Source organism: Pleurodeles waltl, chromosome 2_1 (assembly GCF_031143425.1).
Source record: "Pleurodeles waltl isolate 20211129_DDA chromosome 2_1, aPleWal1.hap1.20221129, whole genome shotgun sequence".
Taxonomy (NCBI): Eukaryota; Metazoa; Chordata; class Amphibia; order Caudata; family Salamandridae; genus Pleurodeles; species Pleurodeles waltl.
In genome coordinates this window covers 541,202,949-541,347,127 of record NC_090438.1, presented here as the reverse complement: position 1 = coordinate 541,347,127, position 144,179 = coordinate 541,202,949, and the positions used below count along the sequence as shown (strand labels likewise).

The 144,179-nt window shown below is 45.0% G+C and overlaps 1 long non-coding RNA gene across 1 annotated transcript; it reads right to left on the bottom strand.

Annotated features, from left to right (window-relative positions):
- Positions 1 to 46,977: 46,977 nt before the first annotated feature.
- On the bottom strand, positions 46,978 to 129,890 carry LOC138258988 (uncharacterized). The gene is made up of 6 exons (XR_011198618.1): positions 129,604 to 129,890; positions 129,431 to 129,515; positions 82,759 to 82,841; positions 82,548 to 82,592; positions 48,104 to 48,484; positions 46,978 to 47,390 (listed from the first exon to the last, which is right to left on the bottom strand). It is a non-coding gene; the product is annotated as an uncharacterized lncRNA (long non-coding RNA).
- Between the last annotated feature and the right edge of the window lie 14,289 nt (positions 129,891 to 144,179).

Sequence of the window (144,179 nt, the reverse complement as noted above, 5' to 3'; positions counted from 1 at the left end):
GCAGGAGGTCCATTAAGCAGGATGCAGATGGATTTTATTGAGATGCCTGTGTGTGGAGGTCTGAGGTACGTGTTGGTGATTGTGTGCATTTTCAGTCACTGGATTGAAGCTTACCCTACACGTAGAAATTACAGTCTCACAGTAGCAAAGCTGCTGCTTAGGGAGTTGATACCACATTTCGGGTTTCCGATCTCTTTAGAATGAGATAGGGGAAGACACTTCAACAATGAGGTGATTAAGCTCTTTTGTGCTGCCCTGAACATTGAACAGAAGTTACACTGTAGCTATCACCCTGAAGCATCAGGACTAGTGGAGCAGATGAATGGTATCTTGAAGTCGAGAATGGCAAAAATGTGCGCAGCTACCAATTTGAAATGGCCAGATGCGTTGCCCTTAGTGCTGATGTCAATGAGAAACACAACCGACAAGAAAACAGGACTGTCTCCTCATGAGATTCTTATGGGCTGAGCTATGAAATTGCCCGCAGTGCCTGCAAATGTTCTTGTGAATATCACGGATGATATGGTGTTGGACTACTGCAAGGGTCTGGCTGACGTGGTCCGCTCTTTCTCTCACCAGTGGAAGCTACCACATTTCCACCGATAACTGATCCAGGTCACACCCTGAAAGCCGGTGACTGGGTTGTTGTCAAGAAACACGTGAGGAAGTTGTGTTTGGAGCTACATTGGAAGGGGCCATATCAAGTAATACTGACAATTACTACTGCTGTGAAATGTGCAGGACTTCCAAATTGGATCCATGCCAGTCACACAAAGAAGGTGACGTGTCCAACTGATGAGTAGCTTGAATTGTCAAAAACGACAGCTGCAGAGAAGGAAGTCTCAGGGCCAGCGAGTAATCAAAAGGGGAACTGAGACTGAAGGAGACCCCGTTGAGGAAGGCTTAGTCAGCAAACGAGATCCAGAGGGGTGACAGTGAGCCTATCTCAGCTGAGGCATCAGGGGAACCGATGCAAAGAGAGGTTCTCCCAGAAGCAGACGGATACAGGTTTGAAGTTGAGCCCTTGACAGACCCTGAAGGCAAAGGAGGTGTGGCCGAAGGAGGTCAAAGTGTTCCGACTCCTCCTGAGCCGCTTGCAGGTCCATCAAGAGAAAACACCATAGCACAAGAGGAGGGCACTGTTCAACACCCTGAAAGGCTGAGCGGAAAGAAAATACTTAAAGGAGATAACTGGCCGGAGCCACAAGCTGCAAAGGAGAAAGTGATCCCTAACAAAACAATCAAAAAGGAAGTCGACACAACAAGGAAAGAAGATCTCAGTGAAGGAGAGTTACAGGGTGATCGCAAACTGAAAAGAAAGAGAGTTGCAAACAGGAGGTACGCAGGTCCTGAATGGGCGTATGCAACATCAGCTGAATGGCAACAAGAATTATTGGCATTCTGTTTTGATCAAGAAATCCCAGGTCAATACTACGGTACCTGAATTCAACCATAGAAAGAGACTGTGATAAAGCTGAAATTAAATAAATAGAGAAAATAACCTGAGAAAAGATACTGATAAATTACCGGATGTGACACTGTTAACCTGAATTGACTCTGAAAAAACGATTATGACAAGCTGCTAACCTGATTTGACAAAGGGTCCTGGGAGTGAGTGAAACGCTGTAAATACTTACCAAGAGGAAAAAAAAAGAGCTTTTATATTATCCTCAAGTTGATTGTTTGCTTTATCTTATTCTGCTCTCTGATTCTTTACAGATCATGAGTAACATTAGAAATAAATATGATAGGGGTAGGATATGGGGTTGGTTGAGTGTTATTTTGGGTATTGCATGTGCAATAATAATTATAGGTGTAATTGTGGGAATGCCATTAGTGGATAATAGTGCGATTAACAATGCTTCAACTCCTGTGACTGCTACACTAACACCATGGCAGAGGTTTGAGCAGGATACAAAGTTCTTGCATGAGGGAACTAATTCGAAAAGAGAACTATCTACTAATGTCTTCTATCACTTGCTGAATGAGTATGTTGAAACAATGGATGCAAAAAATTGCTATGTGTGCACAAAGATTCCTTTGTCAGTAGAAGAAGGGTTTACTTACCATAGTTTGCCGCTTACCTACGGAATAAGCTGTAGTTTGCTATTAACAAGATTCTATGATCAAGAACATGTACAATACTTCTATTCTAATCTAGATGTAGTGTTTTCCTTTGTGCCTGTAATTGAGTTTCTAAATAAATTAGCTAAGGAACATAACATAAAAATAGGTAGGGCTTTCTTCGAACCAACACTGACATTTGGAACAGCTTATGCACACAGCAATAATCTAACCTGCTTACTAACGTCTGTAGAGAAGAGCTTTTTGTATCACACTGATGATAGAAGAAAAGCATTAAAGGAAAGGCTAGAGAAGGGGATAGAAAAAATAACGTTTGCAAATGATTATGCTTATAGTGCAATAAAGATGCAAGGCAAGCTAGCTATAGATGCACTACACGTAGGAAAGCTTTGTATATATAGGCCAAAATCTGATCATGACACTTTATTTGTGGGAACGAGTGAGTGCAGGCATGTGTTTTTGATTCAGAGTAAATGGACGATCATGTTAAATGGACAGGATCAGCGATCCCTGGGATCTATTACATATGTGGACTTAATGCTTATTACCGTCTTCCAAAGATCTACCAAAATGATGACTTAAAGCAACTTCCTAAAATGTCTGAATTACATCATACTAGACAAAAGAGAGAGATAGCGGCTGCTGTCGTAGATGATATATTTGGAGCCATAATTCCTTCAGTGGGGGTTATCCTAAACTTCATAAAGATTCGAAAATTGTCTACTATTGTGGATAACATGCTGACAAACTTCACAGGGGCTATACTCCTGATGGATACCGAACTTGCTGCGGAGAGGGCCATGACTCTTCAAAACCGGCTTGCTTTAGACATTCTTTTAGCGAAAAGTGGTAGAGTCTGTAAGATGCTTAATGTAAGCCACTGTTGTACATTCATCCCAGACAATAGTAATACGATTAGGGGTATACTTACTAACCTAACAAGAGACAGTACAGATTTGAAGGAGCTGAAGGAACCTCGAGTTTGGGAAAAGTTTGGAAAGGGAATTGCTAAAGTAGGGAATTGGTTTAGTAGTATTTGGAATGGGATACTTGCAAAAATAATAGGGGGTATATTGATTGTTCTAACTTGTTTATTCAGACTATGGTTAACATGCAAAATTAGTAAAAGAATTAAAAGAAAATTGGCAAAACGCAATAAAAGGAAAAAGGAGAAGAAAAAGGAGAAAATTTTGGGAAATCAAGAAGGGGAGAAGAATATGAAATGCCCGAACTAAGAAGTGAAAGGTTGTGAAGGGAAAGGTTTTTGAGTGATGACAAGTGTCATCAGAGGGGGGACTGAGGGAGCGTAGCTCTTATACTCAAAATTAACATGAAATGCTTATGAACTAATGCATAATAATGCCTCAATGAAAATGTATTAATGTGTTATTGCTAAACATGCGCTTGAAATGTGCCCACAGGGAGTGGCCGCCAATGTATACAATGATTAATTAAGCTAACTAATAATGAAATAATGATACGTTAATGTATTATTTTGCACTAATAGTAGAGTTATATGTTAAAGTTTTGCTAATAAATCATTAGCCCTTAGTTAGCATGAGTCGAGGCCTAGCTGCCCGGTTTCATATTAAATGTGTTTTTCTAACGTGCAGTATGCTGAGTTGTTGAAGGACGTGTACTCGTACTTTTCCAAAGCTAAAGATGAGTGTAACCATAGTAGATCCGTTCTCATGAAATTCGACTTGCTCAAGGAAACATTTTTGCTGAATGCAACAGTGTAGACTCATTACAGGTACAAGGTTGCCTCAACCAGTATAGACAATGGAGCTACTGACTGAGGTTGCGAGAGGACCACAAGAGTATGAAATCATACCGGACATTCTACCCGCTGGAGATGTCAATCACAAGAACCAATAAACTACGTGAGAACTGTTATGGGGTGACAATTTTGATAGTACCACTGGAGTGTCATTGGATGGAGATAGTGGGGTGCCAACCCTACCCAATTAGAAATTAGGGGACTGTACAACAAAAAAGGGATAAAAACATTTGACACGAGGAGCCATTAGGAGATGCCTTTGCAAACTTTTGCATGACCCAGACACTTTGTCACTCTGCCTAGAGACTTTGCTGTTTGGTTCTTCCAACCATCCTCATCCTTATTTTGCTCGTTCTATACTTCTCCTCCTTATGAGGGAAGTGTCCCTACTTACCCCGTCTTGTTGAACTTTGCTGTGCTGCCTGGCAGATGGCGAATCAACTGATGTCCTGAGGACGAAGACTGACTCTGTATGCTAACCCATTACGGAGGGGAACTATATGATGATGAAATTGTAATTGTCTTTTTGCCTTTCCTTTCTAGGTACCAACTGCTTCTTTTGACAGAAACCATAGATAGATGTTTTCTAAATTTGTGTTGCCAAATTGTTTTGCATGAAGCCCAACATGCCAATGATAATTCAAGGTTAGTTAAGGGGTTCACTAGACGAACGCAAATAGACAAAATGACTGAATCGATGCTTTGTTGAATGATGCACTAATGATACTCTGCTAAGGTTAATCCATGTTGGCGTCGTGCTATGTTCTAATGTTCATGATCTTTGCTTTGATGAAATCTTATTCGAGTTGCCATATCATGACAATGCTGATGTGTTTCATGGTTTTGAGACTAATAAACCTACTAGTAGAATTGTAATTAATAGGGAATAAATATCATAAAATCGTACTAAACTGGTGTGGTTATTCATGACTGAAAGGTCATGGTGGTTTCCGAGTCTTATTGATAACGTTATTGACTTGTTGATTGACATGTTGATTAGTTATCTCGTCCTAAGGTGTCTTCAATCAGGGTCAAAAGATTAATTGGCCTAAAACGAGTCCCAGAGTGAATAAATTATCTAGAATGGGACGCGTTAGCAATCTCACAAATGAACCTGTAAGGCCTATAAAAGTAGGTCCTGCTTTGGGCATCCTCCATGATGGACCAGCATAAAACTCCAATTTTCTGAATATTTTTTCACTGTAATTGGCCAAGGCATGATTAGTATGAAAGGTTTCTTCCTGTAACCCATCTTCTGCTCCACAGGGCAAATTCTAATTGACATTACTATATTATTTGTTTTGAGTACTTCAACGAACAATACCATACCATATTTCAAATTGTTTTGAAAAACATAAAATATTTTACACGATTCTGTTGTAGCTAACATTCTCAAAACATCTTATACATTTTTAACATCCAGTCCATTACTTAAAACAAAATGTGGGACATAATAAAGAGTGTATCCATTTAGATGTTGACAAACATATACAATTGAATTTAAATCATGCACATTTCCCCCACATACTTGGTGTTTATGGTCAGCATATGCTTTAGCTTTCACACCTTCAACTGTTCGAATGAGTAAGTAACCCAGTTTCGATGTTAAATTAAAATATCACACTTGGGTTCATTAAGGTTTGGTAGGGTTGACCATGGTTGAGCATGGCTTTAACAAGGCAGGAATTACACCCAGAGCCAATGTTACTTCCCCAAAACTTCCACCCAGTAGCTAGCCCGTTGCACAAGATCTTTGAAGGTCAGTTTATCAACTGTATTAATTTTTAATCTTTAAATTGGTGTCATATAAGATACATGCAGAAATGTAAATATTTCCCAACACCTAGGGGCGAATACTTAAATATGTATTGTACCTTTAATCAAATATGTTAAAATCCCCGCTTCAAATTCCGAGGAAGCTTCCATTTCCTTTTATTCTGCCAAAATGCTGTAAATTGTAGGCTTTTGTTGACAAACTCATGTCTTAAGGCATGAATCAAGGAGACTGCTGAACACTTAACAGATTGTTCCAGGTTACACCTGCCAGTTTCCCATAATCCTCCTTAGGTTTTATGTTATTGTATTTTGATTTGTGTAGCACACTAATCATTCAAAAGGGTATCTGGGTGCTTGGACAGGTATGTAGGTGTGTGGTCCCTAAGGAACTTATATGAAGAATCGGGTCTTTAGCTTCTTGCGGAACTCAAGAAGTGAGGAGGGCCTGATGTGTTGAGGGAGGTCTTTCCATGGTTTAAGTGTGATGAAATGAAAACAAATATTCTTAGAGGAACAATATATTAGCATAATGGTTGTACAACTGCATATCGGTGCAAAGTCATTGAACCAAGACTAACATATTTCAGAAACATCAGTCTAATAAATGTATGTCCAAGACTGCTCAACTATTGCCCTACCTTAATGGAGTTATTAACCATATTTGAGTGAAGAAGATCTTTATAGTCTCAGGTCCGAGTCTCACCTTATATATTTTACGTGACTATTGTACATTATTGACATTATTGGAGTTACATCATATAACTGCCATGAGTTACTCATGTCAAGTTGGTGACAGCAAAGAAAATGAAGGTAGTCCACTTTCATGTGACTCTATCAATTACTTGCACAACCAAATAATAAAGTGCAACTATTTGAGGTGCTGACGAATTCCTATCTAAACATCTAAGCATATCGTGCACGTGTTATCATTAGATGGCAACAAACACCTGCAGAATTGAATTGGAGCTAATTAATTTTTGATGGTGCAGAACGACCTGCACTTAAATGCAACAAAGCTGTTGTTCTTACAGATTTCTAGAAAGAAATGTGATCTCTTAGTGCAGACATGTGCACATTAACTTATGCTTGGAGTGTCATCCCCTATCAGTATAGCTGAAATCTCTGGGTTGTATTCTGGGTATAAGGGGTGAAGTGCAAACTTCAACAAGTGCAGGACTTTTAATTAATAAATAGAGTCACATAGTTGCCAAGGCATGTGGGGTGTGTAGAACTGATACTTAAGGTGTTTTTTAGCTACTGTTCCCTGTGGCACCTGACTCGCCTCTAGTGAACCTAAATGCTCCCAGATAATTCTCACATTAGTACCAGTCCATCTTACTTTCAGGGTTTGTGTGCTTGATTTGTAAGGTGGTTAATTTAAAAACATTTGAGGCTGCAAGCAGTAGCACTTTAACTCTCTGTTCACTGCAGGATTTTTGATCATTCATATATACGGGGTCGTGTAAAACTAAATTAGTTGTTCAATAATGTAATGAATTGTTCATTTAGAACATTTTGTGATCCGAATTAGACAAGGGAGGTTGTGATTTGTGACGTCTTCACCTGGTGTGTGTGTGTGGCTATTTATGTAAACACTTTTTTTGTGCTGTGCCTCAACACTCAATGGTAGACATCAATAAAATCTCTTCGACACATTCTTACAATGGTTCATATCGTACTTCACCAGGCAGGACTAGTTTGTACAAATAGGAACCCCAGGATCTCAGAAACACCCCAAATGCTGCGATGTACCACAGGGTTCCTTTCTTTCCCTATCATCAACCTCCATTGAACCCATTGGAATCCCTGCTCACCAGCAATGTCATCAACAACCATCAGGATGACAATTATAATCAGCTGTACCCCAGACTCTTGTCTAATCACTGGTATTCAGTGACTGAAATAGTACTTCTAAGTTATCCAGAATTGGATGTGAAATAGTTGGTGAAAGCTTAACCCAACAAAAACTGAATTCCTTTTATTGCCATACGCCCCAAGCAACCACAAACCCAAGTCTGACTTTGTGACACAAAACTGATGACTTCATTTCACAGCTAACTGATACTGCTTAATCTCTTTGATTCAGCATGGACTCATACACCACTTTCAAAGATCATATCCAGGGCTGGACTGGGAACCCAAAGCAGCCCTGGCAATTTTCTCAGACCAGCCCACAGCAAGGCCGCGTGGGGGGTAGGGGCACTGGGGGGATGAATTGGGGGAGGACACTGCCGAGAACCTGGGAAACCACTGCCTGGACCCAGGAGACTGGAAACGCTTGCTTGCTGTTTTTGTTGCTGGGGCCAATATTGCAGCAATGCTGAAAAACCGCTGAGTAATAACAAAACCAGCCCCCACCTATCCAGCCTCCAGTGGAAACGTTCACTGCCCCTTACGGCCAGTCCGGCCCTGTTCATGTCACAATGAAGACCAATACACGCTGGTACCAGGTTTTTCTCATGAAGAAAATTAAACCCTTTCTCCTAGAGACTGACTTAGCCACCACTGTAGACTTTTTGTAATGGTTTCCAGACTACCCAGTTCAGGTCACACTGAAGAATCCTGGAGGTGGGGGATGTAAGAGTGTTGAAGGCAATAAGGAATTTGTACTACTACTTTGAGTTTGCAGTGTAAAAGTCAGCGCCAGACAGAAGTGTCTGCAGCACCTTGAAATGGTCAACTTTTAGGTTCTCAACCTGTCTCCTTGTAGTGCTCCGATGCTTGTCCAAGGATAGCAAAGTCCTTCACCACCTGTGGTCTTCTGAAAATACATTTAGCTAATCAGTCTTAAGATAGATTCCTGTTGGTTCTTGGAGTCCGGCAGTTGCACAAGATTTGGAAAAGGGATTCAGGAGAGCGAGTAAGTAGAGGATGTGTGCCTCTGACATTCTGCAACTTAACCCTGGTACTGATTTGTGATTCAGGGCTTTGACTAGTCTTCTAGCTCAGGGTGTTCTTATGGCCTTTTCAACCCCATGACGTCCGTATCTGCGTGACTTTCAGGATCAATGTCAATAATTGTGGCGAATCTTGCTAGTTGTCTTGGAGTGAAGTAAGAAATCTGTTCGTTGTGCAAGGAGAAGAAGCACATGCCTTCCATAAATTGTTATCTTTTAGAGGGGAAATTGAATTGACACTAGCAGTCCTACTAGGAAACCCAATTTGAAAATATTTGAATTGTATGGAGTTTCCTGAGCTCAATTAACCATATGCCCTTAAGGCAACACATGATTTTGAAAACAAATTTTGCCGTTGTCTGCTTATCTCTTTGCACTAATATATAAATGTTTGGTATGTAGCCTCATCAGGCAAGATGAAAAGGGGGGATTTATTTTGCTGTAAGACTCAATGTCAACAAAGTAAAAGGAAACAAAACTAAAAAATGCTGTTGATGCTGGAGTATCAATGGGCACATAAAAACGTTTGTGTGCATATATATGAACGTGTCATTTACATTGTTTTTCAGTCTTTCCGATTTTTCAGTCAACTCAGGTTTCTGCCTTTTTAATGTGAGTCCTGGTTATTGACTGCCAACCCAATGCTATTGGCAAATGTATTGCCCCCACCTCTTGCTCCGGCCCATCACAGGCAAGTCTCTCTTTCCAGAAGGCACCATTCCCAGGACCCTTTGGGTGACTCTGTGGGAGACTCTGAATTAAGCCAAAAACAGCTGCTTCTACTTCAAGGCTCTTAAGAGGTCCCCAAAAAACTACTGTCTTGCAGTGTAAACATTTTGTGATACACAATTGTGGCTACAACAAATCTATCATGAGCACATAAACAGCGTTATTTCACTTGTGCCTCTTGACCTGAAAAATGTACATCAGGTGTAGGCATATCAATTTCTATGTGACAACCAGCAAAATCTAAAACACAGTATCGGAACTACACGGCCGAAAAAAGTTGAATAACATTCCATGAATGGTAGAACGATGCAGTACAATCCCTAGTATACTAACATTGGGAAAAGATCTTGAAATTGGGTGTGGTTTACAACACTCTGTGGTTAGCTAAAATATAAACGACTTCCCACAATTTACCAGTCTAGATTCAGATCATGCTGGAGCACCACCTTAATGAGCATCAGGGAATAATTGCTGGCCTATAGAGATGAGGCGTATTGAAAGTGGCAAACCCAATAATTCATGGTGCCTGGGTCATCACTTTTCTGTGACGGGGACAGCTGCCCTGCACCATTTGCATTTGCCCTGCATTTCACTTAACATCTGGACCTCGCCCTACCTCAGTGTGACCTGTTGAATTTAGTAGCCCACTTTGTTGTGAAATAATTCGTCCTACATTTTACAAACTTGAGGGTTCCACCACTCAAGTGACGTTGACTTCCCCTCCTGATGAAGATCCCACTCAGATGATCTGCTTTTCCAGGAGTAGAAACGTAAACCTATTTAAATTTGGAATGTAACTAAATTCAATTTAATTAATGTCTTTCTTAATTTCCACTACCATTTCTTTTTAATATATTTGTAATTAACACCCTGTTCCTAATACCTAATTGTCAGACAGCATTTATCAGTAGCAGGTAAATATTCCTTCTTTCTCCCCTCTTACCCTACATCATTCCCTACTTCTCTTATTTCTGTTCTTCTATATATTGTGCATGTATGGACTTATTCATTTCTACACTTTTACATAAGCTAGTTAGAATTGTTTGCTATTCTAATTGCCCACACCAGATCTCTACCATCTACAGGAACTAGGGCCATGCCTGTGCCTTCATCTTTTCACAGCCTTCAGGATCACAACATTCTCATCTCTCAAATGAGGCTTGCTGTATACCAGACGAGATAACCAGTAGTACTCAAGATACTTCCTATAGCCAGCAGGTGAAATTCTGTCAGTGTTATGTGGCCTGCTGCAAAGATTCCCCATCCTATTCGGTATGATTATGATACCCTGTGTGAACATCATCACCAGTCACAGCAAAGGGCACCACCTGTGCATTGATGAAACCCAGTACACCTCACAATCCACAAGGACCTATAACACAGTTATAGAAAACTTTATGATGTATCAGTGGATAGGTACACATTGTCTATCCTTCAGTGGAGACAAAACAGACATCTTGATCTCAGTACCTTAAGACACTTTAGTGCTAATGGTTCAGTGGTTGGTTACTCTGGCAACCTCTCCATCCTGTCAATGAAAGTCGGAAACTTATGAGTTATCTGTGATTCAGGGTTGTGTTTTGTCTTGCAAGTCAGTAACATAACCAAGTAACTTTTACATAATGTTTGCTGCATAAGGAATTCACCATCATATACAGCTACATTACCTTCTCGCTTTCATAGATTACTGCAATGGAATTTATATTGGGCTCTAGCCAAAATACTAGACGAGTTTTAAAGAGTGTAAATCTATGTGGCAGTGCCAACTTCGGCTTGAAAAATAACCCGTCACGTGTCACCTTCTTTAATAGCTCTCCGTTTGCCACCAGTCAAGCTGTGAGTTTACTTTGGAATCCTATACTTTGTTCACAAGGCCATACACCTGCCCATCTGAACATGGAACTAGGTGCCCCACCTACCTGTGAAGCGATTAGTGTTGGCAGCCTAGAATAGCCTACCAGTACTCCCAATAAGATGCAAGAGATGTGAGGGATGGTTCATTAGTGCCTTACGCTCTACCTTTTGGAACTACCTCTGTCCCTCTGCCAGGGTACAGACTGCAGAAAATATTGTAAAGACATTTGGAATAGACCAAGACTCATCTTTCGGACATTTTCTTCTTTAGCGATCTTATTGATGCCACCAGTGCTGCACAGAAACAGATTGGTTGTCCCTAGACATCTGTTGTTGGTACCTTTTGGTATTCCATGATACCCTGTTAAGGAGTTGGTGTTGTAAAGGCTGATTCGCAAAATATGTAATTGAAAAGGTGACACGTGTAGAAGTACTAACTTTATACATCAGAAGAACTGCTAGTTTACATGTTTCCACGGTTTGCAACCTTGGAGTGAGTGAGAAACAAATGTTCTCATTTTGGGTTCTTTCAAGAAAAGCTTAACATTGTGGAGGTTCACAAACAGTAAAGCTGGATAGCTCATCAGTCACCCCCCTTGTTAGAGGGCATTGGAAAGTGGTGCACTTAACATGGAAAAATTGTTCCATCTAAATTAACACGAGAGCGCCGAAATGTACAACAGAATATTTGTGTTAAACCTAAGACCATGGCCGACGTTAGCATTGGTGGTGCCCAGTGCAACGGTCTTTGTTGGCACCCCCATGACTTCCTTCTATATCGATTCCCCCAGTGGCACTCTTCAACAGACCCCTTTATCTCTCCATAACCACTCTCTTACACATTTATTTAATTTATTTTATAGCCCTACCGACCACAATGTAGGGTGTCGGAGCGTTTTATATCACACACACATATTATATTGAGGCAATGACAGGCACAGCTGTGGGAATTCACTGCCCGTGGTCCTCATTCTCTTTTCATTAACAAACATAAAGATGCTAGTCTGGGAACATTCTCTACTCACAACGTGTATCCAGCAAACAGGATAGGTACGTGTGTACATACGTTAAACTGCAGTAGAAGTTAACTGCTCATGCATGCACCCACACCAGCAATCTCACCCAGAGGCATTCTCTCACATACAAGTGTACAGTCATACGGTCTGGTGCAGGCTGGTGCAGGCTTTAAAACAGCCAGTGTGAGAAGAGTAATTCTGCTCTTAGCACTATTTGTAGTGGAAAAATGCCTTCTCGCATCCAAAGTGGGCATGAAGTCTCATGCCCACTTTGGATGCGAGAAGGCATTTTTACACTAAGAAATAGTGCTAAATGCAGCAGAACACAAGTGACGGGTGGAAGCAGCTGTTTGCACTCTCTAAAGGTGCCCTTGGGGTACGATTCCCCACGACCTACTCCTAGCACTCTGAGCTATTTGCTTAGAGCAAAATGTACCCTCACGACTAAAATGAACACGAGGATGCAGTTTGCACTAAGAAATTGCGCAAAATGTGGTAGAACGCTAAATATGCTCATAATTGCGCAACCAGGGACTATTCTGTAACTATCGGTAATTCAGCGTCAAAGAGTAACACCGAATTACCGAAATTACTCTAATTACTATGGTGTGACTGAAATTTTGCTCTGTCCTAATTTATATATCACCATCAGCAATAAAAAATGTATTGCACGGAAACCTCAAAAAGAGCATCCAAGCACTGTAGATTAAAGTAGGCAGTAAAAGGCAATCACAAACATACACAAACATGAATTTACATGAACACAGAGTCACACTTTCACAACGAACGATGGAATACATGAACATGCAAGCATATTGTAACTCAACAACCGCATCACTATAAACGGGTATGCTTCACAGATAATGATTTAGATGCTTATAAGGGATTCCCTAGTTTAATTACTCACACAAATATATAACATCACAGATAAACAGATATTACAAGAGCTACAGCTAGGCCTTACAGTGAGTCACTCTGCCATCAGGATGCCAGAAGAGCCTTTTTAGGTTTGAGCGCACAAGCACTCCGCCCCTGTTGTAATCTTTCTTTGGGCTTTTAACCACACCCATGTCATGCCTGTCACTTTCATTGGTTTGTTGGCTTGCCTTTTAAATTCCGCTTGATTTCATTAGTGAAAGGCATGCATACGTCATGCCTTTTCTGGTGTTTAGCCCTCCTCGAGCGCTCTGGCCAACTACTGAAAACATACGAGGCTCCATGTTTTCAGCATGGTTTCTGGAATACTTTATCTTTTTATTTTCCATGCAGCGTGATCGTTTTTTTGTTTTTCAATTTCAGTGCAATTGCACTGTGTTTTACATAGCGTGTTCGCGCTCGTTTTTTTTTCTTTCAATTTGTGTGGCAAGAAAAGTCCAGTTAGGAGTTTACAATGCTAATAGCTGTAACTAGAGCAAATGCGAGACCTGTTGCATTGCAAATGCTTGTTTACTTATATGCATGTTTGTTTTTGCCTGTGTCACTGGGATCCTGCTAGCCAGGACCCCAGTGCTCATAAAGTGTGCCCTGTATGTGTTCCCTGTGTGGTGCCTAACTGTATCACTGAGGCTCTGCTAACCAGAACCTCAGTGTTTATGCTCTCTCTGCTTTTAAAATTGTCACTGCAGACTAGTGACAAATTTTACCAATTCTGATTGGCACACTGGAACACCCTTATAATTTCCTAGTATATAGTACCTAGGTACCCAGGGTATTGGGGTTCCAGGAGATCCCTAAGGGCTGCAGCATTTCTTTTGCCACCCATAGGGAGCTCAGACAATTCTTACACAGGACTGCCACTGCAGCCTGAGTGAAATAACGTCCATGTTATTTCACAGCCATTTTACACCACACTTAAGTAACTGATAAGTCACCTATATGTCTAACCCTCACTTAGTGAAGGTTAGGTGCACAGTTACTTAGTGTGAGGGCACCCTGGCACTAGCCAAGGCGCCCCCACATTGTTCAGGGCAAATTCCCCGGACTTTGTGAGTGTGGGGACACCATTACACGTGTGAACTACATATAGGTCAATACCTATGTGTAGCTTCACAATGGTAACTCCGACATGGCCATGTAACATGTCTAGGATCATGGAATTGTCACCCCAGTACCATTCTGGTATTGGGGGGACAATTCCATGCATCCCCGGGGATCCAGCATGGAACCCGGGTACTGCCAAACTAGCTCTCCGGGGTTTTCTCTGCAGCTACCGCTGCTGCCAACCCTCAGACAGGTTTCTGCCCTACTGGGGTCTGGGCAGCCCAGTCCCAGGAAGGCAGAACAAAGGATTTCCTATGAGAGAGGGTATTACACCCTCTACCTTTGGAAATAGGTGTTAAGGGCTGGGGAGGAGTAGCATCCCCCAGCCTCTGGAAATGCTTTGAAGGGCAGAGATGGTGCCCTCCTTGCATAAGCAAGTCTACACCGGGTCAGGGAGCCCCCAGCCCCTGATCTGGTGCGAAACTGGACAAAGGAAAGGGGAGTGACCACTCCTCTGTCCATCACAACCCCAGGGATGGTGCCCAGAGCTCCTCCAGTGTGTCCCAGACCTCTGCCATCTTGACTGCAGAGGGGTGAGGTCACAATGGAGACCTCTGAGTGGCCAGTGCCAACAGGTGACGTCAGAGACCCCTCCTGATAGGCTCTTACCTGGTTAGGTAGCCAATCCTCCTCTGAGGGCTATTTAGGGTCACTCCTGTGGGTTTCTCGTCAGATAACGAATGCAAGAGCTCACCAGAGATCCTCTGCACTTCTCTCTTCGACTTCTGCCAAGGATCGACCGCTGACTGCTCCAGGATTCCTGCAAAACTGCAACAAATGTAGCAAGAAGACTACCAGCAGCATGGTAGCGCCTAATCCTTCCGGCTTTCTTGACTGTTTCCTGGTGGTGCATGCTCTGAGGGTTGTCTGCCTTAACCCTGCACTGGAAGCCATCACCGGTCCTCTGGGTCCCCTCTCATCTTGACGAGCGTGGTCCCTGGAACACAGGAGCTGGGTCAAAGTGACCCCAACAGTCCAGTGGTCCATCTGTCCAAATCTGGTGGAGGTAAGTCCTTGCCTCCTCACGCCAGACAGTGATCCTGTGTACTGCGTGAACTTCAGTTGCTAGGGCTTCTGTGCACTTTTGCAAGACTTCCTTTGTGCACAGCACAATCCAGGTCCCCAGCACTCCGTCCTGCATTGCCCAACTCGCTGAGTTGGACTCCGACTTCATGGGACCCTCTTTTGTTGTGCTGAGACGACCGCTGTGCTCAGGTCTTCTGAGCACCTGTTCAGGTGCTTTTGCGGTTGCCACCTGCTTCTGTGTGGGCTCTCTCTGTTGCTGAGCACCCCCTCTGTCTCCTCCTCCAAGGGGCTACCTCCTGGTCCTTCCTGAGCCCTGGCAGCATCCAAAACCTTTAACTGTGACTCTTGCAGCTAGCAAAGCTTGTATGTGGTCTTTATGCGTGGAAACAACTCTGCGTCCTCCAGCACGCCGTGGAACATCTTCTGAACAAAGGAGAAGTTCCTGGCACCTTCCGTTGTTGCAGAATCTTTGGCTTCTTCCACCCGGAGGCAGCCCTTTTGCACCTTCATCCGGGGTTTAGTGGGCTCCTGCCCCCCCTGGACACTTGCGTGACTCTTGGACTTGGTCCCCTTCCTTTGCAGGTCTTCAGGTCCAGGAATCCATCTTCAGTGCTTTGCAGTCAGTTATTGTCCTTGCAGAATACCCTATCTCGACTTTACTGTCTTTCTGGGGTAGTAGGGTAACTTTACTCCCACTTTTCAGGGTCTTGGGGTGGGGTATCTTGGACACCCTTAGTGTTTTCTTACACTCCCAGCGACCCTCTACACACTACACTAGGCCTGGGGTCCATTCGTGGTTCGCATTCCACTTTTGGAGTATATGGTTTGTGTTGCCCCTAGGCCTATTTTTTCCTATTGCATTCTATTGTGTTCTACAGTGTTTGCACTACTTTTCTAAGTGTTTTACTTACCTGATTTTGGTTTGTGTGTGTATTTTGTGTATTTTACTTACTTCCTAGGTAGTATATCCTCTGAGATACTTTTAGCATATTGTCACTAAAATAAAGTACCTTTATTTTTAGTAACTCTGAGTTTTGTGTTTCTTATGATATAGTGCTATATGATATAAGTGGTATAGTAGGAGCTTTGCATGTCTCCTAGTTCAGCCTAAGCTGCTTCACTATAGCTACCTCTATCAGCCTAAGCTGCTAGAACACTTCTAATCTACTAATAAGGGATATATGGACCTGGCACAAGGTGTAAGTACCATCAGGTACCCACTATAAGCCAGCCCAGCCTCCTACACTTCCTGTGACCAGGGCACATTGAGAGACTGGAGTAGAGGAGTTGTTCAACAACAAGTATAGTTCACAGCTGGCAAACAGCCACACCTCCAGGTCTTGTACCAGTGACAGGTAGGTCGCAAAAGTCACAGGGCAGGTTGTAGGCACTCAGCTGGCTTGGTGGGTCATAGCTCAGTAAGTGCGGTAAAGGGATGAATGCATCACTTCCCAGGTGTAAAAGATCAATGGGAGGGCACCCTCTTCACAGCACGGCCGATAGGCAAAAGTGAAGGCAAAGGTAGTGGCCCCCTCAGGAGGTTCAATAAGCAGAGTGTATAGCAGCAAATATCATGGAAGGAGTCCAAGCTCTACGTGAGATATGAGGGGGGCTGCATGCACCACCCAGTCCACCAACCACAGTCAGTCACAATCTGGAACCATTCCTTAGTGGGAGTTGGGGCATTCCTCACCTTCAGCACTGCAACACAGGGGGTCTCAAAGTGCTTGAATGCCTCCATGGGGCTTCAGGAGAGTAGTTCCCAGCCAGAGGCAGAGTGCAAGCCCCGGTGTGGCAGAGGAGCAACTGGGAGGCCTCTGTGCCCAGTGAGGCCCTCTAGGCAAGCGGGAGAACCCCTCATCGAGAGTTCAGTGCAGATGAGATTTTGGCAGTCTCAGCTGCTCCCGACCTCTATGGTAAATAAAAGTAAATGGAGGGGAGCTGCTATTCTGGATGTGGCAATGCCCAGTCTGGCCTTTTACATGGACCACAAGCCGGTGCAAGTGGCATCCAATGCGACAGCAGAAACGTCTTGGACCCCCCGGCACTCCCTACCACCACCACCACCACCGAAGCCAGTCAGCACTTTTAGAGAGGTCCTTGACACTCCTCCAATGCCAGTAAGTTTCCCAGAATTCTCCCCAAAGGTGGGGGGGGGAGAACTCAACACTCCTGGTGCAGATCTTATCTGGGCACAAGCCTACATAGGTAACCACGGCATCCTCTTCCTCTAGATGATGGCTCAATCAGGCCAGGCTTTCCAGGTGGCCCCACCTGGCACGGGGTCAGTGTTCTCGCTCGCACATTGGCTATGATCCAGGCAATACAGAAGAAATCTTCATGGTGACTGGTGACAACCCCCAAACATACAGAGTTGCCAGCTTCACTCTGCACACAGGCTACTACACGATCAGTGCACAAACTCCTAGCACATTACTTCAGAGATCTAATTGTCAGGATCTCACAATGGACTTCGCTCCCTCCAGCCCTTTCCTCTTCCTCACAGGGCCCACTGGTCTTAGCAAGCAGGCAGGCACTGCTGCTCAAGGTCCCGGGCCGTTAGTCTTGCATTTCCTGACTGATGCCCCCTCACACAACTGGGAGGCTGGCAAGCCTTCGCCTCCAGTCTTTGTCACTGGCAGAAGTCTTTCAGAGCTTCTCCTCCTTAGATAACTAGACTGGTTGCTTGACAGTTATCATTTTGGAGACCTCGAGCTCCATTTCTTAAAGGCTATTTCCAGGCACTAAATGTGATTTACGGTCTGAGTCTTTGAAGTTTATGTTGCAGGTATGCTTCCTTTTGAAGTGTCCTTTCCTCAGCCCTGCCCTTCATCCAGAAAGCAGTCTGTAACAGCAACTCCAAATCTGATAGCCCCACAACACCTTGATGTCAGTCACAGTGATAGGTGATAGGTGTCTTAAAGTTACCCAAGGGCCTCAGACCTAGGGCCAGATGTAGGAACCCAAAAAATAGCGAGTCGGAAATAGTGACTCCATGCGAATCGATATTTCCGACTCGCAAAATGAGATGCCAGCAAAAATCGCTATACCAAATAGCGATTCGGTGCGGAGTTGCACCGCAATTTGCGAGGTCGCAAATTGCACAAGGGTGTGGTCTTGTGTCGCAAATTGCGACTGACTCGCAAATTGCACGCAGGTGCAAATTAAACTGTTGAAAAACCCACTTCCTGGTTCTGAGTGATGACATCAGAACCAGGAAGTAACCCCATGGAACAGGGAGGAGCCCACCCAGCCCAAACTGCAGAGTCACACCCAGGTGAGAGGAGCTGCAGTAACAGTGGCTTCACAGGACAAGGAGACACCCAGTGCTGGCAGAAAAAGAAAACTAAAGTTTTCAGAGAAGGAGTTGGAGGTGCTCACAGAGGAGTGCTGACTGCACCATAATGAGTTATTTGGAAAGGCAGCAATGAGTGTTCCTGACAGCCACAAGAAAAAAATCTGGCAGGACATCCTCAACAAAATCAATGCCATCGGAGCCAGCTACCGCACACTGGATGAGGTCCGCAAAAGGTTGTATGAACTTTGCTCCAGGACCAAGGAAAAGGTGGCGGAGCGCATGAGGGAGATGCATGGCACTGGAGGAGGGCAATCTACTGTACCACCCGCTACAGCCATCAAAACCATGGTGGAGACCACTCTGGAGCCAGAGGCAGTACTTGGCATCGGAGACCTAGACAGTTCAGTACCAGGAACATCCAAAAGTAAGTACCGAAATTAACATATTTACACCAGCCTATGCACCATGCACACAATCATAGTACACATAAGCATGCACCTCCAGATTAGCTCTATTCCCAGTTTTGCAACCTATAGAACAGTGCATGATGGGCAATGTAGTACAGTAGTCCAAATATAGAGAAATGTTTATTCTGAGGCATCAAACATATGTGAGGCACTGAGAGTGTTTCCCCTGTGTCCCACAGGTCTCCCACAAGGAACCACCAACAGCGCCACTGTGCAGGTAGAGGAACAAGGCACAGACACACAAGAGGAGGCTGCCACAGACACGGCAGGGGAGTGCAGGACAACACCACCCGTCCAATCAGCACCAGAGGACATCGATGATCCTGATCTGGGTTTAGAGGCAGCCAATGTGACACAGGGGCCAATGCCTAGGGAGAGTCGACCACAGAGATCAGCTGGCTCGGTGCGTAGATGACAACGCCCAATGCAGTCAGCGCGTAGAGAGGATGTCACCAATGAGCAATTGTTGGGACGGGAGACATTCTTAGTGCAGAGCCACCGGCTGCAAAATAGACATATGCGGTTAATGAATCGTAACCTTACCAGACTGCAGAACACACTAACGCAGGGGTTTGCAAATGTGGACAACCAGTTCACTACAATGAACGCTCACATGGCTAACCTGACCTCTTCCATAGACAACTTGGTCAGGGAAATAGTGCCCGACAGGGCACAAGCACGGCGCAGGGAGCGCAACACTGCTGCCCATTTAGACAGACTAAGGCCCTCATTACAACCCTGGCGGTCGGTGTTAAAACGGCGGTAGTGCCGCCAACAGGCCGGCGGAAAAAAATGGGATTATGACCATGGCGGAAACCGCCAACATAGACAGCCACTTTAACACTCCGACTGCCACGGCGGTACAGACAAACACCATGGCGGTCACCGCCAACAGTCAGGCGAAAGGCAATGTAACGCCCACACTATTATGACAGGCCAATCTGCCACCTTTTCCGGGGCGGATTCAAGGCGAACAAAAACATGGCGGAAACAGGACTTGGAAGGGGAAACACTCACCTCTACACAACCCACGAGGAACCAGAACGCCATGGAGCCTGAACTCCAAATACTCCCTACGATTGTCTTCCTGCTCCTCTACCAGGAGCACGATCGACGGCGGTGACGACCAAGGTGAGTACTACACCTACAACACAGGGGAGGGGGTATGGAGGAGGGAAAAGAGAGTGACACACACACACAACACGCAACACCCCCCCACCCTCACCCACAACACCATACACACAAATACATGCTGAAACATTACATTTACACCCACCAACCCCTCTGGAAGAACATAATGACAAAAAGAAATGAGTTGAACGATTGTAATCATGTAAAATCCCTTAGTCAAAATTTTATGTACACTATAAACAAATATGTACACCAAGAATTCAAGTCCAGGTACTGCACCGATGTAATCCGTGGACCACTGGGCCCAAAATGCATGGGCGAGGCCCACACAAGATACCCGATCGAAATGGAGAGAACACTGTAGGGGCATCAGATGGAAAAAAACAGGCACCTCAGGGGGAAGGGAACAGGGGCACCTCAGCCGGATGAGTGCACAACGCCAGCTCCACGAGGGGGCTCCATGCCCATTGATGTATCGTGGGGAGTACAAAGCCACAGTCTCTCAAGTCTCTCCAGTGGGTGGTTTGCCCACTGCTTTATCCTGGGGAGTGCAAAGCCACAGTCTCTCAAGTCCCTCCAGTGAGTGTGTTGCCCACTGCTTTATCCTGGGGAATGCAAAGCCACAGTCTCTCAAGTCCCTCCAGTGGGTGGTTTGCCCACTGCTTTATCCTGGGGAGTGCACATCCACAGTCCCTCAAGTCTTTTCAGTGGGTGGGTTGCCCACTGCTTTATTCTGGGGAGTGCAAAGCCACAGTCTCTCAAGTCTTTTCAGTGGGTGGGTTGCCCACTCCTATATCCTGGGAAGTGCAAAGCCACAGTCTCCACTGGTTCTGGAGGGGGCTTTGTGCCCAGAGTGCTTCATCCTGCCAAGGACAGAGGTAGTGGATGCCTTTCTCCACTGGTTCTGGAGGGGGCTTTGTGCCTAGAGTGCTTCATCCTGCCAAGGACAGAGGTAGTGGATGTGACAGTCCACTGATGGTGGGGCAACATGGAAGCTGGCCAGGCCCCTGGAACTGACCACCAGCCTTGTACGTATGACCACTGGGGATGGCAGCCATGTCTGCGGTGGTGCCACTGGATCAGGATGTGGCGTGGCCCCTGGTGGTGCTGGCGGCGGTCATTGGGCAGCACTGCTGGTGGCGGGCTCACTGACCTCGGTGCTGGTGGCGGTTTCATGAGCGGCGGTGCTGGTGGGGGGCTCACTGACCTCGGTGCTGGCGGTGGTGTCATGAGCGGCGGGGCTGGTGGCGGGCTCACTGACCTCGGGGCTGGCGGCGGTGTCATGAGCGGTGGTGCTGGTGGCGGGCTCACTGACCGCAGTGCTGCTGAAGGGCACAGTGTCTGTGGAGCTGGTAAAGGGCTCAGTATCTTGGGTGCTGGCAGCGGTGTCCGTGGCAGCGGTGCATGTGGTGGTGCCAGTCTTGTCCGCCGTGCAGGTTGGCGGTGACGTTGACTTGCCTTTCTTTTTCAGGCCCTTCCCCACCTTGGATGGTGGCGCAGCGGTCTTGCCACTCCCAACTGTTGTCTTGGCTGAGCCCTTGGTGGCAGGTGTTTTGGCCTTCTCCCTCCGGGATGTGGGCAACCTCTTCTGTTTTGGAGGTAGGGGAATGTCCTTGGACTCGCTCCTTGGGACACTGGCTGCCCTGTTGCTTGGCGCACTCCAGAATCCGGATATTTCTTGCACCACTGTGCCCGGTGATGCGGTGGCTGAGGTGCTGGGTTGGGACCTCGAAAGGCGGGCCCTAGGGGACGGACGGGGGGAGGTGTAGGGAAGAGGTCAACATTTGAGAGGAAAAGCTTTTTTGACACACTGGGACGGGTAGATGGAGGGGGTTTGGGAGTGGAGGAAGAGATAGTGGTTGTAGGAGGTGTTCGTATGCTGACTTTGGGTGAAGGTGCATGGGCTGGAGGCTGACGTGAGGTGGATGGCTGTTGGGTGGGTGTGTGGCTGTGTTTGTGTAGTTTGGGAGGAGGGCTCACAGACACACTGGGAGAGAACACAGGGGATATGTGAATGGTAGTGGGGGTGGTGACTGCACGTGAGCGGTGTGTGGTGATGGGAGTGAACAGGTGCACAGAAACCGGAAGAGCCACCATTCGATGAACGTGCAGATAGTGTGTTTGGCAGACCAGTACATCTCCCATGTGAACGCCAAGTTTCCTGGCTCAGCGCATGACGCTTACATTCTGAGGAATAGCAGCATCCCTTATGTGATAGGGCAACTCCAGAGGCACCGTGTGTGGCTAATAGGTGAGGACAAGGACCCTATACCATGTGAATAGTTGTGTGGTTCTGGGGTTGTCCCTAAGGGTTAGTGTGTGTCTAACAGTTGTCCCTCGACATTTGCAGGTGACTCTGGGTACCCCAACATCTCATGGCGACTAACCCAAGTGAGAAATCCCAGGACAAGGGCAGAGGAACGCTACAATGAGGCACATGGGTGAACTAGGAGAGTCTTAGAAAGGACCTTCGGCCTCCTGAAGGCCAGGTTCCGTTGTCTCCATGCGAGAAGTGGTTCCCTCTACTACTCACCAAAGAAGGTGTGCCAGATCATCGTGGCCTGCTGTATGCTGCACAACTTGGCTTTGCGACGACAGGTGCCTTTTCTGCAGGAGGATGGTCCAGAAGGGGGTCTTGTGGCAGCTGTGGAGCCTGTGGACAGTGAAGAAGAGGAGGCAGAACAGGAGGACATAGACTACAGAAACAATGTGATCCAGCAATGCTTCCAGTGAGACACAGGTAAAAAGACATCACCGCCTCCTACGTCTGATTAAATTGTAAGACCTATCATCTGTCTGTCACTTTCACCCAGTGTATGGGCCCTGACTTGTCACTTTGCCTTTCCATTTCACAGATGTGGGTCCCACTGTGTGACCTCTGGTATGTTACCTCGTGGACTAGAGCTGTGTGACATAAGTATGTTGACAAATTGAATGGACATTGGTATTTTCCTCAGTTATTGCAAATACACATTTGTGAAAGCACAGACTGACTGTAGATTGTTTTGTGATTTAAGGGTGTTTATTTAAGTGCAAAATGATGGAGGTGCTATTAACGTGGTCGGGGTGATGGTGGAGTAATGTCCATGGCAGAGTCCAGTCTATTTGTCTCACAGGTGCATTGTCCAAAGGGGCATAGGAAGTGGAGCTAGGGCAGTTTAAGGATGGACAGGGTGGCAAAGTGGGACAGAAGGATGCCAATCAGGGTGGTCTCATTTTTTGGCGGGGGTCCTGGAATTGTTCTCTGTCTTTGTCCTGGATCTCAGGGACCGCTTGTGGGGTGGTTCTCCATCTGCAGGCTGGTGTCGTGGTCCTGTGGCGGTGCCTCCTGTCCACTAAAGCCGGCGGAGGTGGTGAGCAGTTCATAGTCCAGGCTAGTGTCAGGGGCCCCTTGTTGTGCCACAGTGTCCCTCCTGGTGTTCACAAGGTCCTTCAGCACCCCTACAATGGTGCCCAGGGTGGTATTGATGGATTTGTGTTCCTCCCTGAACCCCAAATACTGTTCCTCCTGCAGCCGCTGGGTCTCCTGAAACTTGGCCAGTACCGTTGGCATCGTCTCCTGGGAATGATGGTACGCTCCCATGATGTTGGAGAGGGCCTCGTGGAGAGTGGGTTCCCTGGGCCTGTCTCCCCCTGTCGCACACCAGACCTTCCAGTTCCCCGGTTTTTCTGGGCCTCTGTCCCCTGAACCGTGTGCCCACTGCCACTGCCCCCTGGTCCCTGCTGTTCTTGGGGTGGTGGGTTTGCCTGGGTTCCCTGTAGAGGTGGACACACTGCTGCTTGACATGTTATGGGGACAGAGGAATGGACCCTCTGGGTGGGTGCTGTGCTGGTGTTTCCTGAGGTGGGAGGCTCTGTGGTGGCCTGTGACTGTGTCAGGGGAACCGACTGTCCTGGGGTCCCAGATGGGCCGGGCTGATCATCTAGATCCAGTTGGACAGAGCTGCTGTCATCGCTGTGGGCCTCTTCTGTGGGGGGAGTGGACATGTCTGGAACCTCCTGTCTGGTGATGTTGGGTAGGGGTCCTGCAGGGGTGTAAAGGCATGATTATTGTATCTGTGTTTGCCATGGTGTGCAATGGGTGGGTGACCCTGTAACCCAGTGCTTACATTCTTGTGTAGGACATTGTGTGATATTTGGTTTGGGGATCTGTGTGGGTATGTGTAGTAGACATGCATTGGTGATGGGTGTCCATGCTCTGTTGTTGCATGCAGGGCTTGGTGTTGGGATGGGTGGTTTGTGATGTTGGGACATATGTGAGGAGTTGGAGTGATGGGGGTGAGGGTGAGGGTGGGGGTATATGATAGCATCCAGGTAGGGTGGGGGATGTAATAGTTAAGATTTGACTTACCAGAGTCCATTCCTCCAGCTACTCCTGCGAGGCCCTCAGGATGCAGTATAGCCAAGACCTGATCCTCCCATGTTGTTAGTTGTGGGGGAGGAGGTGGGGTCTGCCGCCAGTCCTCTGAACTGCAATTTGGTGTCTTGAGACAACAGAATGCACCTCCCCCGTAGGTTGTTCCACCTCTTCCTGATGTCATCCCGTGTTCTTGGGTGCTGTCCCACTGCGTTGACCCTGTCCACGATTCTGCACCATAGCTCCATCTTCCTAGCTATGGTGGTGTGCTGCACCTGTGATCCGAATAGCTGTGGCTGTACCTGGATGATTTCCTCCACCATGACACTGAGCTCCTCCTCAGAAAACCTGGGGTGTCTTTGCGGTGCCATAGGGTGGTGTGGGTGATGTGTGAGGTGGTGTGTGTTGTGATGTGTGGGGTGATGTTTAGGGGTGTGTGGTGTTTTGTGCGTGGATGTGTATGAGTGATGGTGTTGTGTGCCTCTGTCTGCTGGTGTGGTCTTTGCTTTTCTGTCTCTCTGCTTCTTAAACATTTTTGGTTGTAAGGGTTTGTGGGTAATGTGGGTGTGTGTTTTATATTTGATTGGGTGTGTGGGAGTGGTGTGTGTATGTGTATCAAGTGTGTGTATTTCGATTTGTCCAATGTGGTTGTGTTTTGTAAATGTGTGTGTATTTTGAGCGCGGCGGTGTGTACCGCCAATGGAATACCGCGGTTGAAAGACCGCCGCGTGGATTTGTGGGTCATGATAGTGTGGGCGTATTCCTGCTGCCGTGACAGTGGAGGTTTTGTTATCGCCAGTTTATCACTGACCTTTGGTGTGGCGGACTTGTGAGGGTGTCTAGATTTTGGCGGATTCTGAGCTGTGGGTCGTAATGGCTGTGGCAGAATTCCACGGCCGCGGCGGTGTGTTGGCGGTCTTCTACACGGCGGTAGGCGGGATTTACCGCCAATGTTGTAATGAGGGCCTAAGTGTGTAAATAGGGCGTCTGGCTTCCACAACAACCTGCCTGTCAAGGCGCACAGTCAGTCTGCAAGTCGAACTAGGCCATTTTGCAGGTGATGTGGCTAGAGGACTTGGCCGCATCAGCCATGGAGTGGACCTGCAGGAGACCAGACAGGCAGCAAGGGGCATTGGGGATACCCCGCAGGATAGTGAGAAGCTCTCCAGTGTAAGTAGTGTGTCTGCCACTGATGCACGAGTCTTGTGGAGTAGCAGTGCCCGCCAGGGATTAGGGGACCAACCTGGGGTGAGCCATGGTGGCCGCAGTCACAGGAGGCTGTGAGCTACTAATATGTGGTGTGACAGAGGCACATGCACTTAATGTGTCAGACTACACTTTTGTTTTTCATTATGCAGTTTAGTCGACTATTGTTTCCCCATTATAGTCCTGAAATAAAAGGGTTAATTTGTTGAACTACACAACTGGGCTATGTGTGTATTACATTAGTGAGTGTTGTCACGGTTGCCACGTACCTGCCAAAGTAGTGGGTTGCAATGTGGTTCCAACTCTGTCTGCCCTCCTTTGCGATGCTTCCATCCCCAGGCTGTCGATGTGGTAGCTGTTGCTCCTCATCCTCTGAATCTGTGTCGTCAGGGGTGAGATATAGCCCACATCTGGTGGCAATGTTATGTAGGATGGCACAAGTGGCAAGAATCTTGATTGCTGTTTCTGGGGCATACTGAAGTGCTCCTTTTGTGGAGGCATCTGAATCGTGACTTCAACAAGCTGAACGTCCTTTCAATTACAGCTCTGGTCCACCGATGTCCAATGTTGTATCGCCTCTCATTCTGATTGCCAGGTGTTAGGTATGGGGTGAGTATCCATGGTCTCAAGGCATAGGCACTGTCACCTGTTTGATAAAAGAGGCAAACTTAGCAGGGCATCACAAGGTTATGCAGTAACATGTATTTAAAGCATCAGAGTGTACTCGCCAGTACCTAATAAATATCCTTCTCCAAACTCCCCACGTTCTAGGCGTTGGTGTATCCCACTGTGCCTGAATATGTATGCATCATGTGTACTCCCTGGATATTTAGCCACAATGTCAGTAATTACATTATGGGCGTCACATACCACCTGGATGTTTAGTGAGTGGGTACATTTCCTATTGCGGAACACATATTCCAGATTTGCAGGTGGGCAAATTGGTATATGTGTCCCGTCCACACACCCTATTACATGGGGAAGTTAACAATCCGGTAGAAGTCCAACTTGGTGCTGTTAATTTCTGCCTCATTCCTGGGAAGGTATATATATCTGCACATGTGTGCGAGTATGGCATCTAGGAAACATCTGAAGAATCTTGAGAGGGCACTTTGGGATACCCCACCTGCCACTGCAAACACCCCTGATAGCTACCCGAGGCCAAGAGGTGCAGTGAGCATAGCACTTGCACATGTGTGGGGATGGCGCAGCCGCGCATTGTCTGGCGTTCTAGCTGAGGTTTCAGCAGTTCAATGATCTCTAGAATAACAGCGCTGCTCAGTCTGTATTTATCATAAATCTCGTCCTCAGTTTGTTGGAATAGTGTCTGCCTGGTTCGGTATATCCTCTCCTGTCTCTGCCTCCTCCTCCTCTGCTGGGCAGCCTGGACTCTCCTCCTCCATGCAATCATGTATAGTGCAGCCATTTTGAGTAACCCAGATGCCTTCTGGGTCTCCTTTTATACTTTGGTTCTGGTTACCTCCTGTTTGGAATCAGTGGTAATCTGGATGTGCAAAACGGGCTTTTTGACAATAGTCACAATTTGCGACTGGCTTTTGCATACGGTTTGCGACTCGCAATTTGTGACTTCGTAATTGCGAGTCGCAAAATCAGGTCACAATTTTTGCGAGTCGGTAATGGGTCGCATCGCGATTTGGTAATCCAAAATGGGATTTGTACATCCCATTTCGCATTTTGCGAGGTCGCAAATAGCGCTGCGACCCATTTGCGACTCGCAAACGTTTGCTACATCTGGCCCCTACTCTTTATGATTTTCTTATCAACTTCATCTCCTTCCTCAGATGTGCTCAATCCCCCTTCCTGTGACCTTTCTTTGAATGAAAAATCACTCTTTGAAGCATAAGGAAGAGCCTGCTTCTCCCTTCCTCCAGTGTATCCCACCTGGCTCACAGGAATGCGGCAATCCACAAATCGGTCTTGGGGAGGAGTTCTCCTCCCTCCTCCTGCTCAGCCAGTCTGCCCTGGGTCTCCCAAAATAGAACCCAGAATCTTTCATGTATTGTACCATTCACAGGTACATAGACACCAACCACATGGATGTAACACACATGCACTGCACAACACTACATCTAACCTGATGTAAGCCAAGAATGAGCCTATAGGTCTTACTCCAGTGATACAGGTAAAAAGGCCTGTTTACTTCTATTGATCACTACCTGGTATGCTGCCCCCTCTGCGCTCGTGCTACTTAATTTCTGGCAAAGTGCAGTAGCCTTTCACCACTATGAGGGTAATGCTTTTAGCACCCCTCCTGATTCAACAGGACTGCAAACCATGAGACAGTCCTATGTCATGGTGTACATGCATGATCTGTGTTCACCCAACAAAAATCAGCACCAGTGATCCAGACCGCATTTTAGTGGGGGGCACTCAGGGCAGTGGTACACGTCCATCACCATCATTTCCACAAGACCTAACTAGTGAAGCCACCTGGCTGTGTTGAGGTCTGCAAGTATATCGACCTTGTTGGGCAGCCTCTTGTCTATGCATATCCTCTCTTCTCCTGGGTCTTTCAGCTGTTTAGTAATGATCATAGGCAAAACTCAGTTACCTTCTAGAGTACCTACAGATGTATTACACTCTTTAGCTCTTTCTCCACTAGGTTATGCATGTCGAACAGTAGAAGCCTATGTCAGAGTGCCGCTGACTGTGGGTCAATTTGAAGAGTCATTGGTGCCGATTTGAGGCATCCTACAATCCTACCCCCGGAAAAAACAGTGTGCAAAGAAATCAGTCCATTATCTTTGGCAGCTGCACATCTACATTTCAATAGCTAATAACTATTTTTGGTTCAATTGAGTTGCATTTGTGACAGTTCTGAAGGATCTTAGCTGCGGCCTAGATTTTACTTGGTGTAAATAGGTTTTGTCAATTATGGTGACACAAGCATCTGAGTCAATACGTTCCCTTCTGGCTTGCGCTTCCATTTGGCATTGTGGTTGGGGTTTCATTTTCTTTCTCATTCAAGAACAATACCAAAAGTATATTTTCTTCTTCATCTGAGTCAGTGGTTGGGGGTGGGTTTGTCAAGTCATGTTCCATTTGGTTGGTTCATGGATTATTGTCTTCAGTGTCATTCTACCTGAGGCTATCTTCACTTGGTTTGGTTTTCCCCTTTCACTTCCACTAAATACTTGTGCAAAATGAGTTGACCACACTTGACACAGCTTTTCTAGTGCAGGGCATATAGATGGCAAATGTGGTTCTGCACTGCAGTATCCACAGTTGTTACTGTCCTGGTAGTTGTTACTCCTGTCCCTTCTTCTGAGTGGTTGGTGGCTTAATACTGCATCAATAACTTCAGCATCAATGATTCTGCTGAAATTGTTGAGGTCGGGTTTTGTGGCTACTTTGCTAGAGCAGATTCCATTCATTCTGCTGTGTCATTGGTTAGTTCTCGCTGTAGTTCACACAATTGCCTCAACATTTGCATTGTAGAATTGATGATCAGCTGCCTTGGATAGTCTGAGCCATGATTTCTTTAGTAGTATCCCTCCCTTTAAATGTACTGGCTATCTCTCTTAGGGCCTGATTTAGAGTTTGGGAGACGGGTTACTCTATCACAAACGGAACAGATATCCTGTGCGCCATGCTACGATGTCCATAGGACATAATGAAATCATAATACGGCGGACAGGATATCGGTCACATTTGTGACAGAGTAATCTTATCCAACAAACTGTAAATCAGGCCCGTAGTCTTGTGTATTAGTTGTTGATAGTTTTGCTTTCTTTTAGTTGGACATAAGGTATTTTAAATTGCTCATAATCTAAGTTCAGCTGGGAACTGAAATGGGCATATAGGAGTAGATGTACATAGGGTTCTAGCATTTGCAAACCCTCTGAATATGCAAATCAGAGGGTTTGCGAATGCTAAAACCCTATTTCCTGTGTACTCAATGCACTTAGTAATTCAGAAAAGTGTTTCCAAATAAATAAAAAGGGGGGTGTTGGGGGCTCCCTTTCCAAAGATGGAACCGGTATAATATATATATCAACGTTTTGTGACCAAAATCTGGGCACCTTTGGAAATGTGAAAAAAGCGTAAGAGGAAGCAGTGGCCCACAGTGTCACTGACTCCTTTTAAGCAAACAAAAAATAAACTTTTCTCTTTAAATTAAGTCCTGTTTCCTTTAAGGAAAACAGGCTGCATTTAAAAAGTCTGCTTTATTGAAAGACAACCACACACATGCTGGTCTGTTGACTCCAGCAAGCCACCATCATTTTGCTGGCAGCAAATAGTAGAGGGTTTTAATTTGCAACCTACCTCAGTAATATTCACAAGGTAGGTCATACAGCTACCAACTGTGATTTGTTGTTTTGCAAACCAACCTATTAATCAATAGGTCAGTTCACAAAATACCACATTGCTGACGAAAATACTGGTAACAAATTGTGACCATTATTTTGCGACCAGTGTTTAGTACATTTGGCCCATAGTTCCATTGTTGTACTTATCTAGTCATTATTGTTGTTGGTGCTGGGGAGATTCTGGAATAATCTGAATATCTCTTCCCCTGCTTACTTTAGGAGTAAAGAGTGTTTGGTGCCATTATTCATGTCTCTCGTTGTTCTACAGTAGTTATTTAAGTTGGCAACCCAAGGATGCCTTTCTGAGGCTGGTATGTGCCAAAATCAGGAGCTGTAACATCAGCAATTATCACTCACCAAGCTTGTTGATCTGGTAGCCCAGGGCCTGCCACTGAGACTGCTGCTGCTTTGTACTACTGTTCCCCATCATTGTACAGTTCACTTTGCTTTCAGGATCTGGATCTGGATCTCGTGAGCTGCATTTGTGTCATATGTGAGTTAAGGGTGTTGCTTGCTAGGGCCTGGAAAGGGCCTGGGTCCCGAAACTCTTATCTCCAACATAAGAATTTCAGGTAAGCATCCATTATTTGCAAAATCTTTATTAACTAATAATCACAAAAAGTCAACATGTACTACAAGAAAGCCCTCATATACAATCACTGAGTTACTTTACAGACTAACAAATCTCCTCCAAAACAAAAACAACCCAATATGAACACCACAGGACCTACACAAACAATACAACAAATCAATAACCACAATCCTAATAACTTACAAGCACAGGGTCTCTTTCCAGGAGAAAACTAGAAATCAAGGAAAGGCACAAACGTATGATCATACCTTCCACCACAGCCATTCACACGCTACAGCAGACAACACAGAAGTTCCACCATGACCAGTCAGAAAAAACCCCCTCCCACACATGCATATTTCAAAGTTCACATTTTTCTAACAAAAAACCTCCCTTCTACCCCCACCAAAAGCCACAAGTACAATAACCATCAAGCCAGCCTCACCAAACTACCCTATCCCCCTCAATCTCCACCCTTACTACAGAACATGAAAAAGAAATATACACAAATAAATGCCTACTCCTCGAAAAAAGATCATAGAACAAAATATGCTTTAACATCTTTGAACCATTCTCAGTAATAAAATCGGACCTCCTCACCTCCATTACAGAAACATGGTTCCCCGAACGCTCTGCACCCACATGCCATTAAGCCATCCCTCCTGATTTTAACATCATTAACAAAAATCGCAATGGCAAAATTGGAGGAGGCCTAGCTGTTCCCATAAACAATTACTACAAATAACAATTATTGAAAATTTCACCATGGACGGATTTGAATCCTTAATGATTAGATATATATGCATCTTTTTAATGACTCAAAAAACTGCTGAATTTCTTTGGTTTTGTACGAGTAAATTCAGAAGCTAACTATAACATCCCTGTAACCTTTGATTTTTTCAGTGAATGTCTATGTTTTTTTAACGTAAGGTAATTTTAATTACTATATGTTATTCCAACCCCCGCCGTGCATGGCCGGGAGGCCTGGCCTTCAGCCAGGCCTTGCAACCAAGCCTTTATAACAACCCAACCCCGCACCTTGCACGACCTTTGGTCATGCGCAGTGCAGGTCGGCCACGCAGGCCTGTCTCTGTCAGTGGTTCTGTGAGTGGGTAAGTGAGTGTCTGAGTAGGTCTGAAAGTGGGTGTGTGAATCTATGAGTGTGTCTGAGTGGGTGTGAGTGGCAGCATGAGATTCTGAGTGCATATATGAGTGAATGAATTAGTGTATGACTGAGTTTGTGGTTTTCTTTCGAATTTTTTTCGTACCTGAGAATACTTTGCGGGTAATATGCAAAAATGAGTGAAAAATTGTGAATTTCCACAAATATCAAACATGGTGAAAAAAAAAAAAATTAAACCCATAATTTGACCCTAAAGAACACCTATATCACACCCCTGACCCATTATGCCACTTTCAATTTGCATTTTCATCCCTGGGGACCGTGCCCCGTGAAATAAAATGGTGGCCTCAACTTTCTAGTCAGGTTGCGGTTAGCCAACTACAACGCTTCTTTTTGCACATGTATTCGCAACAATCTGCACATTTTTGTGATTTATTCGCCAAGGGGCCATGCCCCTAGATTTACACATTTATTTTCCCTTTAACATCTCAAAAACTACTAAACGGATTTACACCGAATAAGCAAAAGCGTGATCTGCGTACCGAAAAGGTAGCTTTCTGGCAAATTTGGTGTAATTCTGTCCAGTGGTTCAGGCTGTAGTCATGTCTAAAGGTCCTCTGCAGCGGATATCTGTTCGCCAAATTATGACACACACACACCAATCTGTCACTATTCAGCCACAGACACAAGTCCGCCACACCAAAGGTCAGTAATAAACTGGCGGTATCAAAACCCACACCGTTGCACCAACTGAACAACACCCATCACATTATGACCCACAAATCAACACGGCGAACATTCAATGGCGGTAAACCATTGGCGGTACATACCGCAGTGCTCAAAATACCCACCCACATACAAAACAACACTACATTGGTGAATTTAAATAACACACACCTGACACCCATACACACATCACACCCACACCACTATAAAACACACACCCACATTACCCACAACCCCTTACAAATACAAACAATTGGCATTAGACAGACACCACAACTACAGACAAAACCAGAGCCACACACCACCTACACCCATACACCACCCACGCACCCCACATCACACACCCCAACACATAACCCTACACACCCTCAACTACACAACTCACACAACACCCATAGCACCACAAAGTCACCCCACATTCTCAGAGGAGGAGCTCAGGGTCATGATGGAGGAAATCATACGGGTAGAGTCTCAGCTATGTGGAGCACAGGTGCAGTAGATATCCATTGCTAGGAAGATGGAGCTATGGCGGAGGATCATGGACAGGGTCAATGCCGTGGGACAGCACCCCAGACCAAGGGACGACATCAGGAAGAGGTGGAATGACCTACAGGGGAAGGTATGTTCCATTGCAGCAAGACACCAACACACTGTACAGAGAACTGGCGGTGAACCCCCGCTTCCTCCCCCACAACTAACAGCATGGAAGGAGCAAGTCTTGGCAATCATGCACATTGAGGGCCTGGCCGGAGTAGAAGGAGGACTGGACTCTGGTAAGTCAACTCTATACTACTAGCACCCCCTACCTGCATGCCATCACATACCCGACCCTCAACCTCACTCGCATCACTCCACCACCTCCCACCCCCCCACCATCACATCTCACTCATCCCAATGCCAAGCCCGGCATGCCATACCAATGCATGGACACCACTCACAGACCTACATGGACACCTATGACTAAAGCATGCACACTAGAGAGAACTAATCATCCCACCATACACATACGTACACAAGTGAAAGCTGCCAGGGCAAATACAAACAAAGAGGGCAACCCACTGATGCACAATATGTCACACACAGAAACAATAACACTGCATTTACATCGCCACAGGTATCCCAGCTAATGTCAGCGGCGAAGAGGTGCCAGCAATATCCAATCTCCCAACTGAAGAGGCCCACAGTGATGACAGCAACTCTGGTCGCCTGGACCTGGATGAGCAGCCTGGCCCATTACGGACCTCTGGACAGTTGGTTACCCAGGCACAGTCACAGACAACCACAGAGCCTCCCCCATCTGGAAACACCACCAGAGCACTCACCCAGCACACCCATACCTCTGTCCCCATATCACGTCAATCAGCATTGTGTCCACCACTACAGGGACCCCAGGGCACACCTCATACCCAAGACAATCAGGGACCTGGGGTCAGTGGTAGGGGGCACACAGTTCAGGGGATAGAGGCAGAGGACAATGGGAAACTGGGAGGAGTGCTGTGCGCCAGGGGGAGGACAGGCCCAGGAAACCGACTCTCCAGGAGGCACTTGGAGAGATCCTAGGAGCATACAAACATTTGCAGGATATGCTGGGCCAGATCCTGTACAACGTGCAGGAGAACAGGCGGCTGCAGGAGGGACAATACCAGGGGATCAGCGAGGACTTGCAGGCCATCAACACCACCCTGGTCTCCATAGCAGGGGTGCTGGCAGACATGGCCAACATTATGAGGGAGGCAACCTCACAACAGTTGGCCCCTGCCACTAGCCAGAAATCTGAACTGCCTTCAGCGTCCGCTGCCGCTAGTGGACAGGAGACCCCGCCACAGGACCAACAGGCCACTAGCACTCCTCCCCCTGCAGAAGGTGAACCACCCGCGAATGTTCCCTGTGATCCAGGCAGAAGCCAAAGACTATTGCCAAGACCCCGTCAGGAAATTAGACTCTCCTGATTGTCACCCTTGTGTCCCACTCTGTCACCCTGTCCACCTTGAACTGCCATTGCTCCTCTTCCTATGTCCCCTTGGACAATGCACCTGTGCTACAAATAGACTGGAACATTATCCTGGACTTTCCTCCATCATCACCCCATCCCAATGCACTTGCCCCTCTACTTCTTAGCACTTAAATAAACACCCTTTGAAAAAATACAAGTATGGAGTATGTCAAACTTATTTAAGTATGTATTCGTTTAACCGAGTTCAAACATTGCAATTCAAATGTACAGTAATGTGCAAACAGGAAAGACCTGTAGTTGGCTGCAGTGATCACACCAGGAGTGATAGTGGGGCACCAACATCTGCAAAATTAGTTGCCAAAGGGTACACTGAGTGGGCATAGAAGTGGGAAATAACAGCATGCCAGTGCCAAAGATAATCTAATTAATAACAATGAAATGTTAAGTAACACTGTCTTACCTGTGTGTCATTGGAAGTATTGTCGAATCACTGCAGTTCTATTGTCCTCATCCTCTGCCTCCTCATCCTCACTGTCTACAGGGTCCACTGCTGCCACACAGCCATCTCCAGCCTCCAGTAGAAAAGGCACATGGTGTCTCAAGGCAAGATTGTGCAACATGCAGCATGCCACGATTATCTGGCACACCTTGGGTGAGTAGCACAGGGATCCCCCAGATAGATGGAGGGAACTGAACCTGGCCTTCAGGAGGCCAAAGGTCCATTCGATTATCCTTCTTGTTCTCCCATGTGCCTCACTGTAACGTTCTTCTGCCCTTGTCCTGACATTCCTCACAGGGGTCAGTAGCCATGATAGGTTGGGGTAACCTGAGTCACCTGCAAATATCGAGGGACAACATTTAGCCACACACTATCCTACATGGCCTACACCATACCCATACACCAACATCTACTGAGTGGGAACCAGGGCTCACCTATTAGCCACTCACAGTGCCTCCGTAGTTGGGCCATCAAATTTAGGATGCTGCAATTCCTCAGGATAAAGGCATCATGCACCGATCCATGCCTTGGTGGCTAGCATTATAACTGGTAGTGCAATGCATAGTGTGTAGGGCTGTTCCCTGTGTGTGACAGTGGTGTGTAAGCCAACGGTGGTGTTGGTACAGCCATTGACCCAGTGTATCCTTTGTCTCTTCCCCCCCTTTTTGTTTGGTCACCCTGTCCTTATGTACATTAGCATCATCTGGCAGACGAGAAGACGCACTGGCAACGGAGGGAGCTGCATCCCACAGGACCCAGGAGGCAGAGTCCACTGACAGTGAGGGCACCAGTAGGATGAAGGGTGAGAGGTGCATCACGGCGGAGACAGGAGGGGACAGTTTGGACACAGATACCTCCTCCGATGGAAGCTCCCTGGTGGTGGCAGACACCTCTCTGACCACTCCAGCTATGGGTACAGCTGCCACCCACTTACCAGCACCACTCTCCCAGGAGCCCCTCCTCGAGTTGTCCGTGCCCGCTTACCCAGGAGGGTGGGCATCTCCTTCGTCCCAGGCACCTCAGGCCCTGCCCCAGTAAGCTCTGCTGCCCTGAGTGAGGAGGCTACTGGCCTCATGAGATCCATCTCTGTAGGGCAGTCAACCATCGTGAATGCCAACCAGGGACTGTCAGAAAAGATGCAACAGACTAGTACATTCCTGGAGGGCATTCACATTGGATTGGCGGCCCAACAGAGATCAATCCAGGGTCTGGCCTCCTCTCGGATGACAGCCATTGTCCCTGTTTTAACCATCCCCCTCCAACTTCCTCTTCCCAATCCCATTCCCCTCAACCCCAACCTATCCCAAGCACACATTCAGATGAGCATGCACACAAGACAACACACAAGAGTGGCACAGGCAAACACAAGCACCATACTTCATCCCACAAACCAACATCCACTATTTCCACTGTCTCCCCCTCCTCCTCCTCCACCACCTCCCACCCAGTTCTGTCCACACTCACACCTGCATGCACTACATCATCATCCACTCCCAGCATCACCACACCAAGCAGAACACACACCTCACTGGCAGACACCTCCACAACAGCCATGCACATATCCTCTCCCACTGTGTCTGCCCCCCCTTCTAAAGTGCACAAACGCAAGCACTCAGACACCCAACAGCCATCCACCTCACAACAGCGTACAGCCCATCCACCTGCACCCAAAGGCAGCAGACAGACACCTCCAACAACCACTCCCTCATCCTCCACTCCCATTCCTTCCCCCTCTTCCCACCCCAATGTCCTTAAAAAACTGTTCCTATCCACCATTGACCTCTTCCCTGCACTACGCCCCATCCTGCACGTATGGGCAGGGTAGGAAGAACACAGCCAAGCACCTCAGCCACACAGTCCCCAGTTCCAGTCGTCACCACACCCACTTGTGGTGGAAAGGGATTCAGGCCACATGTCCTGAACCAGGCAACCGAAAGGGAAAGGAGCCTGCACCAGCAGGCAGGAAGACCAAGGAGCCTGACCCAGCAGGCAAGAAGGGAAAGGAGCCTGCCCAAGTAGACAGGAAGACCAAGGAGCCTGCACCAGCAGGCAGAAAGACCAAGGGGCCTGGGCCAGGAACTGTGATGGAGCCTCCACCACCAACCATGGTTGTGCAGCCGTCCAAGACTGCAGGGGATGGGCAGGAGCCTCGTCCCACCAGCAGCACCACCACTGTGCAGCCGTCCAAGGCTGCAGGGGATGGGCAGGCACCACCCCCCACCAACAGCACTACCACTGTGCTGATGCCACCACCGGCGGACGGTATGTAATCCTGCCTCCATGGGTTGCCGTGCCGCCTGCCCCCTCCAAAGCCAGTGGGTATGACACCCAGCTGAGAGATTGTGGCCCATCACTCCCCAGGATCAAACAAAGGGCATGTTGCCCCCTCCAGAACCAGTAGGTATGACACCCAGCTGAAAGACTGTGGCCCATCATTCCCCAGGATCAAGCACAGGGCATGTTGCCCCCTCCAGAACCATTGGGTATGACACCCAGCTGAGAGACTGTGGCCCATTACTCCCCAGGATTAAGCACAGGAAATGTTGCCCCCTCCAGAACCACTGGGTATGACACTCAGCTGACAGACTGTGGCCCATCACTCCCCAGGATCAAGCACAGGGCAGGTTGCCCCCTCCAGAACCAGTGGTATTTCTACATCTCCCGGCTGAGGTGCCCCCCGTCCCTCTTAGGTGCCTGCCTATTTACCAACTGATGCCCCTGCAGTGTTCACTCCATGTTGGATTAGGTGAGGCCTTGGACTTTGGCCTGTGGCCATGTGGACTATACAAATTGTGGACTGGGCTGTGTCCCTTCTTCTAAACATATGTATATATCTATTATGTTGCCTAACTTATTTTTCATACTGTGTTGATCTCATTACATTCACTTTTGCGAAATCGTTTTGTCCTTGTATAATTCAGCCCAGTGACCGGGTAAAATTGTTTTTATAATGCATCTTGTTGTGTGTATGGTGTGTATGGTGTGTGTGTTGTGAGTGTGTGTTTCACTCTCTTTTTCCTCCCTCCTCCCTCGTGTGCTAGGCGGCTGTACTCACTGTTGGCGTGTTTGCCGGCGTTGGTGTTCGTGGTGGAGCAGAACGTAGAAGATCAATCAGAAGACATGCAGTTCACGTTCCATGGCGGTGTGGTTCTTCCCTGTGTCTCCAATGGTGAGTCCTTTCCCTTCTGAGCTCAGTTTCCGCCAGGCTTTTGATGTCGTTGGTACTGCCCCGGAAAAGGTGGCGGTTTTCTGTGTCTTAATATGGTGGGTGGAAAACGTACTTCCGCCTGGCTGTAGGTGGCTATCACCGTGGTGGCTGTTGTTTCCACCCTGTCGGTTGGTGTGGTACATTGGCTGTCTATCAGAGATCTTTCCGCCATGGTCATAATTTGGGGGTAGTTACCGCCGGCCTGTTGGTGGTATTACAGCCACTTTATCACCGACCACCAGGGTCGTAATGAGGGCCTTAATTTGGTACCAAACTTGCTATATTCAGCTCATCTCTATTGAACATAAGGCGTTATTATTTTAAAATAAAGTCCTCCAAAGTTAACCTTTAGAGCCTATTGACTACAATGGGGAAACACAAATTTGGCTGTTTTTTCCCTCACCAAGATTTATAAAACATTGTTTATAAGGTCCCTGCTTTTATTTACACTGCACCCAACCCTGTGAGCACCTAGGGCAGACCCTAAGCACATTTAATTCCAAAGTCGAATTTGGGGTTAATTTTAACTTAAAAGCAGCCAGCAAGGCAGGTCTGCCTTTACAATGACACCAGGGACCGCAGCAGTGTACCCAGGCGTGTCCTATCAATCCTGGGGTCTCTAAACATACACGCCCTACCATATACTAGGGACTCATAGGTAGGCTGTAAGAGCCAATTATCATTAGGTCGAATTAGCATATACCATTTTACACAGCGCACTGGCCCTGGGACTGGTTAGCAGTGCCCAGGGCACAGTCAGAGTCAGTAACAACCAGTATTGGTCAAAACATTTGGTGGGATCAGGGGAAAAAGGATGACTTTTCCATAGGTAGTGATTCTTTACCCTCATAATGCGTGTTTTCAATGCAGTCATAATGGTTGTAACTGGGATTATTGAGATTTCTCCCTTACGTTAATGCATCCACCAATACAGATTATAGATACCATTTCTAGTCCACAATGTGTGACCATTCTTTAGTACTAAGTTTGTTCAGGGTCGTGCATTCTGACTCTCTGTAGGAGGCTGGCCTGGCTTATAGTGGGTACCTTGTGGTACTTACACCTTGTGCCAGGTCCAGTTATCCCTTATTAGTAGAATAGAGGTGTTCCAGCAGCTTAGGCTGATAGAGGTAGCTATAGCAGAGCAGCTTAGGCTGAACTAGGAGACATGCAAAGCTCCTACTATACCACTTATTTCATATAGCACCATATCATAAGAAAACACAATACTCAGAGTTACTAAAAATAAAGGTACTTTATTTTAGTGACAATATGACAAAAGTATCTCAGAGGATATACTCCCATAGGAGGTAAGTAATATACACAAATTATATGCACACAAACCAAAATCAGGTAAGTAACAGTTAGAAAAGTAGTGCAAACAATGTAGAATCACAATAGAATGCAATAGGGAGAAATATGCCTAGGGGCAACACAAACCATATACTCCAAAAGTGGAATGCGAACCACAAATGGACCCTAGGCCTAGTGTAGTGTGTAGAGGGTCACTGGGAGTGTAAGAAAACACTAAGGGTGTCCAAAATACCCCACCCCAAGACCCTGAAAAGTAGGAATAAAGTTACCCTACTACCCCAAAAAGACAGTAAGGTTGAGATAGGGGATTCTGCAAGGACAACAACTGACTGCAAAACACTGAAGATGGATTCCTGGAACTGAGGACCTGAAAAGGAAGGGACCAAGTCCAAGAGTCACGCGAGTGTCCAGGGGGGGCAGGCGCCCACTAAACCCCTGATGAAGGTCCAAAGGGCTGCCTCCGGGTGGAAGAAGCCAAAGATTCTGCATCAACGGAAGATGCCAGGAACTTCTCCTTTGGTCAGAAGATGTCCCACGACGTGCTGGAGGATGCAGAGTTGTTTCCACGCAGAAAGACCACAAAGAAGTCTTGCTAGCTGCAAGAGTTGCGGTTGTGGATTTTGGGTGTTGACAGGGCCCAGGAAGGACCAGGAGGTTGCTCCTTGGAGGAGGAGATGGAGGGGGCGTGCAGCAACACAGAGAGCCCACGCAGAAGCAGGCAGCACCTGCAGAAGTACCTGAACAGGCACTTAGAAGATCTAAGGACAGCGGTCGACTCAGAGTCACAAAAGAGGGTCCCACGACGTCGGAGTCCAACTCAGCGAGTTGGGCAGTGCAGGACGGAGTGCTGGGGACCTGGGCTAGGCTGTGCATGAATGAAGTCTTGCAAAAGTGCATAGAAGCCCGAGCAGCTGCGTTCACGCAGTACACAGGATTACTGTCTGGTGTGGGAGGCAAGGACTTACCTCCACCATATTTGGACAGAAGAGCCACTAGACTGTCGGAGACACTTGGACCCAGCTCCTGTGTTCCAGGAACCATGCTCGTCAGGAGGAGAGGGGACCCAGAGGACAGGTGATGCAGAAGTTTGGTGCCTGCGTTGGCAGGGGGAAGATTCCGTCGACCCAAGGGAGATTTCTTCTTGGCTTCCAGTGCAGGGTGAAGGCAGACAGCCCTCAGAGCATGCACCACCAGGAAACTGTTGAGAAAGCCGTCAGGATGAGGCACTACAATGTTGCTGGTAGTCTTCTTGCTACTTTGTTGCAGTTATGCAGGCGTCCTGGAGCAGTCAGCGGTCGATCCTTGGCAGAAGTCGAAGAGGGAAGTGCAGAGATACTCTGGTGAGCTCTTGCATTCGTTATCTGAGGAATAGCCCAGAGGAGAGACTCTAAATAGCCCAAAAAGGAGGTTTGGCTACTGAGAAAGGAGGCTTTGCTACTAAGAGAGGTAGGCACCTATCAGGATGGGTCTCTGACGTCACCTGCTGGCACTGGCACTCAGAGCTGTCCGCTGTGCCCCAACACCTCTGAATCCAAGATGGCAGAGGTCTGGGACACACTGGAGGAGCTCTGGGCACCTCCCCTTGGAGGTGCTGGTCAGGGGAGTGGTCACTCCCCTTTCCTTTGTCCAGTTTCGTGCCAGAGCAAGGCTAGGGGATCCCTGAACCGGTGCAGACTGGCTTAGGCAGAGATGGGCACCATCTGTGCCCATCAAAGCATTTCCAGAGGATGGGGGAGGCTACTGCTCCCCAGCCCTTCACACCTATTTCCAAAGGGAGAGGGTGTAACACCCTCTCTCAGAGGAAATCCTTTGTTCTGCCTCTGTGAGACCAGGCTGTCCAGGCCCCAGGGGGCAGAAACCTGTCTGAGGGGTTGGCAGCTGCAGCAGCTGCAGTGGATACCCCGGAAAGGCAGTTTGGCAGTACCTGGGTTCTGTGCTAGAAACCAGGGGATACATGGAATTGTCCCCCCAATACCAGGTTGGTATTGGGGTGACAATTCCATGATCCTAGACATGTTACATGGCCATGTTCGGAGTTACCATTGTGGCGCTACATATAGGTATTGACCTATATGTAGTGCACATGTGTAATGGTGTCCCCGGACTCACAAAGACTGGGGAATTTGCCCTGAACAATGTGGGGGCACCTTGGCTAGTGCCAGGGTGCCCACACACTAAGTAACTTGGCTCCTAACCTTCATCAAGTGAGGGTTAGACATATAGGTGACTTATAAGTCACTTATGTGCAGTGAAAAATGCCTGTGAAATAACGTGGACGTTATTTCACTCAGGCTGCAGTGGCAGTCCTGTTTAAGAATTGTCTGAGCTCCTTATGGGTGGCAAAATAAATGCTGCAGCCCATAGGGATCTCCTGGAACCCCAATACCCTGGGTACCTAGGTACCATATACAAGGGAATTATAAGGATGTTCTAGTGTGCCAATGAGAATTGGTAAAATTAGTCACTAGCCTGCAGTGACAATTTTAAAAGCAGAGAGAGCATAAACACTGAGGTTCGGGTTAGCAGAGCCTCAGTGATACAGTTAGGCACCACACAGGGAACACATATAGGCCACAAACCTATGAGCACCGGGGTCCTGGCTAGCAGGATCCCAGTGACACATATCGAACACTCTGACAACATAGGGTTTTCATTATGAGCACTGGGGCCCTGGCTAGCAGGATCCCAGTGAGACAGTAAAAACACCCTGACATACACTCACAAACAGGCCAAAAGTGAGGGTAACAAGGCTAGAAAGAGGCTACCTTCCTACAGGTGTGGAGTGTTTTTGTGGTTTTCTCACTGTTTTACTGTTGTTTTAGATACTCCCGTTATAGTAACTAGAATGCTTGATTTCTGCGGCAGCAGCACCGAGTGTGGGGAACGGAGTCTGATCCTGCACTGTGTGACAGCTGATGGCCTTACCTTTCCAGCCAGCTAGCAGCACCTCACCAGTACCCAAGAGCAAAAGGTGATTTGTGGCAGCCCTTCGCAAGACAACTAGATTTCTTAGGGAAATCTTGATGGGATAGATCTACCCCTTTGTACAAAAGCAAAATAGAAGCAGGACTAGGTTCAATAAGTTTTACTGAATCATCTACATTCTAAGTACAAAGGCATGCATTAAGGTTGTAAGGATGATACAACATAATAAAAGCAAGGCAGTGACAAGGAAAGTTCAACAGAGGCGAAGTCCCACTGTATTGTCACAACAATGATTTTAGAATCTCTACCGGCACTACTAAGATTCTATACAAGAGCATGACAGTGTAAGCCCTAATCGGCCCAGCAAGACCCCGTTAAGGAACTCATTCTCTGTGTCTGTGTTTGTAGGTAGAGAAAAGGTGTGTTGATCTATTGAGAGTCCTCCCACATGGAAGAAACTGCAAAGGCAACGTGCAGCATACAATGGCAACTGGTTGGAATTCCCCTCTATCATGTAGGGGGCAGTGAGGTGTTTTATAATAAAAACATCTTAGCTCTGAGCAAACTACCCTGACGTGACAAGACATATATTTCTGTGTATGAGGATTGGGGACATGATGAGTGCTTTTTGCTGGCAATGACTTGTACCGTATCACGTTTAGTCTTGAATGAAGCACAGAATGAAAATGTCATGCAGAGAAAACAATAACAGAATTCTGTGTGGAAGGACAAGCTGATAAAATGATAAAACCATCTCCACTAAAATAAATCTTTTGCTAAAATAATAAGAAGAATAAAAATGCATGGCTCGGAGTGAAAGGGTACAAGCTGCAGGCCTATGCTAAAATAAAGTGCCTGTGTGACAGATAAAGTAACCTCACAACACTGTTTAAAGTGTTGCACAAATGCTTTACACATTGCATCTTAAGTTAAGCCTGCCTGCTCTGTGCCAAGTCACCAGAGTGTGAGCCCGGGTTAATTTATGGTGCGTATCTGACTTAACCTGACTAGGATTGTGGTTCCTGCTTGGTCAGGGTGCATACTTCTGCCAACTAGACACCCAATTTGTAACAACTTGTATGTATTAAAAAGGTAGGTTTAGGCCTGTCAAAAGGTTCATTTTCCAGGTTGAAATGGCAGTTTAAAATTTCACTCTAGCTACAATTGCAGACCTGAGAGATGTTTTAAAGGGCTACCTAAGAGGGCAGCACAATTAGTGCTGCAGGCCCTCTAGGAGCATTACATTTACAGGCCCTGGATACAAGTAGTACCACTTTACTAGGGACTTAAATATAAATTAAATGTGCCAATTGGGTGGAAGCAAAGTCTGCCCTATTTGAAGGAGAGAGCACAAGCACTTTAGCACAGGTTATCAATTGTAATGTGCACAGAATTCTGAAAGAAAACAGGTGACGTAAGGCAAAATGTTGGGGGGTGACCCTGCAGAGAGGGTGAAGCCCAACAACACTTATTGCAGATTTCACTTTGGATGCCAATGCTTTATCCCCAGTGCTAGATATACATGCTTGACACATCTTGGAGATGCATGAAACAGCATTTGTACCCTAACCTGTCTTGTTACTGATCTGTCTCGATCACCACTTCACAAACAGTAGAGGTGGAAAATGGACTGAGGCCTTGAGCGAACACAGAACGGTACAGGGACGCAGCTCTACCTTTCGTGGAATGATACTTGTGCTTGTTAAATCCGTTTTTATTCTTTCAATGCGATTAACCATCATGTTATGTCTTTCACCACTCTGTTTCCAACTGCAGTGCGCAACAGTGTGGAATATGTAAAATCTAGGAGGGCGTTAAGAGTTAGCGTGTCCTACCCAGACTGAGCATGACTGACAGCATGGAAGACGTACACATTAAAGCTCACTAAATTATACACTATAGACTTTGTCCTTATGTAGCAAAACACGATATGTGACAAATTGCATACTATTACATCAAGAGGTTTTACCGATTTGAAAGTGAGAAGTGGGACCTTCACAGTAATCACAGACCGGATCATGGTACATAAGAGTAGTGCTAACGGATTATTTGCGTGCATTTCTCTTTCTCGTCCCTAGATGGGAGTGTAGTTTACTTTATAAAATTACAAAAGGCAATTACAGAATGTTTTAACACTCGTTATGAGCAGTCTTCATAGTTTAGTTCATTTCGGGCTTGTCGACCTTGAAACCAACACCATAGCAAATACTATATACTTCTTTTTACAATAAAAACATCAAAATAGTAATATAGAACGCATACTAACGGCTAACAACTACAAATGAAAGCTTCTCAGATTATGGGAGCTAAATAAGTATAATACGTTAGTACTTCCAAACAACACGCTTTTTGTGGTCTGTCAAGCTTTCTTTACAACAACAATGCACCAGAACGAACGCACACACACCTGATTAATTGGTCTCAACTAAGACTGTTTTATTGAGGACAGAGGTGTGGGTGGGTTCTAGGGCTATCTTTTAGATGGGTTTCCTGTGAGTTACGCAAAATAAATACTACCCTGCCCTTTTAGGCCATCCCTGGACTCCTACTAGTAATACCTCTGTTCAAATTTGACATAGAAAACTCTAATGAAATAGGATTCTGTTCGGACCAAACCAGGGCCGGCTCTAGGGCGGTGCGAGCGGTGCCACCGCACTGGATGCTGCCTTCTGGTGTAGGCTCCATGTTTGCAGATATATTATGGTTTTAAAAGCACCTGCTGGGTTCCTTGCCTCCAGCAATTTTCAGGCAACCATAAATATGTCAAAATAACTATGGTGATTAATGTTCTGCCTTGAGAGAGATCGGAGTTTTCTCTAGTGGAACTTTTAAGGTAGCACAGAGGGTTAACATGCCTGCTGCAAAGAACGTGTACCAACAATGGTTAATTTGGGTAGAAATCCATTTTTATCATTAAATAGAACCCCCATTCATGGCGTCACAGTTTACCTTCAGAGACTGTTTCTCCATACCAAGTTCTCCTAAACTATACAGCCTACCAATTTGGATGACATGGTTCCTACACCTTGTAGTCCTTTGTCTTATGTAACATTTCTTATACACTGATTTACACACATACGCTTGTCTCTGTGTAATGTGTGTGCAATGTAAAGTGCTCTGACTGCCTTCACTAGAATAAGTGGTGCTACAAAACTAATTAAATGCTCCTGAGAGCGAGTGGTTATGGAGAATTGAGGGGCATTGTTAAAGAGTGACAGTGAGGGAATCTGCGGCGGAGATGCTCATGGCGGGAGCCGGTGCCAACAAACATTGTCGCACAGGGTGCCACCGTTGCTAAGGCCGGTCCTGGACCCAACAGTGCTTGCCCCCTGCTGAAAATGTATTTAGAAAAATAATTCTGCTTTGAAAAGTTTACCTTAGTCAACCAGTACCACAAGCAGGTTGAGCTTACTAAAGAAACAGTATTCTTACTCATGATTTCTGGGTAAAACCTAGTGGCAGGCAAATTCAACTCCAGTAACCTTGAGTCCATTAGTTTTCATCAGGGCAGGGAAGAGGTCAGCTGAGATGAGTTGATAGAACCTTACAATAGAGGATCTTCAGACCTGAAGTACCTCAGCCACAGTAACAATGATTTTGGGCAGGTCTCATATTTGACACTTTGCAGGTCTAAGTGCAGGCTTAACTGGACAGCTAGATTAATCTTAGATACAAAAGGGGATGCTTATGTAAGGGTCTTTTCATCCTTTGTCATCTGCTTAATCTATTGTGTCCCAACAATTCCACGAGGGAAGTACTTGGCGCTATTTACTTGTAGTGCAAGATTTACTACTCCACCAATCTTTCCCACATGCAGTCTTGTCAACCTTTATGTGTGCTGTAAATATTGGGTTTTTATCAATCTGGGTAGGTCAGGGACCTTTTTTGTTGTGTGATGAGTAGACTTTCAAGAAACTTTAGTCAACATCACCACATCACCTACAAAGAGATCACTCTTAAAACCTTTTTATGGGAGTTTCTGAAACCACTATATCATCATCCTACATTTGCATCAAGGACACACACACACATGCTGACACCTGCGCATCACTCGAACACAAGAACAGGAAGCTTTTGCAAGGGTAGGCTGAGAGACGGTGACCAAGAATGAATCCAGACATACTCCTGAATTAACCCTCCAAGAACCTACAGATGCTCCAGATACCTGCTGTTTTCACTTATGATCTTTAAGCCAGTGCTGACACAATGTCTGTTTTCCATGTCATGTGAATAAACTCATCTGTTACACAGAGATGGCATCAGTGTTACCTCTGACAGTGCACTCCAGACAAGTAGGCTCACTTTCTCATACACAAAGGCTTGTTTGCCTATTGTGTTCCAGTTGTTGACCTATCCTGCAGCTGTTTGCTGCCTGAAGCAGTAGGTGGTGTCACTGGCATTGACACCTCAGGCACTCCGGGCACCAGCAAAGGTAAGGGCACTAATGATTTGAATCACCATATGTGCATGTACAAATGTGCCTTAGAAAAACTGCAATGTCATCATGCATTGTGAGAAACTGCCTACGCCACATTTTCCATTCAACACAACAATGCCTTATGGGAGTGGACGTTCATACCCCAAAAGTGCATCCACTACATTAATAGCAGTATTGAGTAAAACCAAGCAAAGAGACAACACAACAGACAATTAGAGACACTATCTCAGGAAAAATGTTTAATGCAAATGTAACTGTGAAATGACACATGCAAAAAGAACATCATGAATGACATGCTGCACATTGTGGTTGCAGATGTTCCTGCACCTGATGCAGCAGAAAATGAAAATGGGGGGGAATGATGAGAGTCAGCCACAGTCTGATACCAACATCATTGAGTCCATAATACCAGCACCACGTAGATGCAGGGCAAGAGTGGAACCCCTCCCTGATTTTACTCAGGACTTCGATGAACTACATGACGATGTACACACACCACCTTCAGATGGTAGGCGCACCCACAGACAGCAGTCCCTGTTCCGGCGCCAGCATTGTGAAGAAGGCAGACAGAGCACAGAGGAATGTAAGGGTCCATTTCTGTTTGATGGTCTTGAGGCATCCATGTTGAAGGTGCAGTGCCTACAATGTAAACACATGAGATCAATGCACAGGCAGTTGGTGTCTCAATCACAACATGTGCAAGCTGCATGAGGGACCGCAAGCTACAGCCGAACACCTAAGGGAGATAACAAATGCCATTAAGGAACTCTGCACTGAAATGCAGCAGGAGTATGTCACCCACCGTAGGCACCATCACCAATTGATGGGTAGGGTGGATGGGTTCAGCAGATCCATTAATCAGCTCACTAATACAACTGCTATGCTATCACGACGTGCTCTGGACATGCAAGTGGAAATGACACATTGCAGTGGTGACGTTGCACGAGGATTGGTGCAAGTTACCAATGTATTGGAGACAATGCAAACAGCTCGGAGTGCTGCAAACAGCTATCTGGGTGGTGGGGATAGTGAGGAGTGTCACAGCCCCTGTAATGGATTCTAGGCATCACAGTACCAGACACAGTAGTATCAAAGAACCTTCAACAAGATGTGCAGTTGAGCCCACTGAGCGTTCTAGCAGACTGCGCGGGGCGTAAAAATTAATGTGAAAATGTTCAGGGCCTTGCATATTTCGTTGCAATGCATTGATACTATGAAGGTAATAGTATGACATTGTAATTGGGTTTTTGGAATATCTATGTCCTATGCCCACATAATTGTCCTGAAGTTAAAGCAATAAATGTGATACATGTAGCAAAAAAGAAACAAGATGTGGTGTTGTCATTACTTACATCAGAAATAGTTGCGCGTAATCTCAGCATGTCTTTGCATGCCGTCTGCTGCTCTGGTTCGGTTTGCTGGATGAAGGGGTGGCAAGGGGTCGTCATCCTCATCGGAGTCCATCTCTGTGGGTTCCACTGGTATGCCTCTTGTGGTAGCAATGTTATGCAACATTGCATATGTGGCCACAATCTTGGAGGTGGTTTCCGGACTGTATTGGAGTGCGCCCCCACTTGTATGCAGGCACCTGAATTGTCTCTTCTGTAGTCCAAAGGTGCTCTCAACCACCCTTCATGTCCTCCCATGTGCCGTATTGTGTTGCTGTTCACTTGGCGTGGCTGTATTGCGGTACGGTGTCAAGATGAAGAACCGCACTGAATATGCACTGTCTCCTACAATGAAGGAGTGTGATATTAGTTATTGTCATCTGTGGCATCACTTATACGATATGCAGCATTGTTCTCTGTTACATTACCAAGTAGGTATCTTTTGCCAAACTCCCCAGCAAGAAGTCTTGCGTACATTCCACTGTGCCTAAAGATGTATGAATCATGTATGCTACCAGGGTATCTGGCCACTATATCAGTTATAATGTAGGAGGCATTGCAAATGACCTAGATGTTCATTGAATGGCTATTTTATTGGTTCCTGTAGATATACTTTGTTGCAGATAGTGGACAGATTGCCATGTGTCCCATCAATGCAGCCAATGACATGTGGACATTGGGCTACCTGGTAGAAAGTAAATTTAGTTATCTGCAAATCCTGTGGGATGTTGGGGAATTTAATGTGCAGATTAAGTTTTGTTAACATAGCATTGAGGAATGCATTAAAGAAGTGTGAGAGAACACTTTGTGACACACCTCCAGCTGCTGCTATGACCCCCTGATAGCTTCCTGAGGCTAAGAGGTGTAGGGAGCATAATACCTGCACATGAGTGGGTATGGAATTGGTTCTCTGTGTGTCTCGCTGCAGTTGGGGTTAAAAAATCTGCTATTAAGTCCAGTATCATGGCAGAGTTCAACCTATACTTGTCAAATAGTTTCTCCTCTGTCTGATCAAAGAGAGTAATCTGCACTCTGAAAATGTGCTCCTGTCTCCCCCTCCCTCTCCTCAAACCTGTCAGGATCCTCATCCTTCTTGCCATGACGTAGTGTGCAGCGTTGCTGAAAAGGGCTGATGCATTCTGGGCCTCTTTTTATAGGTTGCACCTGTTTACCACCTGATTTCATTTTGTGGTAAATTGAACACGCAAAATCACCATTTTGCGACTAATCACAATTTGCGACTGCCTCATACATTTAATTTGCATTTCCTTATTTGCAAATCGCATTTCGTGAATCGCAAAAACTAGTTGCATTTTTAGGAAATCGCTATTTTAGCGATTCCTTAAAAATACACTGCAAATGCCTTTGATCCATCATAGTGGGGTATTTTGCATTCGCAAACAGTGGAATTTTGCAATTCGCACCATTTTCTAATGCAAAATACTTTGATACATCTGGCCCTTAATTCTCTATTGCAGAAGGTAAAAGTGGTGCAAAATGATTACCTCAATTTTGTACCGCTAAAAATCTTATGTACTCTGGCTCTATTCAACCAAGACATAGCATCCACGTGGCTCAATTACATGTGTGACAGTTCTGGATTTTCCGCCTAGAGCCATTTGCATGCTGTCAACTATAGGCTACCACTTGTAAGGTGAAACAGCAAAGACTACATAGTGCAGCTGTCTAAAAAGTCAGTCTTGCTGACTCTGTTTTACGTGATATTCAGGTATTTGGTAACAAGCACATCTTACATTGCCACTTAACACTTGCTGTTCTGGCACTATTACAAAGTACAGCACAAGAGAAAGTGAAAGATGGTAAAGCCCTGAAGAACTCAGTTGTCCAAGTGATACAGTTCTGAGATGTAAGGGGGACATGAAATGGGATAGGTTCAATCTGACAGGAAGAAGGCCATTCAATCAAGTTACTTATCTTGAGCACCTAAATATCTGAGTCTGTAGTATTGGGTGATGGACCTTGTAGAATACAGCGGAGATATTACTCAGGATCAGAATACCCTGCCAGTCTGAATCAGCCTGCATTCTGAGCTCATACACTGAAGAGACAGGGGTAAGATCTATCTCTCTTCAAAGCTGGCAACAAACCAGTGCACTTCAGAGATGTAGTTTCTTTTTTTAGTAAAAGTTACCAACTGCAGGTAGGCAGCCCTTAAAACATTTTGACCAAGAAGCTATTTGAAGTGAGTCTGTCGATGGCCAGACATTTGCACCCTGGTTGGATTTTTCAAAGTGGCTTAATGAATAAATATTTGTATTTTGTGGCATAGTACTAGTTAGTAGTGAAGCACTGCTTTTTATCAGTGCTGACACCGCAATGGGTTTAGAAGATAGGTATGTCGTGAAAATTGCTAAGAATATGGGTCACTGAGGATCCAGATTATTTGCTGCACGCTGCAGGATTATTTCTTGGAGTGAATGTTCTGGCATTCCCTCAAGTCTCCTGAAAAGAATAGTACCTCCCTTTTGTGGGTGGGCCTAACACCAACAACAGGAAAGGGTTCAAAACGCAACATGGACAGAGCAGATTTTTCCACTCTAAATCCATCCTTTTTTGTCAACTTGGCTAGCTGCGGATTTTGGGCCCTAGCTCAGCTGGCACCCATGGAAACCTACCCAACCCACAAATTTTGGACACTAGAGAGCTGGTGCCAACACACATTTCCCCATATTTGGGTGAAAGAAAGTTCTGAAATCTGTTGGGAGCCATACATTTCCTACTACCAAATGTTCTCCAAAATCTCCAGATAAAGATGGCACCTCACTTGTTTAAGGGAGAGCTAACACAACATAGACATCACATTTTTCCACTGAAAATGTACCCTTTTTTTGCAAACTGGCTATGTGTATTTTGGGCCCTAGCTCAGCTGGCACCCAGTGAAACCTACCAAACCCACACATTTCTAAAAACTAGACGCCTGGTAAAGTCCAAGGTGGTGTGTCCTGCATGGATCTCATGAGGTTTTGTTACCCACAATGCTCTGGAAGCCTCAGACTTTAGCTAAAACACATACATTCTTCAGTGTCTGTTTGAGAGAGTTCTGGAACCTGTGCGGAGTCACAAATTTCCTACCACTCAGAATTCCATAAAGTTTCACAATAAAAATGGAATCTCACGTCTTTGGGTGAGCCTAGGCCCTTCAAGAGGAAAGGGCAGAAAATGCAACACAGACACATCACATCTTTCCACAAAAAACAGCCATATTTTTGAAATAATGGTAGCTGTGGATTTTGGGGCTTTTCTTGCCATCCCCACAAGGGAACCTATCAAACCTGCACATTTCTGAAAACTAGACAACCAGGGGACCCCAGGGTGATGTGGAGTCTACATGACTCTATACAGAGAAGGTACAGTGACCCTTATCTTCCTGGACATTTCTGTAGCATTTGTCACAGACACCCATCCTATCCTCATCCAATGCCTACATGCCATTGGAATCCAAGGACATGCACTCCGATGGATATGTTCCTTCCTGACTGGGAGAGCCCCGTCATTCAGCCTGGCACCGTACCCCTCAGACGCCTGGACCTTATTTGTGGAGTTCTGCAAGGATTCTCTTTGATCCCGACCCTCTTCAATGCATACATGATCCATCTAGCCAGCACCATCCTTTCCTACAACATCAACATCCTCCCCTGTGCCGATCACACACAACTCATTCTCTCCTTCATGGACAAGCTGCTCTGAATGTGGCTCAAGTTCAATACCTGCATGACTGAAATCGCCTACTGAATGAAGATCAGCTGTCTAAAACCAAACAACAAGAGCGAAATCACGATCTTCAGGAAAAGCACATCACAATAGGACGCCACCTTGTGGCCAACAGAGTTAGGACTAACACTTACCTCCACCCCCCCCATGCCAAGAACCGCCAGATCATTATCAACAGCAAACAGAACATGACGGACCAAGTCAATGCCGTCACTACCTCATGCTTCCATAGCCTAAAGAAGCTGAGGAAGATTTTGAAATGGCTTGCAATTAGTACCTGGAAAACTGTAACACATGATCTTGTCACAAGCAAGCTGGACTACGGGAACACCCTCAATGACGGAATCAACAAAAAACTCACTAGAAGGCTGCAATCCATTCAGAACCCAGCACCCAGAATTACTCTCAACCTCCCCTGCTGCATTCACAACACACCACGACTGACTCCTCATTCACAAATGAGCACACTTCAAATTCCTCACCTACAATTTCACAGCACTACACAGCATTACATAACACTGGCCCAGCATGCCGCAACAACCGTTTCCCTTTTCACAAACATTCCAGACACCTCTGCTCGTCTGGTCTCTACTTGCACAAATCCCATGCACATGGAAAACCAGATCTGATGGTCGAGCCTACTCCCACATTGCTCTTAAAGTGCGGAATGACCTACTAGTACACATAAGAGCCTCCTCCTCACTTCTTGAACTGTGCAAGAAGCTGAAGACCTGGTTTTCGAGTAGTTTCACCATGGCCTATGTGTAGCTAGACCCACACCTGCTCAGTGCCAGAATACCCTTCCGGGTTATAGTGCACTCTACAAATCTGCATAAGATAACATCTCACAAGGTTTGCTTACCCAGAAGCCGTAGTAAACCTCTAAAAGCACATATCTTCCTTCCATTTCTGTGATGGGAACATCTGGAAACAGCAGATATTCTCAAAATTCCTACTGCCCAATGTTACTCCACTTGTTCCGATAAAAATGGCATACCCCCCTGGCATGGATGGAACTAGTTCCTAGTATACAATGCAAAAGCAAAAATGAGTCTCTGCTCATGATTGGTGAAAAGCTGGGTGTTATCCAAATCATGACTGTAGACCAGTATGACTGTATGCTTAGGGGCATATTTAGAACAATAGTGGTGCATGGGCAAGTGATCTTGCTGTGCTGACCTACGCCACAGGGAAAGGACAGAAATGCACTGTCTTTGCGAAATACGGTGCATTTCTGTCCATTCCCCCTGCACTGGTGCAGAAATGGGTGCCAATGCAGGCACCCTTGCATCACGGTGCAAGGGTGCTTGCATTGCATTCAGGATTGTTTTTGTACAGGGACACTTCCCTGCACAAAAACAATGCATGTAGGCGTTTTCGTCCTTCTATGTGTGCTGCAGCACACATGGAAAGAGGAAAAAATTAGAAGAGATGAAAATATTTCTCCTTATTACGCCTCTCCTGGGAGACATACAGTTTTAACGCATTCCCATGTTTACACGTCCTTGTAAATCTGGTAATGCCTCAAAACCCATGGGTGTTGCATAGGTAAACCCCCTGCAACACCCATGGAACAACCCCCTGATGTAAAGTAGGGCAACTCATCAACTTGCACTGCCTTTCCTTACTCCATATCTACGAGGTCATGAAAGGTCATGCAAAGTGGCTTTGTCTGGCCTTGTAGAAATGGGTCTGCACTCTGCACCACTGGAGCGTCAAAAAAAGTGACGCACCGGTGGTGCATGGGGCTTGTAAATATTCCACTTAGTTTTTCTCATTTTGAGCATAAGTCTTCAACTCTCTAAGTAAAGTGGAAGACCCCCAGTGTACCCTAGAACAAGGTCCAAGAGAGCCTCCAGGCTCCCTCAGAAACTGTTTGGCACACAAATTTGATGCACAAAATTTCCCCAAGGAAATCAACATCCAGAAAGAGAAATACATAGTCAAAAGGCAAAAAATGTCCATCCCTAGTCTGAAGTGAATGGGGGAAACTTGGGGCTGCACTAAAATGCGGTGCTGCCAAGAGAGCATCTGTCTGTGCTTACAGCAGTATGTGCCTGCTCTCTGGGTTGGTCTGTCCTGCACCTGTCTCCTTGTTGCTTGGATTGTGGTAGCAAAGGGTCATCACGACTGCCATGGCCATGTTCCTAGAGTCACCAGAAGACTAGTCATCAGAACTGTGATGACTAAAGAATCACTTCCAGATTCTTCTCCATTTTTCTCTCCCTCGGATGCTGTCTTAGTGTCTGATCCTACCTCAGTGGTGTCCAACTTTAGTCGAGTTAAAACCTGGGTAGCAGTCATTCACTAAGACACCATCTCTGTTAACAGTCTAAAACCCTTCTCTGAAAGACTTTTTCATACATAGGAGGCAGAACTATGCTTCTAAACTAGTGAATAGGTGTGTGCGTCTGTGAGATATGTGTGTGAGAAACACAGTGGAAAAGCAAAAAAGCACTTAGCTTATAGATACTGCAATCTGATGAACTCTTGTAAAGAATGTCTCCAAAACTCACCATGTATGCAGTACCACAACATACTTCATAGAATGAGTTGCGCATTGCAGCAAGCAAAGTTCCTGTGCTGTGTTGCGTCACTTGGAGGGAGCAAATTTGTGCCATATGTTTCAAGAAATGGCGCAGTTCTGCTCTCCAAATGTGCCGCCACATTGTGTGTTGTCTTACACCAATACAGGCACCCTTACGCCCTAGTGCAAGGGTGTCTGCTTTGTGGTCAGGATAGTATTTAAACAGGAAGGAACTCCTTGCTGCATACAAACTACCCTTTGTGCCTTTTTACTCTATGTATGTGTGCTGCAGAATGCAGCACACAAGCAAACAGGAACTAAAAGTAAAGTTATTTCTCCTTGTTACGACAGTAGGCACTGGATTTTGGCACAAAGTCATATCTACAAGTCTTTCTAGATATGGATTTGAGTCTAAAACCAAGGGCTCAGCCGTGCGGCATGCACCATCCATGGAACACATCCATGATGCAAAGTAACACAAGGCAGCACAATGCACTGCATTATTATTATTATTATTATTATTACTATTATTATTATTCTTTTGTTACAAAGCAACACAAATAGCCATTTTGGTTATGTATGTAAAATTCTAACAAGGATTTTGGGTCAGATATGCCTGAAAAAGTCACATAAGCATGATGCCAAATATTTGTAAGTTTGACCATTATTTATTTCAGTCAAATCAAATGTCACAGCTAAAAAGTAGCCCACATTTCGACATTGGGTCCGTTTTCACTTTGAAAAGACAAGCTGTATAGGTATTTTGCATGGTATAGAAGAGTGCATGCACTTCTGCTTGCTGCAGGCAATACTTTAAGAGATAGCAGTGAAACCAACAGTAAAAGCATGACCATTACATGGGTCCAAACACTTCCTGATGGCCCAATGGATTAAAGATATTTTGTTTTCCCCTGGGGGCATGATGGTGCCCTCGCCCCCAAAGGCATAACAAACATATTTAAAATACAAATAAGCCCCCAGGAGGGTGCAATATGTCAAAAGTGCAGCCTCTATGTGCATTACATGTTTCCCCCTGGAGGACCCTTCTTGTGGTGCTGGGGAGACTATCGAATTGACTGTACTCTTTTGGAAAGGAGCAAACTGTGTGGTGCTTACATGTCCCCGAAATGGAATGCCTCTGCTTCCATAATACTGGCAGTTCCTGCTGACAGTTATCTCTGTGTGAGATGAGGGTGAATGATGTACCTTTTGTCACAGATCCTCTCTCTCTGCTTGGGATGCGCTACTGTGGAAAGATAGCTTGGCCCCACCACTTTTGTCATCCTAAATCACCAGAAGTGTTCAGTTGCTGGACAAAAGCCTCTCAGTTCATATTTATCCATGTTCCCCTCAGTTCTGGACATGAAGAGACAGGTATTCCCCCTTCCCATATGCTATTTGTACTCCACAACAATGCACTACCTCATCAGAAGCCTACTGCTGCAACACGTTGGACAAATAAATCTATTCTACTCCTTTGCTGCTTGTGCGGAGCAATGACCCCTAAGCCACATGTGGTGTATTGCCGCGTGCAGCCGGTCTCCACGGAGACGCTGAGAGCGTTTATCTCGAGCAGTCTCCGCGGAGAGCGAGGCGCGTGGGGGAAAACGACGAGGCGGCTGGAATGACGGTTGACTGGAGGTCGGATGGCTGGGGAAAGAAGTAATAAACAAGGATACTAAATCTTTTACTGGAATTTGTCTGTGTCTTCAGTGAAGCTATTTCACATTGGCGACGAGGATGGCTCAAGGTGCCCCAAGATCGTATTGAATATTCTCAAAGGTCGAGGCAGTTCAGCTGTGTTTTTCTCCGTGTTTTGGACAACAGGCTGAGTGAAGTTCTCAGCGGTGAAGATATTCAGAGGTGATTTTGGCGAAGTGTTAATCCTGGTATGCTGTTTCCTGAAGAGCCGTGGCCTATGTATTTCCCTTAAAGGGATGGTTTAAGTTACAGCATTAAAGGGGAAGGTGTTTTTTGCTGTTCAGCTGTTTCAGACATTTAATGGAGAAGAAGCTGGATGTTGGCAATTGCATACGGTGACAGGCACACCTTCCAGAACGATTTAGCCTGTTTCATACATTGTACAGTGTTCAGCTGTTGTAGACATTTTCAAAAGGTGAAGTGGCTGCATGGTGACAACTAAATACGGTGACAGGCACACCTTTTAGAATGCTTCAGCCTGTTTCGTACAGTGTACAGTGACAGGCACACTTTAATCACCTAAGAACATTTCTACATTGTTGTGTACATTGTACAGTAACTGTAACGTATTTGTATGTTGTGTTTTTATTTTGTACTATCACTCATTCAAAGGAAAGTGCTTACTGTTATTTTTGATTTGGGGGGGTTCAGAAGTTTGTTGTAGCACGGAGTTAGCAATATTTAAAAGGAAGTGTTTTCGGTTGGTTACTAAAGATTATCTAAATAATAATGCAGAATGTAACACCCCCTCCTTTCTTTTTGAGTAGTCCATGAGATCCAACATATCCGTGGACTAAATGGAAGAAAATGTTTGTTCATTACGCTAGGGTGTGTGGACCGACACTCAGCGCGGAGAGAAAACATGCACTTTTGATGCATTGTTTGGGGAGTGAGGGTCAAGAGGTACTAGAAAATTTCCCAGATTTAAGTATTGAAGAGTCTAGAAATGTAAATGAATATGAACTCTGCATTAAGAAATTAGACAAGCATTATATTCCGAGAGTCAGTACAATTATGGAAAGATACTATTATGGCAGAAGAGAACAAGGGAAGGATGAATCGGTGGAAGAGTACATTACTAGTTTGAGGAAACTAGCTGCGTCTTGTAAATTCGGAATGTTGGTAGATGAAAAAATAAGAGATCAGTTTGTACTAAGGTGCAGTAGCGACAAAATAAGGGAGGAATTGTGGTTAAAAGACAAACCACCTTTGGAAGAAGTGATATTAGTGGCAAAAGGCGTTGAGCACATGCTTAAATGTGTTAAAGAATTAAATTGTAGCAAGGGTATATCTGGAGAATTTCCGAAGGTGGATGAAGTAGTATGTGAAGTGAAAAGCAAAGAATTTAGTGTAATGAAGAAGAAAGAGGATGAGTTTAAGTTTAAAGGAGAATGTTTTTGTTGTGGGAGGAGTGGCCACAAAGCTAATGCTAGCAATTGTCCAGCATTGAATGTAGTGTGCAATGGGTGCGGAAAGAAAGGTCACTACTATAGATGTTGCCGTAATAAGAAGAAAAGGAATGGGAGTAGCAGCATGACGAGAGAGGTTAAAGAGGTGTCTCAAGATGTGGTTTTCCAAATTAATACAGGTGGTAAGTGTGAGGAACATCCGAGTGAGGTAGTAAATGTAGAGGGTGTTGATTTGTGGATGAAGTTTGATTCCTGTTCACAGTTAACAATTATTTCAAAGAGGAGTTCTGATTTGTTAACCAATAAGGTTAGAGTGTTAAAAAAAATGAATGTACGTCCAGGAGGTTATGGTGGCCAACCTATAAAAATGTTAGGATATTTTGAGGGTCATCTTGAATTAAAAGGGAGACATTTAGTGGGAAAGATCTATGTGTCCAACCAGGGGGACAACCTTTTAAGTTGGACGCATCAGAGGCTACCAGGGGTTGTGTTGAATCCTAATGCACAACCACAAGTGCAAGTGCAGTGTATTAACAGTATTGAAAGGGAGTTAGTCTCTGAATTTCCTGAGGTGTTCGTGGAGAGGTTAGGGTGTTTAAAAGGATACAAACATAGAATTAAACTGAAGAAGGGTGCCATTCCGGTAGTAGCTAAAGTGAGGAAAATTCCGTTGGCGCTTCAAGATTCAGTGATGTTGGAACTTAAAAGACTGCAGGAGTTGGGCATCATTGAAGAAGTGGAAGCGACAGAATGGTTGGCACCCATAGTTGTAGCAAGGAAGGGAGATGGGGACATCAGATTATGTGTGGACCTTAGAGCTTTGAACAGAGAGGTTGTAGTTGACAAATTTCCCCTTCCTAATATTGAAGATATTGTGTCCACTGTTGGGGGAGCAAAATATTTCTCGACACTAGATTTAACATTGGCGTATCATCAGGTAGAGTTGGAGGAAAATTCTCAAGAGTTGACGGCATTTATTACACCATTTGGTGCATTTAAATTTAAGAGGATGCCTTTTGGACTCGTATCGGCAGCCTCTGTGTTCCAACGCATTATGCATAAGATTTTGGGAGATGTATGTGGAGTGAAGTGTTATCAAGATGACATTTTGTTTTTTGCAGATACAGCGACAGAACATTGGGAGCGTGTGAGGGTGGTGTTGAGTAGACTAAGTCATGCAGGTTTTTCTCTTAAAAAGAAAAAATGTAGGTTTGGTCTAACAGAAGTGGAGTACCTGGGACATTTGATCACAGGGGAAGGTGTAAAACCCAAACCTGAGTTGGTTATGACAATAAAGAGATTATCTAGTCCTCAAACCAAGAATGAAGTGAGCTCCTTTCTGGGGATGGTTGAGTATTATGGGAGATACATCAGGAATTTGTCAGAGAAGACGGAGAACATGAGAGGACTCTTAAAGAAGGGAAAGGAGTTCATTTGGGACACTGAATGTGAAGATGAATTTGTAAAAATTAAGGATGAACTGAATAATGCTCCGTGTCTTCAGGCTTTTAAACCGGGCAGGCCTACTATTATTGTCACCGATGCCAGTGCCAAAGGATTGGGTGCGATTTTGATGCAAGATGACAAAGGAAAGAAGTGTTTGATTGCCTGTGCATCTAAAGCTCTGAGTGGTGCTGAGTGTAAGTACTCAGTAATTGAAAGAGAGTCATTGGCTATACACTGGGCACTAAAGAAATTCAGACATTTATTTTGGGGTACGGAGTTTCTAGTGTTTTCTGATCACAAACCTTTGGTGGAGGTGTTTAGCAGCAAAGGTTTGAATTGTATATCTGCAAGGATAAGAAGATGGATCATTTCTTTACAAGAATTCAAATTTAAAGTAGAATATCTTCCGGGCACATTAAATTTTAGTGTGGTTTGTTTGTCCAGATTAGTTGTGAAAGATGAGAAGGAGGGTGAATGTAAAGTATTACCTGGGCAAGAGGATGATGATTGTGATTTATTCTGTGATGTATGTGAAATTTCATGTGGAGTGATAACAGAGTGTGAGTGGAAAAAAGCTGTGAACGATGATGTAGAACTAACTGAGGTGTGCAAAACATTAGAAAATGGAAGATTTAGATCACTGGATAGAGTATGGAATTTGATAAGAAATGAATTAGCAGTGGATAATGGGATGCTGTTGAGAGGCACGAGACTAGTGCCACCTGAAGTGTTAAGGGCTAAGATCATGAACCAAGCACATGAAGGTCATCTTGGTATTGTTAAAACTAAAGAAAATGTGAGGGAAAATTTCTGGTGGCCAGGAATGGATTTGCAGGTGGAACGAGTAGTCAGAGAGTGTGTTCAATGTGCACAGAGCGATAAAATATTAAAAACTCACAATATTCCAATGTGTTGTAGGAAGTTGCCATGCAAACCCTGGGATGAAGTTGCCATAGACATTGTGGGTCCATTATCAGGGGAACGTTGTAATCCATATCTGATTGTGTTAATTGACTTATACTCCAGGTGGGTAGAGGTAAAAAATGTAGGTGATGTTTCCTCTTCCAGTGTGATAAGTTTTTTAGAAGACATTTTTAGGAAAGAAGGTTTTCCAAAATCTCTATTATCAGACAATGGTCCACAATTTTGTTCTACGATGTTTGAGAAATTTATGAATGAGTGCGGGATCAAACACAAGAAATCAGCAATATATCATCCCGAGACAAATGGTGCAGTAGAGAGATTTAATAAATTTCTCAAAGAAAGTATCCAACTGGCAAAGGCAAACTTTTTGAATTGGCGAGTGGAGTTGTTGAAGAGGATTACAACTTATCGGTTTGCTCCGCATGCTACCACTGGAAAATCTCCTTTTGTATTGTTCAAGAAAAGGTTACCTAATACAAAGTTGTGTCCCGGTTGGATGGAGTGGAAGAAAAAAGGGTTCAATTTAGACAGTTCGGATTGGCGAGATAGAGAACTAAGACTCATAGAGAAGAGAAAACAAGAATTTGATGCGAGGAAGAAGGTTTCAAATGTGAACATATCTGTGGGTGATATAGTGAAGATAAGGGCACCTATAGGGTGTGCAAAAGGATCAAAATTCACAAGACCCTATGTAGTAATCAAACTATTTAAAAACGCTATAAAAACTTCCGATGGGAGAATTTGGAACATGAACCGAGTTGTTCGGATTAAGGATGTGGTTCAACCAGAATCGAGTATGGAAGATAATAACAGAGGAGGATTTTGGTCAAGAACACAAAATGACAGCTCTGAAGGAGGGACTGGATGTGATGGAATGAGGAGAAGTAGTCGGAGAAAAGTCTCTCCTGAGCATCTTAAAGACTATGGGGGTTATTACAACTTTGGAGGAGGTGTTAATCCTTCCCAAATGTGACGGATTTACCACCAGCCGTATTACGAGTTCCATAGGATATAATGGACTGGTAATACGGCTGGTGGTATATCCGTCACTTTACCGTCACTTTTGGGATGGATTAACACCTCCTCCAAAGTTGTAATAACCCCCTATGTCTAAAATTGATAGTAATTTGTTATATGATATTGATAGGATGGTTTACTTTGTATTTTTTTTAAGGGATAATATTGCATTCTCTAATTGAGTGTGTATCGAAATTCTGTATGTATGTAACACAGTTTTAATGTTTAATGTAACAGTTTTAATGTTCAATGTTTGTTATTATAAAGGGGGAGATGTGTGGTGTATTGCCGAATGCAGCCGGTCTCTACGGAGACGCTGCGAGCGTTTATCTCGAGCGGTCTCCGCGGAGAGGAAGGCGCGTGGGGGGAAAACGACGAGGCGGCTGGAATGACGGTTGACTGGAGGTCGGATGGCTGGGGAAAGAAGTAATAAACAAGGATACTAAATCTTTTACTGGAATTTGTCTGTGTCTTCAGTGAAGCTATTTCACACCACATACCTCACTTCCCAAGGGTATGGCCATTCAATTGGGTGGGGATGACATTCAGAATTCGTTTGAGAGATTTCGGATTGTTCCCCAGTCCATAAGACACTTTGAGCCAGATGTATCAAGCTCCCGGTTTGCATTTCTTAAATAGCGAATTTTAAGAAATCGCAATTTAAGAAATGCAAAATGGGATGTATGAAATTTGCGATTTGGTAATAGCGATTTCTTAAAATACGCAATTGCTATTACCAAATCGCAATTAGAGAATGCGACTCCATTCAGAGGCGCTAATGGTTTTGCATTTCCCAATTTGCAAATTCCAGTTAGGAATTTGCAAATTAAGTAATGTAAAATCCAGGGTTCTGGGGCCCTAAGACCCCCTCTGATGCACCCCCAAAAAATATTTGTGGACATGTGAAGCACACACATGCCATTAGGGGCATTTAATATGCATTTTTAAAAATTGCACATGCTTACCACCAAACTTGAATTTGTGGTATTTGCATTTCCAAAAATTCCCAATTTGCATTTAGGAAATGCTCGATACATCTGCTTTGGAAATCGCATGTAGGAATTCCCTATTTGCGATTTCCTGTTCAGAGAATCGCAATTTGTGATTCTCTAAATGGGGTCGCAATTTTAAGGAATCGCTATTTTTGCGATTCCTTAAAATTGCACTGCGAATGCCTTTTATACATCGTGAAAGGCATTTTTGCATTCGCAAACAGCCGAATTTAGCGATTCGCACCGTATGCGAATGCAAAAAAAAAAAGTTTGATACATCTGGTCCTTTGATCCTTGCAGTGCTTCTCAGGGTTTAGACAAAGGATCAGTGCCATTGGAGTCTCAATAGACGTGGACCTATGCCAATAAAGAAAACCTTCAGAGAACCAAATTCAAAGTCAAAGCCATAAATGTTTATGCAAATTTAAGAAACAGTATAGAAGGCAAAAAGTTGCTTTTTAGTCAAATTCACATCAGCATCAATAATGCATCAAATAATCCCAATTATGAGAGCTATCACCTTAATGTAATCTTGTGATGTAAGTAAGTAGCCAGACCAACGAATAATTCAGCAAGTGGACTAGCAAAAGGGTACCCAGTTCAAAAGTCAAGGAAAGTCTAATTATAAATTATTAGCGAGAATAAAGCATAAGTTTGCTCATATCGGGAAGCAAAAAAAGTCTCAGTATAGATAGGCTGACGTGGAGTCTGCCTTAGTGGAAGTGAGCAAAAGGTTTGCATATCTCCCGATAAGGGCACATTATATAGCTTTCAGGCAATGAAAATAACACTCTCGGCATGGAGACATATTACATCATAGGGCTGTACTAATATTGTAAAATGCACACAAACCAATTAAAATAAGAACATATGATACATCAAATAGGAAACATTTAGGAGCACCCACGTTCATGCATCATTATAATAAGGCATAAACAGGAAATTAAACAAATATTGTGACATTTGTACAAGTGAAAACAATATACAGTGCAACTGCTTAGAGCAGACTCAGACAGAGCCTTGAACATGTTGCAAATACAGGGAAACCTTGCACATGGCATCCTTCTCAAGGAAAACTAATTAATACATTTCAGCTTGGTAGAATAAACACCACAAAATGAATTATATTCTGCAAATTTACTGAAAAGAAAAACACAGAAGTGAAACATGCATGTAGTAAACACCATTTCTTTGTTTCACCTTAAAATGAATGTCAATGCATAAAGACTTCAGCCTAGTCATGGTAACTGAAGCCTGGTTATATTAACGAAACACTTTTAAATCAAACAATATTTTCTATTTATTAAAAATGTGCTGACACTCTTAAGCTCTAACTGTGCATGCCTGGGTTTAGTCTTTGAGCCCTTCTTGAAGAACCTCCTTGCTTCCACATTCCTCATTTATTCATTGCGCTTGTCTGTGGCTTTTACATATTGTGACCAATTGAGATCTGACATTTACAACCCACTGTCATTTCCATTGGCGAATTTTTTTTATCTTCCTATTAGGAACTGAAAATTAGGATCTTACATTACGCTCAAATAAATTCTCATCAAGTATCCTCTACTTAGATTCTAAAGTTTGTAGTGTGACTTCATTTGTATTTATTTATTAAACTCTCTATAGAGCTGACTGTCCCATTCCTGAAAAGGGGAGATGAAGGTGACTGGTAAGAAGAGGTGAACATTTGCTACCTTCATCCAAACCTCAAGCAAAGTAACTCCCTCATCAACTTTTCGCATTCGTCTAACCAGCCAGAAAAAATGATAATTCGCGCTCATGCACACTCTCTTCAGGATACCCCTCTTTCCAATAACGCTATGCTCTTGGTAGGTGCCTGTCTGCAGAAACCTTTAACACTTCAGATACCCAGCTATTGGAGCTGATACCTCCCTGAAGGAAAAGTTGTGAAATACCCTGTCGCCACTATTGCATTTAGCTTGTTTCTACATTTCTGAGATTTGATGCTGTATTTCCTCCTTTCCCTCATGGGCACTCTTCTCTGATACTTCAATGTAGTATTGTACCAGTGATTCACTTTCTGCTAAACGGGTATTGCTGTTTTCTGAATATTACTGGGGCATTATTTATTAGCCCCTTTCAGGTTGGGTGGCCATCCGCGCTGCTGCTGCTTTTCATCTCTCACAAGCATAAGCATTTATTTGATCCACTAGGTTCAGTCCACTTGCCTGCATATTGCTGCATATCGGGTTCCTTTGAGTTGGCAGTTGGGTATTGCTGGTTGGTCTGGGGAAGACTGATTTTATGGCTGTAACTATGTAGGACTTTGGAGATCCTGTGCCCCTCCCAGGTGCCTCTCAGCAAGCTGATTCTTGGTTGTTAGGGCTCTTTGGGTTCCCTTTCCACAACCACTTGTTGAGCACGAGCAAATGCTACTTAGAAATTCTTAACGTCATTATAATGCATATTTGCCGATACTACCACCTGTGGTTATGAGGTATGTTTCTTTGTTGTGTGCAGTACTTAATTTGAGCTGGTGGTATTCAGTGCTTGGCATCAGCACTTAATTCTGAACACCAGCACTAATGACAGTCCACCACATGGTGCTTCCGTCCACTCCATTGTTATAGTTTTGCGTGGCCTGGAATTATCACAGTTGTAGCAGTGCGATGGTTAGTCAATGTGTTGGTTCTGCCATTGGTAACACTGGCAGGGTTCATAGGTGGCGCAAGCTGAAGTGGCCTCCAGGGAAGGGCCCTAGCACTTACCTTTTTTTTTTTTACAAACTAAGCACTGCTAGAGTGATGCATTTTGACTACTGCAGTGGCAGTTACATCCCATATAGTTGTTTTATCACTACATTTAAAATGTACCCAATTGAGGAAAATGTGCTGTTTTCAACTTGAATTTTTAGCATAGGTGATGTGCCCTATTTGCGCAACATAGTGTCTACACAGATATGTATAGAATACATCTTTTGAATCAGGTGCTATAGGCCTTATTCACAAAAAAGTTAGAAAATGACAGGTTGATATAGCTACCTTTGCCTGGACATAATTTTCTGACTTTCTGGAAAGGTCACTGTAGGAAATCAGGTTACTGTTTGATGGGGTACAATTCTACTCAAGCAGCAACCACAATTCTTGTGAAACACAAGCATACCAGAAATTAAACCTGTGTTTAACTGTCTGGTAGGTTGGTGCAAAAGCAGTCAGGCTTAACTTAGAGGCAATGTGCAAAGTATGTATGCAGCACACAAACAGTAATAAAGAAAAAACACAACACAAGAAAAATCTCAAACTAATTGAGATAAATAAAGTAAATTTTAACTTCCAGCTATACCTAGTCATGTGACACAGGATACAGGCACGAAATGGGTAGGACAAAACAATGCCAACTTTAAAGAGGGTTTTAAATTAAAAAAATTTAGACACCATACTCGCAACGTGTACTTGCTCCCAATTGTAAGTTATCACTTAATAAATGCAATGAGGTAATCCAATGTTATTCTATGGGAAGTAGGCCTTGCAGTAGTGAAATGTGAATTTAAGAGTTTTTCACTACCAGGACATGCAAAACTTAAAAGTAAATGTCCAACATTTCAAATGCACAGTGCCTGGATCCATGGGCTGTTTAGGGCCTACCCTAGGATGGCTTAAATGTAATAAAAAGGTAGATTTAGCTCTGGCAAAAGAATTATTTTACCAAGTCAAAATGTCAGTTCAAAACTGCACACACAGGCTGCAATGCCAGGCCTGAGACATGTTTAAAAGGCTTCTTAAGTAGATGGTGTAATGTGTGCTGTCACTAGTAGTGTTTGTTTTACAGGCCCTGGGTACATGTAGTACCCCTTTACTAAGGACGTAGTGTGCATTTACATGTAAATTAAATGTGCCAATTGGGTGTGAGTCCATTTCACAATGCTTAAAGAAGAGAGCAGAAGCACATTAGCATTGGTTAGCAACTGTGCTGCCACTAGTAAAGTTTGTTTTACAGGCCCTGGCTATAAATAGTAGTATCACTTTACTAGGGACTTAGTGTACTTTTACTTGTAAATTAAATGTGCCAATTCGGTGTAAGTCAATTTCACAATGCTTAAAAACAGAGCAGAAGCACATTAGAATTGGTTAGCAACTAAAGTACTAAAGCCAACAAAAACGAATTCAGCAAAAATAGGAAGAGGAAGGTAAAATGTTTAGGGAAAGACCACTCTAAAGCTTACAGATCCAACAGTCATTTGACATTCGTATCAGGATCCTATCCCCTCTCTTCGGAGTTCTCCACAGCAGAGCACTCTGCACAGGAGGACTAGGATCACCTATGCAAACACACACTTTTTTTCTTCGCTGACAAAGCCCTTCGCCCATACCTCACCAAGACTGGAGGTTGTCCAGGCCCCTTTCCATCCTAGAAAGGATATTTACGCCAGTCATTGGTTGAAGTTAAAAGCTTACCCCTTCCAGGATGGACAGAGAAATAAGAGGAATTTGTGAATGCATTCAAACATACAAATTTGTGGCGTTCACAAACGTCCAACACTAATCACACCCTGGAATTCCCATTTTCTACCCCTTGAGTGATAATTATGGGGACAGAGAACTCTGCACTTGTGTAGTAGATCTCTATACATGCAAATGGGTTTACGTCTGCCAGGAATCCCTATGTGTATTTTTGGCAGATATGAAAGAAATAAATTAAATGATAACCATACATTTGGGACTAAATTTACTTTTGAGAACAGGGCCTGTAGTGTGCAGTCCTCAGTGAAGGTCTTTCTTAATAATATCAGATTTACCTGCTCTTCTTGATTTATGGATTACCTTGCCTTTACTTTCAATGAAGTGAAAGTATCTCCTTACTTTGATTGGCAGACATTGATCTTTCTTGTACTCTTGTATTTGGAAAACCCATCTCACACCTATGGGTTTCTAGTGAAGGTGTTCCTTTCCAATACTGAGTCCTGCATCATGGCTTCTTTAAGGATTGTGAAAAGGAGGCGTGCCTATGATCCTATATCCTTTGGGGTGCATACTACTAATAATTATGGGACATGTATCTACATTTAAGTGTGTGCCATAAATCATACCCACTCTGTTCGTTACCAAAAGCTACATCAATCTTCTTCTGTCCCAGGTAATTGCACATTTTTGGGAACCTTATGCTGAGTTATGAAATTATATCACATAAGTAATCAACAGCTAAGCCTGGAGTATTAATGCTTTTGATATGGAGTTGGCATGTTGAATGCTTCTCCCAATCCTTCATGGCTTATTTAAAGAAGGGAGGTGAAGGGGTTGCCACAAATGAAGCATATTTTATATATAATCCACCTACAGCAAGGCCTTAATTTTTTTAGAAGCTCAGTTCGTGTTTAAAACAAATATTTTCAATAAAATAGAACAAAGAAAGTGTGACAATGCAAACAAGCCCAACATACTATTTGCTTTATAGACCAATTAAACATTTTGATAGTTGAATTTCTTTTCACCTGTGTAGGAAATCTAAGTTCTTTGTCACGCTGGTAATGGAAAATCTAATGCAGCAACAACAAATTAATTTCTGTTGTTTTTCACTCACTGATCATTCTACACCAGAGGTCTTCAAACTAGAAGGCGGGCTCCCTAGTGGGGCCTCTAATGATTCCAGGGGTGGCACCAGGCTCTGACTAAGAGAAACATCATGCTGATAACATTGCTTTGTTTTAGGCAGGAAAAAATGAGCAGCAGTAAGCCGCTCTGTAATGGGCCATCACTAACATCTTTTGTCATTTATATCATACCTGAGAGTATGTGTCAAAGGGGAAGGGACTCCAAATATTCTTCAAATCCCACCCCCACCATTTCTAATAATAACAATGTGGATGCTTTTACATCTTAGTAAGGCCTGCCAGACCAGAATAGTATGTTTGGCAATCATGTATTTGATTGCAGTTTTAACAAGCATTTGCAATGCAATAGGTCTTGCATTTGCAAGAGTTATAGCTATTGGCATTGTATATGCTTAAATGGACTTTTCTTGTCACATAAATTGGTCAACCCTGTCTTATAATTTGGTCCTTTCCTGACACTAAATTCCAGCACTTCCGTTTACCTTCTTCCTCTATCTGCACAGTTTTAATTTTGTGTACAATGTCAATTCTTAACAATAAGAAGGTGGAAAATAAACAAAAAATGCAAGGCAACAGAACTGTGTTATCCAGGCAGTGGCTTACTAAACACATGCAGAACACACGCCACGTCTTTCTAGTGGTGATCCTGTTTCCTTCTAGTCACTGGTACCATATTTCAGTCATTTCATGGCGTACCTTTCGAACAGGTATGTTATAGAATTAAAACATGCATATTTACATGGTGTCATATCTGTGGGACTTAACACCTAAAGCACAGAGGTGATACATACATGCATGTAGCCAAGCGCCTCAGTGTTCCCACATGGGGTAGCAAGCGATATATAAATGCAGCAGTACAATACAGTGTAACATACAATGTGACCCTCTTACTTCACATGCCAGAGGTCTGGAAGGAATCCAGTCAGCCACCGGTAGCAGCAATGCGCACCTGGCCTTATTTTTTTATTTATTTAATTTGCCGTTCTGCTGTTTCCTCTGCAGAAAATGCTAGTGACCGATTTCACCCATTATGTCCGATCTGTGCTCCAAAACTGCTTAGTTTTAATATAAATTGTGACAGCTCCGTGTATGCCAACTGAAATAATATGACACTATTCCTTGTTCTGTATTTCCATGAAAGGGCATATCAAGCTTTCTCGGCCCTTTGAGTATGTGAATTTCTTTCTATTAGAATACATTAAGGGAGATACAGTCCCTCGCTATACACCCACCCTTTTCTATTGCGGTGCTATTACAAAGATTAAGGGAAGGGGGTCAGCAAAGTGCTTAGTGCAACGTGTGTAGAGGCAACAGTCATTAAATAACTAATGTGGTGAGGGGAGGGGAACGGGGGTCTGTAATATGAAGAAATGGTGGTTGTGAGGGGGTTTGAAAGGCAGCAAAAGGGAGAAGAGGATGTAGCGTGAAGTGACGTCAAAGCCAGAGCTGCCAGCTTTGGCTCTGAGGAACTGGGTTTGAGTCTTGGGGTTGACTAAAAGTTGATGCTATATATACCTGCAAAAGTCTGAATGGACACCCTACTTAATGATAAAGCGGTGTGATGCGCTGCAACAATTAAAACAAAAAAGAATCTGCCTCAAACATGTGAAGAAGGCAACTGGAAGGAGAATGTAGTGAGCATTGCTCCTCTAAGATAAAGGGAAGTGATGTAGCACTCAGTGAACCACCTAGGAGGCAGCAAAGAAGATCAACACTGGGTTAAACCAATAGTAGCTGCAGGCGGGAGCAAAGTCCTTTATTCAATGCAACAGATCTTACGGACAGTGCATATGCATTGCCTAGGCTCGACCTAAAAAGACAACATAACTGCACAGTTTAAAAAAGTCTTGACGTATTTAAACATTGCCAACTTAATAGAGTAATTGTGAAAAAAATCTGAGGAGGGCCCTGATGATTCTTTTTTAAAGGGGAATGTGGTATTAAAAAGGCTGAAGACCACTGTTTCAGACAGAGACCAGATATATGTAAATCAGCCTTGGTTCGGCTCCAATAGCAACAGTCCAGGCTGAAATCCCATACCAGTTTCTGGCCTAACGAGTCTCTTCAGTGTGGTATTGTAGGAGGCTGGCTTGATTTGTAGTGAGTACCTTGGGAACATACACCTTATACCAGGTCCAGTTATTCCTTATTAGTGAAATGTAGTAGTGTTCTAGCAGCTTAGGCTAGCTATAGCAGAGCGACTTAGGCTGAACTAGGAGACATGCAAAGCTTATGCAATACCCCTTATAGTTACACAATACTTATACACAAGTAAAGACAATACTCAGTGTTACTAAAAAATAAAGGTAGTTTATTTGGGTGACACAGTACCAAAAATATCTTAGAGGCAATACACCCTCTGGAGGTAAGTATTATACACAATATATACACTAGACACCAAAATAAGGTGAGTAATTAGACATAGGATAGTGCAAACAATAGGAAATGTTATGGAATGCAATGGGAGAAAATAAGTCTGGGGCAACACAAACCATATACTGAGAAAGTGGAATGCGAATCACAAATTCTCCCCTAGGCAAGTGTAGTGTTTGCAGAATCGCTGGGAGAGCAAGAATACAGTAAAGGTAAGTAAATTACCCCACCCCAGAGCCCAGAAAAGCAGGAGTAAAGTACTGCAAGTTTCTTTAGGACACACTGCACCTCGTGATTGGGATTTTGCAGTAACCAATCAAGTCTACAAACAACAACTGCTGGATTGCTGGTTCTGAAGACCTGCAAAAGAAGGGGACCAAGCCCAGAAGTCAAAAGAAGGGGGTGCAAAAGAAGAGTCCCCGGTTAGTCGAAGACTTCAGCAATGCACCCTAGGAAGATGCCAGAGGGTTCCTGCGTGGTGCAAAGGATGTCACACGACGTGAAGATGGATGCAGACGTGATTTTGTGTTGGAAGTCGCCAGCAAGCCAAATGTGCGTGTTACGTCAAAATGGCTCTGGTTGGACCCAGGAGGGACCTGGGAGCCTCAACTCTGTGCGAGGAGGAAGAGGGGGCTCTCCGCACTGTAGAGAGCCCTCAGGATGCCAGGCAGCACCCACTGGAGTCCCAGGACACGGTTGGTGCAGCACAACAAAGGAAGGTCCCACGTCACCGGAGAACAACTCAGCGAGTTGAGCGTCGTAGGATGGAGTGCTGGGGACCTGGGCCAGCCTGTGCACAAAGGAATTTTGCAAATAGTGCACAGAGGCCTCAGGAGGTGAAGAAGATGCAGTCCACAGGGGTACCATCGCTCTCAGGGAAGGCAAGGTCTTCCCTCCTCCAAATTGCGTCAGCAGGACCTCAGGACAGTCAATGTAGATGGGGTCCACCCTCTGTGTCCTTAGGAGCACGCTAGTCGCTGTGAGAGGAGTCCAAGGGTACCGATTGTCATCTTAGACGGTGCCTACATCAGCAGGGGAGTCACTCCATCACCCCACAGGAGATTCCTGTGATCCTTCTGGTGCAGGATGAATACAGGGAGTCCCCAGAGCATGCACACCATGGAAACTGTTGCAGTTGCTGGCTGAGCTGAAGTTGCAGAAGAAAAGTATCCTTTGTGGATACTTTGTTGCTGTTACAGCGGTTCCTGGTGCAGGCGGAGGTTGATCCGAGGTCAGAGGATGAAGTAGTAGTTGCAGAGGATTCCTGAAGGAAACTTGCAAGCAGAACCTGAAGAGAACCCACAGGAGAGACCCTAAATAGCCCTGAGAGGGGGATTGGCTGCCCTATCAGTTATGGACCTATCAGGAGGGGTCTCTGACATGACCTGCTGGCACTAGTCACTCAGAGCCCTCCAGAGTGCCCCCACACCTTGCAAATCAAGATGGCTGAAGTCTGGGACACACTGGAGGAGCTCTGCGCACCACCCCTAGGGTGGTGAAGGACAGGGAAGTGGTCACTCCCCTTTCCTTTGTCCCGTTTCACACCAGAGCAGGGGACAAGGAGTCCCTGAACCAGTGTAGACTGGCTTATGCCAGAGGTATTGCATTGTTCTGCCTTCCTGTGACTGAGCTGCTCAGACCCCGGGAGGGCAGAACCCTGTCAGGGAGGTGGCAGGCAGCAGCTGTTGCTGCAGTGCAAGCCTCAGAGAGCTGGTTTGGCAGTACTGAGGGTCCATGGTGGAGCCCCCAGGATGCATGGAATTGGCTCCCCAATACCAGATCTGGAATGGGGGGACAATTCCATGGTCCTAGACATGTTACATTGCCATATTAGGAGTTACCATTGTGAAGCTACATATAGGTATTGACCTATATGTAGTGCATGCGTGTAATGGCATCTCCGCACTCACAATGTCCAGGGAAATGGCCCTGAACTATGTGGGGCACCTTTGCTAGTGCAAGGGTGCCCTCACACTTAGTAACTTTGCACCTAACTTTCAGCAAGTGAAGGTTAGACATAGAGGTGACTTGTAACTTACTTAAGTGCAGTGAAAATGGCTGTGAAATAGCGTGTGCGTTATTTAATGCAGGCTGCAATGGCAGGCCTGTGCAAGGGTTTGTCTGAGCTCCCTATGGGTGGCAAAATAAATGCTGCAGCCCATATGGATCTCCTGGAACCCCAATGCCCTGAGTACCTAGGTACCATATGCTAGAGGCTTATAAAGGGGGTCCAGGGTGCCAATTGAAATAGGTAAATGAAGTCACTAGCCTATAATGACAAATTTAAAGGCAGAGAGAGCATAATCACTAAGGTTCTGATTAGCAGAGCCTCAGTGACACAGTCAAGCAATATACATAGTACATATACAATAATATACATAAACATTAGGCCATAAACTATGAGCACTGAGGTCCTGACCAGCAGGATCCCAGTGAGAGAGGCAAAAACATACTGACATACAGGTAAAAATGGGGGTAACATGCCAAGGAAGATGGTACTTTCCTACAGGTATAGCTCGCATACATTCACACAACAAGCACAAAATCCACATCTGGGCAAATTAATTGTGATAAAATGCGGGCTGAGTGATCAGCAGTGGCTGAAATTATTTAAGGCATTAATTTCAGCACTTATTTGTTGCCGTGGAAAATCTACCACATTCAGAGTTTTCTGGCATACAGCATGGCCATAACAAAGTAAGGCCCTGATTTATACTTTTTGGTGTAAAACTGCACTAACGCAGTTTTGCACCAAAATGTTTAGCACCAGCTTGCACCATTTCTGTGCACCAGCCGGGCACCATGGGGCATATTTATACTCTGTTTGCGCAAGATTTGCATCATTTTTTTTATGGCGCAAACTTAACTCCATATTTATATTCTGGCACTAGACATGTCTAGCGCCAAAATATTGGAGTTAAAGTCATTTCTTGCCTGCGGAAAACTATCTTAAATCAATGAGATGCATGGTAGGCGTTCCTGGGCAAAAATGACTCTAATGCCTTAACGCCTAATTTATCTTCCTGTGCAAAAATCGCACACGGGGGGAAGAGGGGTCAATACAATTTCTAACGCATGGGTCAGGGCAGGCATTAGGGGACGTGTGGGCCTATTTCCATGGTAGTTCTGAGTTTAATAGTCGGAATCATTCAATCACAAATCAATGACATTATACCATAAACTAATTCTAAACACTATGAAAAAATGTAACACTAAATCCAACTCCAAACTGAATAAAGTTTCAAAGCTTTATTACAATCCCAGAATCAATGTCATGTAGATGGTGCACACAACTAAGTTATAAACATACATGAAAACCATAGGCTGTCCAAAATGTCTTGAAAGATTTAACCTACTGAACACAAATACTGTTAAACACTCCAAAAGAATAATATATATTAACAGAAACACAATATGCACATTATTATGAGATTTGAAAGCAAATGATGGTGACATCAGTAAATCATCAAAATAAAAATTTTCACAATCAATTTCAGATTTCAGGTTTCAGGGCTGGGCCATTCCTATCACTAACACAAATGTAAACTTACAACTGTGGGAACGGGCTAAAACATATGGACAAAAGCAAAAATAAAAGAAAGACACAAATAATTTGAAAAAACATCAAACTAGAACAACTCACTATACAAATACGCTGGTGTAATTAACCCCTTCGATGCCAGGCATTTTCCCCCTCAGGTGCCAGACCTTTTTTTGGCTATTTGGAGCAATTCGCGCTTAGGCCCTCGTAGGTTTTTGTCCACATAAACTACCCATGTCAAATTTGCATCCTTTTTTTTCAACATCCTAGGAATTCTAGGGGTACCCAGAGTTTGTGGGTTCCCCTGGAGGAGACCAAGAAATTAGCAAAAATACAGCAAACAAATCGTTTTTGTTTTTCAAATGGGAAAAAAGGGCTTCAGAAGAAAGATTGTGTTTTGTTTCCCTGAAAATTGCATCAACAAATGTTTTGTGGTGCTAAAATCACCAGCCTCCTAGCTTTGAGAAACAGGGAGACTTGAGTCTCAAAAAAACACATTTTTCAACACAATTTTGGCATTTTACTGGGATATACCCCCTTTTTACTATTTTTTATGTTTTTAGACTCCTTCCAGTTAGTGGCAGTAATGGGTGTGAAACCAATGCTGGATCTCAGAAAGCTAAACATTTCTGAAAAGTAAACAATATTCTGTATTCAGCATATACCGTTAGCTGGACTCTTCTGGTTGTGAGGATATATAGGGCTTGTAGGTTCATCAAGAACCCTAGGAACTCAGAGCCATTAACCGGGATTCACCTTGCAAGGGTTTTTCATTGTATACTGGGTATACAGCAATTGATTTGGTGAAATATAAAAAGTGAAAAGTAGGAATCAAGGAAACCTTTGTATTTCCAAAATGGGTACAAGAATGGTGTTGAGAAGCAGTGGTTATTTGCACATCTCTCTCTCATGTGAATTACAGGGTATTTCTCAAATAGACGTCTTTTTTTACATGCTGTCTCACATTTCGAAGGAAAAAATTTAGAGAAAGACAAGGGGCCATAACACTTGTACTACTATTCTGTGTTCCCCCAAGTCTCCCGATAAAAATAGTACTTCACTTGGGTGCGTAGGCCTAATACCCACGACAGGAAACGTGACATGGACACATCACATTTTTACATTGAAACCTGATGTCTGTTTTGGAAAGTGCCTAGCTGTGACTTTTGGCCTTTAGCTCAGCCAGCACTTAGGGAAACCTACCAAACCTTTGCATTTTTCAAAACTAGATACCTAGGGGATCCAGAATGGGGTGACTTGTGGGGCTCTCACCAGGTTCTGTTACCCAGAAACCTTTGCAAACCTCAAAATGTGGCAAAAAACACTTTTTCCTCACATTTCGGTGATAGAAGATTATGGCATCTGAGAGCTAGGCCTTCCCACAGAAGTGAGGTACCATTTTTATTGGGAGACTTGGGGGAATGCTGGGTGGAAGGAAATCTGTGACTCCTCTCAGATTCCAGAACTTTTTATTACCTAAATATGAGGAAAAGGTGTGTTTTTTCCAAATTGTGAGGTTTGCAAAGGATTCTGGGTAATAGAACCTGATGAGAGCCCCACAAGTCACCCAATTCAGGCTTCCCCTAGGTGCCTAATTTAAATAAATGTACGGGTTTGCTAGGTTTTCATAGGTACCAGCTGAGCTAGATGCCAAATTCCACAGCTAGGCACTTTGCAATAACAGCTTAGTTTTCTTTGGGAAAATGTGATGTGACCATGTTTTGTTTTGGGGCATTTCCTGTCACAGGCACTAGGCCTTCCCACAGAAGTGAGGTACCATTTTTATTGGAAGACTTGGGGGAATGCTAGGTGGAAGGAAATTTGTAACTCCTCTCAGATTCCAGAACTTTCTATCACCGAAATATGTGGGAAAAGTGTGTTTTTGTTGCCAAATTATGAGGTTTGCAAAAGATTCTGGGTAATAGAACCTGCTGAGAGCCCCACAAGTCACCCCATTCAGGATTCCCCTAGGTGTCTAATTTACATAAATGTATAGGTTTGCTAGGTTTCCCTAGGTGCCAGCTGAGCTAGAGGCCAAAATCCACAGCTAGGCACTTTGCAGAAAACTGCTCAGTTTTCTTTGGGAAAATGTGATGTGACCATGTTTTGTTTTGGGGCAGGAAATGCACCAAAACAAAACATGGTCACATCACATTTTCTCAAAGAAAACTAAGCTGTTATTGCAAAGTGCCTAGCTGTGGATTTTGGCATCTAGCTCAGCTGGCACCTATGAAAACCTAGCGAACCCGTACATTTATTTAAATTAGACACCTAGGGGAAGCCTGAATTGGGTGACTTGTGGGGCTCTCATCAGGTTCTATTACCCAGAATCCTTTGCAAACCTCAAAATTTGGAAAAAACACACCTTTTCCTCATATTTAGGTAATAAAAAGTTCTGGAATCTGAGAGGAGCCACACATTTCCTTCCACCCAGCATTCCCCCAAGACTCCTGATAAAATGGTACATCACTTGTGTGGGTAGGCCTAGTGCCAGTGGCAGGAAATGCCCCAAAACTAAACATGGTCACATCACATTTTCCCAAAGAAAAGTGAGCAGTTTTTTGCAAAGTGCCTAGCTGTGGATTTTGGCCTCTAGCTCGGCTGGCAGCTAGGAAAACCTAGCAAACCTATACATTTATGTAAAGTAGACACCTAGGGGAATCCAGAATGGGGTGACTTGTGGAGCTCTCAGAAGGTTCTATTACCAAGAATCCTTTCCAAACCTCAAAATCTGGCAAAAAACACACTTTTTCCCCACATTTAGGTGAGAGAAAGTACTGGAATCTGAGCAGAGCCACAAATGTCCTTCCACCCAGCATTCCCCAAAGTCTCCCAATACAAATGGTACCTCACTTGTGTGGGTAGGCCTAGTGCCTGCGGCAGGAAATGCCCCAAAACAAAACATGGTTATATCACATTTTCCTAAAGAAAACTGAGCTGTTTTTTAAAAAGTGCCTAGCTGAGGATATTGGCCTCTAGCTCAGCTGGAACTTAGGGAAACCTAGCAAACCTTTACATTTTTGAAAACTAGACACATAGAGGAATTCAGAATGGGGTGACTTGTAGGGTTCTCACCAGGTTCTGTTACCCCGACTCCTTTGCAAACCTCAACATTTGGCAGAATAAACACTTTTTCCTCACATTTAGGTGATGAAAAGTTCTGGAATCTGAGAGGAGCCACAAATGTCCTTCCACCCAACATTCCTCAAAGTCTCCCAATACAAATGGTACCTCACTTGTGTGGGTAGGCATAGTGCCCATGGCAGGAAATGCCCAAAACAAAACATGGTCACATCACATTTTCCCAAAGAAAACGGAGCTGTTATTTGGAAAGTGCCTAGCTGTGGATTTTGGCCTCTAACTCAGCTAGCAGCTAGGGAAACCAGCAAACCTACACATTTATGTAAAGTAGACACCTAGGGGAATCCAGAATGGGGTGACTTGTGGGACTCTCAGCAGGTTCTATTACCCAGAATCCTTTGCAAACCTCACAATTTGGCAAGAAAACACACTTTTTCCTCATATTTTGGTGATAGAAAGTTCTGGAATCTGAGAGAAGCTACAAATTTCCTTCCACCCAGCATTCCCCAAGTCTCCCAATAGACATGGTACCTAACTTGTGTGGGTAGGCCTAGTTCCAGCAACAGGAAATGCCCCAAAACAAAACATGGTCACATCACATTTTCCCCAAAAAAACTTAGCTGTTTTTTGCAAAGAGCCTAGCTGTGGATTTTGGCCTCTAGCTCAGCTGGCACCTCGGGAAACCTAGCAAACCTATACATTTATGTAAATTGGAGACCTAGGGGAATCCAGAATTGGGTGACTTGTGGGGCTCTCAGCAGGTTCTATTGCCCAGAATCCTTTGCAAACCTCACAATTTGGCATAAAAACACACTTTTTCCTCACATTTAGGTGATAGAAAGTACTGGAATCTGAGAGGAGCCACAATTTTCCTTCCACTCAGCCTTCCCCAAAGTCTCCCAATAAAAATGGTACCTCACTCGTGTTGGTAGGCCTAGTGTCTGCAGCAGGAAATGCCCCAAAACAAAACATGGTTATATCACATTTTCCCAAAGAAAACTGAGCTGTTTTATTAAAAGTGCCTAGCTGTGAATATTGGCCTCTAGCTCAGCTGGCACTTAGGGAAACCTAGCAAACCTATACATTTTTGAAAACTAGACACCTAGGGGAATTCAGAATGGCGTGACTCGTAGGGCTCTCACCAGGTTCTATTACCTAGAATCCTTTGCAAACCTCAAAATTTGTGGAAAAAACACACTTTTCCCTCACATATCTTTGATAGAAAGTTCTGGAATCTGAGAGAAGCTACAAATTTCCTTCCACCCAGCATTTCCCCAAGTCTCCCAATAAAAAAGGTACCTCACTTGTGTGGGTAGGCCTAGTTGCTGCGACAGGAAATGCCCCAAAACAAAACATGGACACATCACATTTTCCCAAAGAAAACTGAGCTGTTATTTGCAAAGTGCCTAGCTGTGGATTTTGGCCTCTAGCTCGGCTGGCAGCTCGGGAAACCTAGCAAACCTATACATTTATGTAAAGTAGACACCTAGGGGAATCCAGAATGGGGTGACTTGTGGGGCTCTCAGAAGGTTCTATTACCCAGAATCCTTTCCAAACCTCAAAATTTGGCAAAAAACACACTTTTTCCTCACATTTAGGTGATAGAAAGTACTGGAATCTGAGCGGAGCCACAAATGTCCTTCCACCCAGCATTCCCCAAAGTCTCCCAATAAAAATGGTACCTCACTTGTGTGGATAGGCCTAGTGCCTGCGGCAGGAAATGCCCCAAAACAAAACATGGTTATATCACATTTTCCTAAAGAAAACTGAGCTGTTATTTGAAAAGTGCCTAGCTGTGGATTTTGGCCTCTAGCACAGATGGCACTTAGGGAAACCTAGCAAACCTTCACACTTTTGAGAACTAGACACCTAGAGGAATTCAGAATGGGGTGAACTGTAGGGTTCTCACCAGGTTCTGAAACCCAGACTCCTTTGCAAACCTCAAAACTTGGCAAAATAAACACTTTTTCCTCATATTTCGGTGATGAAAGGTTCTGGTACCTGAGGGGAGCCACAAACTTACTTCTACCTACACTTCCCCCAGGTCTCTCAATAGAAATGGTACCTCACTTGTGTGGGTAGGCCTCGTGCCTGCAGCAGGAAATGCCCCAAAACAAAACATGGTTATATCACATTTTCCAAAGAAAACTGAGCTGTTTTATTAAAAGTGCCCAGCTGTGGATATTGGCCTCTAACTCATCTGGCACTTAGGGAAACCTAGCAAACCTATACATTTTTGAAAACTAGACACCTAGGGGAATTCAGAATGGGGTAACTTGTGTTTTTTTTTAGCAGGTTCTATTACATAGAATCCTTTGCAAACCTCAAAATTTGGTAAAAAACACACTTTTTCCTCACATATCTTTGATAGAAAGTTCTGGAATCTGAGAGAAGCTACACATTTCCTTCCACTCAGCATTTCCCCAAGTCTCCCAATAAAAATGGTACCTCACTTGTGTGGGTAGGCCTAGTTGCTGCAACAGGAAATGCCCCAAAACAAAACATGGTCACATCACATTTTCCCAAAGAAAACTGAGCTGTTATTTGCAAAGTGCCTAGCTGTGGATTTTGGCCTCTAGCGCAGATGGCACTTAGGGAAACCTAGCAAACCTATGCATTTTTGAAAACTAGACACCTAGGGGAATTCAGAATGGGGTGACTTGTAGGGCGCTCACCAGCTTCTTTTACCCAGAATCCTTTGCAACCCTTAAAATGTGGCAAAAAAAAAACACCTTTTTCTCACATTTCGGTGATGGAAAGTTCTGGAATCTGAGGGGAGCCACAAACTTCCTTATGCCCAGCATTACCCCAGGTCTCCCGATAAAAATGATACCTCAGTTGTGTGGGTAGGCCTAGTGGCCGGGACAGGAAATGCTCCAAAACAAAACATTGTCACATCACATTTTCCCAAAGTAAACTGAGCTTTTTTTTTCCAAAGTGCCTAGATGTGGATTTTGGCCTTTAAGTCGTCTGGCACCTAAGGAAACCTAGCAAACCTAAACATTTTTTAAAGCTAGACAGCTATGGGAATTGAGAATGGCGTGACATGTAGGGGTCCAACCAGGTTTTGTTACCCAGAATCCTTTGCAAACCTCAAGATTTGTCTAAAAAAGCATGTTTTCCTCACATTTCGGTGATGGATGGTTCTGGAATCTGAGGGGAGCCACTAACATCCCTCTTCCTAGTGTTCCTCTAGGTCTCCCGATAAAAATGATACCTCACTTATGTGGGTGGCTCAGGTGCCTGCAACAGGAAGAGGCCAAAAATGTGTAGAGATTGAGGTGTCTAGTTTAAAAAAATGTCTGGGTTTGTAGGTTTTCCTAGATGACCGCCGCACTCAAGGCCAAAAACACAGGCGACCCCCCTAGAAAAACAGGTTGTGTTGTAATAGATCATTTTGATGTGTCCACGTCCCTCTGTGATGTTTGAAACACTAAAATTGTGAAAAGAAATGCACTTAGGTTATGTTAAGAAGACCCCTCACCCACCAACACAGTTGATGGCATGCTTCATCATCAGGCTCCCACTCAAGACCTAGCATGTCATGGGTGTGCTCGGATGCCTGATTACAGCGTAGCAGGTTTTGTCATTTTGACCACACAGTCATTTTTACCACACATACTGGTTGTATTTGGCACGAGTGTGAGTGATGGTTCAGAAGATCAAATTTTATTCACAAGAGATTTCACAAAAATGAAATTCACTGTTAATAACTGAAATGCCAAAAAACTGAACCAAGAAGTCACAACTCATGAGCTGTACAGCCACGTCAAGGCACCAACCGCTTTACAGTCCATTCACACACCTTTCATACATGACATGCACAAGGCCATTCATGTCACCAACCGCGGGCCCAGCCCATTACAACAATCACATCAGCAGGCAGCGCCATTCAAGGGCCCCTCACTTTCATACACCCACATTCCTGATACAGAAATCACACCAGCTGATGGGAGTGTGTGTACTGGCATTTGACTGGCAGTGTGTTGCAATGGTCAACATTTACACTATTAACACTGCCAGCCAAGCGCCACTCCACACACACCGCCATCACTTTTTTTTTCAACAAAAAAGAGCCCACAAACTAATTACAAATAAGTTCAAAACTACAAACTAAAAAGCTCTAACTAAATGCATGACAGTAATGCCAACTGTGAAACTGAGCAAAAAATATAAAAAAATACAGAGCAGGCAGTTTTCACTCATGGTAGTTGCCAATAATTCTTTTGAATGTAGTAACTTCTAAAACAGTTGACCACACAGCCCAGGCTTAGAAGGACAATCAGGGCAGTAGTTCCAGGTCTCCCTCCGGATACCTCATTGGGCACAGACTCTACATTTCTTAGTGGGAAAGTGTTTTTTGGGAGTGGGAAGAATGTGATCAGGAAAGTGGTGATCTTTCAATCTAGCCACATCGTCCACCACTGCTACTCTAGGAACTCTTGCCTGTTCCACCACAATAAGGCTCTCTGTCACCGACTACTGAAATTTAACAAATTTTATCCTTAACTCAGGGAAACAATCCTTGAGCACAATAAAAGCATTACACATTGCTAAATGAAACAAATGGATGGCCAACTTTTTATACCAAATGTAAGACTTACGAATAGCAGTGTAAGATTTCAACCTCTGGTCTACTCTATGAACACCACCCATGTGTTCAGTGTAGTCTAAAATGCACACTGGTTTGGGTACTTCACCAACTTGACCCCCAACAGCCACAGGTGAAGTACTCTCATCATGTATTTCCATGTTAACATTTAGACATCCATTCTGTCTGCAAATTGCAGAGCTAGCAGCTCATCATTTTGCAAGGCACTGAACTGTCCCCTCTCACGTTTTTCACAGACAAGCTCTCTTGGATAGCCTTTCCAGTTAGAGATGATTGTGCCACACGCTATAGTGTCCACTCTGAACAATTCCTTGAACAACTGCACGCCAGTGTAGAAGTTATCTACATACAAATGGTGTCCTTTGTTAAACAGTCTACCAAGTTCCCACACAATTTTCCCACTAACTCCAAAAGTGGAAGGACAACCAAGGGGGTCAATACTGGAATCCCTACCAGTGTAGACCCGGAAATTATACACATATCCTGTAACACTTTCATACAGCTCATACATCTTAATTCGATTCCGTGCCCTCTTTCTAGGAATGTACTGCTTAAAAACCAAATGCTGTTGAATAGGACCAAAGACTCATCTACAGATATTTCTTTCCCTGGAACATAAACCTCTGAAAAACGATCTACAAAATGATCAAGGACAGGCCTAATCTTAAAAAGACGGTCACAATCAGGGTGATCTCATGGCAAGACTAAAGAATTGTCAACAAAATGTAGCATCCAAAGAAGAAGCAAATACTGATTACGAGTCATGGTTGCAGGAAATATAGCCGTTGCCATCAAGGGACTAGTTGACCAATAAGAAGCCAATGACGGCTTCCTTATAAACCCCATCAAAAAAGTCAGACCCGGGAACTTTTTCAACTCTTCCAGATTTGTGGGAATCCATTGGGTAACTCTGCACTGAGGCCTAAGTCTGGCAGCGTTGTCCCACAAATACTGCTCCGCATGCAAATAAGTCTGCTCAAGAATTTCTTCCAAGAATACATCGTCCATAAATAACTGAAAGAAATTGACAGGCAAAACGTTTTCCATATTGACTCTACACCCTGGGAGACCAGTAAAGCACCTGTGGCTGCTCCTTGTTTGGGGCAATCCAGGTGTCAGGTCTTCCAATGGGAAACCTTTCAGCCCCAGGCGGCTGCACTATTGGCACATCAATGTCATCAGATTGGCTTCCTCATCAGAAGATTCCTCTCGGCCAGAAAACTCACTGCCAGAATCTCTCACTTCCTCCTCTGCCTCAGATGCAAAGTCAGTGTCATAATCATGGTCAGAAGACAACTCAAAAAGCATGACAACATCCTGCTGAGCGGCCACTCTGCGGCTAGCCATGATCCTTTCTAACAACAAATGGATTGGCAACAACAACCAGCACTGTCTAAAATAAGTAACAAACAAAGTGTGGCTTTATCACAAAGAGTTATGTACTAAAAAATTATACCAATCACTTGCCTGAAAAAGCTACTCACCAGCAACTACTCTGCACAGACACAGCAATCACCAATGATATCCCACTAAAAAGAAAAACAGAAAAGCAAATTAGACATAAGACAACACAAATATCATTGTGCACAGATCTAAGGAAATTTCACACACAATCCTGCATTTAGTACACCACCTACAAACATGTCATTCATGCATGTCAACAATACTCCTTTTGAGTTAATTGCTTTTACTTACTTAAAACATGCAATTATGCAAACCGAAGGTAAACTACTGTCAAAACCGCAAGGATCCACAGAAAAGGAAGCAAAAGCTTTAAACTAGAATTAAAAAGAGAAATAAACTGTTATAATCACAAATACAAATACTTCGCCAGTTGACACACACCCCTCTACCAAGCATTTACAACTTTTCCTTGGTGCCTAAGTGGATTCTGCCCCCCAGGGGGACAGATGGGCCTACAAAAAAATAGGCCGATCTGCCCTCAACGGAGGCAGAAATGGCCGTCAGTAATGTGCCTCCCCCACACTAAACACACACACACACACCCACAAGATCCCTGGTGCCTAAGTGGATTCTGCCCCCCAGAGGGGACAGAAATGGCCAACAGTTCTGTGCCCCTAGCACAAAAAAAACAAAGGTGAACAAAAAAAAATTCTCTGCCATCTTGGTGGCTTCTGCCCCCCTTGGGGGCATATGGGCCTAAATAAATAGGCTTATCTGACCCCAAGGGGGGGCAGAAATAGCCAACACTAATGTGCCCCCAAGACACAAAAAACACACACGCACACCACCACAATCCCTGGGGCCCAGTGGGTTTTGAAGCCCCCAGGGGCAAGATTGGCTGAAAATATGGCCGATCTAGCCCCGGAGGTGGGGGGGAAACATATAGAAAAATATATAGAGATATATATTGACAAATATTGCCCGCAGGGCAGCTACCCTTGCCTGAGGGGTCGCTGCCCTAAAACAGACAGTAAAAAACATCCTTGGCGTCTAGTGGGTTTCGAACCCCAGATAGAATAATGCTCCCAGGAGAGCGAACTTTGCCTAAAAGGCAACCGTGGCCGAGGGTGAGCCCAGGTCGTCCAAGGCATGCAAGGGGTTAACTTACTGAAAAGGAAACAAGAAACTACATTTAGTTATACGCCTCCTCATGGGACATTAGACAGTAATATTTCATCAGGCAGGACGGTCACTTTCTTCTGGCGTCAGTTGACAGCAATATCAGGACAGTGCATAGCACAGGACGCACTTAGGACAGATCAGCAGTTCAGAATTAGTTGGGCTTATTAGTACTGAACAGCATAACAGAATAGGGCAATTAAAACTAAAATGATAAAACCCATCAGGGGACTTGGAGGAAACAGTGGGTGACAGCAGATTTAAGACAAGTACAGACAGACTCTGACAGAGTCCTGGACAGCTTAGATACAGGGGTGAACTAACTCCAAATTTCAAAGTCTCAATTCCAGCGCAGAAACAACACGCAAGGAGGGCGCGGACCTGAATAACGGCGCTATGCTGGCTTCGCACCATTATTTAATGCCTGGTTCAGACCAAGAATTAGAGTGTAGGTAGGCTAATTTCCATTGTGAAACACCATGGAATGGGCACAAAGATGCCCACCCCAACCCGCAGCAACACCACCACCCACACCACAGGGACACTACAGGTGGGGGACCCCATCCCGGATAAGTTTAGGTGAGTATATTTTTTATTTTATTTTACTGCCTTTCATTGGACCCCCTGCCTGGCATTGGGTATGTAGGGCTTGCTCAGGGGACACTGGTCCCCTGTTGTGGGCATTGAAGTGGTAGGCATGACTCCTGTCTATAGTTAGACAGGAGTCATGTTTGTGGCTGCTTGTGCATAAAAGAAATTATACTAGGCTGATAAGCGGCAGTAATGTTGCCGCCAACCAGCCTAACCTCATTTCTGACCCCCTAATGCATCTTTTTTTATATTAGCCATTCCTTAGCACCATCATGCATCATTACATAAATATGGCGCACAGCTGGTGCTATGGAATGGTGTTAGCTCACACTAAATAAAATGACGCACAACTGAGTTAGCCGCGTTGTGCGCCATTTTCCGTATTTGGGCCCCTGAATACCTCTATTATGTCCACTCCCATCTACTTCACTGTCTACTCAATTTTAGGATACCAACCAGTCACTCAAACTCAGACTTCACCCCTGAACCCCAGCTCTAGTTTCCCTCATAAAAACAACACAGCCAAACTCCTCTGCACCATACTTGCCTCCACCAATGTCTCAAACTCCATCACCCACAATCATCACCTTCATTCTCTTCACCACCTTTTCTCCCTAATTAATAACCTAGTTCTTCTCCTTCTACAACATGTCCCTACACAAGGCATCATATCTCCAGTCACCTGCATGTCTCCCCTAAAACCCTAAACTGCCCTCTTTCTACATCCATAACACCTATGCTGCTACCTTCAGTCAGACTCTTCCTCTTCTTGAAGACTGCTTACCATTGCCCTGCCACACTCTCTTGGCCCTCACCTCTTTCTCACCTTCCCTGCATCATTCGGCTTACAGAAAACACTAGTTATGCCTAAACACATACATAACCGTCTACCCTCACTACTACAGATTCCTGATTGCCACAGCACAAAACCACACTTCTAGTGCAACCATTCCATGACATTGCTACTCTTGCTTCAATACTTCTCTTTCTGTTACAAAAGGGCAAGGGTATATTTCATCAGCACATTTTCTGAAAAAGATCAATATAATTCCAAAGGGAGATCAGCTTCTAGACAATGAAGAGTTAGATTTCTCCATTTTAAATTTTTTTTTTAAATATGCATTTTCAAAGATGGCCTTGTGTTAGCCTAGGAGTCCCTATGGTGTCTATCCTCTATTTGTGTTAGTTAGGGGGATTCATTTAAGGGGCAGGGGGTTTTATTATTGTACATTCCAGGAGAATGAGGGTCTTCTAATCCACATTTACACATATGTTATAGTTTAGATGCGTAACACCCTTAATTCATTTAATTTACTACATCCAGATTAAATTTATAATTATACATTGTAATTGTAATTGCATTTATATAGTGCTTAGTAACCACTGACAAGGTGTTGAAGCACTTTTCGGCGATGAGCATGCTACTTCGGAACCGAAAAAAGATTAGTGGTGAATTTGTATAGGGAAATAAGTTATTCTGAGTGGTGGACGTGTGAATCTGTTAGTTGACTTGAATAGGATGATGGAGGGATGGAGGAGGAAAGAGTCTAGAAAATGTTATTTGAGAGATCATAGTAGTAGGATAAGGTTTGGGATGAGTAAAAGGGGAGCTTTAGGATGGTAGAGTCTAGAAATTAGGGAGATCATAGTAGTAAAATGAGGTTGAGGATGAGTCAAAGGAGGGAAATATGAAGGTAGAATTTAGAAAGGGTTATTTGAGAGTTCATAGTAGTAGAATGAGATTTGTGATGAGTCAGAGAGTGGAGATAGAGGATGCATAGAGAGAAGCATAGGAAGAGACATAGAGATGTGAATTGAAGAGTCAACCTTTTTTTCCCTCTATAGTAGGAGTAAAGTAATAAATATATAGATAAATAACTACATAGAAGGGGCAAACATAATTTTTTATTTTATTTTAATTTGATATTTTCCCCAATATTTCTATATTAAAGCACTTGTTTACAAAACTGTTATGATAATATTTATACATTGTGATAGATAAATAAAACAGAGGCCCATAAGAATCTAATCAAATAGCATATATTGGAACTATGCAATTGCCTATATACATGTTAAGCATAAAATAATATATATATATATATATTTAACCATAAGTAATATATAAATTAGTTAAGCAGACCTAAAGAATATCTATATATTTTTAAAAAACATAGTTAGTATGTGTTCTTGTGCAAAGAAATATATAGATTTAAATTCAGACATATTCTCAAATTATAAATGTTTACATGCACAGGGGTATGCTGTACATTAGTGCTTGACTATAGTGGTTATGTAGGAAAGTCTTCTGAAGATAAGATAGTTATCCATGGATTTTATGCTTGGGGTAATGTAGTTCATACTTTGGCAGCTTGAACAGAGAAAGATGAACTACCTATGTTTTTTTCCCTTGTATGGTGGGGTTTTGAGGCAAAGAACCAATCTGCAATGGTGGTCCCTTTGTTGAATGTATTTGGTGATTTTATTCTTGATGAAAACCGGTCCTGTTCCATGTATTCCTTTGTGGGTGATGCAAAGCAGCTTGAAGGTGGATCTTCTAGCAACCGATAACCAATATAGGGCCCTCAAGGCAGGGAAGATTTGGGCTTGTGGCTTTACATGTAGGAGTAGTCTGGCAGCAGAGTTTTGAATTCATTGTAGTCTTTTCATAGTTAATAAAGGGTATCCATGGTAGAGGCCTTTTTCGTTTTAAATAGTACAAGAGAGATAGTAGCCTGGATCTTCTGTGGAAATCCTGAGTGGAATCCTGCTTGAAAGTATGACATTATCTTCACTGAATTTTGACATCTGGTTAAATACTGCTCCTTCTATCAATTTGCCCAGGAATGGGCCGTTTATAATTGGTATGTAGTTGTTGGGGTCATCTGGTACAGGTTTGATCTCTTTAAAAATAGGCTCTTGTATGCCTTTTTAGGTCTTCTGGAAAGATCCCCATCGTTAAAGAATTATTGGTGATCCTTCTTACTGGTGTGGCAGCAGAGGTAGTTGAAAGAATGTTCTTGAAGATTTGTGATGGACAAGGGTTAGAAGGGAAGCCGGCTAGCCTACTTACTTTGGCAAGATCTATAATTCACTTTGTGATATGTGTTTGAAGGAATGCAGAGTCTGGGGTAGCCTTCTCTTGAAGGGAATTGTTGGAAATTGGTGCTGGTGCTTTTCCTTTGTTTTAAATAGGAGTTTAGCGTGTCTGCTTTGGTTGTGTAATGATTTACCTCAGTGAATTCTTGAGTGATGGGAAGAGTTCTTTCTGTGCATTTAGATTTACAAAATTCATTGATTTATTTGCAAATTTAACATTTTTAACTCTGTCTGAATAGTACCTTCTTGTTAGCTTTTTTGATTGCTGACTTGTATATTCCATTAAGTTTGTGTAGGTGAAGTTAGTCTTGATTGTTGTTTTTAGCTCTGTATTTCTCCAAAATGCTTGTTTTCTTTTGTCTTATTTTGTTGCTATTCGTGGTGTTAGGAAATCAAAGGCTTCCTATAGCCACTTATAAAGTTGAATGAAATGTATTGTGTCCATGTCTGTGTCGGATGTTAGTTGTGTTACTAAGTATTCAGAAATTAGTTTGTTCCGCGGTCGACAGGTGGATGCACTGAAGGTTGCCTTAGGTGGGTTTATTTGTGGTGTTTTTTGTTGGAAAGCTACCAAATGGTGGTCCGACCATGTGACTGGAGCTATCCTTTGAAAGGTAACTATTTCTGGATTTGCAAAAATGACATCTACAATGTGTCCAGCGATCTGTGTGGGTTTGTGGATGATCTGATGTAGGTTCAGTGTGACTAGGCCAGTGATGATAGTTTTTGGATGGGGCATATTGGGTTTTCCAAACCGAATATTTAGGCCACCATGAATGCACAAGCTGGAGTATAGTATTTTAAGGTTTGAAACTGTATCTAAGAATTTGTCTGGGAAAGTTGATTGCTAGGAGGTGGTCTGTAAAGCAGGAGGAAGTTGGGGTAGGGTTGCATCTGGTGATGAGGGTGCCCCACAACCTTGTATGGAAATATCAGTTTAGGTGAGATTTATAGCTTGCTTGAATATAGCAGCTAGTCCAGCTCCTCTTTTGCCTATATGTTTTTGAGTGATAGTTTAATACCCTGAAAGAATGGCTTCATGCATCACTGGAGCCATGTCGTCTCCCAACCATGATTCAGTTATGAGGAGTAAGTCAGGTTGTGTTTCAGTGAGTAGGTCGCAGATGTGTTGCTCGTTTTTAGAGAGTGAACGAGCATTTATTAGTAGGCAGTTTAGAGATTGCATTTTGCTGGCTGTTTGACTTTGTTTTCTGGAAAAGTGAGCAATATTCTTGGAACTTGTAGCAGGTGTTCTATTAGTGTTGGTATTATTTGCTAAACCCGTCCCACGAAATGAATGTAATAGGCACCAACAAACAACCCTACGCTCAAAACTCACCTTAACAACAAACTAAATTTTTTTGCAAGTTGAGCATTTTTTACAAACCGTTCTACCTCCATAGACACTATGACAAAGCAGGTCTTGCCTCTCGGCAAAGGGGAGGAGTCACAATGACTCACCATTTTCCTGCACTGGTAAGACCAACAGTCTACCTCAGCCAAGCTAGGCCAGTCCTTACCTCTGTTGGCACGTCTGACCTTCATAAGTAAACTTGCAAGGGGACGCGAATAGGTCAATGAACCTTTTGACTCGCAATTAAGATGTTCCCATCATAATTCCAGTACATGCAGATCAATAATCAATAACCAATACTCAATATCAACAATCAACAATAATCAATAACTTTAAAAATCAATAGAGTCAGTGATTGTCACACACCAAGACATTTCAGCCATGAATAACCAAACCTCTTAGTAAAAGTCTGAATATTTATTTCCCTATATTAACAATGCTAAGGTCATGTAGATTAATCTCAAAATCAAATGAAACGCAGACAGAAACAATACTGGATGTCCAAAGCGGCGGAAGAAACTAATTAAAGCTTGAACTACGACACACTCTAAGGTTATGGTGCAAATTAATAACAAGGTCAACTGCGTCCATATGATCACATACATTCGAGTTCAGAAGAGAAATTCATCAAGCATCATTCCCTATTAGCAGAATTTCATTAGTGAGGATCCTTAACTAACACCAGATTAGCATCAGCATGTTGGGCTTCATGCATAACAATTTAGTAACACGAATTTGGAAAAACATCTAACTATGGCTCTAACAAAACAGTGTGGTTGGTGCCTAGAAAGAAAAGGCAAATATGCATGATAATCAACATTCTAACTCCTAATACCTATCCTCAATGTGGATCAGCAAACCGAGTCAGTCTTCATCCTCAGGACATCAGTCGATCAGCAAGGCATCACGATTCAGCATCAAAGTTCACAAAATGCAAAGTCTTTAAACAAAAAAGTTTAGCACGCTTCTTGTCAAGAAGCACAAGAAAATATTGACCTTTCGGCCAGCAAGAAAATGGGCAATGATGGTTAATGGCAAAATGAGGAATGCTCCTTTCTTCTCAGTGCAGTCTCGTTACATTTACATCACTAAAACCATTTCCTAAATCCCTATTGGTCAAGGGATCGCATGTTCACACTTTGTCCAATAAAACTAAAACTCCAAATCTATGAATTCTACGATTACTCCTTTCACATGTCGTTGATTGGTCATCCTGCAATGTCCTCATCACCCGACTCGTCAGGTACTCCAGTCAGTGTCTCCATTGTTCTCCTCATGAGAAAGTCAGCCTTACACACATTACACACAGAATGTTACATTAGCAAGAACTGCATCTTCTACCAGTCGATTCTCATGAGAAAAGATTCTCAGCTACGAGCACATTTAAACAATACAATGGAAAATCACAGTTTAACTCTCTAGGACAGCCATGTATTGAAACCTTCAGAAATACAGCTTGACATGAGGCCTGGCAAGTAGGCCAAGACCTTCGCTAAATTAAGGCCTACGACTAATAAAGCTAATACATAATACATAACCTTCAATATGACATATTACTACATTAGTCAAACATATATTCAACATTTCACAGTATTAGACTACTAATAAGTACACTTCATGAACCCTGGTGGCCACTCACCGTAATCACAATTTCAAATGTGTGCTTTATTTTTCTACGTTATTATATTTTCTTTTCAAATCCCTTCCTCAGAATACATGAACACTCATTCATAATTTTTATTAAAACACCTGCGCTAGCACCTCCCTCCTTCCCCCACCACTCTTCCTCTTCTGGTCCCATCCTCTTTGTTGCACACGAACAGCGAAGTGTTGAGGGGTCGGGTGTAGTGGGATATGGCACTGGCTCCCAAAGGGGACTGGTGGCAGAGATTCTATGCACGGCCTTTCAAAGGCCTAAAGCTTGCAGTCGTGCGGCTCAAGCTTCAGTAGCACCAGTTGGGTGTCAATTTATATTGAACATAGAATAAACACTCTTTCTTCTTTGTGTTGTGTGAACCAACTCACTCATTTATTCAAACGTTATACTTGAAGAGCTCTGTAAAACCAAAACATCCTTTGCCTACTCTGGTGCGCAGTCCAGAGGCTTTTTCAAGGCTAGTTGAAGAGTTAGGCTAGGTCTGAGCCTAAATACGTACCTGCAGTCTAACATTTGTTGATTTCTCACAACTATTTTGAAATGCTGGATCCTGGAATTAAGGTAGTCTGTGATTAACAGGATGAGGGCCCCTTTAAATCAAACCATGTTTTATCTCTTGAGAAATGGCTTTTACATCAAGCAAGCAGTCAGTCTTGGAAGCATATCTGCGGTCTGCTTCTGTCTGATTTGCCATATGGTCAGAGGCTGTCTTGGTTTAACTTTATTACCTATAAAGGTAAGGAGTGGGATTATTCTGGTGAGGAGGAGGATACGTACACAGCTGAGTCTGAACCTCTGGGGTTGATAAAGGCAAGAGGTAATAGTGATATTATTCTTAATATAAATCCCTCCAGGGCAGGTAGTCCAGATAATATTGTAGCTAAATAAATTTGGGCCTAACCAAATCCAACTCAGTCTTGGCCCTGCTGCAATGGGACCGTACAGCCCCAACTGCTGGGTCAGGTCCACCCTGAACTGGAACACAAGCAACCCATGACAGGTTTTGCCCTAGTTAGGGCTCATCAGCCAGATGTAGCTTAGGTCCAGTGATACAGTGTTTATGGGGCCCATGTCTGGACATACCTGTCCCACTTAGGGCAACAGAATAAAATATACAAAAAAGATGGGTGGAATTCTTGAATAATTCTTAGCCACTGATAATTACTTTGCTGCATTCCACCATGCCACCTCAGTTCGGATCCAGCCAATCTATATCAATCTTGACCCGCTTCAATGGGAACAGTCCAACCAAAACTGCTAGGTAAGGACTTCACCATTTTGAAAAGCTGTGTGGTGGGCGTTCAGCTACACTGCTGATCAATGCCTTTCATTGTTAAATACATTCTCATGCTTGATTTAGAGTAGAACTTTAAGCTTGAGCTTCAAACATTGATTGGTTACTAGGGGGCTGTTTGAAACATCATTTTCAGTTCTATCTGCCAGTCTTATGCTCCAAGCCACTATGGGATGAGATGGCTTAAGATTTATGTATATTGTGAGATATTGCTCTCTTTGACATATATTATATTTTGTATGCTGCCATTCATTGATGGGTCAATTTAGTCCATTAGCATTGGAAAGGGAATTGAGTAAGTAAGTAGAGGAAATATCATCGTGGACAGGTTAAATGTTTGCAAATGAAAATCAGTTTGTTGCGATTTTTCAATCTCAGTTAAGATACCAGGTTTACTGTAACAGTTTACAATGTGACCTAGATTATCTGTCTGGACAGAAGAGTTTATCTTTGTTTTTACCTTGGGTAGGCAATTGTGTGACTCTTCTTTAAGAGTTTACTGGATGCAAAAAGCATCAAAGTGGTTATCTGGTCACATCAGACTGGGATAAAGTCACAAGTTCAAGCTGACTGCGGTGGAGCATTGGTCAGAAACAAGGACCAGGCTAGGCCTGCTGAACAAAGTACCTTAAATCTGAGTTGCAGATTATTTTGAGGTCCTGTGTCGAGGATGCATCACGCAGGGGCAGCTGCAAGGTCTTGCATTAAGAGTGCACGGAGGATGCATCATGTAGTAGTGATTTCAAGGTGCTGCAGGGCTAAGGTGCAAGGTCTTGAGTATAGAATGCATCGAGGATGCACCGGGCAGCGGTAATTTCGAAGAGATGCAGGTTCACGCATCAGTGATGCGTTGTGCTGCAGTACATGGAGGTATTTGCTGTGTAACTTACGTTGGTCTTTTTTGACAAGTGGGTTTCTTGTAACAGGCATATCTGTGCTCCTGATTTCTTGAGTTACCCCGACCAAAAATGCATTTTTAATCATTATTGTAATTCTTTATAAAGTGTTTATGCATGTATGCGTTTATGTGTAAAGCGTTATGTTTTCTTTTTATGGACTGTTTAATGAGACTGTCGGTCTCTTCACCATACATCTTTCTTATACTTTGTGTAACCATCTTTCTTATACTTTGTGTAACCAGGAACTACCAGTGAATCCTCTTCTCCACGCTACACAACAAAGCCCATTCAGGCAGCACCATACTTCAACCCCTGAATATGTCAACCATCCTCCCCTTCATTATATCGCAATTGCTCCTCTTACACGAAGCAACAGGGTCCCACTGTTTGCAAATTGCAAGCCATCACAAACCGTTTTGCGATCGCAATGTAGTAAACGCAGAAAATGTATTGCTCACAAAAGATGCACATTTAACTCACTACTCTTCAAGTTGCACAATTTGTAACACAAAATTGTGATTACTCGAATGCAGTTCGCAGAGCCAATGTATGAAAAATGTGTAATTTGCAAATAGGTGGCAACACTGGATTTTTAAATCGCAAATTGCAAGTGGAAGCAGGTAGTAATCGGGTTAACAATATGAAATAGGGACTACAATGCATTGATGCTTCTTTACAATGACTACGCTGTAAACCATGCTATGGAGAATGAAGATTTTGGCAGAATAGAGAAGATGACTGGAGAGAATATTTAGGGGCAGGGCTATAACCTATGACCAAACTAAGGAAGAAAAATGTGGGAATTACAGGCTAAACAGACCATGTTGTTGATTTGCACCATGCTGTGCATAGGAACACACACAGAAGTGAGGCTATCCATGCACCCCTGTTTTCTACACTACTGGCATAAGGCAATTTATCATGTGGGTGTCACGGAATGCTCAGGTATTTTATTCCAAAAATCTCTGGATGACACTTTCTCTACAATAAACCCTCACATTGTCTCTCCAACACCCCTCAGAACCCGCAATATATCAAGGTTAAATTTTACAGGATTGCACAATTCCCACGTGTAATTTGATGTGCTCATCCTCTAAATTCCTGCACAGCAAGTGCAAAAACAGAAGAAATTTACAATACAAGTCATGTGCAATGCAGGCTGCCTCATACAAGAGCTAGTGGCACAATACCCTGGGGTACCGTCATTATTTCGAGTTCCAACACGGAAAACTCTACATCTTCTGGCCAGAGGAGACGGTTATGTTGGGCAAGTCAGTTCTTAAGAATCATGTCGAGGGACTAGGGATCACATAACACATACAGTGATTTATCTCTGTACACAGGCTCATAATGGGTGTTCTTGAATACTCATATGGAGAGTGCTCAACTCTACAATATACCCCTGAGACAGCAAGCAAAATCACTGCCATCAGGAATTGTCCTAGATGATTTCAAGTAAAGAACGATTAAAAATTCCAGCACCTCTGGCCTGGAAGCATTAAGGGGAGCTGAAAGAAGGGCACACGGTGTAGAGATCACAACCCTGCAATTTTGAAATAAGAACAAATGATGTTTGTTTGCCTGAATAAAAAAAATGTTGTGCTGTTTATTCACAGTTTTCATTAAACAACAAACACAAAACAACTGCCACAGGTGGCTGGCATGTAATGATGGCTAACTGTGAGTGAGCACAAACAACTATCACATATAAAAAGCATATATGTGACATCACTTCTCAGATAATATGACTCCTTCCTCTCTCTGAAAAATGATTGTCTTTCATTGGTGGACCCCGCCCCTTCTCCACCCCAACCCCCGCAACTTCTAGAGCAGCGTCCTATCAGGATGCCTGGCCTAGGCAGGCTGGTCTGCCTTGTTTCATCTTCATGTTTAAATTATTTTTCTAGTGAATGTGCTTAGAGAGTCAACACTATGTTTAGGGCAGTGGTGCGCTGCAGCAGGCCTTGGCGTTATCCTAGATGCAGTCTGCCATTTCACTCTGCATGTTAAATGCCCTTCACTGGAGGTCGCCACTGGGAGTAGCCAATTTCTCTACTACCGTCCTATGGTCTTGTGATCCAATAAGCATGTAGCATTTTTTACGTTTTTGTGTCAAACTCTCATGGTGGAGAACACAACACAACGGTTTGCAGCTTCTGTGAAATAATCCGTGCTGCGAGACGTGGCTTGGAAACCTTGGTGGATGTTGACCCTTTCCCATTTACATTAGATCTGAGTGCCTGATTGGTTTTCAGTTTTTCTACGGTACTGCCGACGTAACGCATCCAAAGACCATGCATTCCCTCCGGTAGGGACACCTTCCCCATCCTTGTGTGCAACCACTGGCCTAAATCTGATGCCACATCTGCGAGGCTTTATCAGTCTCTGGAGCTGTGTTTGAGGCCATGCCGTGGGCTCCGTGCACTGTTTAGGTATTTGTCCAGTAGGTTGTGGTGTTATGGGTTTGTGAAATTCGACGTTGCCAGTTAACCATGAGGGGGTTTTGCTGGTTGCAGGCGTGTGCCTGCCTTCTGCGGTCTGTCTGTGGGGCACTCCTCCTCAGCGTCTTCTGCCTCTTCTGTCTACATGTCTGCTGGGGAGCTTGATGTGATTGTCGCATGGAAGTTGTGACGCAAATTACCTTGCTTCGTGGTTGTGCAGCAGCCCATTCATGGTTATGTATTGAAAGCAACATTTCGATGAATGCATGAGTGTGATATTTTCTGCTTATTACACAATCACACCTGGTTCATGCATGGCAGGAATGTTAAATCAGACTTACACGTGGTCTGATACGTTGAGACTAACCTGACAGATTTATAGTTACAGATAATGGAATGCATTATGGCTCACTCACATCACAGCCTAAGGCGTCAGGGTTATCTCAGCGGCCTCTCCCAATGGGTTGGCGTTGGATCAGTGTATGGCCCCCAATTCAATGGCAGCAGCTTCTTCTGCTAGCTATATTCCTCTTTGTCCTGAAGTGTAGTTTTTGTTTATTTCTTCGCTACCTCTAATGGTGACTCCAATAGTATTATTGCCTGGCTGCATTCCGTATCATGTCCTCCTCTTTCTAGCCTCTGGCATTTCGTGACCCCTTTCAAGCAGCTCGTTTGTCAGTATTCCTAGCTCTTGTTCACTAACGTCTACTTCTTTTCCCATGCTCCTTCTTAATCTTCTGTCTCTCGTCTTTCCATTTCTACTGCTCTTTCGACTTGTATGTGGCTCGGCTCCTTTCCTCTAATCTACTCTGGCTTGCAATGTAGCAGTTGTGACTCAGTTACTGCATATGATTGCTGCTAGTGCAGTGTTTGCAATTTTACCACACCCGATTTCCAAGTTCCCGTTGGTACTGTAAGTGCGTCAGACCTTATTAAGTGAACTTACTTAAGGGAGACGCAAATAGGCCTATAGACCTTTTGACTGCGCTTCCAGTTGTACCCACCATATATCTCATACCAATAGAGATCAATAACATCAACTATCAATAACATCACTAATCAATAGGAATCAGTAATTTCCACCCACCATGACCTTTCAGTCATGAATAACCACACCTTTTTGTAAAAGTTAGTATTTTTATTTCCTTATATTAACAATGCCAATGTCATGTAACTTAGGGCCATATGTACGAACACTTTTTCCCATAGACACAGAATGGGTAAAAACCTTTGCTACATCTGGCCCTTATTCTCAAAATCAAATGATGAACATACAGAAACAATACTGGCTGACCAAAGCTGCAAAAGAATCGCATTCTAATTAAATCTTGAGCTACTACACGTTCTAGAATTACAGTACAAATTAATAGCAAGAATAACTGTGCAAACGAAATGACATACATTTAGATTTCAGCAAAGAAAATACATCAACTGTTATGTAGCAAACTTCATCAGTGAGAACCCTAACTAACATCAGATTAGCATAGCATGTTTGGGTTTCATGCAAAACAATTTAGTCAACACAAATTTAGAAAAACATCTAACTATGGCTCTATCAAAATAGCAGTTGGTATCTAGAAACAAAAGCAAATAGACATATCAATCAGTAACATTGTCAGTATAGCTGTCCTCAATATGGTTCAGCAAGCTGTGAGAGTTTTCGTCAACAGGACATCTGTTCGATCCGTAAGACATTAGGGTTCAGCATCAAAGTTCAGAAAAAGCAAAGTCGCTCTAAGCAGTAAAGTTAAGCATGTCACTTCTCGGGATGGTCAAGAAAATAATGGCGGTATCTCCTCTCATTGCAGTCTGGCTAATTTAGGTTTCCTAAAACTTCTTCCCACATCCTAATTAGTCAGAGAATTACATGTTTACATTCAGTCCAATGAAACTAAAACCTCAAATCTACAATTTTACTAATATATGGTTCACATGTTGATGACTGACTCCTCTTCTCCTGCTTCGTCATTCGGGTCATCTGTATCAATATTGTTGCAGCTTATACTCCAGTCAGTTCATCCATTGTCTTCTGCTGGGAACGTCAGTCTTACACATACTACAATATACATCGTTTCACAGGCAAGTACAGCGTCTTCTAGCAAGCAGTTTCTCATGAGAACTAACTTCACTTACGAACACATGGTCAGTACAGTGGAAAATCACAATTTAATTCTCTAAGCAGACATTTTATAAAACGCCTAAGAAATGCAACTTGACATGAGGCCGTTCAACTAGGCCAAGATCTCGCTAAGTTAAGTCCTACAATTAATAACACTAATACATAATGCACAACCCTTAATATGACATATTACTACATTAATCAAACATAAGCTCAACAATTCACGTTAACCCCTTCGCTGACAGGCCTTTTCCCCCTCAGGTGCCAAGCCCTTTTTTGGCTGTTTGGGGCAGTTTGCGCTTAGGCCCTCATAACTTTTTGTCCATATAAGCTACCCACACCAAATTTGCGTCCTTCTTTTCCAACATCCTAGGGGTTCTAGAGGGACCCAGACTTTGTGGGTTCCCCTCAAGGAGACCAAGAAATTCGCCAAAATCAGAAAACCCAATTTTTCAGCACAGTTTTGGCATTTTACTGGGACATACCCCGTTTTTACTATTTTTTGTCCTTTCAGCCTCCTTCCAGTTCGTGACAGAAATGGGTGTGAAACCAATGCTGGATCCCAGAAAGCTAAACATCCCTGAAAAGTAGAAAAAAATACTGAATTTAGCAAGCAGTAATTTGTGTAGATCCTACAAGGCTTTCCTACAGAAAATAACAGTTGAAATGAAAAAAATACTGAAATTGAGGTGAAAAAAACAGCAATTTTTCTCAACGTTTCACTCTGTAACTTTTTCCTAGGGGGTCAGATTTTTTAAAGCAATATACCGTTACGTCTGATGGACTCTTCTGGTTGCGGGGATATATAGGGCTTGTAGGTTCATCAAGAACCCTAGGTACCCAGAGCCAATAAATGAGCTGCACCTTGCAATGGGTTTTCATTCCATACCAGGTATAGAGCAATTCATTTGCTCAAATATAAAGAGTGAAAAATAGGTATCAAGAAAACCTTTGTATTTCCAAAATGGCACCAGATAAGGTGTTGAGAAGCAGTGGTTATTTGCACATCTCTGAATTCCAGGGTGCCCATACTAGCATGTGAATTACAGGGCATTTCTAAAAAACAAAGTATTTTTTAGATACTGTCTAACATTTGGAAGGACAAAAATGTAGAGAAAGACAAGAGGCAATAACACTTGTTTTGCTATTCTGTGTTCCCCCAAGTCACCCAATAAAAATGGTACCTCACTTGCGTGGGTAGGCCTAATGCCTGTGACAGGAAACATAACATGGGCACATCACATTTTTACATTGAAATCTGACGTGTTTTTTGCAAAGTCCCTAGCTGTAGATTTTGGCCTCTAGCTCAGCCGGCACCTAGGGAAACCTACCAAACCTGTGCATTTTTTAAAACTAGACACCTAGGGAAATCCAGGATGGGGTGACCTGTGGGGCTCTTACCAGGTTCTGTTACCCAGAATTCTTTGCAAACCTCAAAATATGGCCAAGAAAACACTTTTTCCTCACATTTTGGTGACAGAAAGTTCTGGAATCTGAGAGGAGCCACGTGTTTCCTTCCACCCAGTGTTCCCCCAAGTCTCCCGATACAAATGGTACCTCACTTGTGTGGGTAGGCCTAGCACCCACAACAGGAAATGCCCCTAAACACAACATGGATGCATCACATTTTAGCAAAGGAAACAGAGCTACTTTCATTAAAGTGCCTAGCTGTGGGTTTTGGCCTCTAGATCAGCCGGCACTTAAGGAAACCCAAAAAAACCTGTGCATTTTTTAAAACTAAACACCTAGGGGAATCTAGGATGGGGTGACTTGTGGGGCTCTCATCAGGTTCTGTTACCCAGAATCCTTTGCAAACCTCACAATTTGGCCAAAAAAACACCTTTTCCTCATATTTTGGAGTCAGAAAGTTCTAGAATCTGAAAGGAGCCAAAAATGTCCTTCTACCGAGCATTTCCCCAAGTTTTCCAATAAAAATGGTACCCCACTTGTGTGGGTAGGCCTAGCGCCTCAACAGGAAATGCCCCAAAAAACAACGTGAAACCCAAAAAACCTGTGCATTTTGAAAAACTAGACACCTAGGGGAATCCAGGATGGGGTGACTTGTGAGGTTCACACCAGGTTCTGTTACCCAGAATCATTTGCAAACCTCAAAATGTGGTCCACAAAACTATTTTTCCTCAGATTTTGGTGACAGAAAGTTCTGGAATCTGAGAGGAGCCAAAAATGTCCTTCCACCCAGCGTTCCCCCAAGTCTCCTTATAAAAATGGTACCTCACTTGTGTGGGTAGGTCTAGCGTCCGCGACAGGAAATGCCCCAAAACACAACGTGGACACATCACATTTTCCCAAAGAAAACAGAGATGTTTTTTGGAAAGTGCCCAGCTGTTGATTGTGGTCTCTAGCTCAGCCAACACCTAAGGAAACCTACCAAACGTGTGCATTTTTTAAAACTGGACACCTAGGGGAATCCAATGAAGGGGTCACTCATGGGGCTCTCACCAGCTTCTGTTACACAGAATCCTTTGCAAACCTCAAAATGCGGCCCAAAAAACACTTTTTCCTCACAATTTGGTGACAGAAAGTTCTGGAATCCAAAAGAAGCCACAAATTTCCTTAAACCCAGTGTTCCCTGAAGTCTTCCGATAAAAATGGTACCCCACTTGTGTGGGTAGGCCTAGCGCCCCCGACAGGAAGTGCCCCAAAACACAACGTGGACACATCACATTTTCCCAAAGAAAACAGCTTATTTTTTGGAAAGTGCCTAGCTGTGGATTTTGGCCTCTAGCTCAGCCAGCACCTAAGGAAACCTACCAAACCTGTGCATTTTTGACAACTAGACACCTGGGGGAATCTAGGATGGGGTGACATGTGGGGCTCTCACCAGGTTCTGTTACCCAGAATCCTTTGCAAACCTCAAAATCTGGCCAAAAAAAAAAAAAAACACTTTTTTCCTCACATTTCGGTGACAGAAAGGTGTAGAACCACAAATTTGCTTCAACCCAGCATTCCGCCAAGCCTCCCGATAAAAATGGTACCTCACTTGTGTGTGTAGGTCTTGTTCCCGCGTAAGGAAATGCCCGAAAACACTATCTGGACACTTTAAAATTATCAAACACAAAAGAACGAGTTACTTACCTTCGGTAACGACTTTTCTGGTGGATACATTAGCTACCTGTGGATTCCTCACCTCATGAATACTTCCGTCGAAGGCTGGCGCCATGGGAGTATTCATGAGGTGAGGAATCCACAGGTAGTTGTATCCATCAGAACTACTGGTTTTTGCGGGGGGCACCCTCGTTTTTGGTCCTGGGCGCCGCAACCATACATGGAAACCTACCAAATCCAGACATTTCTGCAAACTAGACACCGAGGGAGTCCAGGGAGGTGTGACTTGGTGAGTCCCCCAGTGCTTGACTTCCCCTATCTGATTCTAAAGAGATCGGAATCCTAAAACATGGTATCAGTTCCCTAAGCAGTAGTTTCGCTACTGTTAGGTTGTCATTCCTTCGCGTAGGGTACGCTTCAATCCAGTGACCAAAGATGCAGACAATCTCCAACACATATCTCACACCTCCACACACAGGCATCTCAATAGAATCCATTTGCATTCTTCTGAATGGACCTCCTGATCTTCCAATGTGGCTCAAATTAATCACTGTCCATTTCCCAATGTTTATCTGCTTGCAAATGACGCAACAATGGCAAACTGCTTCATCAATTTGTTTAAACCTTGGATTGAACCAATTCTGCTTAAAAGTGTGAATCATTGCATCCCTCCCAACATGTGCTTGACCATGACAATACCTAGCCATTTGAGACAACCAACTGTTTGGCAAAATCAATTGACCCTCTTCTGAAACCCACAGTTCATACTGTCACTGTACACATTTCATTTTGCTCCATGATCGTTTCTATTCCCTGTCAACATTATTCTGCAGTGATCTCAATTCTTCCAATATATCTATCACTTGTAATGAAAAACTTGGACATGTTTCATCTTCTTCAGGTAACAGTTCCCACTTATCTTTGAACGATATACAGTTCAATGCGCAAACCCTTGCGACTTGATCCGCATATCCATTTCCCATTGGCATCAAATCTGGCGCTTTCCGATGTGCACTGCATTTCACCACGGCAATCTTTTCAGGCATTTGGGTAGCTTGCAACAAATTTCGAATTCTCTCACCATTTCCCACTGGTAAAACACAAGAGTTAATGAAACCTCTCTGTGACCACAACTGGCCAAAGTCATGGACTATTCCAAATACATATCGGCAATCCGTATAGATGGTAACTTTAAGCTGAGCAAAAACATGGCACACTCTAGAAAGGGCTACCAGTTCTGCTACTTGTGCAGAATATACACCTCGAAGCCAAGATGCTTCCAGAATACCAGTAATGGTGCGCACAGCATGTCTTGCTCTCAGTTCTTCTCTATTGTCTCTTAGACAGGAACAATCAAAAAAGATAATTTGGTCATTTTCTTCCAAACGGGTATCTCTAATTTCAGGTTTCGGTTTTGTACGTAGATCAGTTACTTGAAGACAATCATGCTCAATGTCTTCCAACTTTTCAAGTTTATCATTTTCATTTGGAAGCAAAGTTGCCGGGTTAAGCACTGTACATCTTTTCAATTACACATTTGGTGACCCTAGAATACTCGTCTCGTAGTGAGTCAATCTTGTGTTTGTCAGGTATTGGGTCTTGGTGCGGGTAAGTAAAACATGAACTGAGTGAGGGACCATTATTGTTAGGGGATGTCCCATCACAATGCCTTCACACTGTGTGAGGCTCTGTCCAACCGCTGCAACTGCACGCAAGCAGCCTGGTAAAGCTGCTGCAACTGGGTCCAAAGTAGCTTAAAAATATGCTACTGGGTGGTTTACACCTCCATGGACCTGCGTCAAGACAGACAAAAAACATGCATCACTCTCATGACAGACCAACGTGAGGGACTTTGTGCAGTCAGGCATACCCAAATCCGGAGCTTTGCACAGATTCTTTCTCAATTCAGAAAATGCCTTACTGCATGCCTGGTCTAACACTAAGGGATCAGTAATCTCCTTGTGGGTCAGCTTCTGCAATGGCTTGGAAATTACTGACAAATTGGGAATCCACTGGAATCCCCAAAAACATCCTTACATCTCTCTGGGTGGTCGGGGGACTCATCTGCAATATGGCTGTGACCCTTTCTCTGGATATTTTTCTTATTCCTTTCTCAATATGGTGACCCAAGTATTTCACCTCTTTCTGACAGTATTGTAATTTAAGTGGAGACACTTTATGACCATTCTTTCCTAAATGGTTCAGTAAGGCAATTGTGTCATACTTGAACTCATCCCTCGTCTTGGATGCAATCAACAAGTCATCAATGTACTGTACCAAGGTCAATTGGAAAGGAAATTCCAACAACTCCAAGTTCTTTTTCAAGATCTGTTTGAATATGGAAGGTGATTCTGAAAACCCTTGAGGAATTCGACACCAACAGTAAACTCGGTCCAAAAATTTGAAACAAAAGAGAAATTGGCTATCTTCGTGAAGAGTCGCAGAAAAGATTGCTTGTGACAAGTCTATGACGGTGAACCATTCAGCATCACATGGAATCTGAAACAGAATCACAGCTGGATTTGGTACTACAGGGCAACATTTGATCACAATGACATTTATTTTTCTCAAATCCTGGACAATTCGAACCTTCCCAGAGGGCTTTTTCAATCCCATTCTGTGCTCAACACCTCTTTCAAGACCCCTTGGTTTACAAATTCTGCAATTATGTGAGCAACCTTCAAAAGGATGTCCTGTGGAATGTGGTACTGGGGAATCCGAGGAAAAAATGTGTTCAGCTTTACAGGAACTTTAACTGGCTCAACTCCCTTTATCAGGCCAATCTCTTTCCCTGTCAAATCCCACACTCTCTCTTTAACCATTCCCTGCAAATCAGGAGGAAGCTCATTCACTGTGAACAATGGAAAGAAATTAATCAGAGGGTACTCCTCTTTTATCATCTCAAACTCTGGAGCTGGGTCATCCTCATCATCACTATTTGTCTGTTTGTCGATGCCATCATTTGAGCAAGTAACCAAGCACCTGGTCTTACACAGCAAGTCTCTCCCCAGTAGGGTTACCAACTTGAATCACAGACTACAAATTTGTGCAATCCTTTAAAGTTGGCAATTGTAACCTGAAATGGCTCTGTAATCGGGTTGGTCAAATACTGATTCACTACTCCTACAATCTGAACCTTCTTTCCTGAATGGGGCAAATTCAGAAGTTCTGCAGTTCTTACTGTAGAGTGTGTAGCTCCTTTGTCAACCAAGAATGAACCTTTGTGACACATTACCTTTACCTTCACCTATGGGCCTTTCTGATCTACTTCTAAAGAAGCTACAAGCACACATTCCTCTTCATCCAAACTCTCGCTCACCCAGTCCTTGTTCATTCCATTCTCACTGTGTAACGAGAATTGGTGTACTGTGTTGTTACTCTGGTTAGACCTCTGACCTGGGACCTTTTGAGGAAGCATCAACTGCTGCTGTTCCATGGGGGCTTGAGGTATTTGAATTTGATGTCTAAGTACCATCTATACCTGCTGTTGCATTGGCTGCAACTTGGTCATTTGTACACATGGCATTTGCACATGCTGCATGGGATATAAATTCTGCATTTGTTTCACATTATGAAAATTTGGATTATGACCTCTCATTCTTGGTCCTCAGATGTTTCAGACCAAGTTGATGTTACTTGTTTCCTGAACAACAACTTCCTGCACCATCATCAGACACTCCAGTTTCCAATGTCTGACCACTCCGCAAGCGTGATAAGGCAACACTCTCCTCATTCCCTGCACATCATTCTGACCCACTACAGTATTCAAATCGGGGCTACGGTTTCCATTACCACTTGCTCCGTAGCCTCTACCTCTCATCTGATTTTGAAACAACACATTTCCCTGTTGCTGCTGCTGTGCAAAATTTTCCTGTATCCATGTTTGTGCCCCTTTAATCTGCATCACCATCACCTTTACCTTCAACTTTCTTTGCTTCAAATCACTCTCATCATTACAGTACATTCCATAATGCAACAACTCATCAATCGGTTTTGGTTGCCAGTAAATCAAGTGACTCTTAATCATCTGGCTAATTTCAGGTCTCAATCCTTCCACAAATCTGAACACAAAATGAATCATGTCTTTTGGCTCAATTGTCTCTGTATCACTGTAATGCTTAAATGCCTGCAACAATCTCTCATAGTATGCATGTACCGACTCCTTGGCTTCCTGAGCTGTCCTGTCTATTCTCTGCCAGTTAATGTTCCTGGGTAAAATTCTCGTTTTCAGAAATTCAGTCACTTTGTAGTAATATTTCATTGCTTCAGGACACGGCGCACCTGTAGCCTGATCTCTTTCTGGTTCTTTTGTCGGTCAGACTATACTCCTCTTGCACTCCATCTGCAGATCAGCTGGAACTACTATCTCTAATAGAGTGTTCAAGTCTTCCCACAGGCACTTTGCAAGTTTCACATACCTGTCTGTCTGCTGGTACAATTCTACTGTGTTCTCTCTCATCCTGGGATAGTCATTTGTAAAGGATAGAATACCACTTCTACTACGAGGAACATACACAAAATCCCCCCCTCAATTTCTCTGATTCGTAAAATTTTCATTGGATTCTTGCCCTGCTGCACATTTGCAGTTAGCTCCACAGAATCCCTCTTTTATCTCTTTTCTTTGCCCATCTGCCTTCCCACTTGTCTAATGCTCCCCAGCTCTGAACACTTTGGAGTATCTCCCTAAGGTGTGCCTTCATCACTGCAGATCTCAAGTGCTCAAAGTTTTTGTGTCAAAATCTAACCTGTAACTCCTTTTCAAATGCTTTGTTTTTTCGATTTCTATGCCGTACTTCACTGCCAGGTCTGCTAACCTTTGATGTACATTGCTCATTTCCCTCGTAATTTTCGGGCATAGATTTCTCAGTTCTGCTTCTGTATAGGATTCTAATCTGTTCAGACCCATAGTTCCTTCAATGAGCTCACCTGCTTCCATTCCTAGTCTTGTGTAGTTCAAGTACTCCCCTTCCCCAGGAGCACTCTGCAGGCTATTCAGCTTGTCTAACCATTCAATCAATTGTTGGGCAGTCAAACCTTGCAACAAAATAATGTTAGCCTGGGCATGTGGCACTTGATGCACCACTGTATTCCAGGACTGCGGTGTCAGTAATTCCATGCTCTGACTAATTTCAACCCTATGACAATATCCGGAGGAATTCCAAATGGACTAAGGTCTAGCAATGATCTTGACCCATCAAAGGTCTGTCCCATAGGAGAGACTATTCCGATATTTTCATTAAGGCCTCCCCTCGTTGAATTCCGACTCAGGACTCCATGTCCCTCTGTGCTGTTTTTCTCTTGTACGAACAGAGGTACAACTGGACCAATGGTAATGGGTAAAGATGTGGCATCTGGGCATGGCCTTATATTCAAATTCTGTGGGTGCATAGTTTCAATTTCTGACTCATTAATACATACATATCTGCCTGGGTCCCTGTTACTGGAGTGTACTTTAACATTGCGTGTGACTGCACTTGAGGCAGTAAAAGTAGAGTTGGTTCTGTCTGCATTAACATCGGTTTTAGGAAAACCTGTCCTGTGGGCACTCTTAGGTCAGTGGCAGTTTCCACTACAGGTACACCTGGGTAAATTCTCAGGACATTTGACTGTGGCACCTGAGTTTATGCTACCGGAGTAATAGGTACATTAAGGCTGCTCTGCATTGGGCTCTGTGTCACACTTGGATTAGTCTGCATTGGACTTGTAGTCATATTAACTTGGTTCGGAGCTGAAGGATTTACACCTGTGCTCGGACCATTCTCTTGTGCTGCATATGGTGGGGGACGATTTCTCAATACCTGTAGAATAAACTCATCATTGTTGGACTCTTCCTCAAGGGTAAAAAATCCTCTAGATTATTTTGCTCTCTGCTCCCTACTCTCCGAAGGGCTCCTATTTGTTTGTCTGGTAGTTTTCCATCCATTTCTCTCGCTGTCTTTTGTAATCACAAAAAACATTTTAATCCCTTGCAAAGTCTCGGCTCTCCATAATTTCTGAGCACTGTCCCATGTAGCCTCCGCTAGTGTCTTTTCTGCCTTTTTCATTCTCCTCTCAAATTTCTGTTGCTGTTGCTGTCTGGCCACTAACTCCCAGATCGCTAATGCCTCAAACTGTGCTGGTCTCGGAGGGGGTTTCAGACCATACAGCACCCTCCTCAGATTCACTAAGCTACTCAAATTAAATGTTCCATGGGCAGGAAACGCTAAACTCCCATCTTTCTCTGTCACTTTGCACCATTGTTTCAACCAAAGACATGGTGTGACACCCTGCTATTCAATTACAATCTATGCTGGTGTACCTTCTGGTGGTGCAATAGCCCTATACTCGATGTAATGTATGTATCTCCTCTTCAAGCACTCTTTAAAGCTTTGAAAAATTTAATTTTTGCGACCTTTATGTTATTCTAAATCAAACCAGGAAGTGACTTTTAATCCCAGAATTCTCTTCACCTACCTTCTCAACCAATTGCACTTCACAGACGGCGGCCAACCCGTGTGTGACCCTTCTCCCTTATCACTAACCACCCTATCTCAGTGCAGTTCTAATGACGTCACACTGACACGTACTGTGGTTGACAAAGTCTTGCAGCTTGTCCTCCCAAACTCAGATTCACATGAAACTAATGCAATATATTGCAAGCTCTAAACAAAATAAAACCCCCAATTTGTCTGTTTACTACAGGTAAGGAAACACAATCGCTTCAGAAACATTACAGATTTTTCACTGACAGCTTTTTGCTGTAGCAGCTACTCCTTTCTCAGTTTCTCCTGATTTGCATACAAAATTCGACCTGCAAATTTCACTCTCAACTGATCAGTGAGTCTGTCCTGGTGCACATAGGACTCACCAGAACTCAGTCAAAAATGTCTTTCACTCACTTTGACCCACTGTTAGAAATGGGGTCTTTGGTTGAAAGTCAGGTTACCCCCTGTTCCAGCAAGGACCTTCACTCTAGTCAGGGTGAAAGAGAATCACCCTCAGCTTACCCCTGCTTAGCCCCTTGGTAGCTTGGCAGAGCAGTAGGCTTAACTTAGGGGGCTAGGTGTAAAGTATTTGTACCAACACACACAGTAACTTAATGAAAGCACTACAAAATGACACAACACCAGTTTAGAAAAATAGGAAATATTTATCTAAACAAAACAAGACCAAAACGACAAAAATCCGACATACACAAGTCAAGTTATGAATTTTTAAAGATTAAACTCAAAAATAGCGCTTAGAAACACAAAATGCTTCGATGAGGTGTTAACACGGTGTCGTGACGGAGTCGTTCCCAACAAGACGACACCAGCAGCACTGGACACGGAGTAGCGTAGACCCCCAAGTACAGTACCTTTGGTGAAGAGTGAAAACAAGTCGATGCTCCGCGCACTTTGAGCGGCGTCGTTCACAACGTGGTGCGGCAACTTCCACGGAGTCACGGACTTCAGCGTGGCTGCAGCGGCGTCGGGCCTGCGAAGGTCACCGCGTTCCAGCAAAGATCACGTAGTCGGTTGCAGGCGGCATCACCGGATTCAGCATCGGTGTCGGTCCGAAGTCAATTTCCTTGGATTACCACCAGCTTTCCTTTCAAGGGCCCAGGGACTGGATAGGGCACCACTTGACAGAGCAGAAGTCTCTCCAGAGACTCCAGGTGCTGGCAGAGAGAAGTCTTTGCTGTCCGTGAGACTTCAAACAGCAGGAGGCAAGCTCTAAATCAAGCCCTGTGAGATTTCTTCACAAGATGGAAGGCACACAAAGTCCAGTCTTGCCCTCTTACTCTGGCAGAAGCAGCCACTGCAGGATAGCTCCACAAAGCACAGTCACAGGCAGGGCAGCACTTCTCCTCAGATCTTCAGCTCTTCTCTAGGCAGAGGTTCCTCTTGTTTCCAGAAGTGTTCTAAAGTCTGTGGTTTTGGGTGCCCTTCTTATACCCAATTTCCCCTTTGAAGTAGGCCTACTTCAAAGTAAAGTCTCTTTTGAATATGAAATCCTGCCCTGCCCGGACCAGGCCCCAGACACTCACCAGGGGGTCGGAGCCTGCATTGTGTGAGGACAGGCACAGCCCTTTCAGGTGTAAATGACCACTCCTCCCCTCCCTCCTAGCACAGATGGCTCAACAGGATGGGCAGACTGCACCCCAGCTCCTTTTGTGTCACTGTCTAGTGTGAGGTGCAACCAGCCCAACTGTCAAACTGACCCAGACAGGGAATCCACAAACAGGCAGAGTCACAGAAATGGTATAAGCAAGAAAATGCTCACTTTCTAAAAGTGGCATTTTCTACCGCACAATCTTAAAATCAACTTTACTAAAAGATGTATTTTTAAATTGTGAGCTCAGAGACCCCAAACTCCACATGTCCATCCGCTCCCAAAGGGAATCTACACTTTAATCAGATTTAAAGGTAGCCCCCATGTTAACCTATTAGAGGGCCAGGCCTTGCAACATTGAAAAACAAATTTAGCAATATTTCACTGTCAGGACATATAAAACACATTACTATGGGGGTCATTACAACATTGGCGGGAAAAGGCGCTTACCGCCGTGCAGAAGACCGCCAATACACCGCCGCGGCGGCGGTAGTCCGCCCCCGCTATTATGACCCACATCTCGGAATCCGCCGAAATTCAGACAGCCACACAAGTCCGCCACACCAAAGGTCAGTGATAAACTGGCGAAAACAAAACCTCCACCTCCACGCCAACAGAAACGCGGCCATGCTATTACGACCCACGAACCCATGCGGCGGTCTTTCAACCGCGGTAATCCATTGGCGGTACACACCGCCGCGCTCAAAATACACACACATCTCCAAAACACCGCCACATTGGACAATTCCAAATACACACACCTGATACACATACAAACACCACTCCCACACACCCAACACAATATAAAACACACACCCACATCACCCACAAACCCCTATGACCACAATTCATGGACGAAGGCCAGAGAGACAGCACAGCCAAGACAACACCACCATACAGAGGCACAGAACACCATCACCCACACCACATCCACGCACAAAACAACACACACCACTACACATCACCACACACATCAACACTCACACCGCCCCACACATCACATACACCACCCCATGTCACGCCAAAGACACCCCCGCTTCTCCGAGGAGGAGCTCAGGGTCATGGTGGAGGAAATCATCCGGGTAAAGCCACAGCTATTTGGCTCACAGGTATAGCACACCTCCATAGCCAGGAAAATGGAGCTATGGCGAAGAATCGTGGACAGGGTCAACGCTGTGGGACAGCACCCAAGAAATAGGGAGGACATCAGGAAGAGGTGGAACGACCTACGGGGGAAGGTGCGTTCAACGGTCTCCAGGCACAACATCGCGGTTCAGCGGACTGGCGGCGGACCCCGACCTCCTCCCCCACAACTAACAACATGGGAGGAGCAAGTCTTGACTATCATGCATCCAAAGGGCCTCGGAGGAGTCGGTGGAGGATGGGACACTGGTAAATCAAATCTTATCTATCATATCCCCCACCCTACCTGCATGCTATCAAACACCCTACCCTCACCTCCTCTCCTACCACCCCAAATCCTCACTAATGTATCAATAACACAAACCACCCATCCCAACACCAAGCCCTGCATGACACAACTAAGCATGGACACCCATCACTAAATCATGCCCACTGCACATACCCATAACACCCCCCTCAACCATCATCACATAAGCCCCCACACAGGAATGCTTGCACTGGGGTACACGCACACCCACCCATTGCACACCATCACACACACACACATGCAATAATCATGGTCTTATACCCCTGCAGGAACCCGAAGGACCGTCACCACACCAGAGGGTCCAGACAACACCACTCTACCCCCAGAAGAGGCCCACAGTGACGAGAGCAGCTCTGCCCTACTGGATCCTGAAGACCAGCCCGGACCATCGCGGGCCTCGGGACAGTCGGTTCCCCTTCCACAGGCACAGCCCAACACTGACCTTCCACCTTCTGGTAACACCAGCACAGCACCCACCCAGCGGGCCCAAACCTCCGTACTCAGGACAGGTCAATCAGCGGTGTGTCCACCACTACAGGGAACCCAGGATAACCCACCACCCCAACAACAACATGGACCTGGGGGCAGTGGTAGTGGGCACACGGTCCAGGGGACGGAGGCACAGGAACACAGGGGAACTGGGAGGGCTGCTGTCGACAGGGGGCGGGCAGGCCAAGGGAACCCACTCTCCACGAGGCTCTCACCTCCATCATGGGAGCATACCACCACTCCCAGGAGACAATGGTGACGGTCCTGGCCAAGTTTCAGGAGACCCAGCGCCTGCAGGACGAACTGTATTTGGGGTTCAGGGAGGAGGTCAGGACCATCAGCTCTGTCCTGGGCACCATCGTAGGGGTACTGAAGGACATACAAAAGACCCTGAGGGACACCCTGGCACTAGCCAGGACGATGAACTGCCCACCACTTCCGCCGGCGCTAGTGGACAGGACGCCCTGCCACAGGACCACCACACCAGTACCCCACCCCCTGCAGATGGACAACCACCACGCAAGCGGTCCCTGAGAGACAGGAACAGGACAGAGCAAGATGGCAAGACCCCCGCCAGGAAATGAGACCATCCTGATTGTCCCCCCACTGACCCACTTTGTTACCCTGTCCATACTTGAACTGCCCCAGCTCCACTTCCTATGCCCAGATGGGCAGTGCCATGGACATTCCTCCGCCATCACCCATCCTTATTTTACAACCCCCTCCCATTTCTGAGCACTTCAATAAACACCCTTGAACCACAAAAGAATCTGGAGTCAGTCTGTGAATTTGTAAACATGTATTATCAATGACAGTGTCATAATGCGTTTCCCATTGTAAAGCCAACATACCTATGTCACACATCACAAGTCCTTGAAGGATGCAAGCAGTTGACACACGTTGGTAACCACACCTGTGAAACCGTAATGGAAAGGTACAACTCAGTTACCAAATACTGGTTGAAATCGACAGACAGGATAGAGGTAGACGTGTGAAAGGTAATGTAATGTTAAAAATGAACATGTTCTCACCTGTGTCTCACAGGAAATATTGCTGTATGACTGACTCCCTGTTGTCGTTGTCTTCTTCCTCAGCTTCCTCCTCATCACTGTCCACAGGCTCCACAGGCTCCACAGCTGCCACATCACCGTCATCTGGACCATCCTCCTGCAGAAAAGGCACCTGGTGTCGCAAAGCCGAATTATGAAGCATCGAGCAGGCGATGATGATCTCGCACACCTTCTTCGGTGAGTAGAATAGGGAACCACCTGTCATATGGAGGCACCTGAACCTTGCCTTCAGGAGGCCGAAGGTGCGTTCCATCACCCTCCTAGTCCGCCCATGGGCCTCATTGTACAGCTCCTCTGCCCTGGTCTTGGGATTCCTCACTGGGGTCAGTAGCCATGACAGGTTGGGGTAACCAGAGCCCACCAATAGCCATACACGGTGCCTCTGGAGTTGAGCCATCATATCAGGGATGCTGCTATTCCACAGGATGTAGGCGTCATGCACTGAGCCAGGGAACATAGCATTAACCTGGGAGATGTACTGGTCTGCCAAACAGACCATCTGAACATTCATGGAATGATAACTCTTCCTGTTTCTGTAAACCTGTTCACTACTGCGGGGGGGGACCAGACCTACATGGGTCCCATCAATGGCACCTATGACGTTGGGGATATGTCCAAGGGCATAGAAGTCACCTTTAACTGTAGCCAAATCTTCCACCTCAGGGAAAATGATGTATCTCCTTACGTGTTTCAGCAGGGCAGCCAACACTCTGGACAAAACGTTGGAAAACATAGGCTGGGACATCCCTGATGCCATGGCCACTGTTGTCTGGAATGACCCACTTGCAAGGAAATGGAGCACTGACAGCACCTGCACGTCAAGGGGGATTCCAGTCGGATGGCGGATTGGTGACATCAGGTCTGGCTCCAACTGGGTACACAGTTCCTGGATTGTGGCACGGTCAAACCTGTAGGTGACGATTACATGTTGCTCTTCCATTGTCAACAGGTCCACCAGCGGTCGATACACCGGAGGATTCCGCCATCTTCTCACATGTCCCAGCTGACGGTGCCTACGAAGGACAACAGCGACAAATCAGTCATTTTTCCTCCAGGTATGTACCCACAGTTACACACAAGACTACACCAATCACAAAACCCTTCCATTATGTGTGTTGAGTGTAGGCCTAGCTATGTGTGACGCAGAAGTATATGAAGCCATGTGGGCCCCTGAAATGGCGGCTGGCTGACCTCTAAATTGGGAAAATGGGATTGTGGGGTAACTGCGCTGGCGTTGCACACCGTTGCGGTAGGCGGTCGTAGTCCGCGGCGCAATGCTGCATTGGTTAAATTTGGACCCTATGGGTCCCAGGAGCCAATGAACAGGTGCGCCGGCGGTGATGATGCGCACCGCTGCGGACGTCACCACCGCGGTCGTCACAGTCATTTTCTATCTGTTCAATCATTAGTTACCTGACCTTCGACATGAGAGGACCTACACTGCAAGTGCTGCTGTGACCTCGGTCTGGAAGCGACGATGGCTGCTGCGTCTGGGGAAAGGGCCCCTGCTTTCACTGCTCAGGAGTTGGAGAAACTGGTAGATGGGGTCCTCCCCCAGTACACGCTACTCTACGGTCCTCCAGACCAACAAGTTAGTACACAGAGAGCACGTTGTATGGGCTAGGCCTGGGTGGAGAGGGCTGGTTGGAAGAGGGAAGGGGGCAGAGTTCATAGATCATTAATGCATGTGAATGAATGGGCCACATGGCCAGAGTAGGGAGGGGGCCACTCACATCGACGGTGAAGTTGGCAATGACTGTTCCTCTTCCCTTGTGCATGTCATGTAGGTCAGCGCCCACCAGAAGAGGGACATTTGGCGTGCCATCGCCAAGGAGGTCCGGACCCTGGGGGCCCACCAGAGACGGGGCACCCACTGCCGGAAGAGATGGGAGGACATTCGCCGCTGCAGCAAGAAGACGGCGGAGGCTCAGCTGGGGATGGTCTCCCAACGTGGGAGGGGTGCCCGTCGCACCATGACCCCTCTGATGTTCCAGATCCTGGCGGTGGCCTACCCGGAGTTGGATTGGCACTTGAGGGTATCACAGCAGACACAAGGGGGTGAGTACAACCTCATTCTGCGGACTTTGCGCACAGTAGAGGGGTCTGGGTGGGAGAGGAGGCCTGTGGGTGTACCTAGGCCAGCCAGAAACACGAAGACTAGGCCCCGCTGTAATGCAGCCCATGTGGCACTCCACCCCACCTCAGTAGAGTGCCAAGTCGAGGTATAGTTGCCCCTGTGGCATCCATGTGTGCAGATGTCCACCATTGCCATGTAGGCCACATCCCAGAAATTACATATGCAGAGGGCAGGAGCACGGCGTAATGCAGGGGGCTGCTGTGTCTGTCTTGTCCGCCAACGGTAGTGGTATGCCATGCACTCAACCTTTCTTTCTTCTGTCCCCCCCCCCCTTTTCTGCTCTCCCTGTTCTTTTGTACATCAGCATCATCAGGCGGAGGTACAGTGGCACCGGAGCACGAGGGAGCTGCATCCCACATGGCCATGGAGGGCCACACCACAGACTCAGAATGCACCAGTGGGATGGAGGGCGAGGGGAGCTTCACGTCGGCCACCGGATCACCAACCAGCGACACGGACTCGTCCGCCGATGGGGGCTCCCTTGTGGTGGCGGCACCATCTGTGCCCCCCACTTCTACAGGTACAGCCGCCACCTCCCCTACCAGCACCGCCCTCCCAGCAGCCCCTCAGCCTTCGCCCCGTGCCCGCTCACCCAGGAGGGTGGGCATCACCTTCGCCCCAGGCACCTCAGGCCCTGCCCCAGTCACCCCTGCTGCCCTCAGTGAGGAGGCCATTGACCTCCTCAGGTTACTCACTGTTGGGCAGTCTACCATTGTGAATGCCATCCAGGGTGTAGAATGGGAGTTGCAACACAGTAATGCATTCCTGGAGGGCATTCATTCTGGTCAGGCTGTCCTTCAGCGAACCCTGCAATCTCTGGCCTCAGCACTGATGGCAGCCATTGTCCCTGTGTCTAGCCTCCCCCCTCCAACTTCCTCCACCCAGACCCAATCCCCTGTACCCCAGCCCATCCCAAGCACACCTACAGACCAGCATGCACACAAGTCAGCACACACACAAGTAGCTGAAGCAAACATAGGCATCACACAACCCACAGACACTCACGCAAGCCTCACCCACATACAGACACAGCAACATCCACTGCCTCCACTGTGTCCCCCTCCTCCTCTTCTCCATCCTCTCTCCCAGTCTCGTCTACACACACACCTGCATGCACCACATCTACAGGCACCATGAATCGCACAAGGACACCCAGCACCCCAAGCCGCTCACTTGCACTCACCACCTACACTGCCATTTACAAGTCCCCTGTGTCCTCTCCCCGTGTGCTGTGACGCCCCCTCCCAAAGTACACAAACGCCGGCAACCACACACCCAACATCCATCCACCTCACGACAGCCTCCAGTACCTGCAGCTGCACCCAAAACACCTAAAGTGACACCTCCTACAACCACCTCCTCTTCCTCCACTCCCAGACCCCCTCCAACTACCCATCCCAGTGTTCGTCAGAAACTGTCCCTCTGTAAAGTTGACCTTTTTGCCCCCTCCCCACCCCTCCAATTCATCATTCCCGTCAAAGTGCATCAGCCAAAAAAACACCAATACCAGTGGTGCCTGTTCAAGGTATGTGGAGTGCACCGGCCACCAGGGCAGGCAGTGTGACCCGGAGCCAAGGAACTGGCAGCCCACCCCCTGTAAAGGCTCTGAAATTGGAGAGTGGACGACGGGACCGTGTGAAGACTCCTGGTGGGAAAACAACTCACATGGGTTCCAAGGGGATTGGCGAGTCAGCTGTGACTCCATCAAAGATGGGGAAGGGCCAGAGGAAGTCTGCCCAGCCTGATGTGAGTATCACGGCGGAGAAGGGCGGCATCATTCCTGGCGGTCGAGACCCAACCGCCAGCACCGTTGTCACTGCTCAGGAGACCACCGCCACCGCCGGAGTCATAGCCCAGGAGGGCCCAAGTATTGTCAATGGTCAGGAGACCACCGCCACCGCTGGAGTCATGGCCCAGGAGGGCCCAAGTATTGTCACTGGTCAGGAGACCACCGCCGGAGTCATAGCCCAGGAGGGCCCAAGTATCGTATAGCCCAGGAGGGCCCAAGTATCGTCACTGGTCAGGAGACCACCGCCGGAGTCATAGCCCAGGAGGGCACAAGTATCGTCACTGGTCAGGAGACCACCGCCGGAGTCATAGCCCAGGAGGGCCCAACTATCGTCACTGGTCAGGAGACCACCGCCACCGCCGGAGTCATAGCCCAGGAGGGCCCAAGTATCGTCACAGGTTAGGAGACCTCCGCAGGAGTCATAGCCCAGGAGGGCCCAAGTATTGTATAGCCCAGGAGGGCCCAAGTATCGCCACTGGTCAGGAGACCACCGCCAGAGTCATAGCCCAGGAGGGCACAAGTATAGTCACTGGTCAGGAGACCACCGCCGGAGTCATAGCCCAGGAGGGCCCAACTATCGTCACTGGTCAGGAGACCACCGCCACCGCCGGAGTCATAGCCCAGGAGGGCCCAAGTATCATCACTGGTTAGGAGACCACCGCCGGAGTCATAGCCCAGGAGGGCCCAAGTATTGTCACTGGTCAGGAGACCACCGCCGGAGTCATAGCCCAGGAGGGCCCAAGTATCGTCACTGGTCAAGAGACCACCGCCACCGCCGGACTCATAGCCCAGGAGGGCCCAAGTATTGTCACTGGTCAGGAGACCACCGCCGGAGTCATAGCCCAGGAGGACCCAAGCATCGTCACTGGTCAGGGGACCACCGCCGGAGTCAGTGCCCAGGAGGTCCCCGGCTGCCACAGCCCAGGTGGGCTATGAGGGAATGTCAGCCCACACACCAATGCCCAGTCTAGGGAACGTCATGCCACACACCAATGTCCGTGCCAGAACTGCCATGGCAAAGCACCGCTGAACAGGGCAAAGACCGCCATGGCAAAGCACCGCTGAACAGGGCAAAGACCGCCATGGTGAAGACCGGTGAACAGGGCAAAGACCGCCATGGCAAAGCACCGCTGAACAGGGCAAAGACTGCCATGGCAAAGCACCGCTGAACAGGGCAAGGACCGCCATGGTGAATACCGCTGAACAGGGCAAAGACTGCCATGGTGAAGACCGCTGAACAGGGCAAAGACTGCCATGGCAAAGCACCGCTGAACAGGGCAAAGACCGCCATGGCAAAGCACTGCTGAACAGGGCAAGGACAGCCATGGTGAATATCGCTGTACAGGGCAAAGACCGCCATGGCAAGCACCGCTGAACACGGCATGCACCGGGTAAGAATGAATAGACCGCCACATCAAGCATCCTTATCCCATGTGCAGGTGGGACAGTGACGGGACAGGAACTTTCACAGGGAGACTAATCCAGTCTGGGCACCAGTCCCCCTCACGAGCCACTGGCGGATGTTATCTACTTGCAAAATTGAGGCTTTGCACTCCCCAGGATGGAACAGTGGGCAAGCCACCCACTGTAGAGACTTGAGAGACTGTGGCTTTGCACGCCCCAGGATGGAACAGTGGGCAACCCACCCACTGTAGAGACTTGAGAGACTGTGGCTTTGCACTCCCCAGGATGGCACAGTGGGCAACCCACCCACTGTAGAGACTTGAGAGACTGTGGCTTTGCACTCCCCAGGATGGAACAGTGGGCAACCCACCCACTGTAGAGACTTGAGAGACTGTGGCTTTGCACTCCCCAGGATGGCACAGTGGGCATGGAGCCCCGTCGTGGATCTGGCTTTGCAGTCATCCGGCTGAGGTGCCCCCCCTTCCCTTCCTCCTGAGGTGCCTGTAGTATGTCTATCTGATGCCCCGGCAGTGTTCTCTCCGATTGTGGTCAGGTATCTTTTGTGGGCCTCGCCCATGCATTTTTGGACTAGTGGTGCACGGACATTGATATGTACATATCTGCACTACTTCTCGTAATGTATATATTTATGACTGATTTTCGTATATATCTGTATATTTTTGCAAGACATGTATATTGCAACATTACAAAGTTTGAACTGATTTCGCTTTGTCTTTGCATTCTTCCGGGGGGATTGTGGGTTGTTACTGTGATTTCTGTGGATGCATTGGTGTGTATGTTGTAATATGCGAGGGTGGGGGTGGGGGTGTTTCGTGGGTGTCCCCCTAACTTTTTTACCCCCCTCCCCCATGCCGTAGGTGCAGTACTCACCGTTGTCTTCGGCGCCTACGTAGATGGTGGTCATAGAGGAGCAGAAAGACAAGCGCAGGGAGTATTTGGAGTTCCGGCTCCATGGAGTCTGCGTTCCTCCTGGAGTGTGTAGAGGTGAGTGTTTTCCCATTGCAGGAACTGTTTCCGTCGTGTTTTTATCCACAGTGAATCCGCTCTGGAAAAAGTGGCGGATTGGCAGGTTGTGATACTATGGCCGGTACATTGTCTTCCGCCTGTCTGTTGGCGGTGACCGCCGCGCTTCTTGTCTGTACCGCCGTGGCGGGCGGTGTTTTAAGTGGCTGTCTTTGTTTGCGGTTTCCACCAGGGTCATGATTCCCTTTTTTTTTCCGCCGGCCTGTTTGCGGTATTACCGCAGCTTTCACACCGTCCGCCAGGGTCGTAATGACCACCTATATGTCCTACCTTAACCATACACTGCACCCTGCCATTGGGGCTACCTAGGGCCTACCTTAGGGGTGCCTTACATGTAAGAAAAGGGAAGGTTTAGGCCTGGCAAGTGTGTACACTTGCCAAGTCGAATTTACAGTTAAAACTGCACACACAGACACTGCAGTGGCAGGTCTGAGACATGATTACAGAGCTACTAATGTGGGTGGCACAACCAGTGCTGCAGGCCCACTAGTAGCATTCGATTTACAGGCCCTGGCACCACTAGTGTACTTTACTAGGGACTTACTAGTAAACCAAATATGCCAATCATGGATAAGCCACTTACATACAATTTACACAGAGAGCATATGCACTTTAGCACTGGTTACGAGTGGTAAAGTGCTCAGAGCTCAAAAGCCAACAGCAACAGGTCAGAAAAAATAGGAGGCAGGAGCCAAAAAGATTGAGGATGACCCTGCATAAGCAAAAAAGTCCAACACCCACACTCTGACTTGTCGACCATGCCTGATCGACCTATTAAACCAGATAAATTACAGCAAAAACCAAGTGTCCCATACACTTTTTCAATATACTCTGGAGTCTTAGATCACGCAGGGTCTATATATCAACAACCACGTGGACAATTTTTGGGGCACAAAGCGCCACACACATGTGAAGATCGACGACATACCTACTGTCACACTTCGGAGTGTACGCACACTCCTACAACTTCATCTGGAGTACGCAAACTCCCTAAACGCACACAAACATCAAAATTTACCTGTGATTTGCATAAGCTGTCCAAGCGCAATACCTACTTCATTCACACTGTCACTAGAATGCCGAAAACATCCTCAAACAATCATTGGCAAGCTCCAAGATTCTGGGAAAGTCATTTTAGGTACTTAGGGGCACATTTACTTTCCACTTTGTATCATTAAATCTGAAAAATCCAAAGTTTCACCAATTTTCGCCCAATCTGTGAATTATTTTACTCTTTGTTGGATATTAACCTACCACCATCTCTGGGGTTACCCGTTATTTCTCACTTACAATCTCTGGGACCAAATACTCTTCTACATATTTCTGGACTGTATGATGGGCTATTAAGGAGACAAACCATGTACCAGGCCTCTATGCTGGGCTCTAAAGGAGACAAACCATCAATCTCTGCTTCCATCTCTGTTAACAAGTCAGACCTTATTAAGTGAACTTAGAAGGGAGACGTGAATAGGCCAATAGACCTTTTGACTGTGCTTTGATTTGTTCCCACCATATATCCCATACCAATACAGACCAATAACATCAACTATCAATAACATCAATAATCAATAGGAGTAAGGAATTTCCATGCACCTTGACCTTTCAGTCATGAATAACCACACCTTTAAGTAAAAATTAGAATGTTTATTTTCCTATATTAACAATGCTAAGGTTACGTAACTGAGTCTCAAAATCAAATGATAAGCATCCAGAAACAATACTGGCTGACCAAAGCGGCAAAAGAATTGCAATCTAATCAAAGCTTGAGCTACTACACATTCTAGTGTTACAGTACAAATTAATAGCAAGAATAACTGTGCAAACGAAAAGACATACGTTTAGATTGCAGCAAAGAAAAGACATCAACTGTTATGTAGCGAACTTCATAATTGAGAACCCTAACTAACATCAATCAGATTAGCATAGCATGTGTGGGCTTCTTGCAAAACAATTTAGTCAACACAAATTTGGAAAAACATCTAACTATGGCTTTATCAAAATAACGGTTGGTACCTAGAAACAAAAGCAAATAGACATAGCAAATGTGTGTTCATGGGGTGAACTTGTTGTATATGCATAGCCACGGGATATCTCCCATCCTCGTTTTTTATAGCTCTTACATGTTCCATTATTCTGATTTTTAAGATCCGTATGCTGCTGCCAATGTATAATTTACCACATGAACAACCTAAAGCATAAACCACAAAAGTGGTATTACAATTAATGAAAGAATTGATTGTATATTCCTTCAGAGTATTGTATTTGAATTTTTGAAATTTATTTATTCCCATCTTACATATAGAACAACCTCCACAAGTAAAGAAGCCTTCTGGTTTCACATCCAACCATGTTCCGATCTCTGACTTGTTAAGGTTATCTTTCACATAACTGGGACACAGTATGTTTTTTAATGTAGTGCCTCTCCGATAGGCATTTTCGGTCTTTCAGATATGGTACCTTCTGGTAATGTGGCAGAATTTCGAATGTGCCAGTTTTTCCTTAGTGCATTAAAAATATGATTCCTATATAGATCATATTTAGTGATGAAACATATCTCACGTTTCTTTTTATTATCCTTGTTTTTGTTCATTTCTTTCTCTGTATACTTTTCTTTCATTGTATGTTCCATATCTACCTTTTCAATTTTTGCTCTTGCCTTTTTCAAGACATCCTCACTGTATCCTCTCTTACGAAAGTCAGATTCCATTGTCAATAATATTTTCTCAAAATCCTTCTGAAGGATAATCAAAAGAAACATGAGATATGTTTCATCTCTAAATATGATCTATATAGTAATCATATTTTTAGCTGCGATAACCAACCCACAGATTTCAAGGGGAAAAAGACTTCAATATTTCATTCATGGGAATATTTAACATTAAAACACTAGAAAATAAACAGACACACTGCCAAGTGATACTAGGATTTGAACAGTTAGCCTACTGAGTTACAGCACAAGACCTTGACCATTAGGCCAGAAGTGACTCAGCTCTGCATCCAAACGTAAATATAACATTCGTACCAAACATCTTGCTAGTCTGACTCTTTGAAGTCATTGTCCCCTTTATGGGATGGAAGAGAGGGAGTGACAGGACCGTAGGTGGAGCCTGAAGGCCCCCACAGTCCTAGGCAGCTCCCCTCATTCTGTGGGAGCCATCATTGCTCCCTCAAGCAGGATGCTGCTTCAAATAGCAGCTCTATGCTTGCGGGAGCAACATTTTCATTTGTTTCCCTGCATGCATATTTGCGTGCAGGGAAACAGATGAAAACTTCACTTTCTGCAAGTGAGAGCTGTCTGACAGAAAGAGAAGTGTTTTCTCTGACTTAGCAGGCACTGTCAAAGCTCCCCCAAGTCACAGCAAACAGCTATGTCACCCCAGGACATAGCAGGAGCCGGCTCTGGGTGGTGGCGGTCTCCAGGACCATCTATAGCTCCTCGAGGGGGGCCACTTGGCCCCCTCCAATGTGAAATATCCCCAGGGAGAGAGTGGTACCCGGGGTCCGCAATGGACTGCCTTCATTCTTTTAGTTCAGCCCCGGGGAGGTGGTGGTCCCTGGGGCTGCAGGGGGGCCATGTGGCACCCATATATTACATTTGATTAGAGCTTTGCGGGGTGGTGGTCCCTGGGGGCCTGAGGTACTGGGTTTTTCAGAACCGGTACTGATCCGGTAACCCAGTGGTGCCAGGGTACACCCAAAGACCTCAGGTACTTTCCTGATTCAGACCACAGAAACTCAGAGTCTTCTAGGTGAAGTCAAAGATCGAATTTATTGGCTGCAACCAAGTAACAAGCGCCCTAGAAGTACAACAGCACGGTTTGTATGTTCTCAGGAGACTGTGTTTCAATGAAAAGTCAGGTTTCCTTATATACAGTTTTTTAAGCTTCAGGCAAACATTCTTGACATTTTGGTTGGTCATTCACATGTTTTCACTACAAAGGAAAAAACAGTGTCATGATGAAACCTCATATTTCATGGCATCCAACCCATAATAAATTACCCGGCAAGGCCTAGTATTTTACATCAGATAAGTGTGGACCCCCAATAAAAACGGGCACCTCCCCCTCGTAAAGTAAGAAGAAGAAAAGAGCAGGTGCAGGTGTGAGCAAGATTAGGCAGGGTGTGTGAGCGATAATAAGGGTTTTATGGCATGGTGTGCCTTGATGCTATCTGATTCGGCCACTGGGAGAGGGACTGACCAAACAGGTTTGGCCTGAGGCAATGGTTCCAGCTTGCCCAGGTCAGAGAAAAGTCAATCAAGGTGTACGTGTCCTTGGAATCAAATCTGACTGTATTATAAGTCTATGTGAGGGCAACTTTTAAAAATGGCTGCCATGTATAAAATGGGAGCCACGAGTGCAGGACGAAAATGGCGATTTCGAGGTGAAAACGCTGCTGGAATTGAGCGAAAATGCTCATGCTTAGTGTACTAGTCATTATCGGTCTTTTGATACTAAAATCGTACTGCTGTGGCAAAGTAAATTACATGGGTCCAGAATTTTTAGAACCACAAACCCTCCTTTTGCCCTTACATAGGCAATAAACCTATTCTCATGCTAATCTGAGTCCAGGTCTATGTTTCTAAAGTCGTTGAGATGTTGCTGTAACATCATCCTAGTATTTAGGTCGTCTCTTGGTGCAGGTTTCCTTATGCATGATGTAACACAGAGGCCACATATCGCAGGAGCACACTGCACGCATAGACAGAACAGGAAAAGAATGGCCAAGATCATCCCAATGACCATCAGTTTCTTCCATCCCCATGCTGATATCAGTTCCCAGAACTATCCCATTAATGACCAATCTCCTCTATCTAAATGAATAGATTTGGAAATTCTATGCAGTTTGGAGATGGCCTGGTATACTGTTGGAGCGTTATCTGGGACAAAAACACAGCAACTCGATTGGATCAATGTACATACTCCACCCCGGTCTGCAAGTATGACATCTAATGCGACGCTGTTCTGAAGGGTCATAAGACGATCCGACTGGAGCTCAGCAGTCAAGTTACCAAGGACACCAGCGGTTTCAGCCACGGTGGATTCAACCACTCTTATCAATTGCCTTATGCTCCTGCTGTTACCTATTTGTCCCCAGAACGGCAGAAAACACTTTACGAAGTCCCCAAATTCTTGTCCTGCAGTGTCTTCTTCACTGAAGACGCCTCTAACTATCCTTGTCTTGTGGTAATCTGCCGCTGCTGTGTAGGTAGGGGGCAACAGGAACGAAACGAAGCATGTGCCCGAAAAGTCAGGGGGCAACCATGTAAAGGCTCTATCATGGCAGATGAAATAGGTACCCTTAGCTGCCAAGAGCGGAGGGGAGGTCTGAGATGCGAAGACATATGTCTCAGTGCAGACGCTTTCCCCTAGCTGAGCTCTGGGATTCTTGCCAGTACCTTGCAGACACAGGTGACCCTGATGGGGTACAACCCAAATCAGGGAAGATATCTTAGCTTGCTGTTTCTCACTCATTGTGGCTTCATATCCGGTCATGTTCCATCCTATATGCTATTCTCTCATCTCTGGGGATAGTCTCGTAGAAGATATTGTCCTTCATCATGTCTATGATACCTTTAACTAAAGCATTTTTCTTAGGGTTGTCTTCCGCAAAACGTAGGGGGTAGTGTGCATAGATGAATATCGTTCTGAATGCCCACACGGAACCATTGTGGCTGAAAGGCAGGATCAGATAAGGGATACCTTTATCTGCTGTGTGAGGCATAAGGCCACACACCCAACAGTTAGTTGTATTTATCACTAGTTGGTGTTGGTGCAAAAGCTGGATGAAGGAGTTATTAATGAACTCTAGTCTCCTAGCAGATTCATGTTTAGGGAGGAGTTGAAAAGAATGTGGGGAAACAGTGGAAGGAGGAGGTGCAGACGAGGTAGTGGGTGCCAATATCACGTTAAAACAGAATAAAACATATCCTATAAAAAACATAAGTATACTAAATAACATAAAAATGCAGAGCAGCAAAAACCGTTTCCTGGTTATCGTTTCACATATTCTCTTCTTGCAACTCAGTCTTTCAACATGTTCTCCATTTTGGAAAGATTCCATCCTCTAACCGTTGCCGTTCGTGGCGGTTGGTTTACTTCACTTAGGAGTGTTCTGAATGTTCCAGGCCGCCCTAGAACAAACCAGACCTGTAGACCTTGTGTCCACAGGCTACCCCCCTAAGTCTTTTCAGCCACGATCATACAGCTGAACCCGGATGGAGGTTCGAAAAAACACAAAAAACAAAAAGTCATTCAAAAATAATTTTCCATATTGGAGAACTTTGCTAAAGGGAAGAAAAGTAAACTGTTTTATTTGTCCTTTATTCTTGGTCGTAGATTATAACGGTTAGTCCCAGGTATCGTGTGGTCCTGAAAAAGGAGTTCAGGTTCTGTAGTGTCCAATCGAACTGACGGTGATACTGCTGATTGTAAAATGTCATCACTTTTTTTCTCAGTGAGTGTTCCTGTTATTCGTGCATCGCTGAAAGGCAGAAAACGTGGCACGGTTTCAGTCTCTGAGTCGGCGACACCTTCCTGGACCCACCGGTCATATGGCAGAGGTAGGGGTACCCTTTTGCAATGGGTCCCATGGATCCAGTGTTTCTTCCCTTCTACTTGAACAGCTGATCTTGTGGAGAGAAGAACGAGGTGCGGTCCGGTCCACCTGGGCTGCTCGTTTTTGGTTCGCTGAAAGTTCTTTATTAAAACCCAGGATCCAGGCTCAATGGGATGACCTGGAGATTCAGAGACCGGAGGCAGGGTGTCGTGGACGGGGATCAGGCAATGTCTGCTTAAGGGCTAAAACTTCAGCTCGCTTCCATGGAACATGTACCCATACACGCTGGAAATGAGGCAGGACAGGTGGATTAGCATTTGGGTCCCCTTCCCTCCATTGTGGGGGAACTTCTCTCATGGGGAACTGTTTCCCTTTCTTTTTAGCAGAAGAATCATATGGGAACAATAACCTGGAAACACCTTCAGTCCTAAACGACAATAACATCGCAACTGCTTTCTCGAACCGTACACGACACAACTTAGGCGGATTGGGCTCCAAACCATTTTCCTCTAAATCCCCAGAAAGAAAAGTACAAATTTTCTCAAAAACGTATCTCTGTTTCGGTTCTTCCCACTGATGGAAGACATCCATAACAGACTCTAGTTCATATCTCGCTGGTTCAGTAACCCATTTATGTGCCAAATAATTCAGTGTCTCTTTCTCCCTACCATCAGGCAATTGGCTACGCAATTGTTTACGCTCTGAAACTGGGGTCGTAGCTAATGACCCAAAGAGAGGGGATAAAAGACTAGTCACAGTGTTTGTCATTCTCTGACGGACAGAGGGAGAGGTTGACAAATGAACAGGAGGAAAAACAGAATGAGACAAGGCAGAGACAGAAGCAGTGTCAGAAACAATACCAGGAGTGGTAGTCGCTATAGTAGTCAAAGTTGTAGGAAGTAAAGGCAGAGCAGATGTCAAAGCCGGTGGCCCTTGAGGAGGCTGCACTGGAGGAATAGGAACCAAATGAAGAATAGCTGGTGGGTGCTGTGGAGGAGCAGGAGGCAATGCAACCACTGGTTGTGCAACTAGAGGTTGCGGAGGTGCCGTGGCATTCTGCGCATAGGGTGGTGGCGAACTTAGCAAATGCGACATTAGGGGATCTTTTTCAGAGTCTTTTGCTGCATCTTGCTGAAGAGGCGGCAAAACTAGATAGCATTTATCTACTGTCATTTTATGTCGCCTATGCAACTGCTCATTCAACTATTCTACTTCGTTATCTTTAAACTGTATAGCAGCTTGCATAATCGAAATACCTTTTTCTCTCTTATTTTTCTTAGCTAATTTAATTTCTTTTTGCTTGGCTTCCTTACGCCATTAGCGGAAAGAATCAAACATTGCCGGCCGGGCTTTCTTCTTAAAAAGTCTAACTTCGAGGTTATCTAAGACTTCTGTGTCAAAGCTACCATTTTGGGGCCATTTTAAAACACCATCTTTTCTGGTGTAACGGATCCATACTTCATTATATGTGATGGGGCCTACTCCGTGCTTCACATATAGTTCATAGGTTGGAGTTCCAATCGGAGGAACCGGACATGAGTCCTCCAACCGGGAGTCCCTTTTACAACCAAGACAAAACAAATTTCCAAGTCTGCTAAGACCAGGCATCTTCGCTCACTAGTCTAGCTTCAAACCTCAAAGGATTATCGTTTACGATAGTCTCGTGAATACACGAGTCCTTCGGCTTTGGTACTTGCAAGTTCCAAATCAAAGTGATCCCGAAGGGATACCAAACCAAATGTCCAACTAAGGACCAAACCAAGTGTCCAACTAAGGACTGGGAGACGCTCCACTTATACTTCACTGAAAATATCGATGACGTCACCAGAAGACTCGTCTTATCGTTTCGCTCTACCAAACATCAAGGGTCCAAATCAGGGCGATAGCCAGGGCAGCAGTCCTTCGTAGCCGTCGGGAAGCGGTGAACCTCACAGCAAAGACTTTCGGACCACGTCGACATGCAGGGGTCGATGAAGTGGCGGCCTTCCTCCAGAATTTTCACACGAAGCTCCTCACGGACCTCAGGCTTGGACCGGTACCGCTGGTATCGCCCCATGTTGGGCGCCAACTGAGGTACTGGGTTTTTCAGAACCGGTACTGATCCCGTAACCCAGTGGTGCCAGGGTACACCCAAAGACCTCGGGTACTTTCCTGATTCAGACCACAGAAACTCAGAGTCTTCTAGGTGAAGTCAAAGATCTAATTTATTGGCTGCAACCAAGTAACAAGCGTCCTAGAAGTACAATAGCACGGTTTGTATGTTCTCAGGAGACTGTGTTTCAATGCAAAGTCAGGTTTCCTTATATACAGTTTTTTAAGCTTCAGGCAAACATTCTTGACATTTTGGTTGGTCATTCACATGTTTTCACTACAAAGGAAAAAACAGTGTCATGATGAAACCTCATATTTCATGTCATCCAACCCATAATAAATTACCCGGCAAGGCCTAGTATTTTACATCAGATAAGTGTGGACCCCCAATAAAAACGGGCACCTCCCCCTCGTAAAGTAAGAAGAAGAAAAGAGCAGGTGCAGGTGTGAGCAAGATTAGGCAGGGTGTGTGAGCGATAATAAGGGTTTTATGGCATGGTGTGCCTTGATGCTATCTGATTCGGCCACTGTGAGAGGGACTGACCAAACAGGTTTGGCCTGAGGCAATGGTTCCAGCTTGCCCAGGTCAGAGAAAAGTCAATCAAGGTGTACGTGTCCTTGGAATCAAATACGACTGTATTATAAGCCTATGTGAGGGCAACTTTTAAAAATGGCTGCCGTGTATAAAATGGGAGCCACGAGTGCAGGACGAAAATGGCGATTTCAAGGTGAAAACGCTGCTGGAATTGAGCGAAAATGCTCATGCTTACTGTACTAGTCATTATCGGTCTTTTGATACTAAAATCGTACTGCTGTGGCAAAGTAAATTACATGGGTCCAGAATTTTTAGAACCACAGGCCTGGGAGGACTGGGCACCCCCTGCAATACATTTAATTAGAGCCCTAAGGAGGTGGTGGTCCCCGGGGCAGCAGGGGAGCTGGGCGGTCCCCCGTATTACATTTTGCTGTAGCCCTGGGGAGGTGATGCGGCCCCCACACGTTACATTTGATTAGAGCCTAGGGTAGGTGGCGGTCCACGAGGCTGAGGGGCACTGGGTGCCCCCTGCATTACATTTGAGTAGAGCCCTGCAGAGGTGGCGGTCCCCAGGGTTGCGGGGGGGGCAGGCAGCTCTCCCTGCATTACATTTGATTAGAGCCCTGAGGAGGTGGCAATCACAGGGCAGCCGAGCGGGCCCCCACATTACACGTTACTGGTACCCCGGGGAGGCAGCAATCCCTAGGGCAACAGGTTACATTTATTTGAGGCCTGAGGAGCTGGTGGTCCCTGAGGCTGCGGGGTGGGCACCCCCGCATTACATTTGGTTAGAGCTCAGGGGAGGTGGTGGTCCCCGGGGCTGCGGGGGTGCCACACCCCCCACATTGTATTTAGTTGAAGCCATGGGGAGGTGGCAGTACCCAGGGCTGCACGGGGCTGGTCAGCACCCCTGCATTACATTTGATTGAGCACCGGGGAGGTGACATTCCCTGGTGCTGCGGGGGTCGGGCGGCCCCCTGTACTACATTTGATTAGAGCTGTGGGGAGGAGGCAGTCCCTGGGGTAGCCTGTGGGAGGGTCTGGCATCCACCCTACATTACATTTTAACAGAGCCCTGGGGAGGTGGTGGTTCCCGGGGCAGCAGGGGGTGGGTAACTCCCCGCATTACATTTTATTGGAGCCATGGGGAGGTGGCTGGGGTAGTGGGTGGGCCTGGTGCCCCCCCACATTATACTTTATTGGACCCCTGGAAGGTAGCGGACCCTGGGGTAGCGGGGGCAGGGCAGTTCCCATGCACTACATTTGATTGAAGCCCCGGGGCTCCAGCTTGGAGCTGGGAGACCTCGCGCATTCAAAATGTCAATGCCCCCAGGACCTGGCCCACTCGACCGCTGCACTTAAACAAGTGCAGGAGGTAGTGGGTGGCAGTCTCCCCTCCTCTGATACATTGTAATTACACAACTCTTTTATGACAAAATTTGAGAAGTTTACCATTTAATCTCAGAGACTCATCCATCTTCACCTGCACTCAACACTTCATCACGTGGATTGGCATCAAGAAAGGTATTCAAACACATTTGTTCTCTCCAAATTGGTAAACATGATCCATCTTTCATACAGCACTCCACATGTTTTATTACCCTTAGATTCCAAAATTGCATTAAACTCCCCTACAAGCCCAGTGTTTTTTTGCCCATAAGTAGATGGTTTAGCTCTAGAATTTTGAAATTTCATATCCACAATTTCCCTGTTCACCACATATGGAGAGCCATACTCTGCCATTGACTACACCAAACACAATAAAATTACTTCTTCCCTCTCCATGTGTGCACACACCCTTATTGTTCCTTTGGCTTCTGTGGGTTCTTTGGTCATGAGTTTTAGGGCAGAAATGGGTTTCTGGGCTCAGTATGTGACAACCAGAGCCTTTTACCACTTGTGTAGAAACAAATGTGATGCACTCATTGAGAAGATCTTATACAGCAAACATATGTAACCATCTTATTATGTCTCAAAAACAGTCCAATAATGATGTTCAGTTCTTTAGGATTTACTCATAAAAACTTCAAGTTGTCCTGGGTGATAGTCCATACTCCGTGGTATGTAAAAAGACAAATCGATAAGTACTTCAGTACTGCATGAATTTCAGTTGATGGATGAAAGTTTGTCGATATAAACCATCATGACAGCCAACATGTGTTTCGTCTTGGGGCATTTCCCCAAACGACTTCTTCAGGGCTGATATTTCATCAAATGGAGTCTCTAAAACAAATACGTGGACTCTTAAATAATTATGAAGTATAACCCTCTCACTTGAAATGTGGTCAATAGAAGCACTATGGTGTCTGAAAAGAGAATTATTACTAATTAATCAAGTGTAGAAAAAAAGGAAAAAGAAGAAAAAAGTAAGAAATGCTTGTAGCAAAAACCAAATCATCTATAAATCCTCAACAATGTGTGTTCCCATAACCTATGTACTCATCATTACATCGTAAAAACATCAACCGAGAAAAAGTACTGTGCATAAAAGTGCATGAAACCACCAATAGCCTGGCCCCCAACAATTGAAATTTCATGAAACAGAAACTCAAAATACGACACCTCGTTGAAAACCAATTAACACCATAAGTGTAACAGATTGTGACAAAGTAATAGTAAAAGCAAACCTTCAATCTGGTAATGAACTATGCAATCTTTCCAATGTTCGAAAAAGCGATGCCCAGAAGTATCCAAAATAAGATAAATCCAAAACTGCAAATGTAAACAAATCACCTTGTCAAAAAAGAAGTACTCTGTACAAAGCTATATAATGAAACATCCGTTTCGGCGTTAAACTTACCTGGTAGAACTTGATAACTTGTATGTCAGTACCGACGCGAGTAAAAATCTGTTGGAATACCCCGAACGAGCCTTACGTATACATACCGTGAAACACGGAAGTGTTTGAATAGAAACAATGGCAATCGAAAACGGACTCCAGCGTATGGGTACCGAAAATAAAAATAAAAAAACATACTGTGCCAAACGCCTATCATGCCCTTGCTAACTTTACAGGGAATTGGAAGGTGGCAATTCTAACAATAGCAAAAATAACAGATCACAAAGTGCGTGACGGACATGGAACCAATAAACAAACAACCCACAAATCAAAAATTCATACGTATTACTCAAATCTAATGCCGATGACAATTTTCGGCAAAATTAAGATAAAATACATAATGAAAAACAAAAATAAAATGAAATAATAAAAAACACAAAGTGTTCAGCATCCGATCTACCTTAGCACTAAACGAACGAACGAAGGCCCCAATCTTTCCTCTCCGGCAGGACGCAACAAGTGAGACTGGCCCCCTTCCTCGCAGATCCCACACCCACCACCTGCAGAGTGCCCCAGGGATCCTCCCTCAGCCCCATGCTGTTCAATGTCTATATGGCCCCCACTAGCCACCCTCATCAAAAGCTATGGAATAAACATAATCTCCTACGCTGACGCCACCCAACTCATCCTCTCCGTCTCCAACAAACCCAACAAGGCAGACACAACTTCCACAAAGGCATGAAAGCAGTCACAAACTGGATGAGAAACAGTTGCCTTGAACTCAACCCGAACAAGACAGAAGTACTCATCATGGGCCCTCAAACCAACGCATGAAGCGACTCCTGGTGGCAGCCCACCCTCAGAAACCTGTCTACCCCCGACACCTTGGAATAATCCTGGACTCCGACCTCAGCATGAATCATCAAATCAACTCAGCCTCCTCCACCTGCTTCTGCACCCTCTGCCTCCTACGCAAGACCTTCAAGTGGATCCTCCTCGAACATGGAAAGACCATCACACACGCCCTCATCACCAGCAGACTGGAACGGCAATGCACTCTACGCCAGAATCAACAAAAAACTCACCTGCAAATTGCAAAACATACAGAATGCTGCCGCCAGACTGGTCCTCGACCTACTCCGACACTGCCACATTTCACAACACCTACGTACACTGCATTGGCTCCCCATAAAGAAAAAAATAACTTTAAAGATCCTCACCCATGCACACAAAGCCCTCCACAACACAGGGCCAGCCTACCTGAACTAGCGACTATATTTCCATGTACCCCACAGGGCCCTACACTCAGCCCAGCTTTCTCTCGCAGAAGTACCCCGCATCCGGAAAACTAGAACAGAAGGACGCTTCTCTTACCTAGAGGAGACTGCCTGGAACGCCCTACCCATCCAGACAAACCACCTCTCTCATCAGCTTCACGAAGGAACTGAAGACATGGCTTTTTTAAACCACCCACCGGTATTCGCTATACTACCCACCCAGCGCCTTGAGACCCTAACAGGTGAGTAGCTGCACTTTACAAGCACTGATTGATCGACAGGATCTTCATGTTAATGGCCTTAATGGGCAGCAGAGTCTTGGCATAAACAGGCCCATTTGCGGTCACAAAGAGCACAAATGTCAGGATTTCATTTTTCTTTTTAGGAGGAGCTCAGATGGCAGCCAAGGGTCCAGGACCTTGGAAGGCTTCTCTTGGGGATCAGGACCTCACCAGTGCAGCAGGTCAGCTAGGTAGTGGCGGGGAGGCCTATGGAGCTTGTTGTGTCCCTGTAGGTCAGTCCGGAAGCCAGCCAGCTGACCCCTGGAGTCACTCAGGTAAGCCTGGGATGACAGGAGAAGGTAAAATGTTCCTTTTCAGAGGGCAAGGCAGTCCTCAATAAGCAGGGCAGTCCTCTGGTAGCTGCAGGGCAGTCCTCTTGTGGTAGGGCAGTCCTTCTTCTGTAATGTCCATAGGTCCAGAAGTGTATTGATGAGTGGTATAGGAGGTTCAATATGTATACCTGTGCCAGCCTTAGTATCTGGGGGAACACCCTACCCTAACCTCATGTCTGGTTCTGGAAAATTCTTCCCTCACCCTGTCATGGCTCCAAGATGTCTGGGGTGACAAAGGAAGTGGAGCTGTGCAGCTCTGTGCTAAAATTGGCAGCACTGCGCTGCGTCACTTCAGAAATGCAGGGATGCATCATATTTACAAAAATGTGATACACCTCTGTGTTTGCTCTAGCACTGGCATTAAATTTAGATGCCTAGCGCCAACGCATGTACCCTTGCACCATGGTGAAAGGGTGCCTGTCTTACAGGGATGATTGTCTATGTGCAAGAAGGTGTCACTTCCTAAACATAAACAATCAATAATAGCAATTTGTTAGTCCTATGTGTGCTGCAGAATGCAGCACACATTAAAGTAGCAAATCGTAAAAATGTAATTATTGTTTGCGTGCAGGAAGGGACACCTTCCTGCACATAGACAATCATTAATGTCCTTTGCTCTTTCTATGTGTATTGTAGAATGGAACACACATAGAAAAAGCAAAAACAAGGAGAATTTAAAGTATTTCTCCTTGTTGTGCCATGCTAACACACCCTCTGGACTTGAGTTAGTTTTTGGTGCTGCCTCATATGTATGTTTCCTTGTACATCTGGGGCAGTGTCAAAAAGCAATGGCTGTTGCATGGATACATCCACAGCAACACACATTGCATGCGCCTTGCTTAGGAGGCCCATATTTACAAGGCGGTGATAAGCCACAAAAAGCGGCTCAACACTGCCATGTAAATATGATGCAAGGCACAGTTCCACCGGACCGTCACAACAAGTGACTCTTCCGTGGTGCTAGGGGCTTGTAAATATGCCCCTCAGTGCCAGATGTATCAAAGGGTTTTACCCATTCAGTGTCTATGGGAAAATGTTTTCATACATGTGGCCCTAAGTCCCTTATGTGTCACTCTCTGGGAAAAAAACACAAACCTCCAACAGCAGAGCCATTCGCCATAATACAACGCAGGACACTGGCAGAAGGCACAAATGGCTAGGGCAAGAAAATTAATTGTGACCTATATTCCAACTTTACTAAAACTTCATTTGATTGTAAGCATTACAAGCCTATCTGCTCTCATTCCAAAGTTATCACTTATGGAATGCAACCAAGTGTTAGTCAATGGGAGAGATAGGCCTTGAAAAATTACTTTAGGGGGTTTTCACTGGCAGGACTGATAAAACTTAAACACACATGTCCTATTTTTTAAATACAATGCACCCTGCCCTAGAAGCATCAAGGGCCTATTTTAGGAGTGACTTAAATGTATTAAAAAGGAAAGTTGAGGGCTGTAAAAAGGTTTATTTTGCCTGGTAGAAATGTCACTGCAGTTTAAAACTGCACTGCAGACATGCAGAGGCAGGCTTGAGACATATTTTAAAGGGCAACTACAGTAGGTGGCAGAATCAGTGCTGCAGGCCCATTAGCAGCATTTACTCATTTACTTTACAGCCATGGGTACAGGTAGTAATAATTTTGTAGGGATTTACAAGTAAATTAAATTTGCTAATTTGATGTAGGCCAATTTTACCATGTTTTAGGGAAGGAGCACAAGCACTTTAGCACTTGTTAGCAGTGGTAACATGCCTAGAGTCTTAAATCCAACAAAAACGAATTCAGCAAACAGGAGGCGTGAAGGCAAAAAGTTTGATGAAATACCAAGCCAAAGATGTCAGGTCTAACAGTTATGTCAGAGTTATCATAGGAAAGGATTATTTTTGTTTTTTTAATAGGTTTAGCACCGTTCAATGAATCTGCAAGAAAGGTTCCAAGAAAATGCATTAACTTTGGGCTCCTCATTGGAAGATTTGTGGAGATTCAGCAAGCTGAGGCAAAGGAAAAGTGGGATACCAAAAGTGCCATTTCCCATTTAAATACCCATTGGTAGAGCAGAATTCCACCACATTTGGCATATAATTAGAACGTTACTCAGAGATTGTGCTTTTCTTGGGTTGGTGGAAATCTGTTCAATAACTTTCAAGAAGTTTGAATTTAAAAAAGTGCATGGTTGGGCATTAAAACATTAAGGGGGTCATTCTGACCCTGGTGGTAAAATCCGCCAGGGCCAACGACCGCGGGAGCACTGCCAACAGGCTGGCAGTGCTCCCTTGGGCATTCTGACCGCGGCGGTACAGCCGCGGTCAGAAACGGAAAACCGGCGGTGTACCGCCAGTTTTCCGCTGCCCTGGGGAATCTTCCATGGCGGCACAGCGTGCCCATGCCAATGGCATGGGCACTGCAGGGGCCCCCGTAACAGGGCCCCACCAAGATTTTCAGTGTCTGCCATGCAGACACTGAAAATCGCGACGGGTGCAACTGCACCCGTCGCACCCCTTCCACTCCGCCGGCTCCATTCGGAGCCGGCATCCTCGTGGAAGGGTGTTTCCCGCTGGGCTGGCGGGCGGCCTTCTGGCGGTCGCCCGCCAGCCCAGTGGGAAACCCAGAATACCCGCGGCGGTCTTTTGACCGCGCAGCGGTATTCTGGCGGTTCCAGCCAGGCCGGCAGAGATTTCTGGAGATATCAGGAGAGTTAATTCTGGAGATATCGGGAGAGTTAATTCTGGCGATATCGGGAGAGTTAATTCACAGATTATCTGCAGATTGGCGACTTCATTTCCCAAAATAAATGTAGTCCATTTGACTCGGGAGATCTCTTTCCCTTCGTGCCTTTCGGATTCCTGAATCTGAATTTGAGAATCCTCTGTGCTCTGATTGGCTTCCTTCACAGAAACATTTCAGTTGCAGCTGCCATTGGCCAACATCGTTGCAGTGTGCACAGTGATGACAATAAAGTGAAGGAAAAAGTGCATAAGGGTGCATGGGTGCATGATGATCCTAGCCTGACACCAGGACCATGTGGGGAGCTCCAAGGTACCCCTTCTGGTATTACAGGATTCTACTAGGCCTCAGAATCTGCATAGGTTTTGTGAATCCTGCAATAACCTACTACTGTTCCTGGCCAACAGCCACATGTTGGTTGGCTGTACTCAGGAGGGAGTCAGAAGAGCCTGGTCACAGTCCAGGAGTTACAGCCAACCTCCCCAGCAGCGTATGGCCAAAGGCCATTCACTTTGGAGGTTGGCTGCCTATGGACAGTAGAGTTCAGGACCTGGCTGAAGGACTTGTAAAGCACGAGCTAGCTGCAGATGCAAAGTTGGGCACAGGACCTGACCCGAAGCCAAGACCTGCAGCCACCCACCATGCACATAACCAATAGTCGTACATAGCAGGTATTGACTGTCTTCAGAGGGTTGGAGGCAGGGCATGTGTGGAGGCCAGTCCAACCCCTTTGGGACATGGCTGAAGCTGTGTCCAGCTAGAGTTGGCCACCCATAGAGTGTTAGGTGCAGGCCCAGGCCAGCATGGAGACCTGGGTGCATATACTAGCTAGAGACCATGACATATAGCAACAACCTCTCTCACTCTGCATGGCCAAAGACTACATGCAACTCTGGTTACCTGCCAGTGAAGTGTTGGGTGCAGGATCTGGCCAGAGGTAGGGCCCTGGGACCATCCATTCTTGCATTTGACCAAAGTTCATGTGCTGTGGGTGTTGGCCTTTAATAAGGAATTGAGGACAGGGACTGGCTGAAGGCAATGCCCTGTATCCAACCCTACTGTACATGTCCAAATGCTCAGACCTCAGGCTCTGTTGGCAACCCTGCTGCATCTGTCCATGGGCAGTGGGGTTTACCTCTTACTGAGAGTTAGGCACAGAGCCTGGACAGAAGCGAGGATCTGCAGGCAACCACCACTGTGTGCAACTGGAGACCTTGCCCACAGAGAATTGGATACAAAGGATGGTTATAGGCAGGCCCTGCAAGAAGCTCACTAGGGCCATGCCTAAGGCAATGCATTGTGGGTGTTGTAGGCCTGCAATGATTTGGATGAAGGAGATGGACTTTGCAGCCATTTCTGCTGCACATGGCTTTCAGCCATGCACATGGGTTGTTTGCAGTTGGAGGACAGTAGGGCACAGAGCTTGGAGGGCAGGCCTCAAGGCAAAAAACACAGAGCATGGCCTTCAGCCTTGTGCAGCAAGTGTTGGTTGCTTATGGAGTGCTGGGCCTGGGCCTCTGCCCAATTGCTGCTGTGCATGCCCCTGCCAGAGTTTAGGGCAACAGGCCTGACTGGAATCCAGCACCACCGGCCAACCCCTGATGCACATAACTAAAGGCTGTGTGCAGCTGGGAATGGCCTTCCCCAGATCATTGGGTGGAGGCAAATCTTGAATATTGTATATGATAAAAAAAAATCAAACAAAATATATAAAGTATATAACTTGCAAACTGCAGTAGTTTTTGGTTTGAATGCATATCTATAGCTCGACTTTAACTGTGTTTTTTTGGGGGGGTGACTTTTTCAGGTTTTCTAGCAAACGCTAACCATAACTTCACTTTAACCTTTATTGTTTTCAGTTTGTAGTTCCACTCGCACTGGGATAGACACTCATTATGACCTTGGTGTCACGGTCGTGGTCGGACTGTTGCCAAAGCGGCGGTCCAACCGTGACATTACGACTGTGTAATTACCGCCACAGACAGACTGCCGTTACCACAACTTTTTGAATGCCCGATGGTCTGGCTATTCCGGCGGTCCCAATCCAAAGGGCAGCACTGCAAGCAGCACTGCCCTGGGGATTACGACCCCTCGCTCCACCGGTGCTTACATGACGGTTTCACTGGCATGTAAAGGCTGGCATAGACAGGGTGCCGGGTGCTCCAGGGGGCTCCGGCACTACCCATGCACTTGGCTGGGGCAGTGCAGGGGCCCCCCTGGCCAGCCCCGTCGCACACATCTTTGCGTGATGAATGCTGGAGCACCCGACGCACAACAGCATTGTCGCAGGCTCTATTATGAGCTGGCGTCAATGTTGTTGTGCATTTCTCGCTGGGCCACTGGCCCAGCGGGAAACTCATAATAGGGCTGGTGGCAAGGAGACTGCACTGGCGTTCTCCTGACAACAGGAGTTTGGCGGGCGGCCTTTCCACCCACCAAACTCGTAACTAGAGCCTAAGTTATTGTGTCTGCTGTTTGACTGTTTGATTTGCGTTACTGCTATCCGTGACTGCACACACTCGGTAGCCAGAGTCTCAATTACAGAAAGGGTGCACTTTGACCAGTTTGCCAAAATATAGTAGGACGGACCATGAGACACTAGAGGCAAGCAAGTCCAAACACAGTATTTACTGCCCAGTAACCCCTGCCTTACCATGCCCCTCTGTCCCGAATGGGGTCCGACAGTGCCTAAATGTTGAAGGCGATCATCCTTTTGTACTGTGCCACAGTCAACCCAAATGTTTTTATTCTCTATAAAGGAACCAGGGTGAAAAAGGCAGGAAGACTGAATCATTGTTTTTAATTGGAACACACACATTCGATAATTAAGTCACATATGTTTAGTTAAAGGTTTGGTTTACAGCGTACATCTTACCAACTCATCAAATCAGCAGTCCCTGTTTTCTCATCTGAGCCCAGGTAATGGACCTTTGTTGTAGATGGGAGTAACCAGAAGCTATAGATCAAATAATTTTATTCATCACAGTTTCAATTTACATTTTTTGAGTCAATGATGAGAGTTGGTGTAAGTTTCAAAACTTTATTTATATCTTTTTGGTAAGTAAATTGTCGAATCACAAAATACATTCATAATCAGTATAAATTATAAATATCTGAGCAAATGCATGAAGTATGTTCCAAAAAGTTATGGAGAATGAGAGAAAAGCATCAGTCAGAACCCCTAAAGAGCTCTAAATTTGAGAGATGAAAAGCTTGAAGTTTTTAGTATTAAATCTCAATTCATCAACAGAACTTCCCATAAAGAGAGGTTCAAGACCCTCAGTAGAGTCTCAGAGCAGCATAGATTCAGGCAGGGAAATAAAAGGGTCTCCCAGAATGAATTTGAGACGTTTCTGCAGAGGGCTCTGCAGAGAAGTCTGGAAAGGTTCTAAGCAGGATCTCTGGATCTACTCTAGGAACATGCATGATATAATTTCTCATAACAGCACTTCACTACAATAAGTTGCGATTCTCTGCAGCTCATCCAGTCAGGTGGCGGTGTCATCAATGGAACAGGCAAGCTTTCAGCATCTAAGCAGTCTGAAGACAATGACTCACAAATATTAAACTTCTAACAAGAAACACTGTGAATACATTTAGCTAGCTGATGTACGTTTTCCACCATTCACTTGCTACAAGACAAAAACAGTTCGTGGATAGGTCTCTACATGACTAAATGAACATGGTTCTTACCCATGTTTTAACTAAATATATTATTCTTCATATGAAACAATCTACGGAAACTAAATAAACAGGTTAACACATTATATTTTATGAAAACTATGAATATGGGAAGGTCAAAGTATAATAACTTTCAGTCAAATCATTCTGTCTCAGTACGTATGGATCATTAAAAGTATAACATCTTACATTTCTGACCTAGGTCAGGGTACAAAAAAAAGATAGGAAAATGCATTCTATATATTTTTTAACTAAATAAGTGTAGCTATGTGACATTACTGCACTCATTTGAGATAAAAATGCATCTTTTTGCCTGAGGCCTACACGTTTATTTCTACATGTTAATTGCATTAATTTTCATTATTAAAAAACGCTCCTGCAACGGTTTGTTTGCTTAGCTAGAAAACAATTTGTAGGAGACAAAAATAATTTCAGCTCTCCATGTGCCTTCATGCTACAAACTTTTCAATCCGCGTTCATCTGATTTGTGATAAAGAAAAGTGTGGTGAAGAGAAATGTACTAAAAGGGAATATTTAAACACCAGTGTCTGGCTTTATACTATGTAAATGAACTTATTTAATTAGAGGGGTGTAGAAACCAGATATTTGAAGAAGTTCCAATTTGTTTCTCTTCTCTTGAACATCTACAGGGTCTAAAAATATATTTTCATTTCCCTTTTCAATGTTGTGTGAGTTTTGCATCTGGACATTACGTATCAGTATTTGAATGTTTTTCTTTTTTGCAGTTTTTGTATAGCGTAAACCCTTCTCACTGGAGTGAATTATATGAGCACCAGATTACTTTAAAGAAGGCCTATTCATTTTTAGGCATGAGGTGATTGAGTACCTAGAATCACAGGATGTTGAGCCGCCACCGGGTCTTCAGCCTGGATCTCTATTTTCATAGTAGGTTGCTCTAGTCATAAAGCCACATCTTCTCCCCATAATCTTACAAGATGAGATGTTATACTATTTTTGTGCAATGCAGCGTTTGCCTATTACTTCCTCTGATGCAGTGAGGCATAGAGCTTATTGCTGAAAGTGGCCTATTTCGCCATTGCGGGATCTTCCCAGGCATTACTCTTCTCATATCCTTTGCATGTCATCATTGGCTGAGGCAGTGCAAGCATTTGTAGTGCTCCATCCAAGTTCTTTTCTAGGCTGATATGAATGTGGTCTGTGATGAGGGAAGAAAGGGTGTGGTGTTTGTATGTGTATGTGTGTCTAAGTGTGTGTGGGTGAGGGCCACTTGTTGTTTAAGTCCGATATGCACATGAGGTGCAAAATCAGATTAGGGGACCATGCGCAGGCAGTGATGTGATGGGGATGATGGAGAGATAATTGTGAGAAAGTGTATTATTAATTGGTATGGATGGTAGCCCATCACAAGCAAAAATGGCACTATTCTAGTTAGGTCCAGTAAAGGTTTCAGTGATTTAAACCTGACCTCAACCTCTGTTAGCTATGGCAAATAGAAGACAGTCTTAATTTAGGAAATTGTGTTAAGCATTTAGAAGTAACAAAACAGTTAGTCAAAAGCACAAAAACATAAAAATGCCACTCCAATTTATGGAAATAGAGAATATTGTAATGAACACAATAATGACAAACATCCAGTAGGGGGCATCTGAGATATGCATTTTTAAAATTTGAAAAAAGAAATGCGACAAAAAAATACAAAGCGCCAACCATGGTCAACTGGTCACGTTAGGCCAGGATAAGGCTCACTTTTCAGGTCAACAGCGATGGTGCGAGGGTCAGATACAGAGACCAGGTTCATCCCAGTCTGACATTTTACCTCCTGACTCTGTCTCTGGTGGCCAGGCATGTTAATCAACACCACAATAATTATGTCAAAAGTTTGAAAGACTTTGCCATCGACGTGATTGCAAAACACTGGAACAGCTACTAAGGCAAACAGAAACAAGACAACCTTTAAATTTAGATTCTAAGGGCCAGATGTAGCAAGATAGCAAATTGCGACTTGCAATTTGCGAGTCTGTGCGATTCGCAAATTGCAAGTCGCAATTTGCTATGCAGAACGGTGTCTCAGACACCGTCTGCGAGAAAATGGGGTCGCAAAGACCCACCTCATTAATATTAATGAGGTGGATCGAAAATTGCGGCCCCATAGCGACTATGGGCACTCACTGGTATGGAGGCCTGCTGTAGTCAGCAGACCTCCATGTCCGTGACTGCTTTTAAATAAAGCAGTTTTTTTTTCCAAGTGTAGCCCATTTTCCTTAAAGGAAAACGAGCTGCACTTAGAAAAAAAACCCGAAACCTTTAGTTTCAGATTTTTTCAGGGCAGGTAGTGGTCCCTTGGACCACTACCTGCCCTGAAAAAATAATTTGGGGTCCAGTCACAAAGGGGAAGGGGTCCCATGGGGACCCCTTCCGGTTTGCGAGTGGGTTACCATCCACTTCAAGTGGATGGTAACTGCGACTCCATTTGCGACTGTGTACGCGGTCGCAAATGGAGTTGCATACCACTGCGACTCGCAAATAGGAAGGGAACACCCCTTCCTATTTGCGATTCTGAAATGCATTTTGCGAGTCGGGTCCGACTCGCAAAATGCATTTCTGCATAGCAAACACACGTTTGCGACTCGCAAACGGCGATTTTCGCCGTTTGCGACTCACAAATGGTTTGCTACATCTGGCCCAAAGTCACCTAATGGCTTGAATCATGAAAGGGAATTATATACATTTTTGTAAGTTAGATGGTGCTGAAATCTCTTATTTTTATTATTGTTTAACATACTGCATGACAAAATGATTGGAAGTGTTATGAGAAAATATGATTTTGATATTGCTATTCTGAGATTTGGAAATTTTGTTTATATTAGAAAATTGCCTTTTGATTGGGGGCATTTAGGTGAGATGTGCAAAATGGAAAAGTAGAGAGAGGTGGTTAGTCATCATCATATACACGTGCAGGCTCAATTTGGTGATAAAATTCTAAGAGATGAATTATAGTGCATGTTAGACCTGACAGCCTTAGGGTGGTCACCCCTAACTTTTTGCCTGCCTCCCTCCACTTTTTAGATACTGTTTTGATGGTTTTCCGACTCTGTGCAGTTTACCACTGCTAACCAGTGCTAAAGTAAATATTCTCTCTCCCTTTAAACATGGTAACATTGGATCATACCCAATTGGACTATTTAATTTAATCATAAATCCCTAGTACAGTGCACTATATGTGCCCAGGGCCTGTAGATTAAATGCTACTAGTTGGCCTGCAGCACTGATTGTGCCACCCACTTGGGTAGCCCTTTAACCTTGTCTCAGGCCTGCCATTGCAAGGCCTGTGTGTGCAGTTTCACTGCTAATTCGACTTAGCATTTAAAAGTACCTGCCAAGCCTAAAACTCCCCTTTTTCTACATATAAGACACTGCTAAGGTATTCCCTAAGTAACCCATAGGGCAGGGTGCTGTGTAGGCAAAAGACAGGACCTGTACATATGTAGTTTACATGGCCTGGTAGTATAAAACTCCTAAATTCATTTTTACACTGCTGTGAGGCCTGCTCCATTTATAGGCTAACATTGGGGCTGCCCTCATACATTGTTTGAGTGGTAGCTGCTGAACTGAAAGGAGTAGAAAGGTCATATTTAGTGTGGCCAGAATGGTGATATAAAATCCTGTTGACTGGTGAAGTTGGATTTAATATTACTATTTTAGAAATGCCACTTTTAAAAAGTCTCTGCACTTAAAACTTTTTGTGCCTTACAATCCACGTCTGGCTGGGTTTAGTTGACAGCTCCTTGAACATTCACTCAGACACACCCCAAACACAGAACACTCAGCCTCACTTGCATACATCTGCATTTTGAATGGGTCTTCCTGGGCTGGGAGGGTGGAGGGCCTGCCCTCACATAAAGGACTGCCACACCCCCTACTGGGATCCTGGCAGACAGGATTGAGCTGAAAGGGGTCCTGGTGCACTTCTAAGCCACTCTTTGAAGTCTCCCCCACTTCAAAGGCACATTTGGGTATACAAACAGAGCCTCTGCGGGTTCCAGCACTTATTTCACTGAAGCCCCCAGGTTCGGCAGGTCCTGGGACATGGCAAATTCTGAATGCGTCCAGCCCCCCTGCAGCTCTGGGGACCACCATCTTCCTGGGGCGAATGTCTAATTAAATGCAGGGGGTGTCTAGCACCACCGAAGCCACAGGGACTGACACCTTCAGGAGGTAAATAGATTAAGAATGCCGGGGGGGGGGCGTGGTCCCCCTGCAGACCCAATAACCGCCACCTCCCCAGGACTAAGTAGGTTAAAAATGTGCGGGTTCATGTGGAGCCCCCACAGCCCCAGGGACTGCAACCTCCCTGGGGCATAATACAATCTGTATTCGGGAGGGCTGCAAGGCCCCCAGCATCCCCAGGACTACCACCTCCCCGGGGCAAGTAATCAAAAATGCAGGGGCATGTGCCCCCCCCCGCAGCCTGAGGTTCTGCCACCTTCCCAGATCTAAGTAGTTTAAGAATGCCAGGGTGCTGCTCAGCCCCCCTCCATGGCCCGAGCATGCAGAGCATGAAATGGCCACGGAAACATGAGTAATTGAGAGAGGGATGACTGCGGCCTACAGCAGATTTCCGGCAGCGCTGCACTTCCTTAAATGATGGAGAGCTGAGCTCGCTGGGAGCACCGCAATCACAGCTCTGGGGGGAGCGCACCTCAACGTCCCGTCTTTGCTGAGGAAGCAGAGCCTGTGCGGCATTACATCACCACCTCTGCACTGAAGACGGAGAGAGCGGCGAGGTCGGACTGTGAGCGGCTTGGATTCTGTGAGAGGATCCTACCTGGCTGATGGGCGTGGACCTGGTGGCCCACTGGGAAGAGATTCGGAGAGTGCCGTGCAGAGTAGGTGATCTGCTGATGTGTGCTGGCTCTTGGTAGCATGCCTCCTGCTGGGGATTCGATCTGGGGTAGAGACCGCTGTCGGTGAATGCCATGGCTGTGACTGGACTCGGCACGTTGAGCATACTGAGCGAGCTGCGCTGGGCCTGTGGAGCCCCTTCTGAGGCACTGACTGGGCCTGCACAGAGCAGGGATACTGCACAAGTGGAGAGACTGCACGGTGACTTGATGCCGGGCTCTTAACTTTGCAGCGGGAGCAACATCAGGCCTTTGGCCAACACCAGGCAAGTGGTATGTGTCCACGCTGGGGTTGGGAAGCAATGGGGGCGGCCCTAGCAGCGGTTAGTGCATAGTGAGATCTCTGCTGATCTGTCAATGAAATACTACACCTGAACTGAGAGTGCACACAGCCTGCCTGAATCACATTGGATTGAAGTGCTTACTCCATCAGGGTAGCAGAAACAGATGCATACCACATATAAAGTAAATGGAAAAGGCAGAGGCTGTCCCATAAACCTACCAATGCACAGGAGGACAGAGAATGCATGGGGAGAGTTATTGTACACGAGGATGGTACCATAAAGCAGAGACCGAGGCTCACGTCAACGGAATCGGAGACTTACGAGGATGCAGACATCGATGCAGGAGACAATGCAGCATCTGAGGACACCTCCAGTGACATAGTCCCTGATACTAACCACTGAGGCATGAGACACTTCCACTTACATAACCCTTTCTAATCCACGATCCAACCAAAAGACTTTGAGCTTGGTGAAGCTGCAATGAACTGACCTCTGTCCATATAGACTTTTAATGGAATACTGGCACAGTAGTGCTGAGAGCGACGCGGAGAGTGATGCTGGGGAAGAGTGATGACGGCCCTAACCTAGGAGAGGCTAACTAAATAGGCACGGTATATGCCCCTTACCGCGAAGCATGCAGTAGAGTATGCATTTGCTGCCTTTAGAAAACTTTATGGAACTATATGGAATTCTTACCTAATAACTGTGTCATATGGACGGTTGGGGGGAGGTTTGGGAATTTGTTCATCTTTGCTCCTGTCCCTTGCCTTTTTGCCCTTGTTTTCTTTCTTCTTCATTGTTTCATTTTTTACACTGCGGAACCTCGAATATGTTCATTGAGGGTATGATAGTGGTCATCCTGACACATTGACTGGGATGGGCAAGAATGCTATTAGTGGTTACTGCTGCTTGTCCATGGTGGGGGGGGAGTTTAGTTAAAACAATTGTTTGGTTAAAACATTTAATTCACTGTCTGCTGGACCTGCAGAAGGCCTGGGTGGAGTGGTGCTTGCTGCAGATATACGTATGACATCTATAAATAAATTAAAATGTATGTCCTGGAATGAGCGAGGAATGGAAACAGTGCAAAAAAGGTATGGATTACTATCTCTGCTTAAGCGACATGGAGTACATGTT